This window comes from Ananas comosus, linkage group 12 (assembly GCF_001540865.1).
Source record: "Ananas comosus cultivar F153 linkage group 12, ASM154086v1, whole genome shotgun sequence".
Lineage (NCBI taxonomy): Eukaryota > Viridiplantae > Streptophyta > Magnoliopsida > Poales > Bromeliaceae > Ananas > Ananas comosus.
In genome coordinates, this window is record NC_033632.1 from 2,453,323 (window position 1) to 2,594,387 (window position 141,065).

At 35.6% G+C, this 141,065-nt stretch overlaps 16 protein-coding genes across 28 annotated transcripts in view; 6 read left to right on the plus strand and 10 right to left on the minus strand.

Moving 5' to 3' along the window:
• The window catches only part of LOC109718598 (protein trichome birefringence-like 23), a 4,550-nt gene extending 2,180 nt beyond the window's left edge, over positions 1-2,370 (minus strand). Inside the window, exons 1-3 of one of the 2 annotated variants that reach the window (XM_020244902.1) lie at positions 2,065-2,369; positions 761-853; positions 361-453 (exon numbers count right to left, since the gene is read on the minus strand). In XM_020244902.1, coding sequence (XP_020100491.1) covers positions 361-453; positions 761-853; positions 2,065-2,305 — 427 coding nt within the window. In that variant the 5' untranslated portion in view covers positions 2,306-2,369. Of the gene's footprint in view, positions 1-360; positions 454-760; positions 854-2,064 lie in introns of both variants that reach the window. The other variant, XM_020244903.1, reaches the window with a different exon arrangement.
• LOC109718000 (rRNA-processing protein FCF1 homolog) lies at positions 6,639-9,718 on the minus strand. The gene is made up of 9 exons (XM_020243968.1): positions 9,526-9,718; positions 9,390-9,455; positions 9,182-9,287; positions 8,714-8,756; positions 8,552-8,624; positions 8,303-8,390; positions 7,545-7,601; positions 7,333-7,411; positions 6,639-6,927 (listed from the first exon to the last, which is right to left on the minus strand). Exons 1-9 carry the CDS (start codon positions 9,594-9,596, stop codon positions 6,914-6,916), a joined length of 597 nt encoding a protein of 198 aa, XP_020099557.1. The 5' UTR covers positions 9,597-9,718; the 3' UTR covers positions 6,639-6,913.
• Positions 11,138-12,156, plus strand: LOC109718013. 2 transcript variants are annotated; one of them, XM_020243993.1, is made up of 3 exons: positions 11,138-11,402; positions 11,522-11,649; positions 11,757-12,113. In XM_020243993.1, exons 1-3 carry the CDS (start codon positions 11,239-11,241, stop codon positions 11,777-11,779), a joined length of 315 nt encoding a protein of 104 aa, XP_020099582.1. In that variant the 5' UTR covers positions 11,138-11,238; the 3' UTR covers positions 11,780-12,113. The 2 variants fall into 2 exon arrangements, with proteins under 2 accessions (XP_020099582.1, XP_020099581.1); XM_020243992.1 differs by having other exon boundaries at positions 11,156-11,402; positions 11,522-11,654; positions 11,757-12,156.
• Positions 12,167-15,935, minus strand: LOC109718009. The gene is made up of 4 exons (XM_020243985.1): positions 13,755-15,935; positions 13,115-13,306; positions 12,403-12,899; positions 12,167-12,258 (listed from the first exon to the last, which is right to left on the minus strand). Exons 1-4 carry the CDS (start codon positions 15,884-15,886, stop codon positions 12,170-12,172), a joined length of 2,910 nt encoding a protein of 969 aa, XP_020099574.1. The 5' UTR covers positions 15,887-15,935; the 3' UTR covers positions 12,167-12,169.
• Positions 16,316-24,849, minus strand: LOC109718008 (ABC transporter C family member 10-like). Of its 3 annotated transcripts, none has more exons than XM_020243983.1 (13): positions 24,739-24,849; positions 24,184-24,254; positions 22,064-24,102; positions 21,408-21,728; positions 20,924-21,010; positions 19,965-20,561; positions 19,541-19,705; positions 19,152-19,446; positions 18,561-18,775; positions 18,009-18,314; positions 17,745-17,808; positions 17,405-17,644; positions 16,316-17,014 (listed from the first exon to the last, which is right to left on the minus strand). In XM_020243983.1, exons 2-13 carry the CDS (start codon positions 24,197-24,199, stop codon positions 16,905-16,907), a joined length of 4,455 nt encoding a protein of 1,484 aa, XP_020099572.1. In that variant the 5' UTR covers positions 24,200-24,254; positions 24,739-24,849; the 3' UTR covers positions 16,316-16,904. The 3 variants fall into 3 exon arrangements, with proteins under 3 accessions (XP_020099572.1, XP_020099573.1, XP_020099571.1); XM_020243984.1 differs by lacking the exon at positions 24,739-24,849 and adding an exon at positions 24,405-24,656; XM_020243982.1 differs by lacking the exon at positions 24,739-24,849 and having other exon boundaries at positions 24,184-24,355.
• On the minus strand, positions 32,627-37,288 carry LOC109718010 (GDSL esterase/lipase At4g01130). Of its 2 annotated transcripts, XM_020243986.1 has the most exons (6): positions 36,232-37,288; positions 34,669-34,942; positions 34,261-34,473; positions 33,513-33,667; positions 33,007-33,277; positions 32,627-32,930 (listed from the first exon to the last, which is right to left on the minus strand). In XM_020243986.1, the coding sequence occupies exons 2-6, from the start codon at positions 34,940-34,942 to the stop codon at positions 32,659-32,661; spliced, it is 1,185 nt and encodes a 394-aa protein (XP_020099575.1). In that variant the 5' UTR covers positions 36,232-37,288; the 3' UTR covers positions 32,627-32,658. The 2 variants fall into 2 exon arrangements, with proteins under 2 accessions (XP_020099575.1, XP_020099576.1); XM_020243987.1 differs by lacking the exon at positions 36,232-37,288 and having other exon boundaries at positions 34,669-35,207.
• On the minus strand, positions 37,463-43,361 carry LOC109718011 (V-type proton ATPase subunit E-like). Its single transcript, XM_020243989.1, has 6 exons — positions 43,109-43,361; positions 41,987-42,087; positions 40,392-40,548; positions 39,552-39,745; positions 38,156-38,255; positions 37,463-37,756 (listed from the first exon to the last, which is right to left on the minus strand). Exons 1-6 carry the CDS (start codon positions 43,208-43,210, stop codon positions 37,721-37,723), a joined length of 690 nt encoding a protein of 229 aa, XP_020099578.1. The 5' UTR covers positions 43,211-43,361; the 3' UTR covers positions 37,463-37,720.
• On the minus strand, positions 43,986-47,862 carry LOC109718012 (pollen-specific leucine-rich repeat extensin-like protein 1). 2 transcript variants are annotated; one of them, XM_020243991.1, is made up of 6 exons: positions 47,763-47,842; positions 47,599-47,723; positions 46,342-46,394; positions 45,899-46,060; positions 45,023-45,124; positions 43,986-44,338 (listed from the first exon to the last, which is right to left on the minus strand). In XM_020243991.1, the coding sequence occupies exons 1-6, from the start codon at positions 47,804-47,806 to the stop codon at positions 44,204-44,206; spliced, it is 621 nt and encodes a 206-aa protein (XP_020099580.1). In that variant the 5' UTR covers positions 47,807-47,842; the 3' UTR covers positions 43,986-44,203. The 2 variants fall into 2 exon arrangements, with proteins under 2 accessions (XP_020099580.1, XP_020099579.1); XM_020243990.1 differs by having other exon boundaries at positions 47,599-47,862.
• LOC109718679 lies at positions 52,790-57,269 on the minus strand. 5 transcript variants are annotated; one of them, XM_020245024.1, is made up of 4 exons: positions 57,011-57,269; positions 55,694-56,889; positions 53,848-55,467; positions 52,790-53,427 (listed from the first exon to the last, which is right to left on the minus strand). In XM_020245024.1, exons 2-4 carry the CDS (start codon positions 55,812-55,814, stop codon positions 53,027-53,029), a joined length of 2,142 nt encoding a protein of 713 aa, XP_020100613.1. In that variant the 5' UTR covers positions 55,815-56,889; positions 57,011-57,269; the 3' UTR covers positions 52,790-53,026. The 5 variants fall into 5 exon arrangements, with proteins under 5 accessions (XP_020100613.1, XP_020100615.1, XP_020100616.1 ...); XM_020245026.1 differs by having other exon boundaries at positions 55,694-55,766; positions 57,011-57,268; XM_020245027.1 differs by lacking the exon at positions 57,011-57,269 and having other exon boundaries at positions 55,694-55,766; positions 55,917-57,004.
• On the plus strand, positions 65,929-69,831 carry LOC109718348 (probable inactive receptor kinase At4g23740). The gene is made up of 3 exons (XM_020244539.1): positions 65,929-67,712; positions 68,767-69,101; positions 69,332-69,831. Exons 1-3 carry the CDS (start codon positions 66,386-66,388, stop codon positions 69,623-69,625), a joined length of 1,956 nt encoding a protein of 651 aa, XP_020100128.1. The 5' UTR covers positions 65,929-66,385; the 3' UTR covers positions 69,626-69,831.
• Positions 75,290-78,097, plus strand: LOC109717916. Its single transcript, XM_020243871.1, has 2 exons — positions 75,290-76,348; positions 77,621-78,097. Exons 1-2 carry the CDS (start codon positions 75,654-75,656, stop codon positions 77,634-77,636), a joined length of 711 nt encoding a protein of 236 aa, XP_020099460.1. The 5' UTR covers positions 75,290-75,653; the 3' UTR covers positions 77,637-78,097.
• Positions 90,095-90,646, plus strand: LOC109718462 (ethylene-responsive transcription factor CRF2-like; the record flags this gene model as incomplete). The annotated part of the gene is made up of 1 exon (XM_020244719.1): positions 90,095-90,646. A coding segment is annotated over one exon (342 nt), but the record flags the coding sequence as incomplete, so codon positions are not given.
• Positions 96,154-100,850, minus strand: LOC109718709. Its single transcript, XM_020245087.1, has 4 exons — positions 100,414-100,850; positions 99,432-99,596; positions 98,423-98,494; positions 96,154-97,080 (listed from the first exon to the last, which is right to left on the minus strand). Exons 1-4 carry the CDS (start codon positions 100,567-100,569, stop codon positions 96,412-96,414), a joined length of 1,062 nt encoding a protein of 353 aa, XP_020100676.1. The 5' UTR covers positions 100,570-100,850; the 3' UTR covers positions 96,154-96,411.
• LOC109718362 (helicase and polymerase-containing protein TEBICHI) lies at positions 101,664-120,052 on the minus strand. Of its 3 annotated transcripts, none has more exons than XM_020244559.1 (28): positions 119,610-120,052; positions 119,140-119,504; positions 118,810-119,026; positions 117,786-118,733; positions 117,521-117,585; positions 116,572-116,677; positions 116,278-116,478; positions 115,590-115,790; positions 114,422-114,583; positions 114,068-114,307; positions 113,377-113,589; positions 112,906-113,256; positions 112,616-112,768; positions 111,691-111,912; positions 110,966-111,184; positions 110,477-110,594; positions 108,448-109,430; positions 108,083-108,280; positions 107,235-107,494; positions 106,411-106,600; positions 106,197-106,310; positions 105,022-105,374; positions 104,500-104,608; positions 104,271-104,411; positions 103,760-103,856; positions 103,567-103,673; positions 103,399-103,460; positions 101,664-103,271 (listed from the first exon to the last, which is right to left on the minus strand). In XM_020244559.1, exons 1-26 carry the CDS (start codon positions 119,643-119,645, stop codon positions 103,603-103,605), a joined length of 6,333 nt encoding a protein of 2,110 aa, XP_020100148.1. In that variant the 5' UTR covers positions 119,646-120,052; the 3' UTR covers positions 101,664-103,271; positions 103,399-103,460; positions 103,567-103,602. The 3 variants fall into 3 exon arrangements, with proteins under 3 accessions (XP_020100148.1, XP_020100147.1, XP_020100149.1); XM_020244558.1 differs by having other exon boundaries at positions 118,801-119,026; XM_020244560.1 differs by lacking the exons at positions 101,664-103,271; positions 103,399-103,460; positions 103,567-103,673; ... (4 more) ...; positions 106,197-106,310; positions 106,411-106,600 and having other exon boundaries at positions 107,287-107,571; positions 108,035-108,280; positions 118,801-119,026.
• LOC109718050 (proline iminopeptidase) lies at positions 122,418-128,109 on the plus strand. The gene is made up of 10 exons (XM_020244046.1): positions 122,418-122,883; positions 123,303-123,439; positions 123,545-123,718; positions 124,229-124,465; positions 124,547-124,647; positions 125,043-125,115; positions 125,294-125,362; positions 125,474-125,581; positions 126,042-126,167; positions 127,702-128,109. Exons 1-10 carry the CDS (start codon positions 122,433-122,435, stop codon positions 127,894-127,896), a joined length of 1,671 nt encoding a protein of 556 aa, XP_020099635.1. The 5' UTR covers positions 122,418-122,432; the 3' UTR covers positions 127,897-128,109.
• Positions 133,657-141,065, plus strand: part of LOC109718048 (E4 SUMO-protein ligase PIAL2-like) — an 11,713-nt gene continuing 4,304 nt past the window's right edge. The window contains exons 1-11 of the mRNA XM_020244044.1: positions 133,657-134,033; positions 134,652-134,724; positions 135,477-135,542; positions 136,118-136,183; positions 136,283-136,362; positions 137,175-137,226; positions 137,967-138,032; positions 138,833-138,900; positions 138,978-139,026; positions 139,309-139,393; positions 139,511-139,612. Of these exons, the coding sequence (XP_020099633.1) occupies positions 133,819-134,033; positions 134,652-134,724; positions 135,477-135,542; positions 136,118-136,183; positions 136,283-136,362; positions 137,175-137,226; positions 137,967-138,032; positions 138,833-138,900; positions 138,978-139,026; positions 139,309-139,393; positions 139,511-139,612 (922 nt within the window). The 5' untranslated portion in view covers positions 133,657-133,818. The remainder of the gene's footprint in view (positions 134,034-134,651; positions 134,725-135,476; positions 135,543-136,117; positions 136,184-136,282; positions 136,363-137,174; positions 137,227-137,966; positions 138,033-138,832; positions 138,901-138,977; positions 139,027-139,308; positions 139,394-139,510; positions 139,613-141,065) is intronic.

Here is a 141,065-nt window from a genome sequence, read left to right on the forward strand (position 1 = left end):
GATCTGACACTAGTTCGACAGAAAACACGCCAGCAGGAGATTTATAGTAGTACTAGCTATCTGCAAGGAATAGTTAAAGCAGCATGTTTTTTGACACAACTAAACTTAGATTTTATTTTTAGTAAATATTGACAGATTTTTCAACCAGATATTTCATTCTAGCTAGATGTTCATCAAAATTTTAGTGGTGCAGAAACAACCCAAATTAGATCTTTGAATAGAGAAACCAATAGTATGTTAGATCAAATGTTTTCTCTATGAAGATTTCTATTCTTAATATACAATACACTATTTTTTCTCAAAAAGCATCCTTTAAAATATTCTCAATCTAGAATGAATAAAAATGTGAAAAAATAAAACCTTCTTTAGAGGCTTCTTTTTCTTTGTCGACATCTGGTGTAATTACAGGAATTGGAGCCTCTGGGATCACAGTATTCTGTGATGCTTGAGAACCTGATCAGACAAAATATAAAGGATCAAAACTAAAACTAATTTCATTCAAAACTTAGATTTTAGTTTTAGTAAATATTGACAGATTTTTCAACCAGATATTTCATTCTAGCTAGATGTTCATCAAAATTTTAGTGGTGCAGAAACAACCCAAATTAGATCTTTGAATAGAGAAACCAATAGTATGTTAGATCAAATGTTTTCTCTATGAAGATTTCTATTCTTAATATACAATACACTATTTTTTCTCAAAAATCATCCTTTAAAATATTCTCAATCTAGAATGAATAAAAATGTGAAAAAATAAAACCTTCTTTAGAGGCTTCTTTTTCTTTGTCGACATCTGGTGTAATTACAGGAATTGGAGCCTCTGGGATCACAGTATTCTGTGATGCTTGAGAACCTGATCAGACAAGATATAAAGGATCAAAACTAAAACTAATTTGGCAATGTAGGATATGACAGCTATCAAGTTAACAATTACTTATTAAATAAATTTATAACACAGTAATTTGTCGTTTCAAACAAAAGCACATAGGAAGTGGAACCCTATGTTAATTTATGACTTTGGAGTAATTTGTCTTGATAATTACAACACTCATTTTCTCAAGAAAGATAATTACAACGTTCATTTCAAGGAAGTGGAAATATCAGAACTTCCTAGGGTCATAGAGTAACTAGAGGAAAACTACTGATATCGGAAATATAATAAAGAACTGTTTAATCAAAGCAAGTTACTTTAGAACAATAAAAGTTAATCCGAACAGCAAGGAAATTTCTGATTAATTGTAATTTATCAAAAACAACCAAAACTGAACTTTTCTTCTGATAAAAGAAACCAGGTGTCAATTATTAGTCACATAGTCCAAAGCAAAATGGAAAAAAAACCCATATCGATTTCGTCCGAGAACATTGAATATCTTTCTGATAAATTAACCGATTACATGTCGGACAAACAGATCAGAGCGAAATCATTAAATTATGTACGAACATGGCCAAAAAAAATGTAATTCCAGAAGGACCAGAACCAAATATCAAATTGTGTACGTTATTGTCGGCGAGATCTTAAAAATGACCTCATTCCTACCAAAAATTTCAATTTTTTCCCACTGTAAAACATACAAACACCCAACAATTCACTTGATTAAGATAAACACCAGGTCTTTTCCATGAAGCAATAAAAGAAATAAAAGCCCCTAAAATCATACTCAACTCAAAATTTGCCAATAATTTACGTTCGCAGAGTGCCCACTATTCCTTAAAAATACTGTGTTATCTAAAAGATCGATCTGATATTAAAAAGCTGTCCAGAAATAATCTTACTACACATGCTCACATGCACGACGGATGCGAAAGGCGGGATTGAGAGGTGAGGTAAGAGATGGAATTTAATCCACCAAATTTTAACATAGGGACTTCACCCATCAAATTTCCACAGTCGAAAATTTGAACCCACAACCTCAAAGAGTTCTGTTGGATGAAGAAGTATAGAATTTGTTGCTAAATGGAGTACAAATATACACTCAACAAACTCAACCCTAATAAAAATGAGATCTTTGAGCTTAAAAGTAATAAAAAAACAAAGGAAAAGAAAAAGAAGAGGAACTCTCTTACCATTCCGAACCTTCCCATCTCTAACAATGTTGTCGTCGTCGAAAGAGGAGGAGGACCCATCTCTATCCTTGGGCAAGACGACGAAGACACCGGCGTTGGCTGGGGCGGAGGAGGAGGAGGAGCAGAAGAAGAGGCGGAAGGAGACGCCGACGAGGAGCGCGGAGACGAAGAGCTTCGCCATTACGTGGCTGCTCCTCCTCCTCTGTAGCCCCGGCGCCCATGGCTCCCACTCCGAACCCATCCCCCTCCTCCTCCTCCTCCTCCTCCTCCTCCACCTAGAGAGAGAGAATTGTTTGTAGAGAGAGAGAGAGAGAGGAGCGGGGGGAGAAGGGGACGACTACAGGGGAAACGGAGCGAGCATCTTCTTTTTGTCGCTTTATGGTTCGGTAATTAACTTGGAGAGAAACTGTTGCTCTGCACCGGGTGTATAAACTTACCTCGTACACCACCACCGCATCCATCTATAAAAATTTTATATTTTTTAAAATAAATATATATATATATATATATATATATATATATATATATATAGTCCGCCTACTATGCTATCGGTAGCACGAAGCGCTCCCTGCTACCAAGTTGTTTTCCATGATGCGGCTTCCAAATCGACGATCGACTCCGTTAGACTTGATCTACCATAATTGAAAGTATTTGAAAACTAAATTTCAGGTTTTTTGGACATCATTTGACTAGTGATCAAAAGATCTCAAATTGACAATTTTAATGGCTGATGTGGTGTGTTTGTGAGTTTAACGATGTAAAACAATCAAATGCGATAAAAATTTTATAAATAAATCTTTTCATTATTTAGAGTAAGATCAGTATATCTGATCATGAATTTAAATCTTTTATCACTATTTTTTCATGAGATTTTTATTTTTCAGCCATTCAATTTTAGAATACTTGTTTGATAGGTAAATAATATTGAAAAATTATGAAATTTAGTTTCTAAATACTTCAATAGTGTAGATCAAGTCTAACGGAGCCGATCGTCGATTTGGAAGCGCATCATCGAAAACAACTCGGTAGCACGGAGCGCTCCATGCTACGATAGTACAGTAGCCCCGTTCTATATATATATTGCTGTTAATAAAATCAACGCGCTGAAATAAAAATCTTACAAAATATAATATATGACATTAAATTTTAAATCAAAGATATTGATCTTGTTTTATATAGTATAAAGAATTTTCTATCAAAATTTCACGTGATTTGGATATTTCTACACCGTTAAACTTGCAAACGGTTCACTACGGCGTGAAACTTGTTGATTTTGAGCCCATTCGATCACTAGGCAAATGATATCGGAAAATAATAAATTTATTTTCTAGGTACTCCAAATACTCTAAATCAAGTTTAACGGAGCCGATCGACGATTCGAAAGTTGCAACATCGAAACGAGCTAGAAGCACGGAAGGCTCCGTGCTTCGATAGCATAGTGCCTCACTCTATATATAATATATATAAATACTCTAGATCAAGTTTAACGGAGCGATCGACGATTCAAAGTCGCAACATCGAAACAGAGCTAGAAGCACGGAAGGCTCCGTGCTTCGATAGCATAGTAGCCTCACTCATATATATTATATATAAATACTCTAGATCAAGTTTAACGGAGCGATCGACGATTCGAAAGTCGCAACATCGAAAACGAGCTAGAAGCACGGAAGGCTCGTGCTTCCGATAGCATAGTAGCCTCACTCTATATATATATAGAGTGAGGCTACTATGCTATCGGAAGACGGAGCCTTCCGTGCTTCTAGCTCGTTTTCGATGTTGCGACTTTCGAATCGTCGATCGGCTCCGTTAAACTTGATCTAGAGTATTTGGAGTACCTAGAAAATAAATTTTATTATTTTTCGATATCATTTGCCTAGTTATCGAATGGGCTTAAAATCAACAAATTTCAATGGCCGTAGTGAGCCGCTTGCAAGTTTAACGGTGTAGAAATATCCAAATCACGTGAAATTTTGATAGAAAATTCTTTATACTATATAAAACAAGATCAATATCTTTGATTTAAAATTTTAATGTCATATTATTACATTTTGTAAGATTTTTATTTTCAGCCGTTGATTTTGAGCCCCTTCATTCACTAGGCAAATGATATCGTAAAAATAATACAATTTATTTTCTAGGTACTCCAAATACTCTAGATCAAGTTTAACGGAGCCGATCGACGATTCGAAAGTCTCAACATCGAAAACGAACTGGAAGCACGGAAGACTCCTTCCCATGGCATAGTAGCCTCACTCTATATATATATATATATATATATATATATATATATATATATATTGCTGTTAATAATGCTTGGTTGTTGAAGCTCTAAATGGCAAGTGGGATTCGGATTTGCCGCGCTCCTTCCAAAATGCTCCGCTCTGAAATTTGGAAGCAATGTCATGTGATGCGGGCCCAAGCCCGGAGACCATGTGACAAGGCAGATCTCAAAGGTGGAATTTTTTTCTTTTTCTTTTTCCTTTTCAATAAGATTCTACCTTGTAACTTGAAACCCAAATTTTAGGTTTCAACATTACAGATTGAATTAATATTCAGTATACATCAAATAGTTTTCTAATAAATTCAGTTAATTAGTCAAATTTTAATAATAATTTTAAAAATTGACTAAGATTGTAAATCTGCAACAAGTTTTACTATCCTACTTGGTAGAGTAAGAATTTGTGACGCACACTCTAATATCAGTTGGGATTTAGCTATATCAAATTCGAACTCCAAATCTTAGATGGATTGTGACGCCTTAATAGTTTTATATTAGATAATAAGAAAAGCATGATTGAAAATATAAGAGTCGCGATCCTCTGCAACAATAATTTAGGCTTTAAATATTTTTGGCCAACAGTTTAGATTCAACGAGTTATTAGTGCTGATAGGCTAGTTCGTTATGTGAGTAATCAAATTCAAACTAACAATCAGTCTTTGTCCAATTTAGACCTAGATTGAATAAAATACTCTCCAACCAGAATTTTTTTTTCTTTTTTTCTTTTTTCTAATATATATAAACCACGCACTATAGCAGAACTTTAATAACAGATCGACAAAGCAGAGGCTTATTAATGCACACTCCCACAAGAAGCCCCAGCTTTAAAGCAGAGTCTTAACGCACACTTCCAAAATCCACCCCCCAGATTTTGGCTCGTTGCAGCAGACCCTCCTCCCTCAACTGAACCTCGTGGAACATCAATCAGATTAGATTGAGATTTTTCATGCTTTAATTTTGTAAGAATCATGCATGTGATGCATTTAAAGTTCACAAACATCCAAAAGAATTCAGGTAACCGTTCCTTATCATGTTTGTCTTTTCCTGCTGCAACTGATAAAGAAAAGAAAAAAGAAAAAAAGGGTGTCATGCACTAAAGGAAAATCACAGCTAATTCGCATTCACAAAAACTATAGGGGAAATTTCGGTTGCTTAAAATCAATGTTTCTTTTAGAAAAAAAAAAAAAAAAGGATGTTAATTCATGCACCTCATGCAAACTTTGGAGGAGGATATAATTAAGTGGATGCATCCACTGTAAATTTTTCGTTTTTTAGCGAGTTACACTTTGAACTAAGACACTAGAATAGTGCATCTTAATAAAGTGCTTTATCTTAAGCAACATTCCAGGGGCAAATCTAAAAGAGGAAATGTGTCCATCATTTTGGCTGTACCTTCCCTATCAAACTTTTCAATTGTAAGCCTACCAAGCTGCACAAATCTTATAGCGTTTGGTTCGAGAATAATGGAGGGGAATAAACTTTTATTCCAACTTTCCCATTTTGCTCCTAAACGTAAATTTTCATACCCGAGAACAGTAATTCTCAAGTCTCTGAAATAAGCCGGTATAATCCGGTATAAATCTGAAACTACTGTTCCATCATTTTTCTTGAAACAAGTTTTTGTTCCCAATAGAAACGAGATTAATTTAAATTTAATTTTAATTTTAATTATAATATTAAATTAATAATTAATCTAATTAATATATTTAAATTATTATCCATTGTTTAAATAGTAAAGCAATTGATTTATTTATTATTTATAATTAATTAACTAATTAATTATTAATAATTTAATGTGTTTATTCATAAACTAATATATATATTGATCAACCATTAATATTTTTATTAATCTAATTAATTTTTTTACTAGTTATCTAACTACAATAATTTACTTACTAATTAAAAAATTAAATTATTTTTTATATTTAATTAATTAATTAATACGTTTTCATTATCTTATATAATATTCATAGCTAATAAATTTATTATTTTATTATTTTTTAAAAAAAAAGCACAAAATTGATCTAGATGTTACTTATGCCTGAATTTATAACTATCCCTAAAATAAACGGTTTTACTTATATTCGAACCAAACGCAGCCCTGCGACAGAAACTTGAAGGGTACTTTGGGTAGCTATCAACTTTGACAGAACAGAAGGACGGTCCCCGGGCCTCTTTGCAAGTTAGTTTTTGTACATTGCACCAAAGAAACTTAATAATTAAAACTTCCAACTACTCTTAACCTTAGCAATAGGTAACAAAATCACATATATACAGTTAACATACCAAAAGGTAGTTGCAAGAAACAACACGAGCAAATGAATCTTTCATTATCTGTTAAAGTCATAATACATCGGTTCAAGCAACGCGCTGTTAAGTTGAAAGATAAAAGGCCAGCAAGACCTACATACTAAATATTACAGCAATCCTGCATACGTCGGCTACAAAAATTTGCAGGCATGAAACTAAAACTCCAACTAGAAAGTACCGCACTGTCCTGCCCTTCATTTGAGGGAACATTCAAAGCTGTGAAAGGGAAGTTTGTAAATTTGCAGAGGGGGTCGTCGGTCATCAATATCTTGGAGCTGCAAAATATAAGCATGCCAACATGAATATCATATACAGGGGGCTTTTCAGGCAAATAACAACTTTGGTTACTTCTTGAGAGAGAGTCGATCGCAACGAAAAACATTAAAGGCCTGTGTTTGGTCTGGCTGGAGCTTCTCGAGAATGAGTAGAGCTCTTCAAGAAAGCAATAGTTTTCTTCACTAACCTTCCTCTACAGCTTTCGCTGTAGCAGAAGCAGCTTCAAATTTAAGTTTTTGCTTCCAGGATTGTAAAGCTCATTTTAACTTCTCGTGACTCTGAAAGCTCCAAACAATTTGTTAACCAAACACATCATTGCGGAAGCTTTTGCTTTGTGTAGTACACATAAGTTGCCAGACCAAAAAGGAACTAGGTTAACGATATAGCAAAAACGAAAAGCGCACCTCCACCAATAGTAGCTTCAGGCAAACGCTCAATTGAGTACTTGTGTTGAGTAATGTACATGATTGGCACCCCAGGAATCTGTCGACATGGATGACATTAGCTTGGAGGAACAATTAAAACAAGCCTAGGGCTTCACCCCAAAAAAGAAAACGAAAAAGAAAAAGAAAAGGAAGAAGAAAAACAAAGACTTATGCTTTCGATATTTGCATACCTTGCGTATCCTTCGCTTCAAATCTCTATCACATGTAGCGACAATGTAGCATTTGTGCTGTTTAAGAAAAGATTGTAATTTTACAAAGTAAGAGACAGGAGAATATCAATTTATTATGTAACACATCACCCCTGCTATTGTAACAGAGCATAAAGCTTTGATCCCAAAAAGAAAAAAAGGAAATGCAAAACAAGAAAAGCTCCTAAGAAAGCAAAAGGTAAGTTTGGAAGAAAGCTAATTTCAGAATATAGCAAACTGAGCAAAAACAGAAAAGATATCAATTATGGGCTTAGATCGAGTTGCTACCGTACAAGACTCAAGTTTGTTTCAAGGACAATAAAATGGATAGCTCAAGCTATCCCATTATTTGGCAAACAGGACTAAAATTTGCTAGGAATAGCTGTTCTAATCGGCATGGGTTTTGCTAATATTAAAAGAAAGTACTTCCAAAATCTCTACAGTTTCAAAGCTAAACAACATTCTTGCCATACTTTTTTTTCGTTTTCAACTAAGTCAACTTATAGTTGCAGTTCATTTCTAGAATTGGGGTGTCTAATCAAACCCTCATTGCCTAGTGATATCAAGATTTCTATGTCATAGAGAATAAATAAACAAAAGAATAATACATCAAATGCTCTTAGATAAAAGACTGGAATAAACCAAAGAAACATATAGTAGTATTCTAAGTCACAAAAGAAAAAGAATAAAAAATAAAAAATAAAAAATAGACGGTAAATCAGTTATGAAGAGGATAATACCTGAGTAACCCTTTCAACGATGCAATCATCTGCATAAGTTCCTTTATGTGTGCATGGTAATCTCTCAAACCTAGGATCCTTAGCAATCCTGTCAAAAAAAACATATATACATATTACGAAAAAAAAAACCAAATTATTCACCACCTAATTATAGCTAAAAAGAGAACTATAATTACAATAGGTGAAGCTCTATAAATATTCATTGTTCAAGTTTGCACTAGAGGGCAAAGCAGTTTTATCAAATTATACCTTAAAGCCACTCGATATTTTTGTCCCAGTTTCTCAAGTTCAGCCATAACGCAATCGGTGATACATGGGGTACCTTTTTAAGCCAACAACAAGAAGCAATTTAGTAAGGAAAATGTAGAGTGAGGGTTCAAATCAACACAGGAAAAGATTATGATGACTAACATTTTGCATACAAACAGTCCATCATTCCCTTTTCCAAATCCAACTGCATTAAAGAAAATAGGACATTAGTCATGTCACACATAAAGCTAATATAGATAACTCTTTCTACTATTTCTTAGTATAAGTGATTCACAAAATAATGCAATTCCTAAACTCATTCCTTAATCCACAGAATTTAAAGGTGCTTGAGATATTTAAACTTCTGATGATGAACATTAAATACAAATGCAAACTTACTCAGCAAATAAGTTAAAAATAAAACTAATTGCAACTTTCATATTTCCGAAGAACAAGAACGAAAGTTCACTAATTTAAGAACTATACCGAGTATTCAGTAACATAATAGCAAATAACTCTAAAACCTCAGTAATTCATCAACCTTTTGCATCTAATACAACATCAGTCCAATCCCTACTAAAACAACATTAAAATCATCAAAAATCCAAACTTTTTCCGAAACCAAATCACCTTATTCTGAATGGAGAAGTTGATGAAGTTGGTATCGACAATAACCCGATATGGCGGGCCTAGGGCAGTGTTGTACTTAAAGAAGAGCGCCGAAGATATCGCCGGACTATGAAAAACCGATCAAATATAACAAATCATCAGCAAATCAAAGCAAAAAAGAAAAAAAAAAGGAACAAGGCGAATAAGAGATCGAAGCGAAGAAACTCACGCGTTGCGCGGGAGCTTCTCCTTCTCGAGGTCCTTCTTCTTAGGGTTCAGCACCTCCTCCTTGTACCTGCGATCAAAAGAATATTAGGGTTTCGGAGTAGAGGGGAGATGATGATGGTGGCGATGGGCTCACTCACTTCTTTAGGGTTTTGGAGCTCACAAGCCTCTTCACGACGGCGAATTTAGGGCCCTTCTTCGCTCTCCCCATGGCGGAGGAGAAACCCTAGCCGATATTTTTTTCTTTTTTTCTTTTTTCTCCGTTTTGTTTGTTTGTGTTAGAGAGAATTAGTGCCCTCGCTTTGTTTCGGACTTTTTTTGTGTTAGGGAGAATTAGTGCTCTCGCGTTGTATCGGACTTTTTGCACACTCAATTTATTAAAAAATTTTTTTCAATTTGCTAAATAATTCTTAAAAATTTTTATGTAGATAACTAATGAGAATCACGGTGAATCAATTTTTTTTTTAGAAAGCGATTAATGATTCGCCGATTTTATATTTATATGTTGTTAAGATATTTTAAGATATAAGAATTATATGTGATTTGTTGAAATTTTTTTTGATTGTTAAAATAATATATGAAAATAAAAAAAAAATAAATTATTCATCTATTATAAAAGTGGTGAATCATCTACCGCCTCTAATATAAAAAAAAAAGATGGTGAATGATTCACCGCCTTTTAATTTTCATTAGTAACTATAACTGATTGATCGTTTTTCACTTATTTTTATACTCCAATACTTAGTTGATAAAATAAGGTTATTTCAACAAATAAATTTTTTACAAAATTATTTAGCTAATTATAAGTTTTTAAAGGGTTAAAATGAAAAAAATCCCCTTTGTATCACTATCCTATTTTTTAAACTGTTCTGTATTTTTTAAAAAAACAAAAATTATAATCAAATTTTAACTTTTTAAAATTTTATTTTCATTTATTTTTTATTATTGAAATGTTTATTAATTCATGTCGGCGTCAAACTGGAAAGTAATTAATTCATAATGAAATCGACAATAAAAAGATAAAAATAAAACCATAAAATACTAAATTGATACACTTTAAACTATATAATAATACTAAAGTAAAACCACCGGAACGATATTTGAATTTTTTTCTAAATAAAACTCTCCTTCCACTTTACGCTTATGTATTTGTTTTACCAAAATTGGTAAGGGGTGAGTTGCTTTAGATAGTAAATACCTATTTCTATTGTTTAATTTAACATAATTTTAACTTTGAATCCAAACTCAAACTCTCTGAAATAATAATATATTTAACTTCGATCAATCCCGAGCTGTAATCGACTTCCACTTCGACTTACTCTGGCCAAAGTCAATTTTTTACGAAAATATATATATATATATATATATATATTATATAATATATATATATATATTAATGATAAAAAACTTTAACTTTTATGTCAAGAAATTTCAATTCCACAAAAAAAAAAAAAAAAAAAAAAAAACTCCAAACACCACCACTGTAGTTTCCACTTTTTTATTTTAGTATCTTGTAATTTAAAATGTATTATTTTCGTACCTTATATTTTTTTTTGTTATTTTCATTTATTATTTTTTTTATTAAATTAGTGATAAAGTTAAGACTAAAAAGTACTAATGCGAATATTCGATAAATTTAGATAAAATATTTAAAATTTTTTATATATAATTTAATAAAATGTTACAAAGGAACTAAATAAAACCGCATAATACTATATTAATATAATTTAAATCATAACGTACTGAAATGAAAAAGTGTCAAATTATAGGGGTGGTATTTGAATTTACCCAAAAAAGAAAAGAAAAGAAAAGAAAAGCCCTAGTAGCGTGGGTTTCCCTCTTGCGTTGAATTCATGGCGGCGGCGGCGTTCCGGTGGGTGCTGCAGCTGCACAGGGACGTGCCGCGGGCCGCACGATTCTACACGGAGGGCCTGGATTTCACCGCCCACGTCTGCACCCTCCGCTGGGCCGAGCTCCAGTCCGGCCCACTCCAGCTCGCCCTCCTGCACTCCCGCAAGTCTGTCTGTCTGCCATTTGCCTCCTCACTCCTCAGCAGCAGCACAAGTAAATGAGTAATACATACATACATGCTGATAAAATCAATCTGAAAAAAAATCTGTCTGTCATTTGCTGCAGTATTCCTGAAACCCAGAAAGGCTATTCCTCCATGCTGTCCTTCACCGTCGCCGACATCAACAGCACGGTGGCCAAGTTAATGGCGTTGGGAGCCGAGCTCGATGGCCCCATTAGATACGAGATTCACGGCAAGGTTTATTCAAAAAAATGTTTTTGACACATCTCAAACCCTAAACGGCACAATACCATACCAGATGAAATGTAGTCTCAAAATTGATCTTTCTCTGTCGCGCAGGTCGCGGCCCTCCGATGCATTGATGGGCACATGCTAGGTCTTTATGAGCCTGCATGAGCAAATTATAAGAAGATTCCTGATGCAACTTACCCGCTCATCGTACCGCGAAAGAGATGATCTTCTGAGAAATCTCCTCCTCCTCTTCGGAAACAGACAATTGGCCTGTTTGACTCTGATCTGATCTTCACTTATGTTTTGCCTTGTGAAGTTGTGAACTTGTGATTGTCTCTTCTTGTCGTCAGCAGCAGCAACTGGGTGCTTATTTTTCCTGCGAACTTAACTCTGCAGCAAACTTTTACCAGAAAATAGCTATAAGATTCAATCAGTAGCTACAACTTTCTTTTCTTTTTTTTTCAATTTGGACTGAAGGAAGTACTATTTGCGGATTTGGAATCTGAGATATTAAACTTTCATCAGCAGAATAATGACAACGACGAAGCACAACATCTTTTTGAACAATGAAGAAAAGGAGAGTAATCCTTCAACCTTATCTTCCATATTCCTGAAACTTGAATGCTATTATCAACATGAGAACTACAGCAAGTTTCTGAGTAATCTCATCAGACAAAGAATCACAATACAACAAATTTCAAAGTAATCTCATTAGGAAAAGAATTGAGAGATTATGTTTATGAACTAAAATCACCTTCATGGTGAAATAAAGCCTTGGAGAGAGATCTAAATGATTTGATCTCATTACAAGCACCATTCTCCCTGTCCTGTGCATTTTTCGTTCCCAGATTTGGAGTCTCGCAGACCATATCATTGGCCGCCACCCGCCTTTTCCTCCTTTTTGACGGCTTTGATTGCAGTTCGCCCTTATGTAGTTTCTCCGTCCTCGGCTGTTTAAGAGCCCAAACCCTATGCAAGTCCGGAACCCAGCTCGTGAACGACGAGAGCCTTCTATCTCTATTTCTTCTTTCTTGAGCTTTCATTAACAGCTGTTGATGACTACTGCCGCCTGATGTATTATGGCTCTTCACACAATTTTCCTGTTGACGCGTAGAATTCTCTTCCCTTTTCTTGGATTCTTCGCTGTTGCTAATAGGCAAAGAGTCGGAGAGTTCGATTTCTTCATCGAATAGGTCGAACTCCATCTGGGTATAGATTTTCTGAATGACTTCACTTAGACAATGGTTGTACCTGGATCAGCTGATCGGTTAGAGAACACTTCATTTGGATTCATGTATTGAAAAGTCACAAAATTTCATTCAACTGACTTGTCTTAAAAGCTTTCAAGTTGGACTGGTTTACCCACAAGATATGAAAGAGCTCTTACTCAAAACAGAAGCTAAGGTTACTGCACTAACAAAATTTCATGTAATGAAAGAAACATCCTTGCAAAATATTAAGCATACCTAGATTTTATGGTCCTCTCAGCAAATTCAAGAACATTCTCCGAGTTATACGAGTCCCCTTGCAGATTGATATCGATGAACTGCAAAAGCGAGCAAATCTCCTTGATCATCTTTTGTTTCACATTTTCTTCAATACTTGCCCCAGCACCAGACCGAAGTATTTCCATCCTAAACAGGATTTGTAATTCATGCCTAATCTGTGTTAAGTCATACATGGAAGCCACAGTTTTAAAGATGATTATTTACAATTTTGCTCCCTCAGAATCTGATCAACAATTTCAATCACACCGTCAGATTTTCAAATTCGACAATTTAGATCCTAAGCTTTGTTCCTCGTAGCAATTAAGTTCTTTCATTATTCTACTCTCTAAAGAGATATTATAAAGAAATACCACATCAACATCATCATTCGCTAGGGCCAACCTGAAAAAGTTCCATGTCACTGACACCTAACGATGATGCCATCATGGCATCTTTTTTCTTCGAACAAAAAAATAAATGAAAAGACTTAATTGTTACATGACAAACAGCAGGGACTAAGTTGTTAAAACTCAAACTCTTTGAATGTAATTGCAATCAAGTTCAAACTTTGAGAACTATGGTGCAAAGAGATGCAGGAAAACATCATAAAAAAGGATACTCTCTAATTTTGTCATCTGTGGTAATATTTCGTGTAATCGGAGTTGTTGCAGTTGAAGCTGAATTGATCTCTTTGTACTTTAAAATCAGATCCTTAGGTTTCTTCAGAAGCAGAAGAGAGACTTCAGAAGCAACCTTTGCATCAGAAGCAGTTTCTGCTTCCTTGAACTCAAAATCCTTTGTCCTGTTCCTCCCAAACTTTCTGTATAAAGCATCTATAGACATAGCAACTAAACGTTCGGCTAAAATCCTAAGATCAGCTTCTTCTGAAAGCAGACCCTGCTCAATTTTCTGTTGAATACTACCAAGAAAAACTTCTGTATCCTCCATTGGAAATATAGGTGAAGCTTCGTCCTTCATTTGTACACTATCATTTGACTCGCCTTGGGAAGAAAAGTTAATGTTAGCTTCAGCCTCTTCAAGAGGAGCGATAATCCCTGTTTCATCTTCAACACTTAAATGCTTCTCTCCTTCTATTTGCTTAGTTGGGCAAATACTCGAAAAAGATCTTCTAGCTTGCCTCATCCAGCATTTTAAAAAGCGCAACTTTTTCGATTTACTAGAATCTTTACTTAAGTACAGTTCAACCAAATCTGCCCCTGGAACTATGTCATCAGCATTGCAAAACAATACTTCACAAAAAGAGCTCCAACTGGTACTCTGAAGTAGCTTATCTCGAACCTTACTTCTTTTTCTTCTAGCATCCTTATCTTTTGATGCATCACATGTATAAATATCTTGGGTTTCTGGCAAACAATTGTTTGTTCGAACAACTAATGGGCATAAATCAACCGGGTTCTTATCTAGAATATGAAGCAATGCATGGTTAATTGTAAAAGGCATAAGAATACCACCAACAGAGTTTCCGTCACTATCTAGGATAGAAGCTACAGCACAGTAGCTTCTCTCGTATAGGAAGGCGAGAAATAGCTGCCAGATAGGCTTGCCTTGCAAAAACTCGCCTTTCTCCAAACAAAGTAATTGAAGAACCCTATCAACAAATGACTCTTTCCGATCATCTTTTCCAACTTTATTCTCACATTCCCCTGAAAACCCATGAAGCAAAGCTATAGCAGATGAGTTGCTTGTGGTAATTTCTCCTACCTCTTTCCTCCAAACTTCTCTAACATGGATCTGTGTAATTTCGCTGACAGAACCTTTCAGAGGAGGGCAACTTATTACCGATCTTTCTCTCAGCAGCATTAGATCAAGCACTTCGAGTTCGCAGCTTTTGCACTCTAATGGCTTCTCACTGACATCGGCAATCCCCAAAATTAGCTCTACGCTACCTCTCTTGCTATTCTCGCCTGTGGCGTACCCCATTGAGCAACCAAGGTACGGATAGATCAAAGCAAATGGAACAAGTACAGAACCCAAGGCGATCGCATCCGTCGCATAAGAACTCCAACCAAACTCCCTAATACCCTTTTCGAGCCACCCTGACCCAAAAACCCCTTCTTTGTTCTCTTGACCAAAATTAACATCAATCCAACTGAGATGGATATCCCATGCGACAAGCCTTCTCTTCACGGGACTAAATAATTGAACAAATCGCTTCGAGAAAGAATCAAAACTCACTACTTTATCACCATCATCTTCCAATTCAACGTACTGTGACAAAAAGCTCCGATCTTGGGAGATCGGAGAGAACAAAATGACCAAATTGGACCGAAATCGCAGCAATTCCGGCGTACCTCTCAGGTTCTCAGAGTGGATCTCCCATCCGTACTCGTGCTCGAGTTGGAGGAGCGACTTGGCGAGCAGAGACACCTTCGGCGAGCCGGCGACGTTAGAGCCGGCGAGATCGGGTGCGAGGGAGAGGGAACCGAGGGCTCGGGAGAGGGAGATTAGGGTTTGGGGGTGGCGATCGAAGGAGAGGAAGGTGGGGGACTTGCCGAGGAGGCGGTGGACGGTGGAGGTGGAGAGGACGGGGGAGAGGGAGGAGAAGAAGAGCTTGAAGGCGGAGAGGGAGGAGGCGAGGGTCGGCAAGGAGAGGATGGTCCGTGCGGCGGAGAGAACGGTGGAGAGATAGGAGCTAGGGTTAGGGTTTTGGGGAGAGATGAGGAGGGGGTGGAGGTCGATGAGGAGGACGATGCGTTGGGTTCGGGAGAGGTCGAGGATGCGGAGATCCATGAGAGAGAGAGTAGAGAGATGTAGGGGTTTCGAGCGACTACGATGGTATTGTATCGAGTGGCGGGAAAAAGGAGGAGGATCGCTCGGATTTCAAAATTTTGGCGGGAAAAAAAAGGCACGTGTGTATTCCAGCGGAATCTCGTAATGATCTGTATTCGAATCACATTTAAAAACTTAAACTGATAAATAATTTATTATTAATTTAAATTTTTAAATTTAATTCGAATCATCTTACCTGGTGTAAAAGCTGTGTAATTATGTAACTAATATGCCATGTAATTAACAAAACATTTTAGACATAGAATTGAGATAAAAGCATATAGAGATATATTTTTGTGTTCTTCGATGCGATACTTCTGTGTTCTCCGCAGAAAAATATATCGTAACCAACTAATCGCGATATGTCAAATATAATATTACATACGAAAAGAAACAAAATATTTTTTCATCGTACTTTTTCACTGCACATAACGCAATCTCCCCGCAATTTCAAACGGAGCCTTACTTATATAAGACCGCGTACTTCTTTCTTTTTGATTTAGAATTAATTGCAGTTTCTATTGCACTATTAATCGCAGGTAATTCTAAAAGAAAAGAGATTCAAAAATTCAGATTCAAAATTACTACTTAGCTCTAACTTCGGTGGCTTAACTAATAACTACCACACTTTCACTACAAGAAAGGAATGACAACTAGGGAACAAACATATTTCACATGAAATTTCCGAACAAGACGAAAGACGATTCTTAAGATGACGAGAATCACTTCAAATCTTCCAAACCTTCGTCGCCATCGCGTGTCCTGGTGTCGCCGGATTATCAAACTTGTAATGCATCTTCCCAAATAGTAATACAGTGCAGGTCTTATGATGATCCTTCTTTGTCTTTTGATTGAGAATAAGAGGTCTTAGGCTTGTTATTTACAAATGGAGTCTCTTCCACCTATCCCCTGTCTTCAAATGAGGAGATCACTGGAGAAGTATAAGAAATATTGCTTGTATTATCGACATATTTTATGACTACATGTTGCCATTTGATGTATGCGACCAGTATTCCTTCACGAGCTCTCGGAACAGAGACCCCTCGGTTTTCATGAGTTTCATAGGTTCATCGTACTCCACCAATTTCCCTGAAAAAAATATAGGTAGATAAATTTGTCAGCAACATACGAGACAAGTATGTGGATCAGTATCGATACTTTAGCGGAAAGAGAGCCAAAACTTCTCTACGTAGTTGTAGACAAAAGTTGACAATATATTAGGACTACAGGTTGGCTAAACCTCTGATTTTTCATGAGGGTAATCCTTTTTTGAGGTGAATGTAAAGAATATTCATTGATAATTTAAGCATATATATCTGTGACAACTATCAAGTAGTTTAGCTACGTTCCTATTAAATGTGAAGGAGCGAGATATCGACTGAAGTTTAAAAGCTGGAAATCGACAAGGTAATTGTAATTAATCCTTTTTTAGTGTCTTTATTCCACTTCGAAATAAATATGATAGGTATTGAAACTTACCGTCGCTAATAGCAAGCACCATGGTGCAGTCCATAACCGTGGGGATCCGATGTGCAACCGTAATAACAGTACTATCCGCAAATTCCGTTCTGATGGTTTTCTGAAGAATGGCGTCCGTGGCATTATCGATGGACGCGGTGGCCTCGTCAAGAACTAATATGCGGCTTCGTCTCAGAAGTGCACGGCCCAAGCAGAATAACTGCCTTTGTCCCATGCTCCAATTTGATCCCTCCTCGACAACTATATGGTAAGATTTAGAAGTTTAGAAAAAGAATATATATAAGATGATACCATTTGATTTTAAAGAAAAATAGCCATTAACTTTGACGTATACTAGTACCTAGTGAATCTAAGCCCTGTTCCTTCTCTTGAACAGCTTCTCGGAGTTGGCATTTGTCAAGAACCTTGAAAAGAAAATATCGGAATTATATTTCGTGCTAACAGTACTATGGCAATTTATCTAGCTAACAACATTTGTGAAAATTCAAACAATAAAGCAAGCTCATATTATCAATATCATGGTAATGATAATAACACCTCGATAATCAAGCCATGATGGGTTATATAGAAGTAACATATAGTGCTAGATAATGAGATGCATTACCTCCCATATTTCTTGGTCTGTGAATTGTCCAATAGGATCAAGATTATATCTAACAGAGCCATGAAAGAGAGTTGGATCTTGCGGAATGATTCCCAGTCGAGACCGTAAATCATGAAGCCCAATCGTGGTCACGTCTAGCCCATCTATGACTATTTTTCCTCCAGCTGGTTCGACAAGCCGAAATAATGCACCTATTAGGGTTGTCTTTCCACTTCCGGTGCGGCCTACTATCCCAATCTTGTGCCCACCTTCAAATGTGCATGTTATTCCACGTAATACGAGCGGGGTATCTGGCCTATATCTTATCTGTTAAATGAAAATATATTACGGTCATTATTGTCACCGCTACTGATTGTAATCTTCCCATAAAATTTACTGAACCCTACATTTTGCCCCATTAATCTCTAAACACAAGTGATATATAAAGCCTGCAAAGTCACGAAAACTTCTAGTTTAAGGGGCACTTGATATTTCAGGAAGGAAAAGTGAAAATACGATATGCATGATGTAGATAAAAAAATTTAGGCAATAGGGGATATTAGTACTAAATACCTTCAAATCTTTGAGCTCTACTCGACCGACAGCTGGCCAATCAGGTGCAGGTCGGTTCTCTTTGACAATTTCCGGGGCCTCACTTTCTATGTTCATGTATTGATTCAGCCTTTCTACTGAGATGATGAGATTCGCTAGTGTGCACTGATTTTGAATAGAGAATACAAGAGACATGTTTAATGAAAGACCATAAGAGAGAGCCATTCCGACAAAACCTGCATCAGAATTGGAGTTAATCATACTTTCGAAGGGTAATTTACAAAAGCGAATGATTCACTCTAAATATGCATAATTTCACACACCAACAAAAAACTAAATCTAGACATAAAGGTTGTATTAGCCATATGTCTAAAAGGTAGTAATTTTTAAATTTTTGTCGTCTTTTTTTTTTTTCATATATAACCCCTAGGCATACATTCAGGTGCACGTGCACAAATAAGTTTTCAGGGGAATGAATGCAAAAGGCCTTTCAGGCGCACACAAGCAAATATCAGCTCTAGAATGGTATTTACATAATTTTGCATGTTTGTTGGGGTATGTCTATAGAAAGAAAAAGAACTACTAAAAAAATACTCAAATTTGTGAACTCACCGGAGCTAAAAGTGCCAGGAGGGAGCAGAGCCATAACAAGGGCTGACGATGAAACAGTGGCTGCACTCATAGTCTCCAAGCGTTGAATCAACCATTCACTCGCAGCAAAATTCTGGAAGAAGGGACTTGCATTTTGGTCAATAAGCTCCAAATTTTTGGCAAAGAAGCGGTCTTCCTCCTCAAAAGCCCTAATTGTTGTTGCTCCTTGAATTGATTCAGCTAGGTGGTTGGCTACGAGAGATTTCGTTGTTCCATTGATCCGCATCAATTCCTTTGCAGAAGCTAAGTAGTACCTCTACAACACCGAAATGAAGTTGCGACAGAAATTACAGCAGAAATAAATAGACTAATTAATGCAGTTGAAATCATCAAACACTCCATAAATTCACCTGCAATCGAAAGGTCAAATAGATCATTGGTATAGAGACGAATAAGACTTGCCAGGTAACGACAGCCAATACCCCAAGATTGCCGCATGCATTCATGGTAGCACTCATACTAAAGATGAAGCTAAACGGGACATCAAGGTCAACAATGCTCAAGTCGGAAGAGACCTGCAAGATGATAATATGCCCATCAATATTGCAGCTGCAGATCTCAACTAGTACACCCTTGAATGTACAAGTTTTCTTCATATTTGAAGAACCTTTTCTACTACAAGACTACCTTCCTTGTCAATTTAGTGATAAGGGTATTTTTGTTAAAAACTGCATTCAAGGGATACATAGAAAAAATTAAGATATTATAGTGGTATATATGCAACAATTTCATAGTATTAAAAACTCAACCAACATTCACTGCGAGAAATCTTACCCGACTTAGTATCCTTCCGAGAGGAGTGGAATCGAAGAATGACATTGGTGCACGGAATAGGGAGTTCAGTAACTGAGAAAATAAGGACTTAGATGTCTCAAGGCCTAGGACAACTACAAATAAAGATCTACCGAACAAGAAGATAACTGTCCCGAATCCAATTCCCAAATACACCGCGATCAATTTTAAGGTGCTGACATTAGGGTTTTGAATGTTGGCGGCCATCCACGAGTTCTGTGAAATCTGTCCCGATACAAATATCAGATGACAGAGAGCAGCAAGTGATGCGTACAAATAGCCCTTGTTCTGACTCAGATACTGCATATATGGCTTTAAACCAGTATCTCCCGTTTCCCTCTCCTCTTTCTTAATCAGTTGGTCTACTCCCGAGGGGTTCGCACTCTCCCGATGCTTGCTGCCATTAATTTTGTTGATCTCTCCCGTAGATGTCTCTGTTTTTCTATTAGGGACCATTTTGTTAAGCCTTTCAAGATCCACAGTATCTTTATGTGCATTGACAAGGTCCTGAAATTCTTCGCAAGAAGCAAGAAGTTCTTGATAAGGTGCCGCTCGCAGAATCTGTCCATCTGACATTAACTGCCAAAAAACGAGTTAATTGTGTATGAGAATCTATAACAGAAATTTCCAGTTATGGTCAGTATTCCACTTAGCAGGAAAGGAGTAGACCAAACACAGAAAGGTCAGAATGCGTACAACGCCTATCTGTCAACAGACAGATCCTTCTGCCTAGTACTTTCAGGTGAAAACTAAAAGGTAATACATTGAAACATTTATTCAGTTGGAACGTATGTTTAAATGTTTGTTTTATAAGGAAGAAAACACTAGACAACGTAGATGTTGAAGGCCCTAGTAGCGCATAGAGAAGAACCAACTTCAATAGGTCTATGCATTTGGTTAGCAGTTAGATAGAAACCATGACTGAATATAAGAATGCTAACCAAAATGGAATCAAAAACTGGTAGGAAATCCACTTGATGAGTCACTAACAGTACTGTCTTGTTTGATAGAGCTCCCATGACATATTCCTGCAGTAGGGGAAAAAAAACACAAGTTTTAGAGAATTTCAAAGATTAGAAAGCATTGCATTGATCCAAAAAAAATCCTTCGGAATATTTATGTAATAATTTGCATAGTTATCTATATTCATGTATATCCCAGTAACATCTGAATTTTCATATATGCTATTCGAAAACTTAAATTCCTAACATTTTTACCGTTGTACTTCAAAAAGTATATTTGTCATTTTAAAAGTTTTTTCTCCAATGCAAAACCAGCTTGCCCCTGTGAATTGAATGATTCCCCAACATAAGATAATGGTGCTACACATCCCTAGGTATATATGATAACTTCATATTTGATTGAGCATATGGAGAAATAGATGATTTTCGCAGGGTTATGTGTATGAAAGCCCCTAACACTTACATTAAAAAGGCTAGTAGCTGTGTGTGCATCGACGGCACTGAAAGGATCATCCAAAAGATAAATATCTGCATCTTGGTACAATGCGCGGGCAAGCTGAACACGCTGCTTTTGGCCTCCACTGAGATTTACCCCTCTTTCTCCTATTTCAGTATGGTCTCCAAAGGGTAACATCTCAAGGTCTTTTACTAAAGAGCACCTCTCCAGGGTTTCTTGATACCTTTGCTTATCCAAGGCGGACCCAAACAAGATATTCTCTTGTACAGTACCTGTTTGAATCCATGCATTCTGAGAAACATACGCTATTTTCCCACAAACTTGAATCTGCAGATTTTAGAACCATATTGGTTACCAACTCAACCATTTTTAGCACAACCAACAAGCAAAATGAGGACAATGAACATCTCCAGTGGTGAATTGCATATTAAAAAATCGTAAAAGCCGCAACAATTTTGGAATAACGTAATCTAGTGGAAAATCAAGTCCTACCAAAACCACTGTTACATAAAAAAGAACTTCCAGTTGCTATGTTCAACCCACTGGAAATAAAACTTGTTTACTTTTAAGAAACAACAATATTTGTTATAACTAGAAAATTTCAGTTGAATAACTATTTACTACCAAGATGAGATGCTCCATGAGATAATGAAAAATCATACCGTGCCCTGTGTCTTCGGAATCTCTCCTAGAACAGCTGCCAAAAGACTCGACTTTCCTGAACCGACCTCCCCACAAATCGCAACCTTCTCTCCATCTTTCACTTCTAAATTTATATTCCTCAGAGTGGGCTTCGCAATGTTCTCATCCCACGAGAAACTGCAAGACTCAATCTTTATTAAATTCTCCACACCCGCACTATACTTTCTTCTTAGTTGTCTATTATCAAGCTCAGGCGCATCTAGAAAATTTTCTATCCGAGAAAATGCGACCTTTGCTTGAATAACTACCCCGATCACATCTGGTATTTGCCTAACTGGGTCCTGAACTAAACGTAATGTAGCTACGAAGGTGAATACATTACTAGGATCGAGAGGAATATTAATAAGATAGCAGGTTAGAAAGGTTGCTGCTGATACGAGTACAGGCGACGACCAAAAGAGGAAGCTGTTATATGCTCTTCGAAGCTGAAAAGCCGAAAGCCATTTGCATTCAACTTCCCTCAGCCCTTCTATAGCCTTTCTAAAATGTGTTTCCCATGCATATAGTTTCAAAACCTTCATATTAATCAAAGCCTCGGACATGGCCTTGAGCCTCTTATCTTGAGCTTCCATTAACTTGGTCTGAAACTTATGCTGCAAATTGGCCAAAGGAGCATTGCATAGCACAGTAAGTATAATCACAACCATAGAAGAAATTGTTGCTAGGCCCACAGCATTGTATAGAATCATCAGCGCAATGCAGAGTTGAAGGCTTGTAGTCCATGTCTGATGAAACCAAAACGGAAATTCCCCTATTCTATACGCATCCACGGTAACATAATTCGTAATTTCCCCAGAGGAATGGCTCAGTTTTGCCAAATTCGATAGCCGTTGTTGCTTCTTATAGATAGCTGCTGATAATAGAGATCTCACTTGAAGTCCTAACCTTCTTGTCCGAAAGTACCACTGCCTTTGTGATAAGGACTCGAAACATTTAGCAAGGAACAAAGCCAAGGCCAAAACATAACCTTCATACTTAAAAGCCGCGTTCCCTAACGATACTTTGATGAAGGCGTTTAAGAGCATGGGGCCGGCCGATAGAGTGAGGATCTTAAGCAGCGCGAAGAACCCAGATACAAAAATATCTCTTTTATGGCACGAAACAATAACCCAAAAAATCGACGGCGAAGCTCTCTGCTTTACCTGCTTTTCTCTATCCAATTTCTCCAGGAATAAAAAGTAACGGCTTTTCGCTCGATCCGTTACACCCAAGTGAGGTATATCTTTCTCTTCTAAGGGCTTCTCATAACCCTTCTTCATCAAAGGGTTGAGCCACCAAAAGGACATTCCACTTAGAACCCCGGCAGTCGCAAAAGGAGTAACGTCCGTCTCAAAATCGATCGCCACATTACCATTCGGTTCGTCGCTCAAAGCCTTATACAAAGACCCATCAATGAATTCACAGCTCTCTTCATTTCTCGATTGCTTGAATCCGTATAGGAGTAATAGTAAAGCTCCCGGTAATGACAAAACATCTAAGCAGGCCTTTGTAGATACCCTCTTCTCTTCGGCGATACTCAGAACCGAAGAAAAGCAGATAAAACACGCAAACAACGCCGTCGCAACCGACCACACTTTAACAAACACTACTCCGAGAAGTCTAAATTTGGTGCTGAGAACAAAGCCGATAAGCGCCATACACAAGCCTTGAGACAACACTACAAGCCACTGATGAAGAGGGTAAAAAGCCACCCCCTTCCTAAAGTTCTCTTCCAACATCCACAAACTAAGGCCGACATAAACAAGCCCCAAACAACCGTCGAACGCGGCGGCAAACCGCCGCAACGGCGACGAGAAACCGAAGAACCCTCGCGGAGGAACGGCGTGCTTTCGAATCTTAAGAACGAAATTGACCAGAAGCGCGACAAACAGCAGCAAATTGACTGAGACAACAATCATGTGGTTGATGCAAGTAGAAGAGCAGAGGATTCCATTGAACCCACATGGATTCTCACCTTTGTTGGAGCAAATGAGCATCCCACAAGAGCCCATCCAAGCACCTAAAAGCATCAAATTTTTTTGACAAACAACTAACATGCAACTCAAAATATGACAATGATTATACAAAGCAAAGGAGTTACTTGTGAGACCATCCATCTTTGGGCAAAATCTCTCTATCTCACCCTCTCAGATTGATCAACTCCTTCCAAATCTGCAGACGTTGGGCAATCACTACTTCTCTTCAGAATCTCATTAGGTACAAGTGCTAATACCAATGAATTTGGTATCATTTTCTACGTCTAATAAAGAAGAAAAACAACAGCAAAAAGAAGACAAAAATGGACAAAATCAACATTTGTACCTGACGACAAAACAAAGACCATCTCTTTGTCCACCAAATAGTACTAAAATAATTATGGCTAAAAGATCGATCCCATAGAAAAAAAATTAATCTCAACATAACTCATGAATCAGATGAATCATGTCGTGTGTACTACAACGATCAACTTCAAATAACCAAAGATAAAAACTACGGAAGGATAGTTAAAAAAAAATCGACCGATAAAACAGTACTTTTTTCGATTCATTTATCTCACACATCAAATGATTGTCAACTTTTGTTTTCATTGTCAACTTTGAAATTCAAAAAGAAGAGGTAAAAAATAATAATAATAATAATAAGCTAACAAATTAACCTATACATGTGTTCCACAGCTCATGATCGAATCTCATTGAAGAGGAGAAATGGAGAGAAAAAATTGGAGATTTTGTTAAGTGGGTGAATGGATTGAGGAGAAACAACGAAAAAAAAAAGAAAAAAAGAAAAAATCGTGGGGGAGAATTTATAGGCCGGTCGATCGATCCCGTCACCGCTCACGTCCTCCGCGCGTCCAAACAAAAGCCAAAAAGCACGACGGCGCATCGCATTTCCGTGTCCCTTGTTGCTACTGATTAAAAAATTGACTTTTTTTTTTCAGAAAAAAAAAAATACTAATTTTATATTTTTTAAAAAATATATGTATTATTACACTATTTGGCATAATTATATTTCGGTTTGACTTGCTGGGAAGATATTGCACTCTTTTAGTTTGTACTATTTTTCTATTTTTATATATAATAAAAATTCTAGTTTTTTTAAATATATATATATATATATATATATAACATTATTATATTTATCAGTTGTACTTTCAATAAAGTGAGAATATTTTGGTTATTTTTAAAAAATCTGATTTAACATACAAAATTTTTTTGGAAGATCCTTTTTACATATACAAGGAAAAGGGGGCCAAAAAATATTAGAAACATATTATATTATATTGTTACGAAAATGCATATACATCTAAATGATCACGATTAATTTAAATATATATAGTACTTTTGTTGGTAAAAATGTAGGAGAACCTTCAACTTTTTTTTTTTTTTTTTGAGATAGACAACACGTATCCGCTTCGTTTATTTCATTCGAAAATAAACCTAGCTAGAAAGGTAGCAGTTCTAGCTAAGTTTATTTGAATGAAATAAGCGAAGCGGGTAACGTGCAACCTATTCTAAAAAAATATAAGAATATATATCAAAAAATAGCAAAATTATTGATTTTGAATTTTTCGATCACTAGGAAAATTATATCAAAAATAGCAAAAATAATTTTCTAGAACTTCAAATATCTTAAATCAAGTCTAACGGAGCCGATTGTCGATTCGAAAATTCATTATCGAAAACGGCTCAGGAGCATGGAGGCCTCCGTGCTCCTGAGAGCACAGCAGCCTGCTATATATATATAGAGTGAGGCTATATGCTTCTGGAAGCACGAATCTCTGTGCTTTCAAGCCACATTTCATGTTGCGATTTTCGAATCGTCGATCGGCTCCGTTAAACTTAATTCTAGAGTATTTGAAGTACATTGAAAATAAATTATGCGATTTTTCGATATTATTTGCCTAGTGAACGGGGAGGCTCAAAATCAACGCTGAAAATAAAAATCTTACAAAACGTGATAATATGAATTAAAATTTTAGATAGAAGACATTGATCTTGTTTTATATAGTATAAAAATTTTCTATCAAAATTTCACGTGATTTGGATATTTCTACAGTTAAACTGCAAACGACTCACTACGGCCATTAAATTATTGATTTTGAGCCTCTTGATCACTAGGCAAATGATATCAAAAAATATAAAATTTATTTTCTAGGTACTTCAAATACTGTCTAGATCAGTTTAACGACGAAGCGAATCGACGATTCGAAAGTCGCAATATGAAAAAAGACCTTAGATGCACGGAAGGCTCCGTGCTTCGAGAAGTAAAGAGTAATGCTTCTATACTTTTTTTTTTTGTTACCGTTCATTCACGCGTATTCAACCGTTTCAGATTTAGCTTTTTTAAATTGTGACATGTAATAGTAGGTCACTTTGGGAGAGGTACCGGTTACCAGGTACCTCAAAAATGATATTTTTGTCTTTTAATATATGAGCAATATAGTCATTTTACATCAACTAATTTCAAATTTTATTTTTCTTTGTTTTCTTTTTCTCTCTCTATCTTTTCTTTCATAATTTGGCATTTCATATAAGAAAATTTTCAAATGATTTGGCAATATGATCATTGAATTTAAACTTAAATAGTAATATGAAATCCTCTAATTTAAATTTCACTTTTAAATTTAAAATTTAATATTATATTCAAATTTATATTTTAAAAATTTAAGTTTCAATATAAATACTTTGAAATATGGTAAACAGAAATAATTGTTTGAATTCTAGTCTCTGGTTTAGGTTTGGTTTAGGTTTCGAAAAATGGTCATTTTTGAATTGGAGTATGGATTTTTGAAATCCGTCGAGTTCGGAAATAAGTTTTATGATTGTTAGTCATATTCGAATTCAAATTCCTAACTATTTTTTTTCTCAACCATAATTCTAATCTTTTTAATTTATATGTTTAAAATTATATTTAAAATATTTATTAGCTCTAACATTAAATTATCATTCTGTTTAAAATATTTATATATTTTACCGGTTCGAAATGTTCTTAATGTTATTCAGTTCAATAGGTTAAAATCAGATTTTTGATAGAATAGGTCAAAGTCTGATCAGTCAAATCAATCGGTTCAATCTAGTTTTAATCATTGAATTTAAAATTTAAATAGTAATATGAAATTCCTCTAGAAGAAATCTAGTTGTAGAAATCTTACTCTAGTTTTTTATGCATTACTTTTTAAACGTGTCGCGAATAAACATTTAAATAAATGATAGAATTTTAGTTTTTAAATAGTAATATAAAATTCCTCTAATTTAAATTTTTTTAAATTTTAAAATTTAAAATTTTAAAATTTAGATTCATCGTATTAGAAAATAAAACTATTTCTAAAATTTCTATAATTTAAATTAATGCATAATTTGAGAAACACTAAACATTTAAAGTAGATTCCTAGAATTAATGCCTAATAATTGCATAAATTTGATTAATCAATTAATTTTCTAAATTAGTGCTAATTAATGCATAAATTAAGGACCTCAATTAAAATGTTTTAGTGTTTCTCAAAGTTACATTTTTACCCTCTATTAATCAACGGTTAAGATTTTTTTTTTTAAAAAAAAAAAATACCGAATCATTTCTCTTAAATTATTTTTTTTAATTATTTCTAATTATTGGATTAAATATTATAACCCAGTGGAAACCACTCAACTTTAAAAAGTTCACTCAATCCGAAGGAACTAATATTATCCTAATCTTATAATTTTTCATTCAAAAGTTAAAAATTTGATAGCAAAATAGATAAAATACTATCAATATAGTATTCCAGCCCAACTCTCTCTCTCTCTCTATAAATATATATTGTGTAGGATTATTAATTGTACTCTTTTAAGTGTGAAGACCTTAATATGTAGAGAAATGATTCGGTACTTTAAAAAAATAAAAATAAAAAAGATCTTAACCGATGATTAATAGAGAGTAAAAATATAATTTTAATACTTAGCAGATAAAAGAATTATTTTATTCAAGGTTAGTTTGGTAATTAAACAATACAACATTTAAAGAAATTTTTAATTGAGGTTCTAAATTACGCATTAATTAGCACTAATTTAGAAAATTAATTGATTAACCAAATTTATGCAATTATTAGGCATTAATTTAGACATCTACTTTAAATATTTTAGTGTTTCTAAAATTTTGAAAATATAGTAAAGATAAAATGACTAAATTATTCATGTATTAAAAGACAAAAATATTCTTTTTTGAGGTACCTGATAACCGGTACCTCTCCCAAAGTGATCTGCTATTACAGGTCACAATTTTAAAAAAATTAAATCTGAGCCGTTGAATACACGTGAATGAACGGTAATAAAAATAAAAAAAGTATAGAAGCATTACTCTAATATGTATATATGTCAGTTATTTTTAATAATAAAATCTTCGAATTGATAATTAATAATATTAAATATAATCCATAGTCTTTAAATGTATGATGAAGATGTTGAGGGTGTGCAACGCTAAAACTGAACTACGGGTTCTTTGTAATTAGGTATCTAAGAGTTGACTAAAGAGCCATAGTTGGAGCACTATGTATATTTTATTTGAGGCGCATGTATATATATCGTTGGATTTTATTATACGTTAATTTGTAGAAAGGGTTTAGGGAGACGGTGCATGCGTGGCTCTATTATTATAAACAATACATGAATAATATTTTAATATTTTTGTAGTCAATTCATATGAGAATAGTTAATTAATTACATGTGATAATTATACGCACGTGAATTTTTATATTGGGTACGTAGATTTGGGACTTAGATCTGTGATATGTTATTAATGCATTTGCATTATAATACAAAAAAAATTTGTTTAATTTATTATACATGTACAAAACAAAAGTATAATAAAATATTATATATATTTACTGGCATATCATAAACATTATTATGTAAGAACAAGATTAATTACAAGAACCTCAATATTTACACTTTTATTTTTATTTTTTTGAGAGAGAAAGGGTAGCACGCTACCTGCTTCATTTATTAAACAAATAAATTTAGCTACATGGAGTGAGACAGCTAAGGCCTTGAGGACAGCGAAAAGTCAAGAAAAAGAGCAGACAAGAGCACAAAGACAAGTAAAAAGAGACAGATGGTAAGAAAAAGAATATAATATTTGCCAAGGCCGTCCTGCTCAACAAAACTCAATCCACTCCTTCGCCAAGATTCCAATACGTTGAGCTATATTGATAGCATTAGTAGATAGATTTATGAAAATAACGTTATTTCTTTCGCATCAGATTGTCCACTATAAGGTCGCCACCAAAATTTGAGCTTTCAAAGAATCGGGTTGCGATCCCCTTCCCAGTAACCTATCCCACACGGCAATAACGACATCCCAAGAAGAGAAGACATGAAGGTTGTGGAGGATAGGTAGCACGCTTGTCGAGGCAATAACGACATCGCAAGAAGAGAAGACATGAAGCTTGTCGAGGCAATAATTTTATTTTTTTATTTTTTATTATTATTATTTTTTTGAGAGATAGGTAGCACGCTATCCGCTTCGTTTATTTTATTTAAAAATAAACTTAGCTAGAAATGTGAATCAACTAGAATTCGAACTTGGGACTTCGGATACCAACCACCAAATTCTTTGCCACTTGCTCTAAGGACGGTCGGTATATTTACACTTTTATTAGTAGCAGTAATGTAGTATTACGTTGGTATTCGAGACCCAAGTTTGAATCCTAGTTGATTCACATTTCCAACTAAGTTTATTTCTAAATGAAATAAACGAAAACGAAGCGGGTAACATGCTACCTTTCTCTCAAAAAAAAATAAAAAAATGTAGTATTAATATTTTCATATATTTATAAATTTGTCCTATGCGACATGTGGAGCCCTTTTAGACAGTTAGTAAAATGTCAATTATCAACATATAAAACCAAATTAATCAACGAATTAACCCTTTAACAAATGAAAATATCTAGTCCCAAAACTAAGACATGTAATATTAAAAGTTTTCATATCAAGATAAATATTAAAGAGTAAATATTTTATCCAAATGGGGACGAGGTAATAATACATTTAATTAACTCCAATTTAATTTCCATTTAAAATAAAGATCTGTGGTTCGGATTGATTTTTTCAAATTTGGACTTGTAAGTGGCCTATTTATTTGATCATTATTTTCATTTTGCTAAACATTATTGTTTTAAAGACTATTAAAAACGCTTTAGGCCGAAATAAAAAATTACATGTCTATTGCTCGATATATTAATATATTTAATTATATATCATTTCAGACTACATGAAAATAATAATTAAAATTCTCTACCTGGTCAAATTTTTAAAAATATATGTTTTTTTAAAAATTTTAAAATATATATATATATTTGGTATCATAGAAAATAATAAAATATTGTTGATAATTTATTAGTTTTATAATACAATATACACATTAATTACACTTGGGGGAAACTATACTACTAATAGCATGCCTTCCACGCAGTTGTGTGCAGTTCAAGTTCCAACGTAGAAGGTAAGTTTAAAAATACAAAATTATTTTATTCTTAATTATTAGAAGAAGCACTACATTGGAATATTGAATTACTATTAATAATTTTTTAAAAGATTCTATTTTTAGGATTTAAAATTTTATTTTAGCTTTTTAATATTATGACTTTTTAAGTTTTGATGCACATTAAACACTCAATTATAAATAATATCAATAGAGAGAAAAAAAAAAGAAGAAGAAAAAGTAGAAGCAGAATCAAACACACAGGACAACATCCACCTAAGATGCTACACCATCTATTTTGGGTACAAATTTGAATGGAAGGTGATGAACGAATTAATTAGCAGTAAATAACCAAAGACAAAAGTAGGTGCCCGTTATATATATATATATATATATATATATATATATAATATAGAGTGAGCCTACTATCCTTCTGGAAGCACGGAGCCTTCCGTGCTTCCAGGTCGTTATACATATTGCGACTTCGAATTGTCGATCGGCCTCCGTTAAATTTGATCTAGAGTATTGAAGTACCTAGAAAATAAATTATGCCGATTTTTCGATATATTTCCTAGTGAACGAAGGGGCTCAAATCAACGGCTGAAAATAAAAATCTTACAAAACGTGATAATATGACATTAAAATTCTAGATCAAAGATATTGATCTTGTTTTATTAGTATAAAAATTTTTCTATCAAAATTTTAACGTGATTTGGATATTTCTACACCGTTAAACTTGCAACCGGCTCACCATGGTCATTAAAATTATTGATTTTGAGCCCCTTCGATCACTAGGCAAATGATATCGAAAAATTATAAAATTTATTTTTTATTTACTTCAAATACTCTAGATCAAGTTTAATGGAGCCGATCGATAATTCGAAAGTTGCAACATTGAAAATGACCTCGAAGCACACTCCGAGCTTCCGAAAGCTTAGTAGCCTCACTATATATATATATATATATATATATATATATATATAGATATATAGAAGGGAGAGAGTTGGCCAATAATACTATGGATAGGAAATAAATAAAAATTTATAAATTTTTGTGAGATAAAAAAAAAAAATTATTAGACCCACACCAGCTTTGTGAATAATAAGTGATTGTCTAATAACGGAGCAACGAATATCAACTTTTCTGCTAAACATGATCTATTAAACTTAATTATACTTTATTCTATTAAACTTAATTATACTTCATTAGATAAAATTTGCTAAATATATATTAGTCAATTATATATATTTATATATACCATGGAATGTGTAATATGGGACGCATGGCTATAAAAGGACCCCCACTTACCTTTTTTTTTTTTTGTGTGTGTTTGTAACTAGGATATATAAGAACTCATCACCTTTGTACCCATTAAAGATCGATCAGATGCGTGGGGGCCAATTCTGCTTTTTAAATAAATATAAGCTTTTTAAAAGTTAGGTCAAATGTCCATAAGTATGGGGCCATTTTCAAATTACCAACTTGAGAATTAAGTTGATTTTTATAAGTACAGTAATTTTTTTTTTCTTTTTTTAAGTGAACAAAGCAAGTGAAGCTGGGAGATGTTACTCGATCTTTGTCTTATGTGCATTATATAAGCATAAGATTGAGATGTTTTAGAGTCTTCAACAACATCATACTAATTTGTCACACCTGACGCATTCTCCATGCAATCACATCACTACTACAAGCCAAAAATTGCTGAACCACCATTAGTTAGAATAATTAATCTCTTTTGTTTTCTAGTATTATTATATTGCTTCTATTTTTGTTAAACAAAATATAACTTGCTTAAGAGCTTTTCTAAACTTTAATAACCTAAACAAAGAGTCCTAAAAATTTGTTTTAATCTGCACTTTTTATTTGTCAAACATCGACTAAACAGATGCTCACTAAACTCGCAACTATATTCGCTCCGTACCTTTAGAGAGCATAATAATCTTCTGGTCCAGTAAAAACTACTACTACAAAATTTTATTCCCAAACCATGCAAACCCTCTTAAACAAGTCCTTGGCAAATTCAAACACCAATATTGCTCTCAAAAGGTTTTTTAAAAAAAAAAAAAAACAAGAAAAACAAGAAAACCAACTTTAATTTTACAAAAAGGCTTAATATTCTTATTTATCCAATTGGGTGCAGGTCACAAAGCTTAGAGAGAGGGAAAGGGGGGTGTGAAAAGGAGCCATTGAGAATGGCTTGTGTGACCAGCTTATTTGCAGCTTCTGTGGCATGAATCCCATCCCAACTCACATAGCTTTGTGGGTCCTCACAAGCTGTGGAACTAACCATGTGTCCATTTATGATCACTTTGGTTTTACCACAGTAAACATCTGGGTTAAAGTTGTGGGCTCCCCCACCATATCCACAACAAGCTCTAGTCCCATATTTAAGCCCTGAAAAAAAAGTTTTTTTTTAAAAAAAGTGAAGATTCAGCATAAATTAATTAACTAATAAAAGTGATTAGCTCACCATAATCCTTAGGATGTTGGAATAGTTCAAGCTTGATGGAGTGAGTATCCACATAAACAATAGAAGCATTTGGGAGCATCTCCCTCATTTGAGTGAGGCTCTCATTCAACATGTTGTTGTAATCCACCACAGCTTTGTTGTATGAAACCATGCATCCAAAAATGTCCAAGTCCCAGGTATCATGTGGGAGCTCCTCCAAAAATGCAGGGTAACATCCGATCGGCGCGAGGTTGAACGCCATGAAGCTACGGCCGCCAATGTCGTAGAGTTCCTGCAACTCAGTAGCGTCACATTCCAATAGTCCCATATCGAACGATGCTGAAAAGTTTCCTTCACGCATTACTAGTGCTTTTTTTAACACGCAAACGTTCTCGTCATGCGATTTGATTCTCGTATTCCTCTAAAAGCTTTAAATTTCTCCCATGAACACCCTGATGTTACATATATAACAATTAATTTTTCGAATACATGCATGGAAATTCGTGCGATTTAATCTTTCAACTCACCTTTATAGTCCAAGAGATTTGATTGACCACTTGAGGGAGATATTGCTTGACTCCCACAATGCCTATAGATTTTAAGTTGGAAGTGAAATCATTTTGGCCAATGTCTATGGTGTAGAGTGCACTACTGAAGATACTGGGATGAGGAAGATTATGCCCTGCATGTATTTTTATCGTAGAAATTATTAGAAGCTCAAAATAACATGTATCTCTTTACATTATTTATTAGAAAAGTTTGATTTTGCTTACTTAGAGTGTCGATTTGGTGCGGCGGCCTTCGAAATTATTTCTATGCTCAAAAAGCAGAAATTAGATGTTTGGCTCGCTCGGCCATGCCATGACTCAGAAACACAGGGTTCTTATTTCATTGGCTAGCGATCAGCTAGGAGCAGAATTTTGCCACTTAACGGGACAGTTCGAAGAGTAGAAATGAGTAAAATCCGAATGCTAAAAATTGTATCAATAAGAGATTTACATAATTCACGTAAAGAAACCAGTTACCATAGCTCTGATTTTATTCCAATATTTCATGAAAAAAGACATCCAAAACAAGCTTTTGAGTCAGAAAAGCAAATCGTGTAGTTAACAAACTTCGGCTTTTTAAGCTAGAGCGAATAGCAGAAATGTTAAGACGATTCTTAAAACTCATAATACGAACAAACTTATTATTAGGTCGAATCTTATAGAGAATTAAATCAATTTAAGCGTTACATCTAAGTTCGTAAAGAGAGTGATGGTGACACAAACGTACCAAGTTGTGATCTCAAGCTAAGTGCTTGAGCTTTGAGATCCTTGATTTGATTAAGCTGAATCGCCAACGAAAAGGGGCTTATTCCGGAGACAAAAAGCGACGTGTTTGGGAGAAGCACCGTAGAAGCCAATGTCGCAAAATTGGCCCCATGCCTAAAATCCGGCCCAACGGATTTGAGATATGGGCTCAGGAATGGGAGCCCAAGAGCCTCCGCTGCAAAAATTTATTAATCACATTAAAATATCTTCTCTACAAAATTCGGTTTCTACCATAAACGGCACGCAGTGACGTGACCCGGCCCGACCCAAACCTTTTTATGAACGGACCTGGTCCAAGCAAGTCGCGTGAGTTCGTCTCAGAAATATTTATATATACATACATATATACATATATACATACAAAACGCACCTAAGAAGTCGATGACGAGCCTCCCGTCGGAGGCCCGGCCCGCCGGCTTCTTGAAATAGGTCATGCCGAACGGGCCGGGCTGGGCCGGGAACGCGGCCCAGAATCCGCCGGTGTCGGAGTTCGAGTCGCCGAAGTTGAAGATGGCCGGAAACTTGCACTTGGCTTCGGTCAGTCGGCCCAGAAGGCCCAAAATCATAAGCAGGCCCAACATGAGCCGCGTCGACGCAGCCCGCCGGAGCCCGGCGGGTGCTCTAAATTGATGATATGTTCTCATCTATGTTGAGAGAGAGAGAGAGAGAGAGAGAGAGAGAGAGAGAGAGAGTGTTAGTATTGTAGAGAGGAAGTGTTGGTAAATATACAGTAGTAAGCAATGATATAAATGTAATTGGATACGGATGAGAAGGCCCTTCACTTTGATAAAGCCAAAATCGGTTGTGGAGAAAAGAGGTGGTCACGTGCATGTTACCAGAGGAGATATGTAGATTGCAGAGAAAGAAAAAATAAATAATAATAAAGAACATTTTCTATAAATATTTATTTTTTTACTTAGTTCCTTCCGTTAGAATTTCATTACTATATTATAAATTTCTTATAATTTATATAAAAAATAACCTTCAAAATAATAAAAATATATTAAAAAATTATTTTTTATAAAAAAATATAGATAATTTGGTCATTTTGTTCTCTCCATTAACATTGTATTTTTCTGAAAATATTTTTAAAAGCCCAAAATGTAAACTTTTAAAAGTCAAAAAGAGAGAATAAAAAAGTAGATATTTGCAGAAAGTTTTTCTGTAATTTAGCCAAAAATTAATACTTGCACATGTTGCATGAATTTTTATATATATATTTTTAAACAAAAATTAAATAGTGTATCTAATCTAGAATTGAAAGTGCATAATATAAAAATGAGCGGTTGATGCAGATGGTTTTGGTAAACATTGTAGAAGTGATGTGGCTTTGCCTCAGATTCCCAGAAGCAGCTATTGAGGCTACTTTTTGGATGGTTATGTGATTTACGTCCTTGCGACTCTTTTGTGGCCCCATGTGAAACAACTCAGTACCAAGGTGGCAACCTTTTTTCTTTTTCTTTTTTCTTTTTCTTTTTTTTATGCATCTATGTTCATCTCTCTCTCTAAAAAAAAAATATTAATTTTCTCGTTATCAACACTTAAAATTTAGATAATTAAACTTTTCTGAAGAATTCAATTGAATAATTAGAGCAACAAACCAAAAAAAAAAAAATTGTAACTTTTGTTTTCTACAGTACAGCAGCCAACAACTCTATTCTGTTGCTAAGCCAATGAGCCTCGCCAAATTGACAAATGCAGCAATACTAATTTATAGGTGAGGAGAAAATTGGAAAAAATATATATATAGAATCGATAGACCAATGACGCGATAGATCATGTCCCTGAAATAATTTATCGTTCGCTACAATGCATCATCTACTTCTAATTAATCTACGATGTCTATGTAGTGTATTCATGCCTAATAATATGAAGTTATGAACAGATAAGAGTAAACAAGAAAAGGAAAAATTAAATGGTGGTAAGGTCTCACCTGGTGGTAGCAGATCCAAGGAGGCCACGCTGTTTCTTCTCTGTTGTATTACTGATCAAATTGCGGTATTATTTGCCCATGCCATCCACTGCTAAACTTAATAGTTTACAAGTGTGTGTGTGCGCGCGCGCGCTAGAGAGAGAGAGAGAGAGAGAGAGAGAGCATGATGGGTGGGTAAGGTTCAGGTTCCGAATTGTGAGAGATTTTATTCACCTGTGGGATAACGATGTGGGAAATGAAGAGGGGGAATAGGACATTTACAACATTGTAGGTGATCTGGATAAAGATATCCCTGTATTCTAGGGATAACCAAAACCACCTTATGTGACCGTTTTAGTAGAAAACGTCTTCTCTGTCCACGATTTTCATATTAGATAAGATATATTTCTCGCCAATCATATCCAAGTCAGCAGAATAAAGAAGAATAGAATCATGACAAATATGGCAATTGTACAATTACAATAATTTTTCTCATATTTTTACTCGATTTTAAAGGAAATATTAAATATTACAGATTATACGTGAAATAACTAACTATCGCAAAGAAGAGTGGATAGGATATATGAATACCAAAGTGCAGTTGAAGCTAATTGACCCACTGGCAAGTGAGTTTGTGAGAATAGCAAAGACAAGTTTCCTTCCACCCAAAAAATAAATAAATAAATAAATAAATAGATAGATATTATTACTATAGCACTTTCGAATTGAAACCCATCAGTGTAGAATTCACAATCTATGCAAAGTGATTTACCTACCAACACCTGAACCCGAGACCACGTGAAATATTTGGGGCAAACTTCAAATATCATTCCTATGATTTTGCCCTTTCCCACTTTGATATCCTGTAATTTACAGTATATCAATTTAGTATCCTATAATTTTATTTTTTTCTTTTCGTCAACTTCTTCATTAACATTTCATTAAATTATATACAAAAAACCTTCGGATACTCCACTTAGGTTTATCAAATATTCACTTTAATACCTTTTAGTTTTAACTTTGTCGGTAATTTTACGAAGAAAGTTGACGAAAAGAGTAAAATAAAATTACGGGATACTAAAGCGATATACTTTAAAACACATGATACCAAAGTGAGAAAGTGCAAAACCACGGGTGGTATCTGAAGTTTTTCCAAATTTTTTTAAAAAAAGGCTAGAGGTACTAGTCTTCGAAATCAATTGAACTAAACATGGCATCTTTATTACGCAGATTCAATACAATAGCAGGTGGAAACCCTATCAAAACACAATCTAGTCAATTAAAATAGCCAAATTATTTCGCACAGTATACCGTAAGGTATTAAACAAGCAGGCGACTTATTTCCCAGAATAGAAATCTCACAACAAAAATAAAACCACCAGACATACATAAAGAGTGAATAAATAAGTAATGCCCATAATACAGGATAGTAAAATGCTGGAAATGATTGAAGTACTTTTAATGGGAAACTTAGTTCTCGGTTGTATTATACTGCAATTTGTGTCGCAGATCAGGCACTGACCTGGCCAAAGAGCCTTCGACGGATCTGCAAAAGAAACAGGAGGCGGAACATGATTTATATTTGTTAGAATGAATAAAAAGTAAATAATTGATCTTAAAAGTTTACAGCTATCAGCGATCAATCTATTCCTTTTAAAACTAGATAGTTTATGATAATTGTGTATCACTAAAAAGTTCCCAAGTTAAAATGATAATGAGGAGACGATGAAACTTACTGCAAATATGATTTTATATGAATATGGGTTAACCTCAAGTGTTTACTTTTTAAAATTAAAAAGAATGAATTTAAACGGATGAGATTAGATTTCAGATAAATGTGAGCGGACTTCTTATTATATGTTGCTTTTGTTTACAGTCGTAAGGAAATAATCAACATTTTTTTATTGAGTAACAGAGCATTAACAAAATGAGATAGAGACGGCACCTCTGGGAGCTTCTTGCGGAAAACCACATCCAGCCGGGCATCAAGCGTGTTCTCAAATACAATCTTTCCATCTTTTGAAGCCAACACAACTCCACCAGAGCTGCATCATTAAATCTACTCATCAGTAAATACTATTATGTATATCTCTTGTTTCCTTAATAACAGTTCAGTAATATCAATTCAGAGAAAAAGCTTTGAACAGTAATGGAACGACTCACAAATATCAAACAAGCATATAGCAATACATCAGCAGATAAACAAACATATCCTATTCTGGCACATAAGAAACAAAAAAGAATAAACTAACAATAAGTTAATCAGCGGAGTCAAAGGATAAAGAGTTGTCATTTTGCTTCTCCCGTGTATAGAACTAATCTATACTGGTATTTGCCTTGACCAATTCCATACTGGTATTTGCATAACCGTCCAATATAACCACACCTTGCACTACCACTGAGCATGCGTGGTAAGCCTTCCTATTATACAGAGAAAATATTCTCCATCCGTTCTTTACTAATCATTGTAAGAGATTGAGATGCTTTAGAAATGCATTTTGAGTACCTTCTAGTCTTGTCAATGATTTCTTCCATAAGTGAATTTTACATAAGATACTGATTTGTCTATTCAACCAAAAAAATAGTCACGAAAGAAATGCATTAGAAGTTCTATAAAATGATTGTCACGATAAGTTGATCATAAGTTCTATGAGATGATTGTCACGATAAGTTGATCACTTCCTTTTAAGATATATTCTGATTTTGATGTTTCAGAGGATGCAAAATGCTGCATAAGTATCACATCTGATGTTACTAATATAAAAGTTACTATTATAAAAGATACTACATGAAAAAGCTTTGTAAGAGATGAAAATGATCATAATCACAAAAATATTACTACTCATTACCATAACAAATGGGATACTGTGCGGCTCTTCACCAATTTGGAAGAACAGTGTAAAACTTCAATTTATTTTTTTCTAAGAAAAACAGCTCACTGTCTTGTTGAGCTCTACAGATCATAGTTCGAGAACCCTTCTAGACATTATTTCATCAATTACATCAACAACATTGTACATTTAACTTATTTACAACTCTACAAAAAACCTAAATTTTCTTCAAAGAAAATGGAATAAGTTTCACATGAATGTGTAGCTTTAACTTATAGCGTATATAAATCGGCTCACATATATGATACTATAACTGATTTAGGGCCAAACAATACTATAACTGATTTAGGTTTGGCCCAGCGGTGCGGCCCACAAGCAGGCCACACCGCAGAGCAGTAGTAATAGCATTAGAAAAGCAAATTATCAAGCATACGATGGAAAACCATTGTATGGCCCACTACAGTAACAAGCATAGCAACCTTAATAATATTCAAAGGTGGAGAACATTACCAAAAGAGTTCATGTGCATCATAATGACGAGGAGCAGGTGGAAGATAGACATCATCTACCGAAATATCAGGAGGATATACATTTGCTTTCTCTGCATATTCATTCTTTGCTGATTCCAAAACTGACTCCACAAGAGGACCATCATCCTTCCTACAACGTAATAGAACTGATGGCTCTTTCAATCGAAGCAAGCTCTGAAAGATAAATCAGCCATTAGCTCATAGTAAAATATCAAAGTTTACTAGAATTATATTAAATAAGCTTGCATATAACATGCTTCTGCTAAGGTGGACATAGAGAAAGCGAAAAAGTGCGAAGGACCAATTCCTCTACATCCCTGGTACTGTATGTTTGAGCATTTGGCAATAATCATTAAGATAGCATTGAACTTTCAAATTAAAAACAATGAACCATTTTGTAATAAAGGAAGATGGAAACTGATAACTCTTTGTGAAATAGATATTATGTAATGACCTGCTTTAGTAAATGAAAACTTATAAATTACAAGCAGGAAAATGTCAGTATTATGCACATCCACTTTCCTTTACTAACATAGATATGCATGCGGGTATCAAATGGGTACATTTTTTAGTTTTTATTTAATAGGACATAGATATCTAGATACATACATACAACACATGTACATACTCCTAAGTTGCTTTATATGCAAAATAAAGAAGGTAAGTAACAAAATCAGTACATACAAAATTAATAAATTTGCAACAATAAACAAATATCCAACACATCTTCATCACTGTTATATCGAATGAGATACTATAGAAGCCCTTAGCACATGAACAAAAACTTATTAGTAGAATCTCATTGGCATGATCATCTGACCTGAACAATCAGTTCTTTGAGAAGGTTCTTGTAAGAAAGGTGATGGCCGCTGACATGCAGGAGCTCCTTCCCAGCAGCTTCCCTCATGGAGTTTACTAAGTCATCCTGAGCTTGAAGAACTTTGATTCGAGAAGCATTGAGCTGCATCGAGTACTCACTACATATACAACAAGGAAAGCACTATCAATCATGAAATTAACCTGGCTTCTCAGTATCCATTCGATACTCGTACGTTAAAAGATCGTCATTCATCCCATAAATACAGAAAGATGCTTAATGACAAAGAAGAGACTAAGAAAAACAAACACACTAAAAACTTGATTGACAATCCGAAAGATACCCCAAAGTCTAGCACAGAGGAACATGAATGAAAATCATGCTGGAACTAGATAACTTACAAAATGGTCAATAGGTGAACTTCATAGTTTTCAGACCTGAAGGATTTACTGAATGTTGCTACAATTCAGGTCAAAACAAATATATATATATATGGCCTTGTAGAAGTGGTCTTTGAAATACAAGGTCTACAAGTCCACTCGTTAGTATTTAAGCCTTTATACAGGTCCTCTCCATTCAGTCATTTGACCTTTGGATACCTCCATGTACCATATATTTTAGTAGTAACCTTTTATCGTTGTCTATATAGATCATCAAGAGGAAATTACAAGACTCGTCACATATTCCAGACCCTCAAAGTCGATCTTTCTGTACTTTGATTCAATGATTTACGTGTCGTGCTATGGGGTCGTGCAAAAACTTGTCACACCGTATATCACAGTGCCGTAACATATTGTGCCGACGCGTATCAATCACAAGGGCATGTAACAACACACAATGACATGAAATATTTATTTTCTTTGGCATCAATATATTTTAATTGCTTACTATATATTTTAATCCAATATTTTACACTTTAATGAGGTAACTATTTGCTAATTTCATAGAAAAGAGGGTTTTGAGCAGTGCTATCAGCACAGAAGCAGAATTGTGCCAACATCTTGTCATCACGGTACAGCACAAAGGGCACAGCCTGAGCCGATGGGCATTTAAATCCTAGCTTTGGTTGATATCTTTTTTAACTCTGTTCTCAAATATTTCATCTTACATGTAATATGCAGCAAAATATTTTGTTTGTTTCTCTGTTCCATCACTTTGTAATGTTTGTGAAGGAAACTTCAGGTTTTGCCAGTAGCAAAAGAAGAACCACAACTCAAAGCTTAGCACGATTGGCTTCTAAGATTTGACAAGATGAATGCCTTTCTCCCTGTATTTTTGTGTTAATGCTACCTCGCTGTAAACAGAAATCAAAGTAAGTAGCTCAAGTATGTTAGTTGCCCAGTAAGAACTTATAAAAAGAACAAAATGTAGAGATGAATTTCATCCTAACTTCGCAGAAGTAGACCTGACAAAAATGAAAGACCTCTTATTAACAATATTTGATGAAGGAAAAATGAAAAAGAAAAAAAATAACTGATACGTGCACAATAAGGAAGATAAGCAACAAATCTCGCGATTCAATTACCAAGACTCAAGAGACTTGGAAACAGAATAAATACTTCAAATATGAAAAGGATGTTAAGTTGCAAGTACATTACATTTTCTTTCTAATTTCAACTTGCTTCTCCTTCCGTTCATACTCTTGCCTGATCTTCTTCTTTTCAGCTTCAACCAGTTGCAATTTCTCAATATTAAATTCCTGGTTCAAGGAGCTTTCAATACCATTAAAATGTGAAATGAAGAGATAAATATCAAAATAAAGAAATTGACCAATAGACAGCGAAGGAGAGAAAGCAAAACCACGTTTTCAGGGGGAAAAATAAAACTAATATTTACTTAAAAAATATTTCTAATAATTTCTTTCCAAAATCATCTCCCAGAAATATGCGTTTGGCTATATAGAAAGCTATTGACCTCATACAACCTTTCATACTTAAAAGGAAGTAACTCCTAGAACGCATGAGCAAAAATTTTAACCCAAGAGTATCTTTGTCTATCAACTAGCCTAGTGAATACACTAACACCTCTGTTTCCTAAATTTTGCATTGATCAAAATACTGGCGCCATTGAGAGCTTGACAGATGGTTGAAGAAACTTAGCCTTCTCAAAATTGGGTTGTCTTATAGCCAAAATGTACTATGGGGTGAGGCTTCAAGCCTTCGATCAAAAATCAGGTGCAGTTTCAGATACAGTCAATTCATCAGGAGCTTGGTCATTCAGACATCTTACATCTTCCTCTCAAAAATCGATCTGCGAAATAAGACTCTTCCCCCTTTCGGACAATCGCCGCTCAATAAATCGATCTGCGAAAATCTCCACAACCGATCCATCCACGATGTTCCTACACCCATAAACTCAAAACATCTCTAGAATCAAATAGATCTACTCTCTCTCACCCCAATCAATCGACCTTTCGCGGATACTAATAATCAAGCTCATTCCAACAAAGAAGAAAGATCCGGTTATACTACCGAGTCCAAAGTCACCTTAATTAGAGCCCGACACTCGATGAAACAGAACTCTACTCCCTCTCTAGTCTCTACACGGCTAAACAACTCTTCGATTCGAGCATAACAAATGACCACACACAGATCGACTGAAGCAATCGAAGCCAAATCAAATCAAACATCATCAGAACACAAAGAACGAGAAGCATCTCAGATCGAGCGAGCGATGAAGCGGAGAGCTAGGGCTAGGGTTAGGGTTAGGGTTTTTCTAACCTCTTCGGCGGAGACGGAGATCTCGTTGGCCTTCTCCTCGGCCTCCTGGCGAATGAACGCCACCATCTGATGGATCTGCTTGGAGACGTCGGCGTCGTTCATCTTCGCAGATCGGGGGAGGTCGACGATGGCGGGGGATCGGGTGGAGGAGGAGGAGATGGTGGTGGTAATGGTGGAGTGGTGGTGGAGCAGACGTTTTCGGGAGAGAGATATTATGGAGATGAGAAGTACGAAACAATGAGTCCTCTGCTAATTTAGTAAATTAAATAAAAATAAATATTACTAAAAATACAATGATGAATGGTTGTGCCAGATCGATATATCAAATCAGTGGCATTTTGGTAGTTTTGTGGAAGAATGAAGGTCAAAGAATAGCGGATATTTCATAAAGCGGACAATGTATGGGTACGCGTATGCATTTACACTATAACATTTTGTTTCCGTATTTCTACGCAAACTATACTTAGTTCTTTTTAGAAATTTAAAATTCGTTATAAAAATTATTATTTTATTTTTTCTGTAAGATAAGCCGCTCAAATGGTGATGGACTAAGATGCAAAATTGTGAGAGGTCGAGACTAATCTGAAATGTGTTAAGCACCAAAATGCTACATGGGAACGTGAAATGAGACGAATAGCACCCCTGTATTTTTTACAAAAAAGTACGTAGAACTACAGTACATTAGAAGGCCAACAGCTTTTAAATGGTACAAACAAAATCAGCTGTAAACCCAAAAAATATAGTCACATGGCTAAGTTAATCAATAATAACAAACTAATATTACCAATCATAGCCAGCGCATTTGGTTAAAATTTTGACGATTAATATATGAGATCTCAAGTTCAAAAAATATGAGCTTATATTTTTCAAAAACAGCCACACAATAAGCTCTGCGAAATAAGTAACGTAGTCCAACTATATCACAATACAGAAAAAGTAATACACCACCAAGTATAGAACAAGATGGTTCACATGCAAGGCAATAATAAGTTTTCAAGTGTGCGATGCATCTGTAGTTCTGTACAGAAGTTGAGAACCAAAGTTATTTTCTTTCCCTTTTTCAGTACATAAGAATCCGAAGCAACTCATATATACTCAATTTGGGCTATTGAGGAAGTGGGCGATGGCCTTGTCGGTGTCGTTATCGTATGAAGCCAATACTTCTGCGACGTTCTTGGATGCAAAGCCCATTTCTCGGAGAAGGTTATAGCCTTTCACAAACTCCCTCACCTGCAAAAGAGAAACTTGGGATTAGTTCCCATTATCACATCGCGTGCCTTAAGCAGAAAAAAAAGAACAGCAAGATGTAACTTAAATCTCTTGATTTGCCGCTATATTTGGTTCACGAGAGTTGTGGGTCAATTTGTTTAAAATCCAGCTCTAATCATACAATTCAAGATGGTCACCAGGGGTAGTAGATAAGCAGGATAATAAGTAAACTTTTGACTTATTGTAATTCGGCCCCAAGAAATTTCATTTATACAAAAAGTATAAGCCAGCCCTTGACCTTATATAATTTTTGTCACTTTTTCCCTTGGGACAAATCACTATTGTCCGGTAGCACAAGCTCCCCACATGAGTAAATTAGTCAACAATCAAAATTGTAATTTAAATCGTCATTTATTGGATGGTTTGATCAAGAACAAAGGAGGTATAGAAAGGCCATTTAATGCATAATGGGTGAAAGAGACTTCGAATAGCACAAGAGCAGGGAGGTAAGTATAGAGATATTCAAAGAGGAAAGTGCATACAAAACAATATAGAGATTATTATGACTCTATATGCTTGTGTTTATCAGTTAAACAACATAGTCGACATTAGCTAACATTAAATAGGCCTGAACTGACTAGTCGAGAACTGTTAACGCGTGCAGAGAGAGAGAGAGAGAGAGAGAGAGAGAGAGAGAGAGAGTACCTTCACTGGATTGTCTCCATAGTTCAGAACAGCAAATGAGACGGCTTCACGCCCAAGCCCTGAGGCAACATACTTCTCCACAACTGGATCCCCTCCTGGAGTCTGCGAGAAATTTGAAATCAGACGTTGCTTGCGGTAAAACATGCAGAAAACCATTATGAGATAATAACTTTTATCACCTAGGATGACAGTTTATCATGTGAGGGCATGTGGGGGAGAAAAAAGGCAACCAACACCAAACAGGAGAAAATGAAGATGGATAAGCACCATTCACACAATTTAGGAGTTTCTACATACATATTCCCCAAAATCATCTACCTAAACACATCCCTCTACAATATCTGTTTTCTCACATACGACTATACACTGCTTGAAAGGGGAGATTCTCACAAAACAAATGGTATAATAAGGATCTCTTTAGTGTTGTTTGAGTAGTGCTATTAGAAGAAACACTTTAGTCGGATTCCCCCCAATAGGTTTCTCTTTGCAGCAGAAGTAGAAGCTCTAAATTGGAGCTCCCACTTAGGGCTCAAAATCTCATTCAACTTCCCGTCAAAGTAAAAGCTCTAGACTTCTCTCTTTGTCAAATGATCTACTTGAGGTGGCCATAGTTGAAAGTAGAAGCAAAAACAAAAGCGAGACCAAACATGTGGCTGAGCAAATCATACCTCAATGCAGGAATTTATAATTCTACAGGAAATCTCTGGCCAAGTAAACTTTTTAAGGCTAATCACAAATAACAACAAAGAAGTGCTGCCGGCTGTTCTGTATAGTCTCTAAGTGAGTACATTGATTTCCAAGATTTTTAATAAGACATTAAAGAGATCAATGCAATGTAACATATTCAACTTTACTAATATGAAATGTATTTTATACCGGAAGAGTAGACGCTGCTGGTTTTGATGACTTGTTTTCTGCAGCGAATCTGCTCCAGTTCTGACTCTCCTTTTCGGCCTCAGCAAGTATCCTCTTTTCAAACTCAAAGTCAAATTTGAATGTACTACGAGGAACCTCCGGCATTGGCTGGGCCAATTGAGGCTGAAATTTTGGGCAGTCATTAAAAGAGCAATTATTTTCATAGACAATTAATTTAATTGTAATCCAAATGAGAAACAGGTACATGCCACTTGGTTCAAAAATGAAGAAAGACCCAAGAAAGATGAACGGCACTGACGAATGAAAGTTCTTTTATGATAGAGGATTTAATATCTATAGTGGAATCATTTCTAGATGAATTTGTTGATTGTACCACAAAAGAAATTCTTAAGCTCAAGGAACATTAGAGTGCCAAAAAGAAAATGAATAACTGTATTACTCACAGGGGGAGTTATCTGATATTCTGGCTTTATGGCAACTTTTATGCCCAGTCCAGCTGCATAATAATGCAGAAGTTTTTGTCAATATTGATGAAGTATTAACTAACAAGCAAACAGCAGAACAGGGGGTAAGAAAAGGAAAAAAAGGAAGAAAAATGGTACAATAACTACAACCCACTCAACCATAACAATTGTCAAGTCCAACTTTGATAGATCATCTCACCAAGCATTGCATTCGTTTCATATTCTTACACATAGTATAAGCAGTGAGACCGTTAAGAATAAAAATGATATTTCCAATTATGTGCCATAACTTTGGAAACTATGAACATGAAGATATTCAAGGAGAATTTGATAGAAACAGTAAGAGAAACTAGATTCTCTAATCCTTTATATCCCCACTTCAACAAAATCTAAGGTAACCAGGAATACTTCACATATCAGTATGGACCAAACACAATGAAGCGAAATTTAATAGTGAGAATACAATATGTTTGCTTGTCTTGCAAAGCTTTGAGCATAATTTAGCAAAATACTATGCTATGTATTGGTCAACAATTACCAAGTAGGTAATGCTCATATGTCATGTGAAGCACAGCATAATTTGATTGGTAGTAAGGCCAAAGATTACAATGAACAAAGAAGTATAATTAAGATGTTTCAAACTGAGATAGCTATCATTACGATTGATTACACTTCTAATTTCATTTTACATTGTTATAAATAAATTTAGCCATAAGTTGCAAATAAACTACTTCGATTTGATTTGTATGTTAACATCCACCGATGACTGGTCTTCCATTCATTTACTCTCATATCATGCATCTTAGCTCAGGTAATTTACAACCTCACACTTCTACTCCATAGAGCGCATATTACAATCCGATTTTCTCATATTTTATTGTAAAATGAATTAAGGAATTTGCAAAATCAATGACTCTATTGGCAACCAAATTCATAGTTCCAAGCATTCAGAATAACAAAATTTAACATGGTAATAGTTCGATAGCAAAATCCCTAATTTAACTGAAAAAATAACTTATATCAAAAGAATCAAAAGGTAAAAGTGGGTCCTTTGACATGTAGAGATAAATGATTAACTCCAGCAATAGAAATAATTGTGCGAAATAGCAAAAGAAAGCAAGCGATCATGAATTGCAACCGATTCGAGGGAGGGGATTTCGCATGGATCGAAATGATGGGATCAAAAACTAAGGGAAAATTCGTGTTAGATCGAACTTAGGGTTTCGGGGGGCGTACACGAGGGAGGGGCGGAGGAGGAGGAGGAGGGAGAAGGGTTGTGGTAGGGAGCCCCACGAGAGTGCTGCGGCGGCGGCGGCGCCACAGCCGCCGCACCCTGCCCCATCCGCGGGTACAGCGGCGGCGCCGAGGCGCCGGAGGCGGCGCCGCCGCCGGGGGCCGGCCGATACATGTTGGAGCCCGTGCGATTCCTGTAATCGTACTCCATGAAGAGAGAGAGAGAGAGAGAGAGAGAGAGAGAGATGCGATCGGATACTTGGAAAAGTATAAAGGGTTGAAAAGCGTTAAATTTCTTTATATATATGTTTTTTCTATTTTATTTGCACATTGTTTTGGACCAAATCAAATTCCAATTTTTAAATTGAATTTGATCAGAAGTTTTTTTTTTTTTTCTCGGTTTAAATTACACGCAACAATTTTTGACTTTCAAAAGCCGGGCCAGGCCGGGCCGGGCCGGGTTTGGGTCAGACCAAGTAAACTAAACAATTAAAATTTCAAATTTGAGCCTATGCTAAGAATGGTTGGCCCCGGTCCAAGAAACAAAGTCAGGTCAAAGTGGTGTTGTTAATGGTATCGTGACTTGACCGGTATGATAATTTTCTTCTTTGCTGTAGCTGGGAAGTCAACTTTGAATATATTACACCATGAAAGTGCAAAAGTGAACATGAAGGTTATATATATATATATATAGAGTCCGGCTACTATGCTATCGGTAGCACGGAGCGCTCCGTGCTACCGATAGTATAGTAGCCTAGTTCTATATATATATATATATATATATATATATATGCATGTTGTGAACTAAGTTATTCGAACTAGCACAAATTTTTATACTCTAGCATCTTGAATTTCAAAATAAATGATGTAAAATATCTTATTTTACAAACCACACAGCCGTAAAATAATATATTTTACCTTTTATTTTAATATTTCAAAATAAATGTTATCATGCTAAAATACTTTTATAAAAGATTTTAGAAGTTAAGGGCGGCAAAATTATGATAATCGAAATATTTTAGCTAGAGATAGAAAGTAAGAATAAGGGTACATTTGTAGGAATATTTATGATATAATCAAATTTATTGCAGCGTATTTGTAGGAATATTTATGATATAATCAAATTTATTGCAGCGTATCGAAGTTTAGAGGGGCACGGATGAAATTGACCTTCTTGCAAACACTTCCTTGGAGCAGGCCGGGATAGGTCCACAAATTTTTGACATGGGCCCTGAAGCGGGCCATTTGCATCAAAATTAATGCACGTCATTGTCACGTGGTGTCATGGAGCGGTTATAAGTCACCATCGCATTAAATTTTGTTACATCAACACTAGCGTTTTTTCTTGGGTAGGAGGAATAAGTTGATAGAAGTGGCTGATTCTGTGGACTTATAATTTCGACCTCAGATACAGCAATACAAGATTTACAATCCAAATCAAATTATAATCTTATAATAAGATCCTTATCTGAAGATTTTTTTTTGATAAATTTTGTAAAAAAAAAAAAAATTTCTAAAAGCTTTTGGATGAGGAGTTTTCAAAATCTTATCAGAATTTTCTTTTTTCTTATGGACCTAGTATTACTGATAATGCACGCCATATTAATTAGGCCAGTTGAAGTATAAGAACCACAATTTATTTTTATATTTCCAACTGAATTTACTTTTTAAAAATAAATAAACGAATTGGGCAACTTTCTCTCTCAAAGAAAAAAAAATCCACAGATTTCAGAAGGAAACCAAAGAATAATCAATTTGCGAGGGACCAAAAAGAATTAGAAAAAAAAAAAAAAGAAAGAAAATCCGAGGATAACAAAAGGAAAATCTCCAAGATAAAGTTTATTATTATAAGCATACCTCTTGTTCCTTTTTTTTTTTATATAATACTGTATTGAAGAGAGAGATCTCAACACACACAACACATAATTAAACACCATGCACATGAACTCGGTGAGGAGGGTGACACACCCACGCACGCGTGATAGCATAAGCATACAGCATGCACCACCATACAACATTAATTAGTAACCATTAGTTACATATCTAATTAATTACTTAATTAGCCACGTACCTTAATATTCAACAGACGCATATATATATATAATAATTCTAATTATTATCGCGATGATTTATAATTAATTAGAAGCAGCCGAGGCCTCCGATCATGACTGCGGAGACGGCGCCGCGGTCGGCGCAGAGGCACCGGATCTTCCACTCCGGCACGGGCGCGTCGGCGCCGCTGCGGCTGTCGGGCCTCGTCGTCGTCGTCGGCCAGGTCGGGATTCCAGTTCGGGCGCCCGGGCCGGCCGACCGCTCCTTCGCTCCGCCGCCGCCGGCGACGGCTGTGGTGGCGGTGGTGGGGCCCACCTTGGCCACCGGCGGAGCCACCGTCGACTTCTTGCCACCCCCGCTCATGTTTTTCACCCCAGCGATTGCTAGCGCTACAACTGCTTCCTGTTACCCCTCTATATCTATTTGCTCTATCTATCTATTTATATAGAGAAAATTTCATCACTGCCCTTCAAAATAAGTCTAATATCATGAATATCCCTATAAAAATTAAAATATCATAAATAATCTTTTAAAAGAGAGAAACTTTCAAAAATAATTTTTACGCTAATTTATTATCAATTTTGAATAAACAACAAACAAAATTCCAACTTTGTCCTTATTGTCATTACCATCTTAAAATATTTAATTGACTATAATTTTATAAACATTCTTTTAAATTTATAAATAACCTACATTTAGAAATAAGTTTTTTGTCAGTTAAAAAAATATATATAATCCTGAAAAGTTAAGCTAAAAAATAAAAAAATCAAAAATTTTGAAAAAAATTTAGCAAAAATTTGTTTAAAGTATCAATTGACTTATTAAAATTAGGTTAAACAGTTTATTCAAAATATAACTTAAATATATATATGCATGATGTGAATTAAGTTATTTGAACTAGCACAAATTTTTGTGCTTTGGCATCTCGAATTTTAAAATAAATAATATAAAGTATCTTATCTTAGTATCTTATTTTATAAACCACACAGCAGTAAAATGATACATTTTACTGTTCATTTTAATATTTTAAAATAAATATATCATACTAAAATACTATTGTAAAAATTTTAGAAGTTAAGGACAAAATGGACATTTCGACCATATTTATGATAATTTAAATATTTTATCATTCTATAAAGAGATGAATAGTAAGGGTAAGGGTATATTTGAAAAATAATAAGTATTTGTAGGGATAATTGTGATATAATCAAATTTATAGGAGCATCTATGATATTTTTGAAGTTTAGAGGGGCACAAATGAAATTGACCCATTTATATATGTATAGCGATTGAGATTAGACTCTAGAGGGAGTATTGGGTATGGATTGGAAGTTTCCGTGAGCCATGACTACCACGTCGTCCTCATCCTCCATGAACCAAGCCACTAATGCTTGTGTCTATTTTTATTTTATTGTTTAAGTCTCAAATGGATTCTGCATTCATGACATATTTTTATTATTATTTTAGCTAAATCTTCTAGCAAAATCTAATTGTTAGAATATGTATGTAGTGCTGTTATTGTTGCTTTTAAGTCTAGCTAAGTTTTGGCTTTGTTATCAGGTCTCTTTTTTTTTTTTTTGAGAAAAAGGTTTTGTTATCAGGTCTCCGTCACAATATAATATAATAATTAATATTTTTAAATTTTATATATATATATATATAATTAGACTATTATATTATAAATAGTACTAAATTATTGGTGCTATCAAATTTTTGGCCGTTGGATAAAAATATTCGATTAGGATGTTATGGTCTTGTAAGGTTTTGTGGGTGGTTGGTGAAATAGTATAATATGATAAATAAAAATAATTAAAGAAGTAAATCTAACGGCAAAAAACTTTATAGCACTAACTGCTGGTGCTTTCAGGCTTCGTTTGAGATTGCAGGATATTATATTACGTGCGGTAAAAAAGTATAATGAAAAAATACCTTATTTGTTTCTATACATAATATTACGTTCCGCATATCGCGATAAGTCGGTTGCGATATATTTTCTGCAGTCACCGGATAACGCAGAACCCTTTATACTTTTGTCCTAATTTCATTTTATTTAACAGCGTCAAATAGGTTTCAATACCAAACTAAGCTTATAGACGGGCTCTCTTTCTCTATATATAAATTTTATTGTTGGATCAGCTTTACAATTTTGAAACTGGCAATACATGGGCCAAGCTTGCTAAATAAGTTAATCGATGGTTTGACCGGTACATAATTATAAATTTATTAGTTTTACCGAGTTTTTATTAATCTAGTGCATTAATCATAATCTTTTCTACCACTTCTTCACTATTCAGCTTATTTAAGCTCTTTTAAATTAAAAAATACTTTTATTTTAAAATTTATAAGAGTGCAAGGAACGATGAGATTGGCATAACAATCTTTGCATGTTCCATCCCTAATCTGGCCAAATTTTGTCTCGAAGCAAATTTCCTACGCATAACAACACTACTAGTTCAAAACACTATTCTATCTTATTTATAAAATAATAATACATTTTAAACGACTCCAAAGTGGATTCTATTGGCCCGGTCTAGTAGACTCGGTGTAGGTTACATATTCATTAAGCCAAGTGTCCTGTGGATAAGGTCACAAGCACTAGGGGGCACCAAAGCGCACCCTACAAAGGAAAAGGTCAAAAAAGCATTATAAAGACGATGACGTGTTAGTTGTCGCTGGGGATTTTTTGACAAGCACAACATTAATGGCGGTGCATCCTCGGTGTAGCGCTTATATGTAACGGACGTGATGCTGACATGTGGGCCCCCACAATCCACGACCGTGATATATAGCTGTTACACAGAACGCCGGCCACACAAATTTCCTTTTTTTTTTGTCCAATGATATGGTACTACAAAATTTGTAACTCTCATGAAAGTAAAATAATAATTAGGATGAATAATTTGATACCTACTGTTAAACCCAATTTTATATATATTAAGCTAATGATGAAAATCCAAAAAAAAAAGCTAAAATGTTTAATCTCAAAATGACCTATACTTTGAGGCGTTATTCATACATATTGTTCACCAAAGAACTCTATTTAACAAAGAAATGTTACTCGCACATTCGACAAGTTCGTATGGTGTTTTCTTTATAGTGTTTGATAAATCATGCACAACACATAAAATTGAAAATTAATTAGTTGATATGCAACTCCCTCAATAACACTCCATTCATGGATATCACATGTACATCCTCCTACATTACATGCTAGATTCAGTAGCTCGCTATACAAAAGGTGAGTAACCCACATGTCTCCTTAAATGCATAGGAATTTTAATCTAAAGACTAGCTACTAATCACCAATATATGATATTTTACATAGATGAAATTAACATGTGTTACAACATTTGTTAAAAAAAGCAATTAGTTTCCATCATCATAAACCAAATATATGATCATTGGAGCTAAAAATGGAGGTATTGAATTGCCTGGTGTTCAGATCCCCGCCGTCCAATGCTGAGCTGAACCGGTCGAGCCACTGGGTCGGGTTTGGGTTCTCCGTCTCCTCGACCCACTCTGAGGTCATGTCGATCTCGTCGAGTGCAATGGGGTCTGCATCGGGCGGCTTTCCCTTCGATCGGAGCCTCAGGTTGTAGTGAACATAAAGGAGATCGACCAAGGTCTCTTTGTCGAGCCTATTACGCTTTTCGGAGTGGACTTGCTGAATTGTGCTCCAATTTCTCTCGAAGGTCCAAGTACTGCAAACTTGACTCAGTATCCTCACCGCCGCTCGTTGTAGGCCAGGAGCTGAATCGCCGTATTGTTCCCACCACATCCCTATCAGGATGAGAAAATTGCAATTACAATCACATTCTTTTAGGATGCTTTTCGCACCATTTGTGCTTTATGATTGAGATCTTATACATACACCTTATATAATTATCTATTTCCACAACATCCCTGCAAAATCTAAGTTTTCATACAATTGCAGTTACAATACTGCCCCGCTTAGAAAACTTCTCAAATGCGAAACCAACTTCCTCAATGAATTTGATGGCTCACCAACTTAGATAAGGGTGTGTATCAAGATTTTTACAAAAACTTGTTTTTGTAACAGATGATTTTGTAGGGATGTATATATAAAAGACACTTTCATAGAATTTGCCTCAGCCTCAAAGTGCATAATGAAATAAAGTTCGAAACACAGAAAACGTAGTTCATTCTGAATTATAATCATCAAGTTAAATTGGATCATACCAGGAGAGGTCGTGTTTCGAGCCTCTTTTGCAAGGTTGGAACTGAACATTCCTTGCGCCTTCCTGAACACGTATAGCTGGCCTGTGATATCATGCCTAAGCTCAGGCGTTGGCAACAGCTTATCAAGAACGGCGATAAACTCCTCTTTAATAATCCCAAGAAATTTAACTTCCGGGTTGTATTGAATGCTAGGGTTTAAGTAAGCCGCAGCTGCATGAAGCGGCGAATGGAGTTGATTTTGCCACCTCCGGTCAACTATGTCCAAAAATGTCTTGCATTTTCCTTCATCCATTATGTAGTATGTCCGTAAAGAATCCTTTACCTTAGTCATCGATTCATATATCGAGCCAATCGCCGGTTTACCCCATGAAACATCTCTTAATACTTTCAATAGCGGTTCCGAAATAGCTGCTGTTTCTTCAACTGCTCCCCAAAATTCATTATCGTCGAGAATGTCGATGATGGATATACTATGGGGCCTATTGGCATAGGGTGAAGATGAATATTCCGGACTGTTGAACATATGCTTCAGTCTCGATCTATGTTTCAAAATCGATTGTAGAGTGAGAAAGTTAGATACCGACTTAGTGATTCCTGTGCGAACGAGTTCTTGCCCCCCAGTGAATTTTTTCATAAGATCGAGCACCCATATGTGGTTATAAACGAATCTCGTAATTGCTTGCGCTTGTAAAATACATCGACTCACCCAATCGATTTTTGAGAAGTCTTCCAGGATCAAATTCACGCAATGAGAAGCACAAGGAGACCAAAAAATGCTATTGTAATTTTGCGTAATTTGGCTCCCTACATTTGTGTAATTTAGGGCATTGTCAATGATAATCTGCACGACATTTTCGGGGCCGAAATCTTGAATAACCGAATCGAATAAATCATAAAGGCATTTGGTGTTTCGAAAGTATGCAGATGCATCGACCGACTTGTGGAAAAAAGTACCTAGCGGAGATGATACAAAGAAATTGATTAGGGCTTTTGATTTATTGTCGGTCCATGTATCGGCTAATATTGTACAACCAGTCGTGGCCCAATCTTTTTCAATCTCTTTTATTTGTACTGTGACTTCCGATTTCAGCTTTTGCAACCAGCTAGTTTTAAGTGCTTCCACCGACGGGCCCCTAAATCCCGGGCCGCCAATCGCTTCCAGCATAAGCTGATACGAGTTAGAGTGTGCAATATTAAAATCCAACTTGTTTTCAAAGAAGAATTCGGCTATACATCTCTCTACGTCCAACGGAGACTGAGGCACCCTGGCTGTTGAACATGCCAAAAGTGCTTTTGCTAACGGAGGTGTGGATTCTACTGGGGGAAGAAGCGATTTTGGATTGGTAACAACATCTGGTGATTTGGCTTCTGATAGCCGCTGCCTCTTGGCAATTGAGGCTTCTTTGTTCTCTTCTTTCATAGCTATAATCGCTTTTACCCTATCAGTGACCTCATCCCTGACTTTGCTACAAGGGTGAACACCTTTACTTGGTAGTCGAGACAAATGGAACTTCAATCTACTTATTCCGCCATTTAATACTTTCTGACAAAATTTGCATCTAACTTTGTTCCCGTCCATTTTCTCACAGTATTCCCAACAAACATCTTTTTCTCGAACCACTGAAGTAGGAGGAACAAGATCAATAATTTACAACTAAAAGATTGGAGTTAATGGCGTCTGATTTGATTCTTCAATGATGGCATACAAAGGTTAAATGCAAAAGTAGCAACATGTAATACTTGTTTACCAAATATTTGGTTATAAGTTGATTAGTTGCAAGAAGTTTCAAGTATTCCAAAGGAAATAACATAAATAAAGCAGTAGATATAAACCGAAACCACTTACTGATGATGTTGGAATTCACTCCAAAAGGCCACCTGCAGAAGTTCAACCCCTGGTTTCTTTGATCATACAGAACCTGAGGAAAAATAAAAGCCAAAAACATACTATAAACAATGTTACACATGCACTAAAATTATCCAATCTTACAACAGAGTACACTAACTAAAGCAGTTAAATTTTCCGTGTAGTATCCCAAAATTATGCTGCATGTTTTAGCACCATTTACCACTCTTTGAGCCTCATCTGCATTTACTCCACTTCACTTGATGTAACGAGAAACAGATCGAAGCAGCAACATATTAAATTTGAGCTAAGAACAATAAAATCCTATCTTAAAGTAACCTTCATTTCCTTGTAGGTAACACAGCTTAAAAGCAGTTGTACAAAGTGATTATTCACACATCCCTCTATCAAAACTGTGTCACTAATTGTTCAATTATAAATGGTTTAATTACCAATTATGGTTCTACACTAGAATCTATAATATCTATGTTTGGGCTCGCGCCTTCTTAACAACCCTAGATGCGAAACTAAATAAACTTGTGGAGTTTCTCTCTGAGGAAACGACAAATTAGCTGTAGGAACTTCCTTTTTTTGTTGCCGTATGAAACAATGATTTTTCTCTGAAAAGTTTGCGCTGCTACAAAAAGATTTTTAAGTGTACTTCTTTTAACAAATCATGCTATAATGATCTTCCAATGTATGGGTTTAACAATCAACAAAATTAGGAAACAAAAAAAAAGAAAAAGAAAAGAAAACACACATTTACAACAATTGCCTTTACTCTCTCTCTCTCTCTCTCTCTCTCTCTCTCTCTCTCTCAAAAGCTAATAAGCGTAAAAGAAATAAGCATTAAGCTCCACAAATCTCCAAATAAGTAAACCTCACTTAAAAAAAAAAACAAATTTGACACCTAAATCCTCTACAAACCCCGCCATTCCCACAGAAACCACTCGAGATTACGCAAAAGTTTGAGTCCTTTTTCTCCAAAATCGGATCTTCTCCTCGTGAGGAGCCATTATTACAAACCAAATCAAAAGTATATGGAAACAATCCGCCTCGCGTTCCTTCAATCACCATTAACTCCGAGTAGAAAAAACTTTTTAAAAAACAAAATCGCTAAATTTCACAATTAAATCCTCTCTTAAACCACAGTAATCAGCTCAAATTATCCAAAAGTTGAGTGCTTTTCCCCCAAACTGTAAAAGCGAATCAAAGTTGATGAAACAGTTAACCTCCTCTTCCTCTAATTGCAGCTAAATTATAGGAGCAATATGAAAATATCGCTAAAGAGAGAAATAAGAGGAAAGAGAAGCGGACCTTTCAGAGCGCGAGCATTATAAAACTAGGAGGGATTAGGGTTTTCGAATTCTCGGAGGGGTCGGAGACGGGATCGAAGAAGAGAACGCCCCGATTTATCGCCAAATTCGACAAAATCCTTGAAAATTTCGGAGATTATTCGGCGATTAATTAGGATAAATATCGCGAGATGAGATCTCGCAGCTTTTTCAGTTTTATTTCTAGGGTTTCTCTTCGCCGCACTAATTTCCTCAGAATCGGAAATGGTGCCTTTTCTCGGGGTTCGACGTTTTTCCATTTACGCCCTCACAATTACACATATTTGCATACAGCTCAACGGTATTTACACATCCAAATTACATGTTCGGACACAATGTTTACAAAAATATATGTCTACTTTGAAGGGCATATACGCAAAAAGGGCGTGAGCGATGATGATAACTCGGCGAGATAACGAGACACGTGTACGGTCGATGAGATGTGCGGTACAGTATTTGGCGACTAATTCACGATTCCACTGCAACTTCGACCAGAGCAAAACGCGGGCTCTCTTAACCCGGCCCGTCTCGGCCCAATCTATTTTAAACAGCTTATTCAGCTCTGGCCCGGTCCAAACTTACCGGGCTGATCAGCTGGAAATTATTAAGAAAATAAATAAAGCTGAGACCGTGAAGTAGAGCGGTCGCAACGCGCACGACACTTTAGTCTCAGCTTAGAATTCAGAGACCTGAGAAGTATATCTCTCAGTCACAAACGCGCTCAGGGTTACTGTCGAGAGCTCACATGCGGTGCGAACTCGCAAATTCGTCGGTAGCGGAGGCGAAGTCGAGATCAGCTATGTTTGCAGATCTCGCAACTCCACCACACTCCTACTCAAATTGACCAAACACGCCCTAAATATCGTGATTCAGTTCAAACTTTGTAGAGGATCAAAGAAGATACGTCAAAATGACTTCGCCAGATTATAAGTCCACCTTGTTGACTGGATTGTTGATCCTTTTGCAGATAGAAAATTGTCAACATTTACTCTTTTAGAAAATTGTTTTTATAAAAATAATATTATTTTCTAGAGTTTTCGTTTTCAAATTAGAAAAAGAAAAGCAGAAACATTAATTTTGCATGAAATCTGTAAATAAAATTTAAAAAATATTTTTTTTTCAAACCAAACAAAAAATATAAAAGATAATGCTATATACTGTTGAGTATAATAAAAGTGAGTTGTGGATAGTAAATATAGATATTAATAAAAAAAAAAGTTTATTACGCAAATCTCTCAAAATATTATATATCCGAGAAGGTCATGCATTAAAAAAATTAATGTGTTGCTTTTAAAAATATGTTGGTAAAACAAAAATTTTCTCTACATAGAAAAAACTTCAAAAACCACCATATGGTTTCACACTTTCTTATTTTAGTACCATGTGTTTTAAAGTGTATCAAGTTAGTACCATGTGGTTTTGCACTTTCTCATTTTAGTATTCTGTGATTTAAAGTGTATCAAGTTAGTACTTTGTGGTTTTATTTTTATATCAAGTTAGTATTCTGTAGTTTTATTTTTGTATCAAGTTGGTGCCTTATGGTTTTATTTTTTTCTTAATAAAATGTTAAACCATATGATACTAAAGTGAGAAAATACGAAACCACAAAGTACTAACTTGATACATTTTAAACCACATGGTACTAAAGTGAGAAAACGTAAAATCACAGGTACTAACTTGATACATTTTAAATTACAGTATATTAAAATAAAAAAATGCGAAACTACAATGAGATATTTGAAGTTTTTCCTATATAATAAGTATCCACACATCATCACATGTAAATATCATCACCAATAAATATCATCTGTTCATTAATTCAGTGAATCAACCATGATCATTATCACCATCACACCAAATAAATTCGACTAATAATTCCACGGGCCCAACACAGAAATAATAAGGGGACCGAGTCCACCTAATCCCAAGCCGAACACATCGATCACATCAATCACATCACTTTATGGTTGTCCCGAATCTAGATGCAAGTACTATCCCTATCTAGCTACGTTGACAAGGACTCATCCGACGGCCAAAACTTCGTTGGGTCTCGTCTCTCCGCGAATAAATTTGATAACGTGACACAATCGCCTACTGCGGGATAAAATTACACAGCGACTCCCTGCAACATTCTAATATCACAAATCCGTACATAACCTTTTTGTTTAAGCTTTGTTTGCTTCTCCATAAAACTATGAAAAAAAAAAATTTGGTGTAAAAAAAAATTCGAAATTTTTTTTTAACGTTCATTAGTATTTAATTTATAAAAAAAAAAAAATTAAGTTACGGTTATTTGGTTGAAAAAAAATAGGAAAAACTTCAAAAACCACCTATGTGGTTTCACACTTTTTCATTTTAGTACCCTGTGGTTTAAAGTATATCAAGTTAGTACCCTGTGGTTTCTCACTTTATCACTTTAGTACCATGTGGTTTAAAGTGTATCAAATTAGTACCCGGTGGTTTTGTACTTTATCACTTTAGTACCCTGTCGTTTCACACTTTATCACTTTAGTACCCTATAGTTTAAAAAACCACAGGGTACTAATTTGATACAAAATCAAAATCACAGAGTACTAAAGTGATAAAATGCAAAACCACAGGGTACTAACTTGATACACTTTAAACCACAGGGTACTAAAGTGATAAAGTGAGAAACCACAAGGTACTAACTTGATACATTTTAAACCACAGGGTACTAAAGTGAAAAAAATTAAAACCACAAGGGGGTTTTTTGAAGTTTTCCCAAAAAAATATATATATTTATTCTTATTATATGTATTTTATATTAGAAAAAACTTTAAAAAACTCCCTGTATTTTCATATTTTTTCATTTTAATGCCCTGTCGTTTAAAGTGTATCAAGTTAGTATCCTGCGATTTCGCACTTTCTCACTTTATTACTCTGTGGTTTAAAGTGAATCAAGTCAGTACTCTGTGATTTTTTTTTTTTATCAAGTTAGTACTCTATGATTTTATTTTTGTATCAAGTTAGTATCTTGTGATTTTTAAACCACAGGGCACTAACTTGATACACTTTAAACCATAGGTTACTAAAGTAAAAAAGTGGAAAACCACAAGGTACTAACTTGATACACTTTAAACCATAAGGTACTAAAGTGAGAAAAAGTGAAACCACAATGAGGTATTTGAAAATTTTCCTTTATATTATTGATATATAATTATTATCATATTACATATATTAGTGTTATTGTTTATATTAATAGATAAAATATTATATAATATATATATTGAGTTTGATCGTGCTACTATCGGTAGTTTACTACTGATTTATTTTTAATAATAGAGTTTTCAAATCGATGATCGACACCGTTGAACATGATTTAGACTATTTAAATTATCTAGAAATCAAATTTCATGATTTTTTGGCATCACTAACTGAACGATTAAAGGATCACAAAATCTGTAATTTTAATCGCTGATATGGTTCGTTTGCTCGTTTAATTGCATAAAAAAGTTCAAATCAACTAAACTTTTGTTCGAAAATTGTTTAAACTATTTAAAACAAGATCTATACTCTACACCTTAAATACAGAAATTGTATCATCACTTTTTAAAAGATATTTATTTTTAGCCATTCATTTTTCTGTTCACTCGATGTACAAAAAAATAATATAAAAAATGCGTGAAATTTCATTTTCATATAGTTTAAATGGTTTGGATCATGTTTAACAGTGTCGATCATCAATTTGAAAGATTTATCATCGAAAATAAATCGATAGTAAAAAACTCTAAATATATATTATATATATATATAGTAGGGCTACTGTGCTATTAGGAGCACAGCAGCCCTTGTGCTCCTAACTTTCTAAACACCCATCAAGTTGGATGGGTGATTAGAATAAGAGAGGGAGGATATATATATATATATATATATATATATATAGAGAGAGAGAGAGAGAGAGAGAGAGAGAGATTGTTGCTACCAGTTTTTTAGCCTTTGGATCAACTATTTTCATTATTTCTAACCATTGGATTAAATATTATAACCCAGTAGGGACCACTCAACCCTAGAGAGACCACTCAATTCTAACCGACTAATATCATCCCGACTCTACAATTTGTTGTCTAAGGGTTAAAAACTTGATAGTAAAAAGAGCGTTTTACTATTAATAGTATTCCAGCCTAATTCTCTATATATATATATAGGGGTGAGATAGAGAGGTCCACCGTGGACCTCTCTCCGGTGGTCCACGAGGTGGGGTGTGCCTCGTGGACCGCATGCCCGCTGCCCCCTCCCCCTCCCAACGCCGGATTTTTGGGGCTTCGTTTCCATTTCCAGCTCATTTCCAATGAAAAACGAAAACAACTATTTTTCTTACAATTCATAAAAAAAAAAAATCAAAGAAATCTTTTTACGACCAAACAAACGGATCCTACTTTTTTATAATTATTATTTTTGATGATTTTACGAAGTAACCTATAGTTTAAAATATATTATTCCGAATTTTTTACTATAGTACCCTATAGTTTTAACCGTAGAGGATAACGGAAAGAGAAACACAACTATAAATACGAAAGTAATATATTTTAAGTCATAGAACACTTAAGTGAGAAAGCGCGAATTCACATAGGTAGTATTTGAAGTTCTTTTTTTATTTAAATAGTTTTTATTCCTAAATTTTACTGATATGAAAATTACACTATTTATCATTTAAAATATTTTTTATGCTGCTGAAAGTAAACCAAGATAACTGAGGTATTTTATATTCAATACGTAAAATGTTACTAAGGATGAAAATGTAATAGGTATAAAACTTAATAATTTATTGAAATAAAAATGATACGTAAACTAAATTTATTGCCTAAATTAGAAAAGTCACCTACCTTTTAACTCCTATATCTTAATTATTTCTTCATGTTAAATACAATATTAATTACCACACTTGTACTTCGCCATTATTTGAAATATGTAAAAAAAAATAGAATAATAATTAAATTTGATTGCAAAATATTACTACAGTATTGTTGTATATATACATTCTTAATATCTTTCGAATTTAAAACTTAAGATTTATATTAAAAATTAGATTAAAAACTCTTTTATATATAAATTTTTTCTATTAAGTGGAGAATAAAAACTAAAACACAGTGTGAGTATGACGTGTGGGCCCTAGGGATTTGGTACCACGTGTCAGTACCATAACCGTGATATATAACGGTTACGTTGAAGAACGTTGAATAATGTAGTGGGAATGGGGTGAGCGCACCCGACGACCGTCCGATTATATTCGGAGACAATCGCACGGCGACAACGAGCGCAAACAAATGGGTCCCACTGCTCATCTAGAACGCCACGTCACATCTCACTACGCAACAAATCCACCTAATTTTTTTTTTTGTAAGAATAAATACTGCCAAAAGGAACCTCCTTTTGGTTCCTGTGGGCCCTACAGACCATCGGAGAGCAGTAGATCGGGACCGTTCATTTGGTCGACCAATACCGTGATTCGATTCCGGGGTACAGAAACTTCGGGGCACGGGCGAATAAGTGTACGAGTGGCTCATGACACGTTACATTTATTTTTATTTTTATTTTTTAAAATTATATTAATTAATATTAGGATTTGAGCTGAAATACTATCGATAGTAAACGGTTTCTGTTGCCAACAATTTATTTTCGATGTTGGAACCTCCAAATCGACGATCGACACCGTTAAATTCTCTTGTCAATCAAGTGGGCGTAAAAATGAACAACTGAAAATAAATATTTTTTAAAAAGTGATGTATAAATTTTATAATGAAGATCACGAGTATAGATTCTATTCTAAATAGTTTAAAATTTTTTTTAACAAAAATTCAATTGATTTGAATAGTTTTATATTGTTAAACAAAAAAAGTCTCATATCTATCTTTAAAGTTGCAAATTTTGAAACTTTCTTATTATTAGGTCAATAATATCGAAAAGATTTGTAATTTGGTTTTTAAATATTTCAAGTGATATAAATTATGTTCAACGGTGCCGATCATTACTTTGAATATTCCATCATTAAAAATAAATAGGTGGCAACGAAGTGCGTATGGTACTTATAGTATTCCAGCTCAACTCTTAATATTAGCTACTAAAACAAAACAAATTTGAGATGGCAAATTTTGAAAATTTAATTTGTTAGTACTGAACTACGAAACGGCTAGATCAACTCCTATTTGCAAATCCACCTTGTCCCGTAAAAAAATGAGGGAAGTTTTTTTTTGGAAAATAAATTATTTGGAAATAACTCTCATTCATTCATTAAAAAATTCCTACTTAATTTTTTACATTTTCTAACACAATTTTATTTATATTTAAAAATAAATTTAGCTAAATATATAAAACAAATAGAATTAATTTCATACAGATCCCTGCAAATATGGTAAATAGCAAATACATCCCTATAATGTTTAACTTTCATAAATTATCACTATAAAAATCCTAATGTATTCAGATATGTCTATGCGTTAGTATCCGTTAAAGAAATTTAGTTAATCACGGTTAAAATACTTAATAATAATTAATTAATTAGGTGAATTGACAATTTTGCCCTTCTTATCTTTCCTCTTCCTCTTCATCTTCTTATTCTTCCTCTTCCCCTTCTGCTTCTTCTTCTTTCTCTTCCTCTTCTTCTTCGTTTCCTTCTTTTCCTCCTCCTTTTCTCCTCCTTTTTCTTTGTTGTCGTCGATTGTGCTCGCGTGGGCCGTCGTCATGAGCACTTCCGAATCAGTCGCTTTCTCGTCTTTCGCCTCGCCGCTGCGGGCCTCAACCTCGTCCTCATCGGCCACAACTTTGACAAGCTCTGCGATGTTGCCGGAGTTGTCCGCCGTTGCAGTCGCCCTTGAAGAAAGAGAAAGAGGAAAAGGACAAAAATTAAGAGAATTTTTCGAGAGATATATTTGTGAGAGCAAAAATATCATTTCACGAGCATACTTTTAAAAAATAAACAGTTTTCTAACGGATCCTAATTATAGGGACATATCTGAATACATTAGTACTTTTACGGATATAATTTATAAAAGTTAAACTTTGTGGAGATATATCTGTTATTCATCATGTTTATAGGGACCTATATAAAATTAACCCTAAAAAATATATATATTAAATTTGACATCTCGATTACTAATTATTAAATTTTAACTAATTATGCTAGGTACAATCGGTGTTTTTTTTTTATCAACAATTGCTTTATCATTTTATATACTTAATTATGCTGACCTCGGAATAGTCTAAGGTACTTTAACCTAACCTGATCCAAAGTCAACCCAATGCATAGTTAGGTAGGAGTTAGGTTAAAGAGTTTTACTATTCGACGTTCTTATCTTGACCCATGATTAGAGTTAACGCAGCTCAATAATTCCATCGCCCCTTTATTCAGGGAGCCCACTGAAAGTTTTCCACATATAATTTTCGTTGTATCTGTTTTTTTATACTTTAGAACATAAAAAATCGTATTTTTTATTTCTGGTTATGATAACTAAGCAACAAGATTGAAGAATAAGACGAACTTATCTTTAATTTTTTTTAATGCATCAAAATAGACAAAAAAAAAAAAATTTTTTTTTTGGGTGAGTTTTGAAAATTTACAAAATTACACACAATACAAGCACCAAAACAGATGTGTAATTAATAATGTTGACTAAGAATCATAAATGCCTAATAATCATTAAAAATAAAAGTTTAAATGGTTGTTTACAAAATTTTGAGGATTTGTTATATTTACCTATTTTAGACTTTAAATTCAAAATAAAATTCACTAATTCTAATAGTTATTATTTATTTACTAAGAATCAAATTTCGATTCTCATTCCATTGCGAAATTAAAATGATCCAATTTATCTATATTCTAGTCCAATTTTGATTTTTGAATGCTCATTTTGAAATAAATTATTTAAAAATCTCTCTCACAAACACCTTCCTTTTTCTTCCTTTATTATTCTCCTATTACTTAACTAAAATTCTCTTTCAAAATTTTAAAAATTTCAATCTACAATTTTGATTTCTTTTTTCATGATAATAAATTAATTATTATTGAATGATTTAACGTGTTTTAATTTTATTTTTTAGTTTCATCCTAATCGTACTAAAGTAAATATACCTTCGCCACATAATCCACGTGACACAAAAGATGAAATTCAAAAAGATGACTACGAAACCGCGAAAAAAGAAAAAAAAAAAAAGGACAAAAGAAAAAAGAAAAGGAAAAGAAAAAGAGAAATTCCGCGCTTTTTCTCCGCTGTTATCCACCGTCAACCACCCACTCCGCTGCGCCCTCATTAAATCCCCCCCAAAACAAAGAAAGAAATAATTCCTCTTCCCGCCAATCATCGTCGTGTTCGGAGCTCCGGAAAAAGAGGCAAACATGTCCGACCTGCACACGTGGCGTGTTTCTATTTGTTTCTTCTATATCAAGCCAGTAGAGACGCTACACGCAAGAGAGCTCATGTCATCTTGGTGTAACCCGGATTGTAGCGGATCCGAAACAACTACCATTTAGTCCCGTCGCCGCTTTTTCTACTTTTTCACGCATCGTTTACAGCGCGGTCTCCCTCCTCCCATCCCAACATAATACACCCGCGTCAAGGATTAACGCCATGCGTACACGAGAATGTACCCCGGAGGGTGTTATTATTGGAGGGTTCTAAGTAATTTAATTACGGCCCTTTTTTATTTTATTTTTTGTTTGCAGTGTGGTTCAAAAATTTATTAGTGATTAAATTTTATTCCTTTTTTTTTTTGTGAGAATTACAACAAAGTGTAAGTATAGAACTCATATATTAATCAGGATGGTCAAAGAGGGTTAATTAAACAACAGAGCCGTAAATAATATGGTGTGGTGCATTGTAAGTTGTATGTAGCATTGATTTATATATAAGTAGTTACTTAACAACCCCATAATAAAATGTTTAAAAACCCTACTACCCATTGGTTGTGGTGGCGGCTCCACTTCTCCACCACCACCATCACAGCCCACCCCCTATCTCTCTCTCCCCCTTTATCTTCTCACATGGCCAACCCCAAAACCCGGAAATAACCAAACCCTTTCTTAATTAACGTTCTCTCTATCTCTCTCTATCTCTCATGAATGGTTGGAACCAAAGAGTCCACTCCTTTCGGATGCCCATCTCCCAAGCAAAGCTCCCACAATTTTTGCTTCTCCCCAACGCCTCTCCACCACCACCACCACCACCACCATGTATCTATTATCATCTATGATGCTCTACTCCCTTTCACTACCTCCTGTACTAGTAGATCTCCAGTAAAACTGAAAAAATGGCGAGGTGTTGAGAGAGGGGATCGAGTACGTGCGTACGCTACTTAATTAATATATAACTAACAGCTAGAAGAAGAAAAAGGAGGAGGGGAAGAAATGAGCGGTGGTACCTGGGCGAAGAAGATTTTTTGGGTGCTGCTGGGGGCGATTTTCTTGTTTTGGCGGGCGGCATCGGCGGAGCCGTGGGAGGACAAGGCGGCGCTGCTCGGCTTCCTGGCCGGCGTCCCGCACAGCCGGCGCGGGCTCAACTGGGGCGCGGGCGCGCCCGTATGCGGTGGTGGGGGGTGGACGGGGGTCACGTGCGCGGCCGACGGGTCGCGCGTGGTGGCCCTCCGCCTCCCCGGGATCGGATTCAACGGCCCGATCCCGCCCAACACGCTCGGGCGCCTCTCCGCCCTCCAGATCCTCAGCCTCCGATCGAACGGCCTCTCCGGGCCCTTCCCCGCCGACCTCGCCCGCCTCGGCTCCCTCGTCGAGCTCCACCTGCAGGTCAACTCCTTCTCCGGGCCCCTCCCCTCCTTCGACCTCGCCACCTGGCGTAACCTCACCGTCCTCGACCTCTCCTTCAACTCCTTCTCCGGCCCCGTCCCCGGCTCCCTCTCCAACCTCACCAGCCTCGCCGCGCTCAACCTCTCCAACAACTCCTTCTCCGGCGCCGTCCCCGATCTCCACCTGCCCCATCTCCAGTTCCTCAACCTCTCCGACAACCATCTCAACGGGACCATCCCCCAGTCGCTGCGGAGGTTCGCGGCCTCCGGCTCCTTCGCCGGGAACGACGGTCTCGCCGCTCCTCCCTCCCCCGCCCCCGCCCCCGCCCCCGCGTCGCCGTCGCCGTCGCCCGCGCCCGCGCCGCTCCCGAGCTCGCGAGCGAAGCGGAACCTCGGGGAGTCGGCGATCCTCGGGATCGTCGTCGGCGGGTGCGCGGCGGCGTTCGCGCTGCTGGCGCTGCTGATCCTGCTGTGCTGCGGGAAGGGGAAGGGGAAGGGGAAGGGCGACGAGGAGGGGGCGGCCGCGGCGAAGGCGAAGGGGGGAACGAAGAAGAAGGGGGCGGCGGCGGCGCGGAGGGGTTCGCCGGAGAAGACGGTGTCCGGGAGCCAGGACGAGAAGAACCGGCTGGTGTTCTTCGACGGGTGCAACTTCGTGTTCGATCTGGAGGACCTGCTGAGGGCGTCGGCGGAGGTGCTGGGGAAGGGGACGTTCGGGACGGCGTACAAGGCGGTGCTGGAGGACGCGGCCACCGTCGTGGTTAAAAGGCTGAAAGAGGTCGGGGTCGGCAGGAAGGAGTTCGAGCAGCAGATGGAGATGGTCGGCACAATCAAACACGAGAATGTCGCCGAACTGAGGGCCTACTACTACTCCAAGGACGAGAAGCTCATAGTGTCGGATTTCTATAGCCAGGGGAGCGTTTCTTGCTTGCTGCATGGTATGATCCAGTCTCAAATTTTACTTAATATTCATACTGCACTATTTATAATCTCGTTTTTGTTATTGATTTTATCGTGGAAATGTAGGCATATCATGCTTAAGCATTGTTGGTATTGGTAAACTATGCTGGCATTGTTGACCTAGTTGATTAGCATTTTGTTATTGCTGTGCATATGCAAATTACGTTTATCGAACTTCAGATGATGCTAAATTGTTCATTCTACACAACAAATCTTTGTTCTCATCTATTCTCTCATACTGGTGTGCTAATTTATCCCATTTATGTAGCTTAAAATATGGTACAATTGTGAGATCCACTTCTCCGGCAGCAAGGGACTCAGAATTAATCTTTCTTCCTACCTCTGTTATAAACTCTTCGAATTTAGACAGTGAGGAAAAGTGTTGAAATTGAGGGTCTTATGTGCAAATTTGGTTGAATAGTTGTTCTATAAAAGAATTTGCCGTGTTCAATGTGTTGATCTTGTATCCAAACTTGCTCGTGTTTCTCAAATCCAATGTATTGCAATCGTTCTCATGCCCCACTTCCAGGGGCCACCATACTAGGACTATTCTAGTTCTAAGTTCTAACACAATTAACTCTCTTAACCTCTCGAGTCTAGTCCCTGTCCAAAGTGTTTTTAGCCGGATTAAGAATTTTAGCCCTACAATATCTCATATATAGGATTATTTCAAATTTTGGTGTGTCATAACAATTTTCTCTTATCTGCTTGTGATTTGTTTGCTTTCCTGATTTGCCGATTAATAACATAATTTTTGATTTCTTGTGAGCTTTCGTATATTGATGATTGCTCAAGTCTTTATAGGATCAAGTCTCAGTTTTAATTGGCCTCCCAGAGTTTAAGTTGCTTTTTCCTTAATTGGAATTCTCTATTTAATTTGCTGTGCGCGCAAATGTGCGCATTACCAGAGCTCTGTAACATATAACAACTTGTAGTCACCTTTCTTTTCATTTTTTTTTCACTGTAGAAGTTTGTTTTTGGTTAAGATATCTTCTGTAACTTGTGATGTTTTTGTTTTACCCTCGTTCTCAGCTAAAAGGGGAGAGGATAGGACTCCTCTCGACTGGGAGACCCGGCTAAAGATTGCGGTTGGGGCTGCACGTGGGATCACGCGCATCCATGCAGAGAACAATGGAAAATTCATCCACGGAAACGTCAAATCCTCCAACGTCTTCGTCAATGCTAACCGATACGGGCTCATCTCGGACACAGGCTTAGCCTCCTTGATGAACCCGATGGTCGTGTCGCGGGCAGCAGGGTACCGCGCCCCAGAAGTGGTCGACACGCGAAAAGCGTCCCAGGCTTCAGATGTGTATAGTTTCGGCGTTCTCCTCCTCGAGCTCCTCACGGGAAAGTCACCAATTCAGGTGTGAAACAATACCATTTTATAGGGTCTGGGATGGAATTGCAATTTGAGATAAAGCTCCAGGGATTCATGTAGACTTTGATTTAATTGGGATGAGATTAGATTAGACGAGGAGTCTAGAAAGATTAGAGTTTAGAGCCCTCATTCTTTGCTACATTCTGAGACAACCATTTTTCCTTTGAAAGTTTAAGTTACTGGATAACGGTGTATTTAACACCTATTTAAAAACAGGTGATAGGCGGGGGGAGGGGTGGCGACGAGGTGGTGCACCTGGTGCGGTGGGTGCAGTCGGTGGTGCGGGAGGAGTGGACGGCGGAGGTATTCGACCTCGAGCTCATGCGGTACCCGAACATAGAGGAGGAGATGGTCGAGATGCTTCAGATCGCGATGACTTGTGTCGTGAGGATGCCGGAGCAGCGGCCGAAGATGGCTGAGGTGGTGAGGATGATCGAAGACGTCAGAAGGTTCGACAGCGGTAATCGGCCGTCCGTGGAAGCCGGATCGGAGAGCTCGACGCCGGTTTAAGTGTATGACTTGTTTGTGGCTTTCTTTATGTGTATTATTATTTTGATCCCTTGCTCAGTGGTCATTGTATTTGTATATTGTAGCATTTCTACTGTGTTTACATTCTTTGGCTTTAGTTATGGTGTTTATTTTAGGTGAAATACTGTTTCTTGGATTGTTACATTTAATGATCAGATAGGCTAAATGGGCTATAAATTTGCCTCAAATGTGTTCTTCGAATACTTACTGGGTATGGAATTTTTGATATTCTAATGTATTTTCCCTTTTTTTTTCAGTTTTTTTTTTTTGTTTTATTTGTAATTTTTAAAAGATGAAGTAGGGCTACTAATGGGCCAGGTTGGGGGCTTGGTCCAGCACTGGCCTATTTTCTAAGGCCATTTATAAATGCATTTGGTCTGGCGTGGGCCCATTATGAGCCCTATTTGGGGAAAGATTGATGAGAAACACGTTTGGTTGTGGCATGGTTTTTGTACCCAAACACCACTTTGAAAGGGTGGGAACTGTAGTCCCCACTTCTTTTTATGCTATACTCAGAGAGGGAGAAAAATTTATAATTTGTAATTTCTAAATTAATGTTTATAATTTTAAAATTTAACATTTTATAATCTTAAAATTTTATATTTCATATTTTTCAAATTTAAATTCGGTTTTAAATTTAAAATTTAAAAATTTGAAATTTGAAATTTAAAATTCAAAACCATTTAAATTTAAAAAATATAAAATATAAAATTTTAAATTTAGATATAATGAGAGTGGGTAATATCATTATTTTTTATTTATAACTACCCACTATTCTTATTATTTTATCTTATGCATCCAAACGCTATTTTTTTTATTTTCCGAATATTTTCGGCAGTAATCTAAACTATATAATTTTCATCCGGACTCAATATTAGTTTAGTTCTTAGTTATATCTAAACTTATTTATTTTTAAAATAAACAGTTTTTATTTATGTCCAAATTAAACGAAGCCTTAGAGACCTAATGAATCGTGTTAATTGGAGGGGCCTTGTATTTGACGCAGGATCTGACAATCGATCGATGGCGAAGTGAGGCCAGTCGATCCATATTCGGCGCAATACAAAGTATATATATATCCAGTTCATCGAACTTGTGCGGAAATAAGTTCTCAATATAAAGACAAGCAGATCGAAGCGTGCATATATAATTATGGGACTGAGACGCTGCACCACCACCTACATGATGAAAACGGGGTGCGCCAAATGTGCCAAATTTTCCGCGAGTTGGCGTCATGTAGCCCCCATGCACTCTCGTCTAATTAAGCACGAGACAACCGACTCACCACCCAAAGGCCTAGACCAAGACCCCAACGTTTTACATTAGAGGACGTCCTTGCATACACTAAAAATATAAGAGAAAACTTTAAGAGTGCGTTTGGTTCGCGCTATCTTTTTAAGATTCTTAGTAATTCAATAGGAATAAAAAAATATGACGGTGTTTGGCTAAACGCATTAATTAATCTAGTTGGTAATATTGGATTTACTTGGAAATAAGATGCATCCCAAAATACTAATCTCATTCCTTTAAGAAAAGGTGGGTATCCTTACATTAATGGATTGGAGTAATTATAATATGTCTAGTATTTTTCTTTCTTCCGACCCGACGACTAGTTAGTATTATTTTTTTTTACACTCTAACCTTATTTCTCCCTCTAAACTTTTCTTTTTCTCTCTAAACTTCAACTTTTTTTCTCTCTCTAAACTAAGCTATTTCTCCTTCTCTTTTTCTAAAATCTCAATCTTCTTATTCTCTCTAACCTCGACTTTATTTCTCTTTCTATTTCTTTAATTATGCTCTTTCTTTCTAACCTATATTCTCTTTTTCTTTTTTCTAAAAGAATGTTAAAATTTTTTATAGTATTATTTAAAATTAATTAAAAAAAATAAATTAACTAATTGTATATTTTTCGTAATCTTAAATAACTTGACTAAATAATATAACCGTATGAACCAAATACCAAAATATTACATTCTTAGTAATAAGATGAATAGTAATAAAATTCTCAGATATCTTTTTACTCTTAGTAATGTTTCATAGTGCGAACCAAACGTGCCCTAAATACCATCCATATAATTCATACTTTTTTATTTTAATATTCTGTATTTTAAAATGTATCATTTTCACACTCTATGATTTTATTTTATTCTTTTGTAATTTCTTTCGCTAATTTTTTTTTTTTGTTAAATTAGTGATAGTTAAAACTAAAGGATACTTACGTAAATATACGATAAACTATAGATGATGTATCTAAAGTTTTTTACATCTGATTTAACGAAAAGCTAATGACAGGACTAACGAAAAGAAAAAAATGAAACTTGTACTAAATTGATATTTGAAGTTTATCCCTAAAATAATAGTCTCACATTGATCGTTTGTAGTTTGTAGCGCAGGTGGTAAAAAACTTGGTAAAAACCTTGATGATTGGTATTTGAAATTTTAAGCTCGAAGCTCAGTTGTTTTGCAATCTTAGCTAAATTCATTTTTTAAAATAAACGAAGCAAACAGCATTGTTTTTGAATTGAATTAGAGTCTTTGTATATAGTATTGGAATTTAGTTTGCACCTTTTTTTTTTTTTGCGTGCTAGTTGTCTAAGGTGCGCGAGGTTGTTGGGACCATAGTTAGTTAATTTGGATTGGGCAAAAATTCGGTACGGATATAATATGTATAAAATTTATTTTCTAATTCTTAAATTCGTTGAAAAATTAGGCTTAAAAAACGGATTCGGTATAAAATATAAAATATAAGATATACAATATAAGATAATTTATATTTAAAAATAAAAATTATAAGTTTTTTATTTATATTTTTAATCATTGGGGAATAATTTCCGAATAATTCGCGAATAATTCGGCTGGCCCAAAAATTCACAAATAATTATCCTTCTTTAGAAAAAATTCGTAAACAAACCGTTTAATTTGGATTTTTAATAATTTGCGAATTAACTAACTAGGGTTGGGGACTTGATTTTATTATTATCTAAGTCATAAAACTAAATTAAAATTATTTCCTATCGAATCGATTCTTTGGACATTGTAGTAACTTTTAAGCTCTCTTCATTTAAAGGTACCATGCAAGGTGACATGGTATGTCCGATCTCTGCTCTACATTTTAAAATTATTTCCGTATTATTTACTATAAAATTAGTGTTTAATATCACCACTCTTTAGGTCCACTGGACGAGGTCCACCCAAATAGTTTATTCTGAGAGGGGAAATTAGGTGGCGTGAAGCTATCACGGTTCACGGCCCTGATCTCCGGTTCGAACCGGGATTGTATGGTCCCGTTCGGACCGGATCATCCGGTTCGAAGGGGGCCACGCAACGGGACAATGCAGAGGAGAGAGATGAGCTCATGTGGGAGAACATGGAGCGTCTCCTCCTTCGCAACAAATGACAAAATTATAAAAGCCAAAAAAGAGAAAAAATAAAACAAAATTTATATTCAAATATAAAGGACAGTTTAATAAATTTAATAAAAGAATTAATTGTATACAGATTTTTGTAAATATAGTGAATTGTAAATATATTTCTACAAAAGCCCTTGATGTTTTTAAATATATTCTTACCGTTAGAAAAATTTATTAAACTGTCCTTTATATTTGAATATANAATTTAGTTAATCATAGGTTAAATATTTAAGCTTGATTAGTTAATGAAGTGAATTAACCATTTTATCCCTCTTCAATTAATAGTTAGAATTTTTGAAGAAACATATTTATGATGGCAAAAAGATCATTTTATTTATAAAATAGACGGTGTTTTAACGGTAACAAAATAAAAAAATATATTTGAAAATATTAAAATTTTTATAAAGACAATATATAAAAATCAAATTTTATAGAAATATATTTATAATTTCTTATATTTCGTAGAGATTTGTATTAAATTAATCTTTAATAAAACTACTCTGTGATAAAAAGGTTAGTTATCAATGTTGGGTAAAATGTGTGCATAAAAAATGCAGCATTTTTTTCCTTATGCACACATTTTAGGTCTGGTTGGATTTAAGAAATGCAGTTTTTCTAATTTTCATTTCTTAAATTTTTTTGTTTAAAACAAATACCATCTTAGTGGTTAATAGTAGAACCAACTTTTCCTTTTCAGTTGTTAAGTTTGCACCTATTTTAGATTTATTTTTGTTTCTCTATCTTATACAATTTTTCTTTCTCATAAATTTTATTATCGTTTTTTCTTGCAAATGTTTACATTTTTGTAAAAAAATATGTATTATTTTAGACAAAATTTAATAACTTTATGGAGAGCAATTGATTAAATAGTACAAAGATACAAAATGTTTACATTTTTTTATCAAGTTAGTTTTCAAATATTTTATTATTATTTTAATATATTTTATTATTTTTTAAATCAAAATAAGCTTAATATATACTCGGTCATTTTTAAACAACATAATTTTAACAATTTTTATATAAAATTATAGATTTATTACTTACAGTTTAAACATTGAAAAAAAAGATAGTTGAATTTTGACTTTAAGAAAAAAAAAAAACACGATGGAAAGTAAAAAAAAAAAACATATAAAATCTAGTAAAATATAGTATAGTAATAGTAATTAAGCCTTTTAGAAAATTACGGTTAAGAGTCTTTGAGTTCTAAAAAGCCCAAAAGGAGATTTAGCTAATAATTTCGGTCTAGTTTAGTAATGTGGTCACTAAAATTATTATTGTTATGCTACATAAAAATTAAAAATTTTAAAAGTACTTTTAATATTTTTTTCTAGAATATTATAAAATTACGATTATAGCCGTCACTGAAAAAAACATAAAGTCACATGCTTACTGGAGAAGCATGTTACAAATGTAATTACATTTTTAATATATTGGCCGAGAAAAAAGTTTCAAGGTGGGATTAAAGTAATTTTGTATTTGGTTGAGAATTAGGTTTAGTTCAGATATAGATAAAATAATATTTGGTTGGAATAGTTGGGATAAGAAGATAGTGGATAAAATAGTATTTTGCTTGGTTTGAGTAGTGGGGTGGGGTGGGATTAGTGAACTTCACTCTAAATGGGCTATTCCGGAATAGTCCATTTGGAATGAAGTTAGCTAACCCCACATTCCAAATTGGGCGTTTGAAAATAACTTTGGGGTTAAGGAGTTATTCCACCCTTTAACTCCGATCCAAACCGGTGCAAAGGTCTTAAATATTTTGGACCTCCTATAATATAAAAATAATACTTGTAACTATCAATCATCAAACTAGGCCTTTTACGGCGCGATAATTCGGATAAGAAAGAATAAGCAAAACTTTGTCGGTTCCACGATTTCTTCATAGCTAGCGTTCTTTTTCAGAAATTATTTTGTGTGACCCTACATCCCACCAACGGTCGATCCTTCAACTAACCAAATATAAATCTACCCTGTGCTTAACTTTAATGGATTAATTAATTAATAATAATTTAATTAATATTTGATTGAGTTTTAACTTTTAATTTCCGTAAAAAATATATATTTGTAAATATGAAATGGTTAGATTTCACATCTTGGTTCGGTTCGGTTCACAATAATGAGTATGTTGTTATTGCACCAGTGACGCACAAACCCCGCTCGACCCTTCTGGAACCTCCACCCTATCCTTACGTGCCACGTCACCATCAATCCCACCCCGCCCATTTATACTCCCACCTCTCCCCCTCCTCCTTCCTCCCCACTCCTCGCTAGTACACTACGCTCTACTCTCTCCACCCAAAAAAAAAAAAAAAACAAAAAAAACTCAGCATTTTCATTTTAATCTTTGTTTGTGAATTATTCTTCTTAAATTTCGAGCTCATTTCATAGCACTCGTTTCCATTTTAACCAATTATTTTCAAATTATTATTCTTTTTAGTTTCCAGGCATTTTTAGCACATTCTTTTGTTGTGTGTTTACTCACTTTCTAATTTTTTTTACCCCCAAATTCTCATACTGAAAAAAAAAAAAAAAACCAAAAAAGAAAAGAAACGAGCAAATTAATTAATTAATTAATTAAGAAAAAAGAGGGGGAGAAGAGAATGGCGGAGAAACCTACCGCGAAACCGGCGCTGCAGAAGCCGCCGGGGTACCGCGACCCGGCGCTGCAGAAGCCGCCGGGGTACCGCGACCCGGCGCTGCCGCCGCCGCCGCAGCGGCGGCCCCCGGCGCAGCTCCACCCGGCGTTCCGCCACCCGGGGAAGCCGCTCCCCCGGCGCCGCCGCAGCGGCGGCGGCGGCGCACCCTCGCTCCGGCGCGCCCTCTGCTGCGCCCTCGCCGCCGCGCTCGCGCTCACCCTCGCCGCCGCCGCCGCCGCGGCGCTCGCCTACCTCTACTACCAGCCCCGCCTCCCCTCCTTCCTCCTCCTCTCCGTCCGACCCCACCGCGCCCGGATCTCCCCCCGATCCGACGGCGGGGACGCCGTCGACGCCGCCACCTCCGTGCGGCTCCTCGCGCGGAACCCTAACGGGAAGATCGCGCTCGAGTACGGCCCCGGCGAGGCGGCCGTGGCGGCGGAGGACGAGGACGGGGACGTGGCGACCGGCGCTGGGCCAAGGGCCCGGTTCCGCAGCAAATCGGTCCGGTTCAAGGTCGAGGTGCGAACCCGGGTCGGGATTCTGGTGGGCGGTAAGGGCACCTGGAAGGTCCCCATACGGGTCGAGTGCTCCCCCGTGAGCTTGAAGCGGGCCCAGGGAGACGGTGACCCGATTCCCTGCCGCATCTACTGGTTCAAATGGTCAGTGCTTAAATCTCTCCTTATTCCCGCTTTATAATTATTATAATAATAATTTATTATCTCAAACTTACAAAATATTTTAACCAAGTAAAATAATATGTTCGATAAATTGTTTAATTCTCATTTGTTGTAATTTCGCATCAAGATAAAATTAGATTTGTAATTTCGCGAATTCAAGTTCAGGAAGACGCAAGTAAAACTTCGCGACAAGGTTTTAGTGGTAGAACTCAAATTGATGGATCTTTTTGAGAATTTAGAGGTCGGGTTGCAAATTTGTGTTGTTGATAATTTAGTACATTCTAGGTTAAATTGAAGCTACATAATCACCCACCCTCTTTAGCTTAGAGCCTGTTTGATGCAGTTATATTAGCACACATGAATCCGATATAGTAAAATTGTCAAATCCAATGCTATCATAAAATTTACAAGACGAAAGTCGCCTATCGACAAGTGTAATTCACAAGAAATTCTAACAAATTGAATTGATGCTCTCCAGTTTGGTAAAATTGATTTTTCATTAGAGCATTGCTCAAATCATTTATTAGTAAATCTATGAATTAGCTTTAAAATTGGCTCTGATAATAACATTACCCTAAAAATGAAACGATTGAGTGGGAACTGTATCGACGACCGACACATATCAGAATCTATGTACCAAACTTTTGAGGCTTTAAGCCTCATGTAGGTAAAGCACAAAAAGTTGGTGGAATCAATAGATCATGATTAAATAATAGGTCCCATTATTCTTAAATCTTTTTGAAGCAAAGAGCAAGGAATAGGATTCTCCTATATAACAAAATTTGGCATTTTTTGTAGATAATATGGGCCTTGGAATGATGATGAGAAGTCATTATCTTTAAAAGGACATTATTGCACAACTAATGGGCCATAGTTAGACTAAGCAGAGCATTTAGCTTATTAGGTGTGAGTAGCTGCTCAGGCTCCATCAGTGAGCCCAAAATAGCGACTGACCATCTAGCTAGGGTGGCGGGTTAGATCCCATTGTATTATCGATCGATCGATTCATTTAATCAATAAGTTAGTTCTGATCATTAATTGAATTTATGATCGTGTTTAATGGTTCTGATTTGCTCGTCAGTAAAAGTGACTCTGTTAATATTATATCGTGATGTAAACTTTCTTTTTCATTGAAAACTATTAGCTATCATGTGAAGTTAAAAAGAAAAATTTATCCAATTGAAGTTTTTGCCTTGCTCGGAATATTAATTGAAAAATCTTTTAATGCCTTTTTTTTTTCCCTTCAATTTTCAGGATAAATCTGAATTAATATGCTGCAGGCTCGCTAAATTACACGGTTTGAAGAACTAATGGATTTTAAAAGGATTTGCGCTTGGCTTTGCAATATATATTGTTTTCTTTTTTTTGGCTAGTAAGCCTAATGCATGTCCCAGCATGAAGATGAAGACAAGTAATATGAAGCGCATGGCAAGCCCAACTCTGTTCAATTAATGTGTAAATTATCTATTTATGAAGCTGTCGAGACCGGCGCAATCGCATTTTACCCATTGATTACGATATTCTTTCTCTTGTAAAAAAGCTTGTGATCTTCTTTATTTGTTGAGACCATAGTCTGAATAAGGTGTTGTATGTGGCTAGTATGTTGATAATTTTATGAGGAGGTTGTGTGTCAGCAAGATTGTTATCTTTATAAAAAGGCATGTTTCTATCTAAGGCTAATTTGTACTTGCACTGTAAGTTGAAGATGTGATAAAGCGAGATGTTACTTAATAATGTTGTTAGTTTTTTTTTTTTTGAGGGAGATAGGTAGCATGCTATCCGCCTTGTTTATTTTATTTAGAAATAAATTTTAGGGCTATATGTTCTGATTACTAGGCCCGTGGATAGTGACTGGTTGTTGTCAACTGGGCCCAATAATGACAAAAAAGAAAAGGACCCAGAAGGGGAGCTCTGGGTTGTGTCTGATTCAATGTGACCGGTCACTTTGTTGCAGTCGAAGGCTCAAACCCTTGCATGAGTACATATACTTATGAGTCCAGCTACTATACTCTTTTGATGGAGTATAGTTTCTTTTGTTAGTTTTCGGCCGTTAAATCTCCCAGTTTGACTATTTTCATCTGTTAGATCATACTATTCAACCCTAGGGGATTACTATCATGCTAACCACACATCCCTTCATCCCACGGTCGAAAATTTATGAATACAAAGAGATCTATATTTATAAGAGTATAGTAGCTTTACTCATATATTTATATAAGTAAATTTTTTAGAACTTGATCTAGCTAGTAGTTGATTAATATCCTATATGAGGATGAAGGACCATAATGATATGCATGGATGCAACATGAAGAATTGGTTCTTATTTTTCTAACTGTATAAGAGGAGGGTGTAGTGAGTTGTAACATTAATTGTTGTCTTTGCTCATTAATTTCCTTCTTAATTAGTCCAACCAACTACAATTGAAGGCCATGATTCCTCTTTATCTTTGATGCAAAAGGCATGGGCTTAAAGAATTTCATAGAGGCCAAGACATGGCTTAAATCAATCCATAATCTCATTATTATCTTAATGCATGGTGTAGGGATTATATAAATTGATAATTGAACTAATGATGTAATTAAAAGGTGTGGCTCTTAAGTTCTCTGTGTGGACAGGGAATGCATATTAAGTTAGAATTATTGAAGGTCTACAAAGCAAGTACTAGTAGATTCACCGCAACTTGCTGTGTTTTAATGCTCTAATTAAGAGATTGATCAATAGAATCCAAAAGATTGTTTCAGCTTTTATACATCACGTGGAGCTGAAATAAGTGTTGGAATGATGCTCAAATAAAATATTTTAACTTAAAAAGCTTCAACTTCCACTAATCTGATGAAACTTCTTATAACTTCTTCGAACAACAGTATTTTTAGTAACACTTGTGAAAGAAAATTCTACACAGAGGCTTCTCTGGCCTGAGTTGAACTCGGGTCGGTTCTGTGCCCATCCTTAATCTTCTTACTTAATAAAGCTGAGGCAATTAATGTGTACTTGAACTGTATTATTAACTTTATGATATTGTCTACACAATTAGTTTCATCATGCTTGAGTTAGAATAATTATAAGTTCATGTACGTGTGCTTCATGAGATCTAAACTGGTAAAAAATAATATTTCAAATCTGTACCAACTAAATATTTTCTGTGTGTGTGTTCGTGTGCATGAAGATAATTTATTAGCTGGACCTGGTCCACAACATCAACCATGGACCATCTAACGATCTACCTTCGTATCCTGCGTGGTTTTAATCAAAATCCAAACACTTAAATCAAATATATATAAAGAGAGATAATTGATGTAATCACCACCATTAGCCATCCACATCTCCAATTCTTTTGGTTTCAACTCTTTTGGCCAGAGCTTACAATTAATAAGATGATTATACACTAATAATTGTACATATATGTTGCAATGATCTAGCTATTACCTTCATATGCAATTTATAACCACTGCTAAATACTTAATTTAAGCAATATTGCATAGCAAGCAAATTAAGCAAAATGGTTAGACGATCTAATAGTTTAAGGATGGAAAGCGATATTAGCGGATCAACATTTACCAGCGGATTTGGTCAAATTCAATCAAAGAATAATAATTAAATTTAATGAATGTATCTACCAGTAGTAATTTTTAATTAGTTCGTATCATTACATTCGAATACGCTAGAGCTTCTTGAAAATCAATAGCTTGTTATTAGAATTATTTGATGTAGCAAAAATTCATTTATTAAAGCCTCAATCCAATAACTTTTTATTGATGGAGATATATATAAGCTTCGAATCGAAGCTACTACTTTTAAAATTGTGAAACTTAATTAATTTGTTTTCCATGATATGAGGCTAACAAGTTTTACTGTAATTTGCAAGCACATGACTACTATTTAATTCTAGGAGTAGAGAGGCTGTTTTAGAAGCAGGCCAAACGCACGTACTATGTCCTTTTCTGTATTATATTTTTAAAATTCTAAGGTGAACGTACGGGATCGATTATTATCCAAAATGGTGAAATTAATTAAGAAAAAGAATTTATTGAATAAGACACAATTACATATATGACGGTGCATCGAAAAAGAACATGATTATGATAAGGTTCGTAGGTGGTGAAATGAATGCTGATGCTCATTTTATTTGAAACTTGAATGAATCATGAAGCAGATATTTTTCCTACATTTATTAGAGGATTATCAATTACAAGTGATCGATATATTATTAGTTCATGATCAAGTCAATTAGCTGATCTTTATTTTCTTATTGTTTATATATAGGAATAGTCGTAGTATATGTAATAGTGAACTATAAAAGAATCTAAATACAATTAAGGACCATAAAAGAATAAAAGCGTGGAAAATAATTTTAAAAGATATTGAGATATAGGCATAAGTATGAAAATGAGTTACACTATATATCCCCTTCATGTTAATGTTAGGTGTACTAAAGCAAGAGAGAAATTAATCTTTCAAATTCTATCATAAAGTAATAATTTTCATCAAGAAAAATGAAGTTCAATCAAATTCCACAATAAATTAGAGAGAGCTACGACAAATTTTTCAAATCATACGATATGTTAGTTGAGACATTCAAATGAAAACATGGCATATTGTTACATAGCCGATCAAATTAAGAAACTCAAATTAATAAGAATTTTTTTTACCCCGCTTGGATGATTCACAAAACCAAATTAATTGTAGATTTGATGACCCGAAATATTATATTATATATATGGATCATTAATTGTTAGAATCAAGGTCGTGTGACATCCATATGGTGACATTTAATGAAGGAGACGTACATTGAAGAAGAAGAAGCACAATCATGTAGTGTATAATATAAGCTTTGTCGACCTTAACTTAATGCAACATGTATGTACATAAAAATAGGTGCATGATATTATGATTAGCACACGTAATTAAGATAGTTAATGCCACCACCTTATGATGTTCTCTCTCTCTCTCTCTCCACCTTTGATATATATTTGTTAAGATTATTATTGAACTGCTTATATACAGTCTTAGATCAATCTTTTGTTGACATGGTATAAGAGCAGATCCTAATTAATTAATTAATCATCTATTGATCATATATTTTGAAATTTTGTGCCATTTGTTAAACAATCGAACTTGTTGCATTTAAGTTGCAACTTATTAAGTATGAATTAGATATATAGCTTCCAACGTCAAAACCCACATGCCTACCCCAACATTAGCCTCAAATCATGATCTAAAAAAATATATATATTTATGTATTTATCAATTCATTTACTAGTTCCGTGGAGGTGTACTGTTGAGTTCGTGCACACGAGTGGGCTAACTCAAACACCTAAAAAAGTAAAAAAACCTTTATTTTACCTTACTTGTAGTGCTTTGGAACTTTGGCAAATGGCAATACCGACAAAAAAATATTGCTATAAAAGGCATTATTATATATATATATATATATATATATATATATATATAAATGAAACTAGCCTATAAACTTAAAAAAGGCATGTTCACGAACAAAATAATAAGATTAGAGATATCACCACCTTATTTATTATATCAGTGGATGATGACGTGTCCACCACCTGGCCCACACGTGGGAGGGAACCATTGTCTTAAGGGTTTCACACACTTTTTGATGTACCGTAACATAGTATATGTCTAATTCTATAAAGCATTGAAAAATAGTGAAAAAGAATGAGCACTACGTTGCATGTCTCCATGAATTAATCCTGAGATGGTTTAGATCTAAGTTTTGAGTAGCAAAATGCACAATATGTCCTATAAAATAATTATATAGGTGTTTTTCTTAGATGGATGTACTATTTTGATCATAATTATTGTTTCTAAAGTGCGTGAGGATCATATAATTAAGTTATATTAAGTACAGGATTAATTCCAGAAAAATTTAGAAATAGTAATTTATTAAGTTTGATGGTGAAGTACATGATCTAGTACTATAAATACTGTTTTTGTGGGAAAGATTCTAAAGAAGCAAAAACTTAGCATGGGTGAGACATAAATGTGTTCGACTTTTGTGCAATACATATATAGCTAAAAGGTAGGTTTAATTACGCATGCAAAACTCATAAAAGTTTGAATTTATGAAGTAAATATCTTAATGTTGTACGTATTAATTGTTTTAAAAAGTTTAATTAATACAACGAGATTACAATATATATTAGTTTATAGCAATATAATTTCTCACAAAAAAATAAAGATCGTAAAAGAGATCTATTCATTCAAAGACCAAAGTACATTTCAATATCTCTCTTGAGACCTTTGACCACAAATTCCATTATTAATTTAGCGCGCTCTATTAATAGTTTCTTCTAATTGGATATTATTAGTCTACAAAGAATCTTGGAATAACAATGCAACTAGAGCATCTTTTGAACCCAAAGAAAACCCAACTTAAGCATGCATGTGCTAGACTTTTTTTAATTAATTTCTGGTGTACTTTGTCATCTTTTACTCTAATTCTAGCATCACAATAATTAATTGGCTTTGTTAAACTTTGTGTCGATTTAAATCCGTGTCGATGGTTACTTCGATCAGAAAATCACATAGGTAGTACGATCCATTGATGCTCACTTCGTACAAGTTTATATATGTTTTATACAAAATATATCTCAATCGCGAATTTCGTGTCAGTAAAGTATTTCTGTAGCGATCGAGCATATTAATTTGAATTTTGAAGAGTATCTCCGTGTTTGTCTATTTTCTAATTGACCATGCCAATTTATCAAAATTCTCATATTTTTTGATATTTTGTATCATCCTAATGCATAGGGTTTTAGGTTTTAGATGCTCCGTCGATCTTAAATTTCTTTTCCACAATCTTTTCAAACACTTTTCCTGCAAATAGATTACAAAGTGAATTGTTTCCTAAATTTTTTTTAAAAAAGAAGATATATCTGACGTGTACCTTGTTTGCGTGGACCTATCACAAGAGAAGCGACAATTGGGGACGAGTCAAATTTTCGGTCACTTTCCCACGTCACAGACTCGCATTTGCTCTTGCGGTCCCAACCCAACGATTTGGGATGTTGCGATCCGACGTGGCGGCCTGTGAAAGCTCTCGTGTCTCGGGATTCGGGCGCCACGTCACAGCCACGCATGCGGCGGTAGACCGGTAAGTTGACCAGGGTGGTTTCCAGGACCCAATGGTAGACCGACACGTTGGTCATCTAAACATTAATTGGCGTTGCTCGATTCATTGTATCATATTAATTTATCTCTATTAAAAAATATATGAAATATTTTTAATTTAAAATTTAAATTTTTTTAAAAGTTTTAAATAAAGAATATAATATTTAGATAGAAATAAAATTGATATATAACAGAAGATTGAGGCTTTCTAATGAAGTTTTTTTCGCTGCCGGTTTCACTGTCGAGCAAGGGCGGATCGACTGAGCCAGTCGTCCGCCTATCTTCCGGTCACCGAACAGGCATTGCACAGTCCATTGCCACTTTTGGCATCCGAGTATAAACTACGTTATTCCCTTATTTGGGTATCATATATGAAAAATATTTATGTACACTTTATTAATAAAATATAAATTTATATGTCGGATCGGAGAATTAGAGTGTAAGATGTATGAGTTGAGCACCAGTGCTTTTAAAAGCATAAGAGTATTTGTGGTTTTGACTTTTTAGCCTTCGGATTGCTTCAAGATTCGTATAGCGCGCGTTATTATCCGTGTCTCCCATTAAATCCTTGTTACTAGTGCTACACGAATTTTGAGTGAATTCCAAAACTAAAAAGTTACAAATATATTAAGTTATTATTAAATAGTCATATGTACAAAACCAATTCATCGTATTTTAGAAATAGCGGTGACATTATCCTTAACCCCCCCAAAAAAGGGTTAAATTATTGGGTAGGCACTGTCTAGCGAATTATTTTTAACCTTAAACACAAAATAAAACTTAAGTGAAATAAACAATTATAATATTGGCAATTGAGTGATTATACATTAATTGTTAAGGTACGATTCTACGTTGATTACTTAATTTCAACTCCAAAGAGTCACTAATGCGGTCAATTAATGTTTCTACACATTGACCTATTTTAGTGTTGTACGATAATTAACACTCGTAATCTTATTGTATATATTAAAGCATTTAATGAAAGAGAATAAATGCAATTATTAAGCAAATAATAATAGATAATAATGAAATTTTCTGAGACAAGTGCTACATTGTCAAATATGCTTTTAGGGTAGTTTTTTCGCATTGAAAGATTGAAGAGGAAGTGAAATTAACAAAACTATTCATATGAATGATGATTGTCGAATCCTTGGCAGTGGATGAAAGCCACATTAATTAGTAAATTTTCAAATTTTAATTTGTATTCAAAATTATATGTATAAAATGTATAAAATTATGAGAGTAAAATTTGATTTGGTTTCTACATTCCTTATTAGCTCCTCTTTGCAGTCATATAATGAAAACCGGTTCGAACATGGTCAATCTTCATGTGGCACGACAAAAACGGTGCAAACACAGGGTGATCGCTTTACTCATCTATGGCAGGGATACATCTGGTGTTATCAATACGAACAATAAATGAATTCGTATCTTCTATCATAATTTTTCAATTTTTCGAAAAGGTTTTTTCTTATGGTTCTTCCCTATCACGATTTGTAAAAGTGCGAGATATTCATAGTCTATTTCTTTTTTCTTGAGATCATTGAGAGGACCTTTCCCTAGTACAAGAGGACCGGGAAGGTCGACGCACCTCTGGTGTACCAATTATTGTGGCCAAATATTGATTCTGAAATGAAATTGATAAACAGCGAGAGGTGGGGATAGAACTATGGAGAGGGGAGCTTTTTCTCAACTGGAGCCGTCATAGAAAACTTAAGATTAGTGTTAGACGGAGACTCCTATTATATATATATATCTATATATAAAACAGAATGATGTTCAATCACGCACGTCTGCTCATCAAAAACATGCCAAGACACGCTCCAACTGTTATATTGCATATATCCTTAGGGATCGCTTTAAATAAATCACGTAGACGACATCTGACATCTGAAACCATCCTACGCACTCGCTCTAAATGCGTCCTACCTCAAATGAGTCCCTCATTTGCCCCATATCAAGAAATTTCTCGTGCCCATGAGGTTTGACAAGTAGCATGTTAATTGTGGCAGGTCTCATACAACCCCAGCTGTGGCCTCAGCATCTCTTTGCACTTCATGTGGGATCTGCATAAACTATATACAAAAGAACACCTCTTCCAATGCTAAGCATACACTATTCCATATACAAGTTGAAATCTAAGGTACTATGAACATGTAAATATTAATAAACTTGTAGCTTAACGAATCTTTCTCCCATATGTCATTAAAAATATATAGTTTGCTAGCAAATTTGGTGTTTGCTTTGTTACTTTACGAATTTCAAGATAATAAGACTTTGTATTAGCCTAATTAAGTACTCATTTAGTTTCTTTTGCAAATCCCTAAACTGTTAAATGATCTTAACTTACGAAATGAATGACAAATACATTGGAGTAAGAGGCGCGAGACCGTACACGTCGAGTCCTTAAATAATAGGGTGATTTGGGCTTGGTGCATCCATGTTTCACTCTATAACTTATTCGCAATGATCCGATATATGCATGTTTTGTTGGAGAATAGAGAATAATGATAAAGATAACATTTGAGCTTTTACTATATAGAGAATGTAAAAAGAAAAAGTAAAATTCTGAGCGTAAAAGTAATATTGTATATAAAAGATATAATTTCAAACTTTAGATCTTCTGCAAAAGAAGGTAACTAAATAATTTTATGTAACGTAGGATTTTTTTTTTTTTACATTCTCTATATAGTAAAAGCTCAAATGTTATCTTTATCATTATTCTCTATTCTCCAACAAAACATGCATATATCGGATCATTGCGAATNAAGATTTTTTTTTTTTTAATAAATAATGGACATCTCATAAATCGTTTATAAGTACTTGTATAGTTTATAATGTTGCTGGTAAATGTTATTACCATAGTTATAACTTATAACAAGGCATCTTGTCCTCCTAATATGCAAAAAAATAATAATAATAAATAGATGAAAACCTTTTTTTTTTTTTTCTTTTTTTCTTTTTTTTGTTGGAATCAGAGTATTCCATAAGAGCCAATCATGAAGCAGATATGGAGGCGATAGAGATTACGTTCCATGGTGTCTTATCACGTAAGTGACAGCAAAAGAGAATGTTTCTCCAAATTCTCTCCTTTTAACTTTCACCTCAAGCAACACAACAGGGATCTTGGTTTCTCTTGGGCCCCACCCCTTCTCTCTTGGGCCCCACCCCTCCTCACTAGCCAAAAATAAACATTCTATAAAAAAGCTCCTTATAAAAGCACTTTATTCAATTTATAGTGTTGTTAATTTAACTTATTCACTTAATTTTTCAAAAAAATAATATATATATATATATATATATATATATATATATATATATATATAGCAAAATGGGTTGATTTGTTTTCGCCAAAATAATGACGCAAATATCAATAGCCTAGTAAATTAGTTTATTCTCAAGTTTTTACCCTACTTAATTATCGGTTCGCATTCAATTGAATACATCTTTCTTCGAAACTATTGCTTAGAATAAATCGAAATGTTTTAAAATATAATAAAAGTTGTTACATTATTAGTACCATTAATAGTTTTCCATACCAGCGAAAATGTAAAAATCATAATTACACATGTTATTTTTGCGGCCCAAAATCTAATTTTAACTTACGAATTACAAAAAAATCAGATTTTTCTTTTCTTCTTTTATTGATGAATATGTGATATAAGCTATTCAGTACGTAGCCATTCCAAGGATGCACTCAAACCTTTGGCTTTTCTCTGTCCCAAAGTGATGATATATTCAATTTAATTTTTATATATTACTTAAAATATTCATAAATATATATATATATATACTAACATTATGCTGTGGTCCTAGGATCATGCCAGGGTCTATGAGACCCATATAAACGTACATAGTCCCAATCCTGTTGATCATTCTTAAACCGTCCGATCATCGATCGGACGGATGATCGGACGGTTTAGACAGTGCTGGACTTTGTGCAGGCCAGTTGGAGTGCATCATGCCCCACCGTATCCAAAATGGTGGTGGCATCTGGAATTTACCACAAAATGGCCCCCTCAATCGCCGGCCGTCGGATCGGCTTTGATATTTTGTGAAATTCATCAGGACCGTTCGATCGGCTTTGCCCCGCAATCTCCAGCAAATTTTAGTGCTCCGACTCTATGATTGGCTTTTAAATTAGTGGGTCTGATTAGATCTGCGGGTACACCGCAATCGGACGGTTGGGAATGCTCGATGCGGTGTTTTATTAGTGTGAATATTCAGCAAAATTAAGGAGTTTTAATTAGCTGGTCGGATTCAGGTCAGATTCATAACGGATTCATTTTTAGAATCTAAAAACCGAATAAGCTAGTCATAACTTGGATCAAAATTCGATTCAATTAATTGCCTCTGAAAATATGTTTTAGAGAGTGCTATTTGAATAAGAATTTTTTGAAAAGATCTAATAAAATTTTTAGAGTGTTTGTAATGATTTTTTTTTTTTTACTATAGCACAAAACAAAGGAGTAAATTCCTAATTTTGTGCCCACAATAAAATATATGGGTAATTTTTACTGCAACTTGAGTCCTATATTTTTTACATATATTCTTTAATTTTTTTTTGTAACACAATATTCTTAAATTGAAATAAAGTGTCTCACTTTGTAAATGAATAATTTTGTCCTGGGGAGAATAAAGAGTTTGCTATGATAATAACGATTTACTGGACTTTTACAAAAATACCCTCCAAAATCAAATCTAAATTTGCAAAAATTAAAAAAAAAATAAAAGAGAAATGCGGGGCGAATGAAAGTGGGAGAAGCAAAGGCACCGTACAAAGGTAAAAATGTAAAATATGAGAAGTGTTGACCCAATCTCTTAAAATGACCAAATTAAAATAAAATAACCAATGATTTAGAGAGTTAAATATTTTTAGATTCTATAAATGCTTTTAGAATATTTTCTATAAACTCTACAAATTCTAACTCATTTCACAAAAGTGCTTGGATGAGTTAAAAAATTACACCGAAGCATCATTCTCTCTGGAATTTTCTCAATAATTTGTATGATTTTTGTTCATAGGTTCCAATTTTGAGTTAAAATGATAGCGCACGGTGGTGATATTGTACTAAAAATCGAAATCCGATAAAGTAAAGATGTTTACAAGTTAATTGGATTGTAAATGTCATTAATCAATAGTTTGAATATAGTCTTTATGATGTTCCGTGAGTTCCCATCAACGGTTAGACCGGTTAGTAGATTCACAGTAATTTCCTCAAATACTTTGCGCTGTAATTAAGCGTTATTTCGAATGACGGAGATATCAGTTGTATCTTAGCTGTACGATTGACGATTAGTTAGACTTTCTTTACATACCGTGATAATTTATTTCAGATTTTTTCGGTGCAAATGATCGGAGCGAAATGTGCAAAATCAGGCTTCGTACTCAGCATCTCTCTTCTTTCTACTATGTCAGGAAACTCCGCGGTCATTTCTGCTGAGAAATTAATAAGTATCAAAACCGCGTAAAATAAACAGTGTCGTGAACCTTGACATTTACTGAGAAAATAAATGTATTACTTATTTGATTTGTCAAGATACACATTTACTGATTCGCATTTCTCAAAACTGTAATTTGCATTGGACAACATTATAACCTTAAGCTTATGATCTAAATTAAATATTCAAATTTACTAATAAAAAAAAATAAATTAAATTAAGTTACATGGTTACTGGTCTATTACAAAATTTTGACGCGCAACTTATTTAAAGTAAAAACGTAATAACATAGAATAAATTATAAATTTAAAAGTTTTTAAATTTAAATTGCCGGGCCAGGAATGTAGGATACGTCATAGTTGAGAAAATAATAATTTTCATAAATTTGTACCAAATCAAAACTATGTCACGTGACAGGCACAGTAGAGTACGGGGCGGCACGTGCCTGCGATGCGGCTGTTCGTAGGAAGCGGAGAGGATTTTTATGTTTTTCCATTTCAAAAGGGAAAAAAAAGAAACCAAAAACAGAGATAACAATAGGAGGGGGTAAAATCGTCCGAGAGGAAACGGTCGCATAAAAGGAAGGGAAAAATTAAGCGCACCAATTTTCCAAAATTGGTTGTTTTGGGATCCTATAAATGGGGACGCCTCGTTGTCGACATCGTACGTATACACAAACACTCTCTCTCTCTCTCTCTCTCTCTCTTTCTTTCGTAGCATCAATCAACATTGTGTTCTTCCTTTATCTCTTTCGTTCTCCTCTTCTTGTTCACTATTAAGTTCGTACTAATTGGGAGTTACGAGTATCAGTACCGTATCAAAATCCCCAAACTCACCGGGCAATATTATTGGTATTTCTTCTTCTTCTTCTTCTTCTTTTTTTGCCACTATTTATTCATTGTTATCGATTGTTGGTTTGGATTTAATTGTAGTAGTTATAAACTGTAGATTTGTTATATTTGTTTCTGTAGAGAGGAGGAGGAGCAGCAGCAGCAGCAGCAGCAGCAGCAGCAGCAGCAGCAGCAGATGCGAGTAGAGGCGTGAGGGAAAAAAATGATGGAGAGCAGCAGGACGTTTCTGGTTCCGATTCTGCGGACGGAGCACGTCGAAGTCACGACGAAGCCCGCCGTCGCTCACCGGCGGGGCCGGAGACCGGGCGCGAGGAAGAAAACGGCGGCGGCGGCGCAAACGGGGGCGGGGGCGGGGGATCGGAAGTTCCGGGGGGTGCGGCGGAGGCCGTGGGGGAAGTACGCGGCGGAGATCCGGGACCCGGCGCGCGGGGTGCGCGTGTGGCTCGGCACCTTCGACACCGCGGAGGAGGCCGCGATGGTGTACGACTCCGCCGCGCTCCAGCTCCGCGGCCCCCGCGCGGCCACCAACTTCTCCTCCCCCGCCGCGGCGGCGGCGGCGCCGCCGCCGGAGAAGGCGCCGGCGCCGGAGAAGAAGGCCCAGGCGCCGCCCCAGGGCGGCGACCGCGGCCTCGCCCCTGCTGCTAAGTAAGTGGTGGTGGTGGTGGTGCTTTGCGAGGGTTTTGGGAGGAGATCCTGTGTGGATCTCTCTCCCCCCCTCTTTACCCTTATCTCTTTCTAGGGTTTTTAACTTTAGATGTTGCAATTTTTCTGATTTTTTTTTTCTTCTTTTTCTTTTTTCTTGGGTGGTGGGGAGAAGGTTTAGTTTGTAATAATTAGGCGGATTTGTTTTCTTTTTTTTTTTTTTTAANAAATCCTCCCCCCCAACCTTCTCCGCCGCCGCCGCCGCAAAAACAGGCCGACGATAATTTGCTGTTTACCGACTTCGCCGACTTCCCGCCGGTGGAGGAAGTCGACTTCCTCGACGTCGGCTTTTTCCCGCAGAGGAGCGCCTTCGGGGAGCTCGAGCAGATCGGATTCCTCGCCGAGGAATTCGACCGCTCGTTGTTCGACACTCGCCGCGATTTGGTCTCGTCGACCTGCGACGCCGACGACTATTTTCAGGGCATCGACGATTTATTCCCGATTTCGCCGCTTTTCACTGTTTGAGGAAAAGAGATTAATTATTGCGTGGAACCTGTTTTATATAGACCTCAGTAGTAATCTCTAATAAGTCTCAAATATAGAAAAAAATTATATTAGTTTGAAAAATCTTTGTACTTAGATATGAAAATTTATTATTTATATATAAGTCGTTTATTAGATTTTTGTTGTCTAGCTTTTAAGTCGCGTAGGTTAATTTGAGATTTCATAGATACTGTGGTCTATAAATCCGGTCCACGGAATAATTTCTGTATTTAGTTCTAAATAGGTTGAGATGTTGTTGCGGGAAAATATCATGTGGCGTTTCGTCCTTGGTAACGCCGATTAATCGGCTCGGCGATTTTGTAATCTAAGGAGGTGAAATGCGAGTGTTTTTTTTTTTTTTTAGCCCCATTTTAATTCTGTTTGTTAGTTTTCTTTTTCTAAAAAAAAATTTGCTTTTGCGTTTAAATACATGTATCGATCCTTCTAATTTTCTAGGGTTTCTTTTGATCAAAATAATTTTCGTACTTTGAAAATAAAAAAACTAATGCTACAAATAATAAAACAATATCCACTACTAAAAAAATCTTGGGCAACACTGCTCCTTGGAAAAAGATGTTTTAAACTACTTTCACACGTGTAAGTCGTTCTCAGGGAGCATGAACTGCGCAGTGGCCAGATTCCGACACGTGTCAAAAGCTCACATGATTTGTTGGTGACTTGTAGGTGGCCCTCTTTGGTGCTTTTGGTTGCCACGAGCGGTGACTTGCTTCTTAATTTGTGGAAAAAATAATTATCCCACCCAGTTTATAATTCAGAGTTACTCTTATAAGTACAATTATTTTTAGGTTTAGTTTCGTGTCGAGGTCTAATATATAGGGATGTATTTCTGCGTTCTTCGGCGGGACCATAAAGAATATATCATAATCAACTAATCGCGATATGCGAAATGCAATATTATATACGAAAATAAATATAGTATTTTTATATGGTACTTTCTTATCGTACGTGACACAATCTTCCCGCAATCTCAAACAAAGCTTTAGAGTTTGTCTGATGGTTGCTATACTATCGGTAATACAGAGACCACCATACTATTAACTTATTTTTAATGATACAATCTTTAAATTAACGATTAGTTCTATTAGGTTTGATTTACACTATCTAAAAATATTTAGAAACTAAATTTTATAATTTTTTGACATCATTTACCTATCAAACAAATAATCTAAAAATAAAAAGATCAAAATAAAATTTTATAAAAAATAATGATAAAAATTTGAATTTAAGATCAAAGGTGAAAAGAATTTTTAATAACAATTTCATCATATTTGAATTGTTTTACACCGTTAAATTCACAAATACATCACATCGATCAATAAAATTATCAATTTTGAGGCATTTTGATCACTAGCTAAATAATCTTGAAAAATTATAAAATTTAGTTTTCAAATATTTTCAATAGTGTAGATCAAGTTTAACGGAGTCTATCGTCGATTTGGAAGCCGTATCACAAAAAACAACTCGTATAGCAGCCTACTTCTTATTTTTATATCTATAAATTATTTTTAATATAATAGTGATCAAATCGATGACCGAGTTTATTAAATATAATTTAGAGTATTTAAATATTTTAAAATTAAATTTTATTATTTTTTGACATTATATACTTTATGGTCGAGGGTCTCAAAATTGGTATTATTAACAGTCGGTATACAGCATTTCCAACTTAATGGTCTAGCAGAATTGTAATTAATTAAATTTTAAATCAAAAATTCTATTCACTATATAGATCGAGATCAATAATTTTGATATTGAATTTAAAAATTCTATCTCTTATTCATAAGAGACTGTTCAATTTTGACGATTCATTTAATATTTACTTGATGGACTTTATTGTATATTTGAAAAATTCTAAATTCTGATTTCTAGATATGTCGGATGTTTAAGATTATACTTAACGTTATAAATCATCAATTCAAAAACTCTATCATCGATAGAAACTTATGAGTACGAAAATTTTTATACATATAATTAAGAGTATAGTAGCTCTACTCTTACAATCCAATTATTTGGTTGTGTTTTCTTTTGCCTCTAATATATACAACGCAGTTAAATACTGCAAAAAAAAACTCGATACTTAACACGACAATGCGATTTAAATAGGAAAACTTTAAATTAGAATAAACTTTTACGATTCAGATACAGAGTGAACTACGCGACTTACTAAACTATTTCAATAAAATCTCATTGAGGAGCTTCTCAATAAAATTGCATACGCTCCGTGCCAACACAGTGCTTTGTTGGATTGAATTTGATACTCTAGGGTTTAGAAAAGTGCCCATTAGGCACCAAGAAATTTACTTAATTAAAGGGATTGATTTGGATTCTTATTTTTTTTTCCCCTTTTATTTTTTGGGAAATTGTGTCAAACAAAAGAGGGAATTTTGGGACGTGCACTGCAAAATGTCCCTTTTTAGAGGACTTTATTGAGTAGTTTACTAATGCGCCCATAAAATCTTATCTTCTGATTGCGAAATTAATAACTCCACAAATCTCTCCAAAAGTGGTTAAGCTCAATGAATCATCTTTAACATAATTAGTAGGAGTTTCTCTTTTATTTAATACGAAAAGCAAATCATTTAGTGGACACGTGTTAACAATTACGCTAATGGATTCAACCTGTTCTTCTTGTTGATTTTGATATATTAACTTAATTTAATTTATATATGCATGGGGTTAGTTAGTTAATTAGGGTATGATCAAATTATGGCCCAGCAGTTTTTGTCGCAATGTATCTCTTTTGTCCTTTTGATCGATCTCAAGTACTATTAAAGGATAATAAGAGAAAAAAATCAATTTTTGTTCAAATTTTGGTAGTTGTATATAGCTGTTAAAAATAAAACTTTAATTTAGGAGCTTAAGCTATATGAATTGATTGGTAGAATAAAAAAGTCGAAATATGCCAAATTATTGGTTTTCATATTGTGTAGAAGTTTCAGATAAGAAGATTCTGAGTTAGGAGCGCCGAGACAAATTTCTATTTATCTTATAAACAAAAAGAAAAACAAAAAAAAAAAGAAAAGCTTGAGGTAACAATGTAAAAAGTACCTTTGGACATGAATTAACAACACCTACGATAAATAGTAGAAAACATCCCTTGTGTACTGGGAGAGCATATTAGGCTCCTGTCTCACTCAAGAACACATGAATAAATGAGTCCAAACATGGGAAGGTCACAAAAATGGAATAAAAGTTTCATGTTTTGCTCAAATTATTCTACTGACCTAGTTAATTATAATAGGTCCTTTTCTTTTTTTATTTTTTGCTTTTTTTAGATAAAGGCTTATAACAGTTTTTTATTTTGTGAGATATTTACGTATGCACGCTAACATATAATCTGCAAAAACTCATGATAGGCTAAATGAGTTTCTATATTTTAGAAATAAGTATTATTATAAAGGTTTTAGTTCACAATTGAAATTGAGTAGATTGATACCAGTATTTATGTGATGTCCAAAAAAATTATGTAAATACAGATGCACAAATCTGGTGATGTGTGGACAAAAAAGATGAGGAATAGAGTGTTCAACAGGGCCAAAGGAGCATCTTTCCACCACCTAAATGCAAGTTAATAAAGGTGGTCTCTTTAATTTTACTTTTTTGGACTCTTGTAGCTCATTGCTTGCCCTAAGAAAGAATATGTATGGACTAATCTGAGTTGTAATCTTTAGCTTCCCACTCTAACAGTACTTGATGACTCATCATTTCTCTATAATATTTGTACTTGAACACACTTCCTACTGGTCAAGAGCCCACCTAGTCACAGAATCTAGACTACCCCTTAGGCTGAGTTGTAATCTTTGAAACACTCTTTCTATTGGTTAAGAGACAAACACCTACATTTAGAATCTTCAAACCTCATGCCTTAGAGAGGAGAAAAAGCTTTTTAGGGTTTTTTTTTTTTTTTTTTCTTAATGGCTTATTAGGAAACTAAATTGATTCCTATCCCTGTCTCTATCAAGGTAAAAGGGTTTTTTACATTTTAAAAAAAAAAAAAACCCTACAAAATTAGCCATTAAATATATGATATTCTGTGTAAGTTCAAATTGTCTTGTCTCTATGGTATTCAAGCTCTTCAAGATTTATTAATTTTACATAATCCCTGCAGAAAGAACTGTTTTCAAATAAATATTTTTCGGATAACAAAAATTAACATGTATGTCGTTTAAAATTTAGCTCCATAAACATGCTCTTGTATTAAATAGGAAAATCCAGTTCATAAAAGGGCAGTGGTTTTGACCCACTCTTTCATGAATGGACATTTACACAAAAACCATCCTTTTCGAAAAGCATACACAAAAAATTGGTTTTGCAGGGCTATGTTTGAGAAACTGAGAATTTTTTTATGGGGATATCTATGTAATTGTATAGGAAAAGGAAAAGATGAGTGATAGGATTCCTTAACATTTTTTTTTGTTAACGTTTTCTTGGATTTATCACCTATTTTTATCTGCAATCAAAGTGATCATATATGTATAGGACCACTACATGTAGATTGTAGAGTCAAAAGTGTAGGCCCAACATTCCAAAAAGGGTGATGTCCTAATTGCCGGAGAGAAAGAGACTTATCATGAGCAATTAAGCATCTCATATGATAATATCATGGTAAGGTGAAGGTTTCAAATCTTGGCTGAAAAGTTTGGGCACATTCTTTTGCAAGTTGCTCTCTCGCACGCGCGCGCGCGATAGGATGTGGTAGGTATTTCAGAATGTATCTCAAAGTACAATAGATTAGTCAACTTATGCAACATCAGTCGCAGTCTAGCGATTTAGGATCTCGGATTTAGGACTTGTTTGGCCTAACTTACGCAACCAATGTAGCATCAAACATTATTATGCTAACAAAGTAGCCTTTAGAGAAAAGGCATCGTTTCAACTCCCAATGGGAAAGCTCATTTTATGCTTTTGCACAAAGCAAACTTCTCTACATTGCTTGCCTTTTCTAACCAAAAGAATCGATTAGACCTGCTCCACACGTACTCAGTGTGCACGCCTAAGTCATCTTTTATAGATTGTTTGACCAAAAGAGAACTTTGGATCTGTAACAAGCGCAAAAGCTCAATCTTAAAATTTTTACTTTTGTTGTTGAACAATAATTAAGAATATTTCAGTAAAAAGAAAAGTTATTACTACTTATTTTAATAGCACAACTCAACAAGATTTCATCGAGTAGACTATACCTTATATATAGTAACTAAATTCGCATTCGATTAAACATGTTCTACAGGCCGGGCCAAGAAAAAGACTTAGTTTGGACCCAGACACAGGACTGTTGTGTTAGACAAAAATTAACTACCCCAACCATATGATGATGCATGCTACAAATTCGCTATGTCTAGTGAAACAACATAATAATCGAATGTTTAAATAATTGAAAAGGAAAAATACAACAGCATGCCTAAACATGGAAGCACCACATCATTTCATCAGATCGAGGAAGACGAAGCCGTTCCACAAGCTATGGAGGAGCATGCTCGCGAGGAGGTTCCTCGACCGCGCAAACACGGCGCCCATCACCACCCCGAGGAACACGAGCGGCAGCAGCCTCTGCGAGTTGAAGTGCGCCAGGGCGAACGCCGCCGCGCTCACGACGATCGACCAATTCAGCGGCATGTACCGCGTCAGCGAGGGCAGGAGGAACCCCCGGAACACGATCTCCTCCCACACCGGCGCGCAGACCGAGACCACCACAGCGTACAGAGCCATCGCCACGGGGTCGCGGGCCACAATTGATTGCTCCACGCTCGAGACACCGACGGGCAGGCCCGGGAGGTTGGGCACCATGCTGATGTTGATGTGAGAGAGCAGGTTGACGAGCGGGAACAGGAGGCAGCCAAAGAGGACGTCAAAGTGCCAGGAGCCACGGAGTTTGAAGGAAAACCAGCCAGGGGGGAGGGGGCGGAAGGGAGCAAGGCAGCGATGGAGGATTGCAATTCCTGCAAGGCCCTCGGCGATGTCGGTGAGGAGGCTGTAGAGGGCTTGTCCCCGGTGGGTTAGGGTATCCTTGCTGAAGCCAGCAGCATGGGCCAGGAATGGGATTATCCACGATCCTACGAACCAGAAAGTTGCTATCCATAGAAGCATAACCTGGAAAGACAAGTTTAATGCCGTAGAGTTAAAACTTTCACCAACGTACTCTTCAAAAAAAGGAACTAGAATTGGCATGGATGAAGCTTCTGCTCAAGTACAGTTCTGAGAAGAGTTGTTTATAGAAGCAGTTACAGCTTCCACATTTAAACTCCCTCTACCACAGAAGCAGGACCTCTGACTTGCTACTGCCATTGTCAACCAAAAGTTCATTTGAGCTTTTTGCCCAGAGAAATGGACGAGTTTTTAACGTATTCATTATAAGGATCAACTATAATATTTTCATAAAAAAAATTTTTAAGAAATAATGATTAAGGATTTTTCAGTTTTTCACAAAATGTGACCCTCAAATTAATTAAATCCTAAATTGCTTTAGTAAACATCTAAATTAGAAAGTAATTATGTTAGTTATGTTATTGAAAAACAATTCTGTTTGCCACAGCACGGCATGTCTCCTTTAGAGCTTAATAGTGTTTCTATATACACCTACGGGCACAAAATGGGAGATATGTTCAGCTTGTGTATACTGTGTGATCTTCAACTACTTAACTACCTAAACAAAAAATGCCACTAGTAACTCATTAGGGGATGCACAGTGCTAATTTAGGCGAGTTATTATGCTGTTATAAATATTGAATGTATTTAGTGAATGACTGAAATATTTCACTTTCTTGCCTCTCTCCTCCTCACTTCCTCTACTCCCTTGAACATTTGCATATATAGAAATTCACGAGTAAACGTTCTCAACAGCAGAGAAAAGAATTAGTACAAGGCTTCTTCCTCAATATTATGCAACCTAACTACGACAAAGTCATTGTTGTTTCGCATCGATAAGTACTCCTATGCAAAAACCAAACCAAATGAAAAATGCACAACCTCACTAACTTATCTAAAGTTAACAAATCAACATGCGGAAAAAGATATAGTTGTATTAAAGAACATCATTCCTAAAAAACCCTGATGCAATTGTGTAAATATTGGCATTTATACAGTTATATACCTTGAGCTGAAAGAGGAGACAGAAATTCAGTTCACCCACTACAGGAAAAGGTTTTATACAGTTTACAATACAAAATGTTACGTCACTCGGGGGAGGGGTTCTTTTTTTTTTTTTGGAGTTGTTTTTATTCTCCCTCCTCCTCAAGTGCAGTCAAGTTATATAAGTCAAACCATGTGATGGTAGCATGTAGAAATCCCAAAGTAAAAGACTTTCCAAACTTTACACCCAAATAAGAAGACCTTTACAAATCAACTATCAGCAACTGAATGTTAAATCCGCTGAATTCCTGTTATTAGAAAGCATAGTACATTACACATGAAATTAAAATCCAAGAGTACCAACCTTAATGATGGTTTCAGCCGTCCATGGTACTGTCCAAGGATCACCGTGAAAGATAAAGATTCTGTTCGCTACCTAGAAAATAAAACAATAGTCAAGAGACCATCTAACATACTAGCCAATCACAAAACTATAAAATAAGTAATGCCTATCAAGCCAGCGAACATATGAAATCAGAAAAGATATAGAACAAATTGAATCTGTCACAGAGAAAAAGTAGAAGAGCAAGCTACTTTAGCAGTAGGTAAATCCAACATCTAGGACTTAGAAAGAGCAAGCTACTTTAGCAGAATGAATAATCCAGCACAACAATTTACTTCTCTGGCATATACTTTTTCAAACAAGGAGTGACATCACTGATTCACTATCTTGACTCTCACACATAGCAAAATTTAGAACTCATTTAGACCACAAAAGATATTTATAAAAAAGTGCACCTTTATCATCGATGTAGAACTAAAGAATGATTTTTTTTTTCTTTTTCATAAGAGATTCACAGTGCACCTTACAAGCAAATGACCATCCTCTCTGCAAATAGTATCAATGGATACCTTTTGACTCGTACAAGGACACTTCTAGTCTCTCAGGATAGAATACAAATCAACCGTATATGAACATATTGGATCCAAATAGAATCATCTGATGTTTTAATATAACCATATCAAATCTAGTTAGGATGATATAAAATACAAAAAATTTCATATTAAATCCAGATAATCATGTCTTCAACATTTATATGATATATTAGGGCATCAAATTGCACCCTATATTTTTTTCTATATTCTACTTCGATTTTTTAACATGTCGCAGTTGAATCACTTTTTTCACAAGCTTTTCTAATGTCTTACAATAGGAAATAAGCAAATCAAATATAATCAAATCCAATCTGAATAGAATATATCAGACAACAGGGGACCGAAGGTTACATCTAACAATCAGGCGTAGATCAAACATCATTAGGAAATTACAGAAAGAAGCAATTAACTGCTACAATATGCAAATCAGATAAAACCTTTTGAATGCTCGAAAGCCAATGTTTGCCATTTGCTTTCAACTCGTCGGACTCAGCTTTCCTTAAACCCTCATTCTTTTGAACTTCAACATGCTCGAATGCATTACAGTGAGACGTTGACTCTTCTTCATGCTTAAAACACGAGATATGATCCAGCCTCCATTTCTGCACAACCATGTAAGGGGAAAAAGTTGCAGCTAATCATCAAATTAAACGGAAGAATTAATTCCAAACAGCTTCTAAAGAAATGAAAGATCATGTCAATGTGTTTATTTACCAAATCTCCTTCCAATTATATAACAGAGAAAGATGACATAACTATTTTTAGAAGGGGTATTATGGGGTTTTATGGGGTTTTTTGATAGAGTATCACTAATAGAAAATGAAGTCTCACCAAATACAACCTATTTATGATACTTAATCGTATTATGAGAAACATCACCAAATCCTTCCAAATCAATTGAAATCTCATTAACTAATGATGCGGACAACACATTTAGGAAAACTCGAACTCAAACTCGAACCCAGGACTTAAGGCAGCCAAAACAGGGTGTATTCCTTTAGACTTTGTACGAAATGAAATCTGAATAGATTTCACAAGAGATATAAGAAAAGAAATTTGCCTATTTGGAGTAAGTATAGTTAAATTAACATTCAATACTGTCATTTGAGATGAAATGGCAAATCATTTCAATATGTCTGCATTACAAAATGTAACCTTTAGGTAAATAGTAAGTAACCTACTTACAGGTTCGAAAAAAAATAGAAGCAATTTTTGTGACTATGGTATGGATATATTATAACTACGAGAAACTGAACTCTCACAAAATCCGACATCAAATCATGGGATTTGATTGTAGTAATGAGAAATCCCACTGACCCTTCCAAGTCGCTCCAAACCCCATCAACTAAAACCCTAACTCCCAGCAATTCTACGATTTGAGGCAACCGCAAATCTCAGAAAAAAGGAAGCGAATCCGACCTTGAAGGAAGCTCTGCGGCCCGCGCCGCCGCCGAAGGAGAGCGAGGAGGGCGGGAGAGAGGGACCTCTCGCAGAGGAAACCCTAAACCTGGAGGAGAGGCGGGGGCGAGGGTTCAAGGAAGGGGATTGGGCGAGGCAGCGGCAGGAACCGGACATGGGGCCTCCGAAACCCTAGAGAGGTCCCCGCATGCGAAACCCTAATCCGCCATTAGCGGGCCTACCGAGCCATGATACCTCTACTATTTGTTGGTGGTGATGATGTGCTTAGGGTATCAAGCATAGAGCGATGAGACCCGACACTGCTCTTCCTCTCCCTCCTCGTCCCATCGAGAAGAGAATATAAACACGGGAAGAGAGAGAGAGAGAGAGAGAGAGAGAATAGAGAGAGAGAGGTGGTCAAAAACAATACTGAAACACGAGGTTGAGAAGTGAGAACCCAAATCGAATGGATAGGTATTAGTACAACTTGGCAAAATGACTATTCTTTTTAAATTAAAAATTAATAACAATAATAATAACAATAATAATAACAATATCTAAGTGAAAAAACTTTTATCTTGCACTAAAAAGTATGGAAGTAAATTGTTTTTCATGTTGTTTATAATGGTTAACTGAGTTTGGTTGGACGCACATTTAAACGTGTAGAAATTCTTGCTATTAAAATGTTGTAGGGACTAGGGAGAAGTATTTTTAATTAGTTTATCAACAAATATTCCCAAAAAAAAACCTATTATGGAGGACCAAAATATTAACCATGGCAAATAATAATTTTGACCATAAAAAAAAACTGAGACATTTCTTTTTAAGGGAAACAGGCTTTTGAATCCGATGGTAGGATTTTTAACTTACTATAAGAAGAAGGGGTAAAGTGCACTTTTTTGTTTTGTTTTGTTTTTTTTTTTTTTTTTTTCGTTCACTGCTGTTCAGGGATCTGCTCTCAACTAACAATGGTTTCTATGGCACCAACAGGGGACCCATCTCTTATCTACTCCTGTTAATCCACGTGAAACATGGATTTTTTTTTTTTTTGCCTTTTTTCTGCCACGTTCTTCAGGTTCATCTACTTCATGTTTATTTCACGAAATCGATGAAATTGTTACATTTTACCTTATATTTCACGAGTTTTCCATCTTACGTTTCCCTGAAACATCAAACTTGTTTTCCACTCCAACTTTTATGTGGGACTAATACAATATTAGAGGAATTGAAAAGAAGATAGAAATAAAAGATTCTTGAAGCTCAATATAACATTTAGGCAAGGAAATTCATGAGCTCTTATTCTATTTGCTTAGAATATCAATTACAATTATGGGTAACAAAGGTGGTTACAATTATTTCCTCACGAAAACGCAAAGATAAAGTTACAAACTCCTTTCATGTCGACAACTCAGGAGACGCAATATTAAGCTAAAAGAAACAAAATACTTAGGTGCCTCCTGTTCCAATCTAAGCATGACTCAGTAAGTTGTTAAGTTAAAAAATTTAAAATAAAAATATAACCTAAACTCCAATCTGCTACATGGTAAGTACAATGAGGTTATTCGCATCCAACAATAACTCAAACAGCTTATTTAAAATGTTCCTTTTCAAGGTATGAATTCAAATATTTTGATATAATAGTTTCATTCCATGTACAGCTTTTGATGGAACAGGAAGGGTACAGGTTGTTTGGCTGGGCCTTTATGCAGAGCTGTTGTTGGAATAGATACACCAGCAGATGGATTTATTTATTCTTGTCTTGCTCAGCTTATGATGTTGCTCACCAGATAGAAACAACGTCAGATTTATTTATTCTTGTCTTGCTCAGCTTATGATGTGGCTCACCAGATAGAAACAACATCTTCTTTGAAAAAACAAAGCAGTGAGTTAGAAGCTTTAAATTGGAGCTGCTTCTGTAGATCAGAAGCAATTTCAAATCCGGCTGCAAAAGCTTCTGCATTTTAATGTCAAGCACCATGCCACTGCTTCTAAGAGTAGAGAAGCAACTTCAGAATTCAGGAAAAATAAGCACTACGCATAAACTCTCCAAACTTTTGCAAGAGTGATTTTCATGTCGCAAACTTCAAATATGCCGCAACCATCTCCCTGTACATATGCAAGCAAAATGCTTGCTTCTAAATATTGAACCCGATGTCATGCTTCAATCCAGCTTCAAAGATTACCATGTTAAAAGTATATTCATGTGTCATTTCCTATCTGATCAATCTTTTAAGGAACACAATATGAGAGGCAACTCCTAGTGGTATGAATTCATGGGTTCAGTCCACACTTGGCACGTTTAATGAGCTAAATCTCCACATTAAAATCCAAAGGTTAAATCTCCATGCATTACTTCGCTTGTCAAACTGAAGTGCCCTCCATATCTCAATGCACATGCATTCTTAGGCCATTTCCTGTCAGATCTATCTTTCACATATCAATAACTAAGAAGCTGGTTAGCTTCCTTGCTGCAATAGTTTACAGAATGATGGTCGAAGATCCTGAATTCTTGAACTCAATGAAACTGAACGTATCTCTTTACTCTTCCACTGTCCAACTTAATCCTTGCAACTCTTCTGCAAGAACCAGTACATCTACAGATTGCTTTGCTCCGATCTCCAAAACTATGTTTACAACTGCAACCGGCTGGCAAATATGTTCTTTATTGAAACGCAACGGCATTGGGAAGGCATTTCAATAATTCACTTTTTGGCTTATGATAAATCTTCATAAGATGAACTCAAATCAGAAAAGGATTGGTTTCTGCAAAAACAATCCACTATTTTCTTTCTCGTTATTTGGAACTTTGGGCCAATCTCTCTTTGCATGGACTCGGATGCCCCTGGACAACATAAGTTGATTTTACGCACTACATCCATCTGTCAGGGCAGTTTGATCCATGAGATCATATTTTCGAATAATAATGAAAAATCGACGAAGTGAACAGAAAGTCCGAAATCTAAAGCAGCAGGACAGTTTTCACGAATTATAATGCCTAAACCATACCTTAAATATAAACGTATCGATAGCCCCCTGGAGCTTGCTTGACTTGGAGCATTTCTCAAAACCTGAAATTTCAGTTTTTTTTTTCCATACAAACATCAGCTATGATCAAACACTGAGAAGAAAAGATCTGGGAAATGGAAATTTTGTCAAAGCACACAAAGATATCACCTGCAAACCAGGTAGATTTCATGACCGCTTACTATTTCATAACACTGGCTGCAATGGCTCAAGAGAACCCCATGTTTTCCCAACCTTCAATTTGACTCGCAAAGGAACTGGAACAAAAAGACAATTCTGGATAAAATTGCATTTATTCTTGATAGTTAAATAAAATGCCATTTACAGTAGTTTCAAATGGTACCTAAAAGTGAAGCAGCACCCTCCATGCTCATTTGTAGCAACTTTCCAGCCTCGGCTACAACACATGGATCAGCTTCTAGCACTAGTTCATCATGTACCTAAACCAACTCATAAGAATAAACATGTCATAAACCGGCTAGTTCGGCTGTTACAACCAGAGTTCGGGAATTTACATACACATGTATACCTGCAAAATTGGGCATTCACATATATAGATATATATATACCCATATAAAAATTGGATATCCATATATACCCTTGAAAGAGCAGTTTCTTTCGACAATGCACTTAAGTTGGGGAGTCATCCAATACAAGAGGAAAGCTATTTTTTGTAGTGGGAAATGTACTTGTAAAGAATGACAATTGTGCAAGTACAAGGGTGGAAAAAGTTTTTGAAGGGCATTAATGAAAATTATTGATTTTGCAGGAACATATACATTAAGGTAATCTTACACAGGCATATTTCTAAATATATATGAAGTAGAAGTTCTTTAAATCCAGATGATTACAACCTGCAAACTAATACGGCAACAGCCTCTAACTTGAGAAAATTTTCCTGCCAGGTCATTATTCAAATTAACCATCTGACTTCCACCAACTATAAAGGAGTGAATATTAATCATAGCGATCTTGATTAAGTCAGCAGCAGAGCCCTGTAACACAATCATGTAAAATCTTTACATCTGTGGATATAACAATTTGAGGCAAAAGAAGAAGAAGAAGAAGAAGCGCGTTCATTGCCTGGCAAATAGAATTAACAGCCTGTCTCTGAGCTTTGGCCTTTTCTTTCCTATTTCCAAACTTAATTTTTGATAGGAAACGTTTTCGGCCCATCAAGGTTTCCACGTATCTGTACATTCAAGAAAATCGATAGTTACTCAGAGTATCAGATCCATTAATTATCAGTTCGAAAACTTAAGTTGAGCTCGAAACATTAAGTTGAGCGATTTACAACTACATTGTCTGATTTAAATTTTACTGTAAATTTAATTTTGCATCCTTTGCACGACAAGATTGCATCAAAAGGTATCATGCATAAAGTTCAATGTAATATACTAATATTACTACCCAAGAGTAGCCCATCAGGTTCCTCTTGCATAACTCTTACTTCCTTCGTAATTATGTATCTGTATATAGAATATTGAAAAAAAAATTTGCCTATGGGGCATATATGACCCCTTCAAAAAGAAAAAAAAAAAAGAGAAAAACACAAAGCAAGTGATGAATCCTAGATTCACAAAAAAGAAGTAAAGATAAACCAACCCTTTCTTGCGACAAGATGCGACAGCTTCGTGAAGCCAAGAGGAAACACCAGGGAATGAAGCTTTGAAGCTCTTAATTTTTTCTGCAGCCTCCTCTGAGCTGCAATTCAGCTGTTCTGCAAGGGAATTGGCACCCATCCCATAGAGGATGCCATAAATCAACCTTTTTGTGTTCTCTCTCTCCTTAGAGCTGATCACAGACTCCACTTTATTAGTCCATCTTGCCGCTATCATGGTAAAAACATCACCATCTGGCTTACTTAGAAGTTCAATCAAGGCAGAGTCTTTAGAGAAGTGAGCCATTAAACGTAGTTCTATCTGAGAGTAATCAGCTGTTATCAACAACCAGTTGTCCTGCCATGCAATTATAGGATGTAATGCATGATTTCTTGCAAAAAATTGATACCAAAAATAGATAGATGTTTATGTATATATTTATATCCCAGCAAAACAATATATTAACATATATATCCATGAAAAATCTGTGGCCTCATTAGGCATCATAGCTTTTTTCTTTTATTCTTTTAAACACTAATTCTATATAGTGATATACCACCACCAGGATTTTTCTCTCAATGTCAAAACTGGTTTAGCTTACAACACACCAAACAAGTATGTAAGACAACTTAAAAAAAAAAAAGAAATCGGAAGCAAAAAAAGGTTTTGCTTTTTGTTGCCAAACAAACAGCTTGGATGTAAAGATTGCGAGCAATTTACTATTCCCTCATACACAGTTTCATGTAGAAATTTTACTTATTAAAAACGAAAAAAAGGGGCAACAATGCCAAACGAGGCCTAAAAGATTTATGTTCTTCCACATATAACCTTAAAACAATACCCCAGGTTAAAGAACTTCCAACAGTTTACCAACTTAAAGATAAGGGTGTTTTGCAAGAAAATGCACCTTCCAGGAGTAAATATGAAAATTCAGACTTCAGAGGGATAAAAAAAAACTTATGTTCTTCCACATGTAACCTTAAAACAATACCCCAATTTAAAGAACTTCCAACAGTTAACCAACTTAAAGATAAGGGTGTTTTGCAAGAAAATGCACCTTCCAGGAGTAAATATGAAAATTCAGACATAAGAGGGATATATATTAACATATAGATGATTTTGCAGGAATATATATGCAAAAGCTTGAAAGTATAATATAGTTTTAAAGGAAAAAATTACTTGGGTCGGAATGAAGAAATCTCGTGCATTTATTCGATGATGATCAGCATCCAACGAGCTTGAGCTGTCTTTGTCGGTATGATTAATAGTGAAAGCTATTGCATGTTCCACACACTATAAAACCAAAATAAACAAAGAACAGTCAATTATTAATGCAATAATTCATAATGAGCATATTGTAAATAGCAAGAGCCAAGAGGAGAAACAAAAGAACCTGAAGGTTGGGCTCCTCCATTGAAAGGCGACCTGTAGCAGTTGAGGTCTGAAGCCAATGGCCTCGTATTATATACTTTTGGGATTTCACACATAAACGAGCACGTGAGGAAATTGATCCCAAAGTGCAATTTAAGAGCTTTGCGAGTGTTCTGTGTTCTTTAATCACCGCAACTATAGGATGTTGACCTCTAAATAAAATTAAAAAAGGAAAGGATAAACATTTTAAAAAAAATATCATATAGTGGGACAGAATGAGGATATAAGTATATAACTATAACATCCAACTCAGAAGGTACAATAATAGTTCTCTACTCTCTTTTTCTCCACTTTTTGATGCTTCAGCAATTATTGCTCAGAAAAGTTATATGAAGAAATAATTTTTGTACTGATTTGTTACCATATGGATCATCTGCATTGCAAGGATCACACAACTTGAAAGATGAATAGACCAAAAATATAGAAGGTTTACTTCTGAAAAAGAATAGAAAGTATTAATTACTAAATAAACAACTATATTTTTTTTCTTGCAATATTACTTGAAAGCTTGGCATCCTAATTCTTCTATTCCAATGTCCTAATAAATTTTGTAGGCTTTTTGCAATGTATCTCACATAACTACTCCAGGTTAAATATGTTCAATTTATCTTACATCACCCACAGATGCACCTGCATATACATCTGTGGGATGTTGAATGCCCTAATACCACTTCCACCATGAGAATGTTATGAACAAAATATATCACCAAATTAACTAAACAAAGGAAAAAACTGCTAAATGTAAGAGAAATAGTAAATGGTAAAGATAAATAGCTACAAATGTACCTTAACAGATCTAAGGAATGCTTGTCTGTGCTAGGATGAAGCTTTCCTTGCTCACAACCCTGTGGTATCGGCAGTTTTAATTGTTTGTAAAGAACATTAGCAACGTCCGCTGTTGTGTGTAGTGAAAATGGCGTGCCAGCTAATGTGTGAGCTTCCTTCTCAAGCTCCTTAAGCTTTTTTATTACAATATTCCTTGCGTGTAGACATGCTTCCATATCAACACCAATACCCCAAAGCTCCATGTCCGCAAGCACATTAACCTACAATTGAAGTACACATATTCCTTTATATAAAAAATGAATTGAACACCTGTTTGAAATCCAAGAAATAGCAGATGCTTAGGGGGCGTTTGGTTTCCTGTAAAAATGATCAGAAAAATTTTTTCCACCAGAAAAATTTTTTCCAGTGGAAAATCATTTTTCTAGCGTTTGGTTCGACGTAAAAAAATTTTACAGGAAAAATTATTTTACAGATTTCATGTAAAAGCCAGCTTTTCGTTTTTCGCCGAATCTCGACGGAAAACGAAAACTATCGTGGCTCATGAGGCTTCCNTATAAATATAAATTATAATAATTAAATATATTATGATAATTATTATATATTAATAATATATAATATATATAATAAAAAATATATTAAATATTTTTTTTTCTTTTCCTTTCAACCAAACAACCGTTACGGAAAACTATTTTTCTTTTCCTACAAACCAAACACAAACAACGTAAAACTTTTTTCCCACCAAAAATTTTTTTTCCACCGAAAATTTTTTTTCCATAGTTTTACGTGGAACCAAACACACCCTTAACGAAAACCAAATACCAAAGGTAAAAGTTAATGACTGAAGATACCAATGGAGTCTCAATATTAGAAATCACTTCACCGAGGTTCTCAGAAACAAGTAATTTCCCTAGAACAGAACTCAGTGCTCGTGTCTGTGCAACTCGGCGGCAGCAACCATTGTGTGCGGCTTTATGCATTTGATTTCTCCACCTACCATCCCGATTAGCCGCAGCTGCAGCCTCACTGGATAGCCTTTTCTTGACTACCTACTCATATGCAGAAGTTTTTTCGAAAAATAATTAATATTAATTCAAGCATAAACCACTAAGGCTTAAAATGGACGGCCTTATTTTTGAAAAACTCAGAAAATAGAAATCTATAAGCCCAAAATTATATTCAAGATATAGCAATTCAAGCCAAAAATTGGTAATACCTTGTCAATATTCGGTGTTATTTTGCTTTCCTCATCAGGCCAAAGGACCCATGACACCAAGCATATGTCAATTCCGCCATGGACAACAATAGATGGTAATTGGATATACGAACTGTTAATAACTTTAATGTCGTCCAAGTTCTTATGGTCCAGACCAAGCCTTCCAAACCTTTGAATAGAAATGCAGGGAGCTTTAAGAGCCTGAATCTGAGTCTTCAAGTTCCACGTTGTTTTCTTAACACCATTCTGTTGCATTATTTTACCTATCATATTCCACCTACTTTTAGCAACCTCCCATATATCACACATACTGAGCTTGTTTGTGGAAAGAAGATCCTTTGGGAGGCTACAATAAAAGACCGGAGAATTCTTCCAACAGATAGCCAAGCCAATAACTTCAAACTGGACCAAAGATCGTGTATCTGAATGTTTTAAGAAATGAACATCAAAAGAAAACTCACTCACACCATACCATTGATCCAAGAAGGAATCAAATCCACCTGGAAAATTGCATGCATTGATGGGACCTTTCTCGGTTGTATTTTGGTCATGGAAAGTGCATAAATTCTCCCCCTCAATCTTTCCTTCTGTATCATTATTGCATTGTAATGCTTCAGAAGATATCACTTCTCTAGAAGTTTCCAATGTCAGGTTTCCCTCTCTGGTTAACCTTTTTTCACATGGCTCTTCAGAAGTATAATCACACTTAGAATTTGTATCTTTTTCCTTAAAGCTATTAATGGGTTGAGGGCTATTAGAAGTTTCTTCTTCATTATAAGAAACTGTATTAACTCTGGTGCGAGAGTCCTCAGCAACTGTAGGGAGTATAGGACGTGAAAATTGAGGAACATGAACGCCGAGTGACTTGAAAGCAGCGAATGCAGCAATTCTAGCTTCTTCTGCTTGGTCAAGCACGATTTTGCGGGCCCCATTTTTTATCTTCTTGGCTACACCCAATTGCATTCGTCGCAGAGAAGGACCATCTAGATATCCAATTGGTTAAAAAGAAGGTTAGCCAATAGCAAGGTAATATTCTAAAAGTAATTAATAAAGGAAGAAGAAAAGCCTGAAGAACAAATTAGAAGATAAGAATCAGATTGAATATAACAACCACTGTAGTACAAAACTTCCAACAACCTTCTTCTCCCCACCGGGAAAGCGAAAGAAAGAAGCTTCACAAAAACATAATACAAGGCCCTAGAGATTTTAATTAAGGGTATATAAAGCATTTAAACAACTGGGGTTTGCTGATGACGAGGAAAGTAAACTGGACCGTGCATTATGATGGTTGGAACAACATGGGTAGCGGAAACATTTAATTAGACAGGATCAGGATTCAATGTTGCTAGTAAGATTCAGCTTAGAACTATGCCACCCATGTAACTTCATATACAAGCATGCACACGAGAAATTAAGTGGATGCACACAATCACCTTGTCTAAGAATATATGTAAGCCTTTATACATATTCACAAATATACGTAGACGTGTATGTGGTGTCCTCTGTGTGCGTGCGCGCACGCATGAGAGAGAGAGAGAAAGAGATGCAAAAACAAATTTATGACCTTGACCTCAAAAGGTATATAGGAATTTGACAAACTTGACCTCTGGAATAATCAAGGAACCTGCAATGCAGGAAAACATTGCAACCTGCCCATTTATGGTCTACTTTGATGTATCCTGCCTATTTATGGTCTACTTTGATGCAGCCTGCCTATTTATGGTCTACTTTGATGCATCCTGCCTATTTATGGTCTACTTCGATGCAGCCTGCCTATTTATGGTCTATTTTGATGCAACCTTCTGGACTCAATCCATTCCCTAAGTTGACTTTGAACGCCTAAGTTGCTAGAAATCAGTGCATGTTGAATTGCATATCAAAACCGCACAACTGCAACGGCTAAATGCATGAATTGACTAAGAAAAAAATAATAATTCTTGAGAACTGTGTATGAGAGCATGAGTCAATTGCCAACTATGATGATAAGTATTAAATAGACAACTTTTCAAGTGAATTCTGAAGAACTCACCTTGACCAGACCACGACGAAATTTCAAAAAGTGCCTTTGCAATCTCAGAAACAGATGCTTCAGCAATAGCAAGAGGACTGCGGAGACCACCCTTATAAAGAGCCCTTGCACGTGAGCCCTATAGTACCACAAAAGAAAGGGAAAAAAATTGCAATACACCAAACTGCATAAATTGCATGAGAAGGCTAAGGACTTGCATTGCCTGTTACAAGCTTCTGTTGAAACTGTTGAAGTAGGGATGCTCGAAAAATGAGTAATAACTTGTTTATCGACAGCTTCCCACTGCAAAAGCAGAAGCTTCTACTTGGAGCTTCTGCTTTCAAATCCCGGACACTCGTTTAAGCTTCCCACCACAGCAAAAGCTCAAAATTTTCTTCTCAAGAAACACTTAGTCTGCATTTTGCAGTAGAAAGCATTCCAAAAGCCAAGCTGAAGAAGCATAAAAACAAATTCTAGGATACAACAAAAAATTCCATAATTTAGTAAGACCTTAACATAGGGAATCGTAGTAAGTTCAGCAATCTCTGCCCTAACTCCAAAAGAGACCCGATTCTGGAACTTGGAAATAAGACCTTCTAAATCATGCCAACCAAGTCTCTCACAGAATACGGAAACCATCAAGGCAAACCTGCCAGCATTTTCTTGTAAGGCCTGAATCATGCCTCTAGCAACTTTAAATGACTCACAAACATCAGCAACTGGGACCTCCTGGAGGAAGATTTCAAAATGTCAGTAGAAAAGAACCAATACTGCTACTAAATCATCTATAGTAACTGGAGAAAAACAAGCGTATATAAAGAATCCTAATCAAAGCATTGTGTCTCGGCCTCTATGCAAAAGCACAAGAAATACATAATTTCATCTATTTTCAAGTTATTATCAGATCTCCAAATTTCTAACTTCTAAGGGTTTATTGCTGCAACCAAATCCACCAGTTTCTTCTCTAACTAGTCATAAATTGTAAATCAGATATCTAGCAATTCCGAAAACCTCCCTAGTTAGCACCATAGATATGGAGGATAGTATAAAGAGAACTCAGAATGCTAGAATTTTGAAGCAGATAGGAAGCAAAGTAAATACTAGGCATAAATAAAGCATAGCATTTTACAAAAATTATGACTAAGGTTGAGGTATCATCCTAAATGTACTCATATTAACCGTCCATACATTTTTACTCTTAAAAAGAGTACATAACAAGGAGAAAAGTACGTCACTTGAACAAGTCTTGATAACATCAGCGCAACATAAAATCGTTTTGACACTCGAATGGTTTGCTCATTGAAACCTGTCCCCATCTTTCCGGTATCATTCCGTGTTTTTGACTTTTCATGCATCCCACTCTTCTTACTTTGTTGCCTCATTTGAACAGGTATGGGTGCACCATGGGCCATCCGCATCAAGAAGGGCTCCACAACTCCCACGCGATTGCCCACTGACTGTATTATTCAAATTCCGTAGGTATATTAGTTCGAAACAAGACAAAGAAATGCAATAGTAAAATGATGAAGCATCTGATATGCTTCCAATGTTCTAATTTAAAATGAAGTGAAGTGTGCATGCCAATCAAGTTATTAGAAATCATAAGGAAGAAAAATTATTGTTGACTAAAACTGCACGAGTTTTGTGATTCAAGGAGCCTTTTCACTCTTGAGATTGCAGTTATATCGATGGCACATCCATATCCATCTTTTTAGAGCAAGAGTCACGAAAAAAATCTTACGAAACCAAAAATACTACAGATTACAAGGGAAGAAGAAGAAGAAATCAAATATCCACTCTCATCCACAAAAACAATATCCATATCCATATCCATCTTTTTAGAGCAAGAGTCACTTTTTTCTTGTCGCATATAATAGCATCAGCTTCATTGATACGCTACAACCAGCAGAAACAAAAACAATTGAAAGAAGATAACGAAGAACAAGCTTGCATTGAAAGACACAACAAAAGAAGTCTAAACATATTTATTGCATAATATTCATTCAAGTGGGATAGTTATTTTGACAAACAACTGGTGGATTTTAAGTCACCACACCACCTTGCATAGTCGATGTCAGTTTAGTATGGTAGCACTCCATCATATTTTGGACAAAGGACAATAATTAAGATGCATATACAAAAAAGCTGATGTCAATCTACCTGCTCAATGGCAGAGAGTTCCACAAACCTCTCATAATATAATTCCCAATCTGGTTCAACCTCAACATTAATTGGCGTCACAAGAAAAACTAAATGCAAATCAGATGCTAAGACGAAGCCTTCTCTTGCCCTTGAAAGATCATCTAGCACGACCTACAGCAATGAGTAGCACAAGTTCATGCAACACGAATACCTAGAAAAGAATTGCAACAAGAACAAAATACTAGTAGTAAAAAACAGTAAATAATAACAAAGAAAAAAGATGAAAAAAAAAATGTCAAAAGCCCTACAAGTGATTCTTCAGGAGTGAGCGAACTGCCAAAAGCTGCTCGTCCAAGAGGAGTTGTACTGTACAATTTAGTATCCTCATTCCACTCGAGAAACTTTTTGTGGCACAACCAACGAAGTGAATCTTGAGCTGATTTGACAACATCTTGAAATGGCTTAGTAGAGTTTAGAAGAGTACATCTAACATATCGATGAATGTCACTTGCTGTTTGCACAATCCCGCCAGCAACAACCTCCATTATCGCATGAGTCATGCCATTTTTATCTTCAGAAAGGCAAGATTGCAATGGCGGACAGCTACTATTAAGAATACCAGAAATCCTTTTGACCTCATCAGGCTTACATATAAGTATCTGGGAGAGAGAGCACGAAGGAAATTAATAATTTTCAACTAACAAAACCTAATAATGCAAGCAGTTGAAAGGTAAAATCAATAACTAACGATTTAACTACCAACGAGGCAGATAACTTACACTTTCTCCTTTTGTGTCTATGCCAGTTCGACCTGCCCGACCAGCCATCTGTCTATATCGAGTTCCGTCAATAAAATCACGACCAACCCTAGGTTGTCTAAATATGACTCTTCTAGCTGGCAAGTTAACTCCGGCAGCCAAGGTAGAAGTTGCTGTCAAAACACGTACAAGTCCTTTACGGTAGCATGTTTCAACAATTTCCCTCTCTTCAACCTGTGAGGCATCAGCTACAAACTTAAGTTTCACTGGATTTCAATTTGTTCACACATTTCAATTGAAATAGTTTAGCACAAGTTCATTCCTGGAGTTTCAACTTTAAACCTAAACATCAAACTTGGTTTCTATTTTATCCTTAAAGTTTTGACCTCATAAGTTTCGTCATCAAAGTTTCAATATTCATGAAAAAGTTTACTGATTGTGCCGGCATGGCACTTTTTTCGAACAACATAACAAAGAAAGGATTTGTTGCACAGAACAAACTTCTCGAACTAAAATTTTACAATAGAAAATTTGAAAATAGGGGGAGGATATAATGTAGGTCAAAGTTCAAGGACCAAAGTGGGAATTTACTCCTCCCCCCTACAAAAAGCTCTTGAAGTAACAAAATTATGAATGCCTTCTATGTGTCAAAAGGTTACCAAGAATCCAATATAAGCAAATTAATGATGTAATAAAGATCTAGGTGACACACCGTAAGACCAGCATGATGATAGGCTACACCCAAAGGAAGTGTTTCTGCTAATATAGGGTCCAATCCAGCTGGACACCTACGCAAGGCCTCAATAGTAGAGGAAGCATCACTAAACTCGGAGTCGGCTCCACTCATTCCAACTGAGAATTTCTTTAGAAACCTGGAGACATGTCTTGCAGTCATCTCGCATCCTTTCCGACTGGAACAAAATAAAAGCACCGAGTGACCTTGTTGAACAACCTGTATAAATTCTGTTGAGCGTTACATAATAGAAAGATAATCAAATGATTTCTAGTTATCAAACTGAGCTAATCACAATTCAATTTACACTAATATACGAAATTTTTGAAATACCTCATTACATAGTTCTACAATGTGATCTGGATCTTTACCCCCAAGATCAGCAGTTTTCAGTATCGTCCGGACAACATTCATTCTTTTGTCAAAGATGGTGTTCCCAACTTTTATGTATTCCTCAAGGGGAACAGGCCGAAAATCTGTCTCATATAGTGCTGCCTAGGAGTATAATACATGGAACATCAATTATCAAAACCAGTATATTACCCTTTAAGTTGGAGCATACTGTCACATTCCAAAGAAAGGTAGGTTTCAAATCACCAAATAAAAATAAAAAATAAATTTGCTGTTACTTACTAACACAAGCTACTAGTTAAAAACATGTAATTGCTCCATATAGCTTATGAACAAGTAAAACATCCACGTAAATTTTCATATTTTATTGCCAAGAGGTAAAGCATGATTGATTAAGTTTGGTGAGTAAAATTACTAATTGAGCATCTCCTAAGTCAAAAATAACTGAAGCAAAATCATCTATCAATGCATGCATGTCAACCCAGAATTTTTGAACAAAATCCTACTTAGTTCTGAACCAAATTCATGAAAAGTTTTATCCAGCTGGATAGGCTATATTAGTAACATTAGATATAAGACAGAAGCATAGGAAATTCACTTCACTTATCAGTAATAAGTGAACTAGATTGAAACCGTATGACTGCAACAAAGGCATAAGAAGTTAATGAACCATTGGATTGGAGAAGAATTTGAGTAAAAACAGAATTGGTGAAGGCCTAAAAGAGCTTCTTTATACAACCAAAAATAAGTGAACTAGTAAAGATGGGTAAGAAACAAAATTTACCGCTCACCACAGTTTGCTGCTCAAAGTCATATTTTAACAATCATCTACTACTTGGTTCACTAATGATAATGATAAGTTTACAGCATGTTTGGATGCATTTAATATCTTATTCAGCTTATCTCCTTTGTTTATTAAAGTGCATGTCATAATTGGTATAGAGAGCACAAAGACATACCCATAATCTAATAGTATAATGGCCTCTAAATTCGAAAAGTCAGTAGTACAATTTCCCAATAGCTAAATGTCAAACTCTTAGGTTGTAATAACAAAATAAAATCCACAAACAGCACAGTTATCACAGAATAACTTGTTCCAACATCCAAACAGACCCTCGGCATATTACTGTTTGAATAAACTAGTGCTTACTTGCAGCCAATCAGCTACAGCTGCAACATTTGGCATAGTAGCACTCATGCCAACAATCTGCAAGCCGCGAGCTGGATCAGGCTTTCCGCTACTAGAACCTGAACTTTCACCACTAGATGCTTCTGAGGTTCCTTCACCGGCGGCATAGCGAAGCTTAGTCAATATTAACTCTAAAAGATACCCTCTATGTTGGTCACCGACCTATAGTCACAGGAAATAACTGTAAGAAAAAACAGAAAAACTGGGAAATTACTACAAAAACAATCCAACAAACTAGATTCCAAGTGGAAAAGCCCATAATCATAAGAACCTAATGTTGCATCTTTTCTCTACAACATATATAACCATTAAGGACAGTTTATTCGAATTTCACCTTTAAAAATATATCTACGTAGTACACATCCAAAGTCAATGATTAGTCATATTTAAAAAAAATAAAAATAAAAAACATAGCTAGTGCTTCGAATACCTAAAAGATGCATCTATATACTTCGAGTTTAATACTTTCCTACAATAAAGAAAAATTACGTTTGAAGAAGTCTAAGGCTCAAAAAGAGACCAAGCTGCACCTATGAATTTGCCTAGTGTAAGATAAATTAATGAAGACATTATAAACATATCAAAAATGTGGCGTCCAACAAGTTAAAGAAGAGTGGGTGAAATGACAAGAATCAAATAGACATATTACCATATGTAATTCATCTATCACAATGATTCCAAGTTCAGACAGACGACCTTCTTCTAACAACCTGTTAATTAAAGAATTTGCCTTCTCTATGGTACATACAGCTACAGAAGTATCTTTAGGAAGTGAACCTCCTCCCTGATTTCCAAAAAAACTCCGTACATTCTTACCCAGTGGCTCCAAAAGTAGTTCTAAGTGTTCAGCCTGTGGAAAAATAAAAATAGTGCTCTATACAAAATAAGTGACTAACTTTGATGAAGTCAAATTAACAATTTCTAGCTTCAATACTAAATGAACCTTTTCAGCACAGATTGATACATAAGGCAGGACAAGCAATGCCATCTTTCCAGTTGATATAATTCTTCTCAACATCAGAATTTCAGCTACAAAACTTTTACCAGCACTGAAATACAGAACCAAATGAGATCAAAATAAACCCAATAAAGCATAGCATAAGAAAATTCTCAAGATACACTACATGAACCTACGAAAGGGCTTTACAGCACTAGCAAGTAAAAAGAATTTAAAGAACAGTAGTCTTTAAGGGTGTTTATCTGTAGCACATCCCTACATCTAAACTTTGTATGTTCTCAGTGATAAATTAAGATCATGAATAATATTTAACATAAGGTGCTCCAATAAATAGAGAAACAAGTTACAAACATACTCTAAACATCAAAAATCTTTGTACAAGGAAATGCAGTATCTTTGATAGTGGATCATAAATTTATTGTGCCTAACATAGATAAAAGGGGATATATTGCTTGAGCCAAGGTTGTTTAGATTTGCTTTTCTATCCTCATCCAAGTTCTTGGCTCCCAGGCCCTTGATAATATGATGAAATACAAAGGGAGTTCCTATTGTGGCAATTTTATAGCTTCAGAAAAAATTGAAAAGCACATATGTGCTTTCACCTTAAACTTATTTCCTATGTGTGTCAATCCAAGACGCAAATGTACAAACAAGCCGGTAGCTAGGATAGGACAATCTTATGAGGTAGAAAAACAAAGCAGCAATTTTGATCTCCGAGGCATCAAACAAGTCTTGGTATTAGATATAATAGAAGGTAAGAATTCGTCCACGGGGAATAATTAAGACCTTTGATAGGAAATCTAAAAATATGGCAATGATGAACTTGCAAATTTCTGCAAATAAATATAATGCCAGAATACTGGTTATCTCATTGTAGAACTGTACAGGTAAGACAGCCAAGCAAGAGTGCTTCTTATGAACTTTAGATGCTTACCTAGTAGATGCACAATAAACAAGATTTCTTCTTTCCAAGACCCCTTCAACAAGCAGACATTCAACCTGATATTTAAAAAATCAAAATCAATCATATATCAATGGAGCAGCGATTTCCTCAATTAATTGGGTCCCTGATATCTAGCCATGTTTTACTATTATCCCGCTAACAAAAATAACTGAATTGCTACCAATTTGTCTCATTTGTTCTCCGGAGAAGTATGCTTGAAGAAAAGATACAAAAACACAAAGATCCAAGAAGCAACCTGCCAAGGATATAGTTTTGATATGCCTTTTTTCATATATATGCTGCAAAGTTCTGGTGGAAGCCAACTCGCAAGCTTCAAACGATCATATAATGGCATAGAACTGGTAGGAGTGCAGGCTTCCTGTCCTTGAGAAAGTGGTCTTATCTGAACTTTTTCCCCAATATTATGTTCGTCAGCAACACAATTCAGTGGACCAACACATAAGTTTCCGTTGTTAGTTTTGAAGTTACTGTCATTTCCCAGAGTAACCAATCCACCTTTATTTCCATTAATATTCCTTTGAGTTGTTAAAACTTTTTTCTCTTCACATACAGCCAAAACAGGAGCGTTTTCTGGTTGATGTGAAATCTCAAATAAAGATACTGACTCGCAAGAATCCAGGACTGAGTCACTTGAAGAAGCACTTGGTTTTCCATCAAACTTAATTCTTTTTATGTTATCTTTGGGATTTACAGCTCTTGTGCCTCCTTCATCTTTTTTGAGATCTCGATTTCTTGAATTTTCCCCGTCCTGAGAGAAGTCTAGCTGCTTTACTGGCAAAGGGGAGGCATTTTTGTGCTGGCTTACTTTAGTTTCTTCAGCAGGTTCGTCAATTGGCTTCACACAATCAGTAGCCACCATGTTTCGGCCCTCTAAATCATCATTTCTAGACTTATAAAAACTTTTAGAACAGTGAGCAGCAGCTGCAACAGATGAATTATCTTCCAATAACTTAATGCCAAATTTATCATCTGGAGCAAATATGCCATCAACAACTTGGATTGCCGCATTCCAAAACTCCTCTCCCGGCGAGATTATAGAGTTCCTAAATGCAGATTTTGGGGTCTCATTATAAACAGGCATGCAAAGCCCAGTCTTCATCAAGCTAGATTTTGGGGTATTATTACATCTTCTCAAGCTCACATGTCCAACACCACTTTCCTTCTCGGACTCACCACCCAATCCCTGCACAATTTCAAGCAATTATCTCTTACCCATTCATAGAGTCAATAAAATTGGTACGTGGGTTTACTTTGTTTACATTATTAGTATTTTTATTATTCCCTGTAGAGCTCACGAGTACTCCATCCCCAAGCTTCGTATTCAGCTCAATCTCTGCATGTGGATCATTCTGATTTACGGCACACTGCTTCTTTGCACGAATTTTATCACTTGAGAGGACAAGAGAAGGGCTTCCATTTCTCTTTAGTCCCTTTGATTCATTCTCCGCAGGAGGATTAACAGCGGAAGGTATGTCACTATTAAAAGATCAGCAAAAACAAATCAAGATTGAAATCTATATAAAATCTTGAGATCTTGACTAACTAAACTATCGAGATAAATTGACAAGGGAATGAATGCACTCAATTACCTGCAATAAAGAGACAAGAAATCCGCCGCGAACCTCTTGAGCTCCGAACTCCCACCGCCTTCGACACTAACGCCACCAGATGGGTCTTCAACATTCGTAGGCGCACCATTCTCGGAAGAGCGTGATCTTGGGACCGCATCAGAACCAACCGAACCTATCTCGGCCGACAGATTCCTTCTCGCTGGTTCACGCCTCGCTGCAGCGGCATCTCGGTGCCCCGGGCGCGGCGCGGGATCGGGAGATCTCACCAAGTAGCCATCTAGGGTTCCCTTGGCGCCCGGGGACCCATTGACGGGGCTTCTAGGGTTCTTGTCGCATCTCTCGTCCTTCGCCGGTGGGGGTTTCCGCTTTCTTGAAGCGAAGAACTGGTGATCGGATTAAGAAGAAGCAATTAGGGGTCAGATCGTTCTCGTGATGCGATTGCGAATAGTGAAGGGAAGAGATTGGAGAGGAGGAGGAGACGAGCGAACCTGATCGATGCGAGCTCGGGGGCTCCCGGAGGCCATGCGGCGGAGGCGGCGGAGGCGGCGGAGGAGATCGCCGGAGAGGGAGGGTTTTAGGTTGAGGGACAAGGGTTGCCTGGAAGACGAGGCGATTAATATTTATAGCGCTACCGCATTTGAAATGAAAAACGAACCGCCAATGGCGAGAACTCGCCCATAAGTATTAGTGGTACTCTACATAACGGTAGCACTATTTTTTTAGCTGTATACGACGGGTTAATTAAATTTCTCTTTTGAACAAAAAAATATCATAATTTTTTTGAAAATATAATGAAATGAGTGTACTTTAAAAATAAATTTGATTTAGTCAGACTCAGGGCCTTGGATGGTACCGTATCAGGGCCACATCTTAGACTTTTTTTTTTTCACATGGGAGCAAGAAGGCGAAAATGTATACAAATTAATCCACAATAAGTCTATAACTCGATTCTTTTTTGAGCAATATGACTTATACTTGATATGTCTTATTTTCTAATCTCGCTCATTATTTTTAATATTAAAAATTTAAAATAATTTTTAAAATTTTTGGACGATGAAATGTAAACTTTACATCCTATAATAATAGGAAAGGCAAATAATCTTTTGCGTGAGATTTTTTTTGCGCGGAGTTCATTCAGTTGTTAGATTTTCATACCGTCTATATCAGATTGTGTAAATTAACTATACTAAAAACCAACGGTCGGATAAAACTCATACATAGAAAATTCTATACCGACAATTTAAATTTCGATAATAAAGTGTACCGGTAATATTCACAAACTAATCAAAAATCTGATGACTTATCACTAACATAGTAATGCTATATCATAATGCGTAAACTAATATTTTATAAAAAAATTGTTAGCCTCATCCGTAATTATCTGCACATAAAAGTAAATAAAAATAAAATTGTGGCAGTCACACATCGTTTTAAGCCAATATTTTTTTATTTTCAGTTATAGAGTTTTGAAAGTGAAAGCATTTTTTCCCTTTCCTTTCAATTTTTATTTCAAAACTCATATATTTGAAAGGTGAAATTTACGTTGAACTATACTTCGACTTTCGAGTAAACTAGAATTTAGGCAAAATTATTAATTTTTTTGTTTGTTTGTATAATTTTGTAACTAATATTTTTAAGTTTGGTTGTTTTATTTTGTAGAAAGTAAACAAGATAAGAGTAGGGAATGGTAATGCTTTATTATTTTTTTTCGTAATTAATTTTAATTTTAATTAGGTCGAAATTAATTATACTGTTTTGATTGATTAGTTTGAATTTCGACCCGAACGATAAAAATTGACATTTTCGACGGAATACCACGGCACTCCTCTATTTTACGAGTAATGTACTAATATACTAATATAATATGTCATATTAGCATCACATCATTAATAACAAATAAATTTTATATATATATATATATATATATATAGAGTGAGGCTACTATGCTATCGGAAGCACGAAGCCTTCCGTGCTTCCAGCTCGTTTTCGATGTTGCGACTTTCGAATTGTCGATCGGCTCCGTTATACTTGATTTAGAGTATTTGGAGTACCTAGAAAATAAATTTTATTATTTTTCGATATCATTTGCCTAGTAGTCGAATGGGCTCAAAATCAACAAATTTTAATGGCTGAAGTGAGCCGTTTGTAAGTTTAACGATGTAGAAATATTCAAATCACGTGAAATTTTGATAGAAAATTCTTTATATTATATAAAACAATATCAATATTTTTGATTTAAAATTTTAATGTCATATTATTACATTTTGTAAGATTTTTATTTTCAACCGTTGATTTTGAGCCCCTTCGTTTACTAGGCAAATAATATCGTAAAATCATAAAATTTTTTTTCTAGATACTTCAAATACTCTAGATCAAGTTTAACGGAGCCGATCGACGATTCGAAAGTCGCAACATCGAAAACGAGCTGAAAGTACGGAAGGCTCCATGCTTCCGATAGCATATATATATATATATATATTAAAAAAGGGCTTTTTTTGCATTTAGCCCCCTGAAGAATTTTTATTTTAAAAGTAGCCCTATCAAAATTTAATTTGCAAAAATGGCCCTACTCCTGCCACGCAAGCGCCACGTCAGCGCCACGCGGGCGGGGCTGGGGGCGGTAGTTAAGTTAAACACGGTGAATCATTCACCGTGTTTAGACACGGTGAATGATTCACCGTGTTTAGTACGTATTTTTTGTAGAGGAATAGGGAGTTAGGGATGTTAATGGGGTATGGATATTCAAAATATTATTCGAACCTAAACCCGAATAAATTATTTTATATACATAATTTATTTTTATTTATTTATACAATATATAAAATATCCAATAATTTTTATTTCTTAGATCTTCATCCAATCCAACGGTATAAAATATCTAATAATTTTAAAAATCTATACCATTGGATTGATGAAGATCTAAGAAATAAAAATTATTAGATATTTTATATATTGTATAAATAAATAAAAATAAATTATGTATATATATAATTTATTCGGGTTTAGGTTCGAATAATATTTTGGATATCCATACCCCATTAACATCCCTAACTCCCTAGGAAAAAATACGTACTAAACACGGTGAACCATTCACCGTGTTTGAACACGGTGAATGGTTCACCGTGTTTAACTTAATACACTGGCCCATGCCCAGCCCGCGTGGCGCTGACGTGGCGCCTGCGTGGCAGATGCAGGGCCATTTTTGCAAATTAAATTTTGATAGGGCTATTTTTAAAATAAAAATTTACTAGGGGGCTAAATGCAAAAAAACCCCAAAAAGAATGTAATAAAAATAATTTTTGGGCGTTTTCATGTCCTTCTGTTTCCGCCCGCTGATCAGTGCTCAATGGCGAATGATCACGCGCGACGTGGCGGCTCTTCACTGCTCCGTGATGCGCGCGATAAGATCGCACCGTCCCCTTCCTCCCGCTGATGCTGTGCGCGCGACAGCGGGTCGCCACTCCTCGCTCCTTTTCTCGGCGACGCTCCCGCACTCGCGCGCCGCCCCATCTCCTCCTCCCTCACTCCCCCTCCTCCGCCGCGCCGCGCCGCCGCGGATCCGTACGTCGGCGGCGTCCATGGCGTCCTCCGCCGCAGCTCCGCCTCAGTCGCCGGAGGAGAAGGAGGCGCACGCCGCCGGGGCGTGGTACTCCGTGCCCGATCTGAGCCTCCGCGACCACCGCTTCGCCGTGCCCCTCGACCACTCCGCCGCCGCCGCCGCCGACGCGAAGATCACCGTGTTCGCTCGCGAGGTCGTCGCCGGTACTCTCCACCTCGCGCCGTTTCTCTTTGCTCTTTGATGTGCTCTTCCTCGAGTTCCTTCGTAGCAAGTGTGGTTTGTGGTCAATTGCTCATTTTGATGATCGTTGTAGAATCAGAATTCGGGTACAATGTTTGAGTCGCAGCTTGAGCTGCAATTGCATGGACTCATGTGCAGATATGTGTAGGAAACATATATTCTCCTCTTTATTTTTCCTTATGAATTGCGAGTTACTATCTGGTCTCTTAAATCGCATATTTAGGTAGCTAACAGGGAAAATTTAATTAGAATATAGTGAAGGTACCACTTTTATTAGCTTTCAATGTTGTACAATTACAGTTTTTTGGCTTCAAAAAAATCTAGGGCATGAAGTGGATGTATGAACTCAATGAAATTCTCTCTTTCAATGCTATTCTTGCAGCTGGGAAGGAAGAGCAGGCTTTGCCATATCTGTTGTACCTTCAAGGTGGGCCCGGATTTGAAAGCCCTCGCCCGGTCGATGCTAGTGGATGGCTGAAGAAAGCGTGCGAAGATTATCGTGTTATCTTGCTAGATCAGGCATGATCCAGATTTTCAACTCATTGTTATATTACCCCATCTGTTATATCTTCCTCTTTTATTTTTCTATAAATATTCTTACATGAATGAATTTCTTCTTGGCAGCGAGGAACTGGTCTATCAACACCTTTAACAGTCTCATCTCTTTCACAAATTACATCTGCAGCAAAGTTGGTTGACTACTTAAAACATTTTCGAGCAGATAATATAGTTAAAGATGCTGAATTTATCCGCATTCATCTCGTACCAGATGCTGGACCTTGGACAGTGTTGGGGCAAGTATGACTTCTCGCTCTATCTATATCCCAATCTTACCATCAGCTGCCTGTATAGTGTTGTTGCTTTATTGATAGTTTATACGAGAACTTGGTAGTAAGATTAGGAAACAAGACATAGATTTCCATGTTGTGCTCATTCGATGTCTTATTGCTTGTATTTACTACTTAGCAGACCAGCAAAGGAAAACACTTTGCTTTTTGCTGCCAGATCATAATATGTTGGCTCAAAGGTTGTTTTGCAGCCTTCTAATCTTTGAAATGATTTTTCTTACTTCACTGTTTGCATGTGTATAGATATATATTGATATTATATAGCTTTACTAAATAGAGATTCTTAGGTTCACCTTAGCACGATGGAACTATTAGAATTATAACTCCTACTAGCTAAACCTTATTCGGTTATGTATTGTTTACAAATATGAAAAAACTTTTTTTTTTGTGTTTTGATTGAGTTTTATTTTTACCTGAGAGTTTTGTATCACTTATTATGTCCATTCTTTTACTTGTGTAGAGCTACGGTGGGTTCTGTGCAGTTACCTATTTGAGTTTTGCTCCACAAGGCCTGAAGTCTGTTCTTTTGACTGGCGGGATTCCACCAGTTGGAAAGGGCTGCACCGCCGACTCTGTATACAGAGCCTGCTTTGATCAGGTTGTGCATCAAAATGAGAAGTACTATAAAAGGTTTCCTCAGGATATTGAAGTTGTCCGTGAAGTCGTAAATTACTTGACCAAAGCTGAAGGTGGAGGGGTTCGTCTCATTCTAATTTACCTCCCCATGTATTTACTCATTCATGATTGTACCATTTATAGTATAATTTTGTTTGAATAGGTATGCCTTCCATCTGGGGGTATTTTAACTCCAAAGGGGTTGCAAAGTCTAGGACTTGTAGCTTTAGGCTCCGGCGGTGGATTTGAACGTTTGCATTACATGTAAGATGATGATATTACTTTTTAGAGATATTTATATACATATTTTTGCAAAATAATCAATTCCTGCGCAGACATTTACATAGATACATATTGCCCTTGAGATCTGAAATTTTTATATATGCCATTTGACAAATCAATTCTTCCATTCATACCCTTGTACTTACGACTGTGCCAATCTTTTTAATACAAAACCAGCATTTAGCCCATCAAATGGGTGACTTAAGAAAAGAATATTATTGTAAGAAACTTGACTTTCAAGGGATGTTATCAGAATTCAGATTTTACAAGTTTGTATGTAAATAGCTGATGATGGAGGGATACATGTTAAAATCCTCGTAATTTTAAGAGCTTGCTAGTTGCTATATTTGCATAGATTTGACATTATTCTGCAACAGGTTTGAGAGGGTTTGGGATCCTGTACTAGTTCCAGGTGCACAAAGGCAAATAAGTTACTACTTTTTGAAAGCTGTAAACTCCTCCTCTTCCTTTCATCTGATTTCTTTACCTCATTACTTTCCTTGTTGCAGTCACAAATAAGTTGGTTTCCAAACTAAGTTCCAACCATGCATGTTTCTATCTGATACACTATGTTTTGATTGTTTTCTTTACCTCCTTCCATTAATTGATATTGTACATTTTTGTTCAGTTCGAGAGCTGGATAGAGTTTGATACAAACCCCCTGTATGCACTTATGCATGAATCCATTTACTGCCAGGTAGTTAGCAAGCCTTTACAAGTCACTGTTTTTCTGTTGATTTAATCAGATGTGTTCGCTAAATTATTTCTTCCTTGGTTTGGTTCAAATTTCTACTGTGCATGAGCAAAGGGTGCTTCGTCACAATGGTCAGCTCACAAGATCAGGGGCGAATTTGAGAGCTTTTTTGATCCGATCAAAGCTGCAAAAGATGGTCGTCCTGTATATTTTACTGGCGAGGTAAATTTAAAGCGAACACTCTATGAAAGCCCTTATGTTGATGCTACCTTTGGGATGGCCATATGATTTGGCATGCCCATATTATTTGGTACTTCAGACCCCAACTATGGAGCAATTTTCATTTGGATTTTCGCTGTGTGGAATATCTTTTGACATGTGGCCCCTTATGACTGTTTATATAGATATCCCCTACACCTCAAAAATCTATGCTCCTTAGAATTCGCAATATAAGGATGCACATAAGATGCATACTACAGGTAGTATATTCATGATACTTCAATATTTAGGGGGACATTTGTAACATTTACAAGGTTTACATATGTAATTTATGATGTTAGATGGCCGGTCTTAAGACCACCGTCCGATTTTCTAGGGCAGCTTATATTTGTTGTAGTTTCTATCTTTTCTCCTTATGGCTTCTGTTTACAAATTTTAATCAATGCACTATTTCATTATCCAGATGGTATTTCCGTGGATGTTTGAGGAAATCCATGCTCTGAGACACTTCAAGGAAGCTGCTCATCTATTGGCTGAGAAGAACGACTGGCCTCCACTGTATGACGTGAACCGGCTAAATAATAATCAGGTACATATTCTCACTCTGGAGTCACATTCTTATTCTTCTCAGAGCTATCAGTAAAATCTCTTACAATAATTCTTTATACTATGGAAATAAATGTTTCATATGATATCATAGCGGTAACAAAAATTTCATATCATAGTAGTCAACTCCTTATCTATGTAATCCAATTTTATGTAAATAAATGCAAGCCTATTATATACACGGGTAGTACTAGAAGATTAATGCTGTAGTAAATTCTGTACTAATTTTCTTCAGATACTCTAAGGGTGTGTTTGGTTCGAAGTCGGAATCGGTATCGGAATCGGAATCGGAATGAGAATAAGTTAGAAACGGAATCGGAATGATTCATTATCTCATTCTGTTTGATTCACCACCTAAATCGGAATTAGAATGAATCATTCCTATTGTCAGTATTTGGTTCGGATAGATATCAGAAGCGTAATCAAATTAATATGTCAATTTTATCTTTATAATATATTAGTTTAAATTCAAACCGAAATTTAAATATTGAAAATATAGGTCAACATTTTAAAATGATGCCAAAATTTTAAATATATTTTTTTAAAAATTAAAATTTGAAATTGAACGAATAATTCAAAATATAAAACTAAATTTCGATTTATCCAAATGCAAACTTAAAATTATAATTTAAATTTCAATTTGAATCCATAAATTTAATTTAAATTTTAAATAGAATTTGAATAGAACTTTAGATTTTAAATTAAATTTAAATTTAAATTCAATTTTATAAATTAGATTCAAAATGCTTGATTGAATTTTAATTTTTCATTTAAGTTCAAATTTAAATTTAAATTTATAAATATAATTTTTAAACTTAAACTTATGTTTTAATTAAAAAATGAGCTTTAAAAAATTAAATTAAATTCGAACAAATCCATTCCGCCCTAATTCAATTTCCAATCCGGTCTCTATGCCGGATTGGAAAAAGGACAATTGGGAGGATTCCATTCACCCAGGAATCGAAATCGGAATGAGAATCCCGTATACCAAACACGGACAAATGGATTCGTCCATTCTGATTTTGATTTCAGGGTAAAAAAGGGGCAAGCTAAACATGCCCTAAATGGGAATACTTAAGAAGTAATGATATGTGTACCGTAGAAACTCTTCTAGAATGTTTGTTTATGAGTCAGCATTGTATTACGTGGTAATTGATTCCTCATTAGTTGTTGTGTCTGAATTTTAAAAAACTAAAACCAGTTATTAACTGCGATTGGTATAATGCATTAGTAATGTTACCCATAAGCCTTACAAGGATTGCCATTGCACTGTCGTTTTGTCACTGAGTGAGAGCAACTTGACATAGAAACAATGACGTCTTCGGTTGTAGTCATCCATGAATAGTTTACTTGTTTGATGTCATATTACCATGTTCTAAATTTTTTCGTTCTGGGATCTGGTCAAACACATGGTCCAACAGAATTTTAATCACATTTGTAAATTTTTTATGGAAATCTAATCTATGGTTCTACTTCTTGCCGTCAGATAAATTAATTTGAATTTAAATCTTCTGCAGGTCCCAGTCGCTGCAGCAGTTTACTACGAAGACATGTATGTGAACTTCAACATCGCCATGGAAACAGCATCCGAGATAGCGGGGATAAGGCTGTGGGTGACCAACGAGTACATGCATTCGGGGCTCCGTGACGGTGGTTCCCAGGTCTTCGATCAGTTGATAGCCATGCTACAAGGCAAGAAACCTTGGTTTTAATTTGTAGAATGGTGACCCTCTTATGGTGTTGAATCCTTTATTTGATTCAATAATGTGCATGGATTCATTTGTTTTGTGGTTCATTTTGCATTAAATCATATCACATTCAAGGGCTTAAAAATTTACTCACTATGAAACCTTTCCATGGTAGTTTCCTCTGTCTCACCTTTCACCTTCTAGCGGCAATAAATTGTATAATGGGTTCACAAGTAACCGCGAATGTTGCTTTCTGATCTTATTCTATTCAATCTAGTTTTGGAAGTACACGAGCCTGGCAAGTAGGTTAAGTGCTTATTTCATCCAACTTTGAAGTGCTGAAGCGGAAGACAGATGTTTGAGAGATAAAGACCTAGACCTGCGGGCTTCGCGGGGAAGCCCTAGCGTGTATCTGGTTCCCTCAGTAGGATGCTGCATCTTGAGGCTTCTGTATCAGGCTACAACTGGTTAAAGAGATTTTACTGAAAAATCTGTAAGGGCAACAACAATTTTAGTGAAAAGTTCTAGTCTTTGGCCTCACATCATTACTTTACAAATTCTGCATGATTGGATGCGTGTTCGAACTTCCAACTTTATTTTTCTTATTGGTAAGCGTACGTTGGGCTCAAAGCTGAAGGTGTAACAACATCTTCTTCAAATTAAACCAAAAAAAAATATTTCTTTTTCAATTTTGTGGCCAAAAATTCATAGATATATTGCGAGTAAACTAAAAAGGGCATATTTTATTTGATACATTTCGTTGCATAAAACTTCTATAAAAAAGCATACGTTTCGTGGCAGGGATGTTGGAGAAAGGGGTCTCAACAAGCTCGTAGTCCATGGCGATACAGGCAATGGAGGACAACAAAGTTAATAAAATATTTAACACATCGACAAAATATCCTTCAATTTCATGGAAAAAGAAACGCAAATGAAATTAGAATTTACTTTTATCTTTCATGCTTCGATTTTAAATCTGATAAATCTTCACATAATTCACAACAAATGCAAGGTTTTGAGAAGTACGATATCTTACATAGTTGGTATGTTGGTGGCATAGAGAGAATAATCAGTAGTATTTATCCTATATTATGTTGCGATGTTAATGAATTATTAAGATAAAAAGATCAAATGCACGAACCTAAGTACTGAAAGTTAAAAACCAAAAACTAATTGACTATTACAGAAGTACTTAAGGTAATAAAAGCAAGAAAATTAGCCAGCAAATTGTTCAATACAATGTCGAATGAATACTAAAATACTTACCAAATCCATACAGATGGGCTATCCCCCCAAAATCACCTGTGTTTTCATAAAAAGTTTTTTTTAAAAAACAAAGTAATATTTGCACAAACACAAAATGATTGCAGACGAAGTTTAGAAAGCATCCTTAAAGCATTGATAATGTTTTCTGAACAGGATTTGAGATGTATTATGATCACCATATTCTTCTATACTCGTTGATTCCAAACGGAACCTTCCTAGGCTGTGTAATTCTGCAAATGTAATTGAACGAATTAGCTGATGAAGTGCTTAGAAACCCTGCAGGGTCAATAATGATTTTCAGAATAAGAAGCAGTAAATAATTCAAGGATATTTTAGCATTGATAGAGAACTAATCAGTAGGGGCCTATTTCCTCCCACAAGTCCTTTAACAAGCGTGCTATGTTCATTGAAAGAACTTCAATTCTTATTCTTATACTATTTACCTAGTGTAGCTACTAGATATGCTGTTAATAAAATTGCTTATAAATATTTTTCAGAGTAAAGCAACTCTTTGTACTCCATTGGGGTCTTGAGGATGGAAGGGCCCTTGAGAATATCAGCTTTATTGCTTGAGGCACTCAGACTAGTATATTTCAATAATTGAATATAATGTTTATATATGTATGAACATTGAAGGAATAGTGCGAAAATGTATACAGAGTGCCTTGGTACATCATTTGAAAATGAGTGTGATCTAGTCAACAAATCTTGGTTTTAAATATTCTAACTTTATGTAGAGAAGTTTGAAGTATATTGCAACATCTCGATACTAGTTTTAAATGTCTTCACTGGAAAAAAACCAAAAAAAAAGGTTTGGATTGTCGAAATAGATCCTGGGTAATGTTCAAAAGAGAGTTCATATCATTGTTGATAAATGCGGTAGTGATGATCATGTTTGGATACATACAAATGGTTATTACACGCCTCTCATAATTGGGTTACTTATGTAGACTGATGTGACATATTTAACCAAGTTAAAAGAGTCATTTAGATGTAGGAATAGTCAAAAAGTAATTGGAGATAGCCTTCAATCTGGAGACTCGTCTTCACCTCTCAGACACAGTAAACCAAGGAGTTGAATGAGGATCATTATTATAAAATGAAAAATGTATGGTGGCTCTCCTCTTTACCTATGCTGTTGGTGTCAAAACTCATCTGAACATCCATTGGGCTTAACTATATTCACATTAGTTTTAATTTTCTTTTCAAATCAAAGATAACTAATGGTATTCTCTAACCAAAGGGTTCATATGAAACAAAGTTCTCTAGATATTTTTAAGCAGAGACAACACTCATAAATTGATGAGCTAAAGCAAAAAGGATGTGATCAAAAAATACCTCCACAAGCTAAATCAAGGTTTTCACATATTTATCTAGATTCGTGTTGAAGAGTTCACACCTACAATGAAAAGGATCAGTAACAGCGAATTCACACTTCCAAAGAAATTATACAACCAAACGTAAAAAATGCACATTAAATGAATGACTATCTATCCCGCTAACACATACTGTTTAAGAGAATTGAACTGTGGCCTTAAATTAAGATCATTTTACAGAATCATTATTGCTTAATCACCTAACATTCATTGATGTAGACCGTTATGCAATAAGTCAGATCGTCAGAGAATATACTATGTAAATAAACGGCAATTTATATGGACTGCAGATGATGGTCATAATATTGTATCCATATAGTTTCATGTAGTCTATTAACTTTGCTAAAGAAATCCATTCGAGATCTGCATATTATAGACTGATTTACAAGATATACACAAGAAGGAAAAAGAAGTTCAAGCTCGACAGCCTACAAAGGAAACTGAAATGCATGCGCACGGGGTTCAAATTGTTGTTAGCTCACAGTTTAAGAATTCAATGAATCAGTAATACAATCGAGGACCAAAGTAAAAATTGACTATTAAGTTCAGAGATTAGCAGTTTAATTTCCTTGAGAAATAAATTTTATTTAAGAAGGATGAAACGTCATACTTGATTGGAGTTCCGGGAACATAGAGGGGATTCTTTACAACATAGTCCACATAAAGATTGTATATATGCTTCAAGGACTCCCGCTGATCATTTGTCTTAGGGTGAGTAAGTAAAATAAGCTGCACCAAGACGAAAAAAAGAAACATAATTTGGGAATTGGCACATTATTCTGGCAACCAGTAAAGCTTGGTTAGATCAACATATAGTAATTATCGCCATTAAAAAAGCCTCTTTGCAAAATTTGGAGAAAAAACCCAGTACATAAATGGACAATGGTAGGAATTCATGAAGATAAACTACAGAATTAATCATGCTACTAAATGTACTGAAACTCAGTAATTACTAGAAGAAGAGCAAAGAAACCAACTGTTGGAGACAACTCGACTCTCTCTGCTAATTCTAAACAAGCAAAGCAAATTACAGGGAAAATTAATAGAAACAAAAGCAATCGTAAGCCTAAGGCGATAAAAAAGCCTTTTTGGCTCAGCCGAACTTCTGCAGAAGTGCCGCTAAACTAAAAGCTATTACAAGCACACTACAATCTGTTTCAAAGAAGCTTCAAATTGGAGCTTCAGCTTTTGGCCGAAGGAGCACTAAGTCACCCTTACCTTCTCAACACTGAGTCATGATTCATGAATCATAGTTAGCGAATTTAAGAGATGTTTTGATAGATCGACCAAACATGCAACAACCTACTCTAGTTACCCGATCAAGGGCGTTCATTCAAGCAATTCCTCAAACACATTGCAAGCACAAACAATTAAAACCAAAAAACCAACACAGATCAACCGATCGCACAACAAATCCACAAACCTTGATACCCGAAGGGCTCTCCATGAAGCTGAGCTTGTACGTATTCGTTCGGAAGCTATAGAACGAGCACCCCTGCCGCGGCACCCCGAGGTTCCCCTTATCGGCGCTGATCCAAAGGACAACGAGGAGCAACTCCAAGGGGTCAGATCATCGGATTCGACGGTCGAATCCACAAACCCTAGGTGAAGGTGTTTGGGGGGTGGTGGTACCTTGTGGGATCCATTTTGGCGGTGAAGGAGCGGAGGGAGAAAAGGAGGCCGAACATGAGCTTGTGGTCCTGTTGGGGGTCGAGGGTGCGGAGGGGGCGGTGCCACTCCCGGTAGAGGAGGCACGTGCCGGCGCGGTTGAACACGTAGAGCACGTGCGCATTGTTTCCGGCGAGCCCCGTCGCCGTCCCCGGCGGCGCCGCCGGCGACGGGCTCGCCTCTCTCTCTCTCTCTCTCTCTCTCTCTCTCTCTCTTTGTGTGGCACGTGTGAAGCAGAGAGGGAGCGCTCCGTGGGAGGATGGATCTCAGGAGAGGGGATGGACGGATGGTTCGGGCGAATGCCTGTGGGCGCACGTGCGCATCCACGAGACGGAAAAATTATTGCCTGCACCGGGTGTATAAGTACGTATTGTACACCGCACCATGAAATGCCTCTAGCTGTCTAGCATTTTAAGCCTATTTTTTTATTTTAATATTTTATAATTCAAATTATATCAATTTAGTATACGGTAGTTTTATTTTTCTCTTATTATTATCTTCTCTACTAATTTTTTTATTAAATTAGTGACAAAGTTAAAATTAAAAGTTACTAAAGTAAATATTCGAATAAATTTAGATGAGTATCTGAAGGTTTTTATATATAATTTAACAAAATATTAACGAAGGAACTTATGAATAGAAGAAAATGAAACCGCGGTATACTAAATTGATACATTGTAAACCACATGGTACTAAAGTGAGAAAGTGCGAAACCATACAGGTGGTATTTGAGGTTTATCCAAAATAATAAAAATGTATAGAATAAAAATGTATAAAATTTTTTTGAACTGCAAACTATTTTGAGCTAATTATATAAACTTTAAAAATTTTTATTTTATTATTTAGTCTTTCATGTTGATTGATGTGAGTCTATTAACGACACTTTAATTCTAAAAAATAAGATAATTACTTATTTTAATAAATTTATAATTACGATAATTACAAAAAAAATATACTAACTAAATATGTAAAAATAAATTACGTATTTAAATTTTAAAAGTCAAATTACCGTTGACTGATTTAAACCAAATAAATTAAAAATTGGATAGTAAAATTAATATTTTGAAGGGTTAAGCAATAGATTTAAAATGTTTCATAGTTCATAAAAATTTTGTATGTTTTTATCTATTAAAAATTACAAATTTTTTACTATTTTCACATAAAACTAAAATTCTTAAATAATTAGTGAACTAAAATTATAAAACTTTGTTGAAATCAATTGGTTCATTATATTATTCTGCATCTCGCATCCTGTAGTTTAAAAATAGATAAAAAATCAGATAAAAGAGAGAAAATATTTTACCAATAATATTCAAATTAATAATCTATTGAATACTTTTGTTTAATTTAATGTAATAATTATATTGTATATCTTTTAATGCAGAATATTAATAATTGAGATTAATGTAGGGTATTAACGAGCAATTAGTCCAGCTAGGCTCCATTAATAAGCCGATGCTCCCGTAATTACGCCGACGTTCGGCGTTACGAGACATATTAAGATTTAAGTTCGCCGTGACCGTGGTCGACCGCGCTTCTAAGCTTCTTCTCCAACACCACTAAAACCGCTCCTCGTCTAGGGTTTTACTCCGCTCATCCCGAACAAACCCTAGGTTTCCTGCGGAGAGGGAGGGGAATGGCGAGCGCTATCCCTCCCCCTCTCGCGCCTCATCCCCCTCCCGCGCCTCATCCTCCTCCTCGGCCCCCGGAGGCGCTGGATCCTGCGGCCGCGGCGGTGGCGATCAACTCCTACCGCCTCAGAATGGTGGCCGATCGCCTCACGTCGCACTTCCAGGGCTTCATATCTATGAACACCGCCGAGCTTGGCCAACTCTGCTACGCGCTCGCGAGGTGATCTACCCTTCTCTACCGACCTTTGATTCCTCTCTATGTCGAAGTACTCGTTGTTGTTGTTGGTGGTGGTGCCATGGATCTGTGGTGGTGTTATGGTTCTCTGCATTTTACTTTAGTAGCGGGAAGAAATGTTTTTGTTTGAGATGATTCCTCTTGAGTAGTTATGCTTCTCGTTGTTTTGGATGGAGAAAATAGGAGAGAAGAGAAGAGGGAGTTAGGAGAGAGCATCGTTTTCTCCTGTTTATATAGAAGTTCGAGGTAATAAAAGAGAATAAAGTGAGAAAAGGGAGAGAGAATTTAACACTAATCGAACGCTAAATTTTCTCTCTTCTTTTCTCGCTTATATGTTTAATCAGCGTAAGAGAAAGCCCTTTTTCGTTTCTTCTCTGTTCTCTCCTCTCCCGTTCTCTTTATACAAATAGAGAATTAGTCATTTTTTAATCCATTTTCAGCACCCGTGTCTTGTTTATATTGAGTTTAGTTTGACGGGGCCGTTGATTGATTGTTTGCGTCTATCTTGCTTTTAATATGCACAGGTACTCGGACTAATTTTAGCTTTCTCATGGTTTTCGAAATTTTGTCATTGATCGACTTGATCATGTTTGCTGCTTGCAGAGGTATTGATTATGCTCTCTCATGCAATGATATCCCCTCAGTGGCCACTTGTATACCTGCAATATTGAAAATGGTAATTTTTCATCAAGATTCTACTGGTTCTGCTTAATTTCGTACGACTTTATATGAAACGATAACTTGGTTGCCATGGGAAGATGTAGAAAGAACTCTTAGTTCTGCAATTTCTACTCATGCTATTGTCATGCAGGGTGAAATTTGTGAGAGTTGAGTAGGTTGTATATGCTTATCAGTAGTATACTTGGACAATATTCTTTTCTTTTCTTTTTTTTTTTCCACCAGGTTATAGAAAACTGCTTGCCCAACTAAGTAAAGAAAAGGCTGCTTGGTGGCATGGTGTTCCCACTCTATGTATTTGCTAATATGTGCAGTGTTTGATTTTATTAATACATCCTTTCACCTTTCATAAGCTGCTATCAAGGTTTCCCTGAAACAAAATTAGAGCCTTATATTTTCTTTATTTATTTGTTGTTTGCTTAAAGTGTTCTTCAATGTAATTTATGCTTTTGTGTTGTCTAGTCAATAAATATATGGACATTGATATATTGAATGAACGAAAAAGTTGGCATTTGTTTCTTTGCACAATGCAAATTTAGGCATTGTAAGTTAAAATTCTCTCCAAAAGTACCTTTCTCTAATTAAGTTTGGACAAGCTCAGCAATGAAAGTACACGAGCAAAATTATGTCTATCATATTATGTGTTAGGTGGAGAAGATTCATTTACTGTTAATGCTTTTTTCTTATTGTTATCATAGAAACACATAAGCTGATATTTTTGCCTATTCTTTTTTGTTTTCTTTTCATAAGGCGTATCAGCGGCGGAGTGATTCATCACTTCACTGTTCTTTAATGGTGCTAATGATTTCTGCGAAGGTAACTCTGCTAACCAAGTCATAGGGTTCATGCATTTTTCCTAAGGTGTCGTGACTCACAATCTGTGGACAATCATAAACTGATGCTTCTCTTTGCGATGATTACATATTTATCCATGCAAAATCCAAATTTTTGGATATGTGTGTTAAAATCTTACTTTCTTACCTATATACTCTTGTATTTATGAAATAACACTCTTTAAAAGACTTTTTTCCTAATAGAAAACTGACTGCCCTCCAGGAACTTGACGACTTCTCAGCCTGAGATAATGGTTGTTTTTTTATTTTTTATTTTGTTTATTTTATTTTATTTTATTTTGTGAGACACTGCAACCTTTAAGGGTATATATGATAGTTTAGATTTTACAGGGGTAAATTTTCTTATGTTGGGAATCTCATGAGTTGTTTTAAAAAGATATTGCTCCTAGTTGATGGTTGCTTTTTCCTGTTCTGAATTTTTCTGATGTTGTTTAATGAACAACATGCAAGCTTATATCTTGCTTTGTATTTGAAAAGTTTCTTTTGAAGCTCACTACCTATGTGTTCAATAATTTGAGTATGCTGTGGGCTTTTCAGAATGCTTGCAAGAGTGGATGGTTTCTACCTGCTGATGCTGATGAAATATTTGGCATGGCAAAAGAGGTTTTGTAAATATGTCTAGACGAAGTTATCTTAAAAGGTTCTGCCTTTTTTGTGGCAATTTTTCTAATTATGTTTGTTTTTCTTTGTTTTTGCATGTAGCTATTTAACATCTTCTGCACGCCAATGAGTTCTGCAACTGATGATCGTACTCTGGATATTATTTCAAGGATTATGCCTCAGTAAGGTCATTTTGAAGAATGTTAATCATTCCCCGCTACTTAACTCCCAGTTAATTTTGATGACCATTTCTACTTTCAATCTTAAATGTTTCTGCCTTTTGACCTCAAGAGTGTAACTGAAGGAAATACTAACGATTAAATTCTTTTTCCAAATTACAATGAAAGCCTCTGATTTGTGATCGCTACTTGTGAAACGACATGTGCAAGATTTTAGGTAGAAATCTACTTTATAGAACATTGTCGTCTTACATTTCAGAATGGGTAGAGAGTTGCCAATTCTTTTGGACTATTGACATTCCTCTTGTAGCTTTCATCATTCTATTTTTTGGAGCTCTCATCTCTTGGTTGAACAAAATGCAAAATAAAGAAGCCAAACAGAAGCCTGCTTGGCTGAAAAAGCTGTTCTGAAGAAATTGTCTTTTATTGGTCAACTGTTTAATTCCTGCTGTTTGAACACACCTTCATACCTGCAACTTTTTGCTCTTTTTGAGTTATTTTGAAGAAATTTTCCTTATTTTCCTTTTTACCAAAGTATCTGCATTATTACAAATGGTTGATGTATTATTACAACCACTTAAATGTTTATATGCTGCATTTTCCATTGGGCCTATCTTTTTTACTTCGACTTCAGTCTATGTCAGCTTGATTTTTCTTCTCAAACAGCAGTGACAGTCAGTGCCATTCTAATGTTTCATTGTACTTTCCACTATATGTTTATTAAGCTTATTTGACATGGTTATAGTTATGATTTGGCTTATTTTGATTTTGCTATTCTATCTGATGCTACCTTTTTCTGATCCTTTTCTCTGCAGGTTTTATCCTCAGTTGAAATTCTGCCGTTTAATTCATTCTTTTGAAGCAAAGGTTTGTAGTGTTACTTTTATATTATTATTTTGAATTTATAGGAACCTTGAGAATTGAATCTTTGGTAGTATAGTCAATTAAAATAAGGAAAATTTTAACTCAGCATGCATTTTGGAGATCTTATCCCAGTTTTTTCTTTTTTGTGATTGATTTATGTCTTTTACCCTCTTTCTATAACTTGATCAGGTGCCATTCTTTTTCTTCTTTTCTTTTGGGGTGATACCCACATCAATAATGTCCGGAGCATCATTTTGAATAACTGAATCAGATATAATACCATTATTTCATTTAATGGACAAAGGATTTCCAAGTTAGAATCTCCAAGTAAGGATAAAACATGTAGTTTCTGGACATAGTAATATGATTGAGACTATGGATAGCTAACATTTCTTCCTGCTTAGAAGTTTGGTGGTTTTTATGTTTTCTAGTTCTTATTACTACTATTCTTTCTACAATAGGAATATCTTTCTGCGCCAATCTTCTAAATAATCTGACCATAATTTTGTTCTCTGTGGTAGCATTGATGCTGTGCATTCTTCTTGTGCTTTGTTAGCATTGTAGCCGGACTCTCTCCTTCCCTCCTCCTCCCCCCCCGAGTACGTCTCTCTCTCTCTCTCTCTCTCTCTCTCTCTATATATATATATATATATATATATATATATATATATATGAAAGATTTGAACGCTTCGGTTCAGTCCAATATTGAGTTAATTTAAGTTTTCTACTTTTCTACTTCACAGACAGGCTATGATATTTTAATGGCTGATTTCCAAATTCAGAGGAATATACCAGCAGATGAAAAGATAGTGAGTATCCTCTTCGGCCTTTTTCTTTTTCTTTTAAAGTCATCTTTATAATTTTGAAATTGTCAATCCATTTATCCATCTGTTCTTCTTAATAGACTGTTTTGAAATTTAGCCTTCTGTTGAAGTCTGAGTTGCACAAACGCAAATTTAGTGCTGAAACATATAAATGATCTTAATTCTCTTCATGATAGATAAAAGTGTCCTCTTCTCAGAGTAGTGGATTAGGTCAAGGGGGTCTTTGGGCTTTTCTAGAGCTTCTGGAGATGTGCTTTTCGAGTAGACTTTTTTAAGTGCCTTATCTTCCTTTTTTTCAACTATTCATAGTAATATTATGCTGAAGATAGAATCAAAAGCTTTAATTCAAAGCTTTTGACTTTAGGGGGTCCAAAAGCTCATTTTGTTGCAGACTACTAAAAAGTTCTACATATTTTGGTCCCCATAATTTATGATATCAATTCCTGAGTAGAGTTGTCCCATACGCCCAAATCAAGTCTTAGGAGATAAAATCTTGTCTCAGTAATTTTCCACTTATTCCTTTCTTCTATGTGTATTGTAATTTTGGTTATAAGTTTTGAAGATTGGCTTTCATTATCAAGATCTGGGCCTGGATGAAAATTGTTTGGTTGGCTCGGACTTAGCCAGGCCTGGAAAACATATGTATTTTACACCCAAGCCCAGTCCAAATTGACTGGGCAGGACTTGGTCAGATAACAAAATACTTGGCTTGGCTCGGCTGGATCAACTAATTTATTTAGCTTATACATGTTAAGTGATGGGGTAGCTTTGTGTTCTCCTTGCAGATGTTATTTGTTGCTCAAACAGATAATTTGGAGACATCATCTTGTATTGTAAGTCCGCCGCATGTGAGGTATAAACCTTTTTTTTCTTCTATCAATTCTCAAAATTTCTACTTAATGTTGTAAAGTTTTCCTTCGTTCTTTGCAGCTTTTTGATCAATGGAAAGGGTGTAGAACGGAGAACTAATGTTTCAACGGTAAGTAGGCTGTTGATGTTTCAAGTTCAAGTGTTTTTCTTTTCATTTTCTTCTTTTGTTTAATCCAATGTTCGACAGATTATTTTCTTTTCTATGGATACCACACAAAAGTTTTAAGACATTGCGTGTAACCTTCAAATTTAATATCACAGATGCCCTTATAAAAGGGGCTTTTTTTGAGCCGTTTTGTTATGGTTATGGGCCATGTGTGATATTTTCAATGTTTGGAGGCCTATGAGTTGTCAGAGTGGGTATGTATCTAAATTTCCACGTAATTAATAGGATTATGGACCTCAATTCCCCACTGATATTACAAGGATGCTCAAATATGGCACGAATATAATCCAGGCAATTGGGTATTTTACTGGTATGTCTATGTCTATGGCTGATATTACTTTGCTATCCAGTTGAAATCTTCAGAACAAATTGACACTCCCTCACTATACTTTCTTCTAATAAGATGCTTGTAACTTTGGAACCTCAGGTAATTATATCATAGCAATAGCATTTATCAGTAAGCTTACTTCATATGCTCCCCCAATTCTTGAGGACTATGTCCAACCAGGTGTTGCTGAACAAGCTCCTGGTAAGCGCTTTTTTTTTTTTTTTGATCCTCATTCCGCCATGATATTTCTACTTTCACCATATTGAAGCTTATTAATATGCTTAATGTTATACTGATGTTCTTATCATATTTTTTCAAACTTCCTATGCGGTTTTAAATTTGTTAATCAAGTTCAATCAACACGAGTTTCACCATGTTGAACATTATTTATATGCTCAATGTTATACTGATGTACTTATCATATTTTTTAAACTTCCTACGCTGTTTTAAATTTGTTAATCAAGTTCAATGAACACGACCTATAGAAATCCTCAAGAGGCATTTTATGGAGAAATTATGCGGTGTGCCATGTTAGCCCATGCACTGCCAGCTATTCCACTTTCATCTTGTTTGATACTCAAATCCCCACGGCCCATTGAGTTGTAGCCTTTTCTCGATTTAGAAAATTCTCCCTTTGGATGGTTGGATTGGAAGCATGAGATGAGATGTACGCTGCAGTTCATGATTTGATGTGATGCACCAGGTGTAGGCAATATTTTCTTAATTTTGTGACCTTGTCTGCTTTTTGATCTCGTAGGATTTGGTGTAACTCAATCAGCATTCCTTGTGTTTGCTCCTAATAAGCGGGAGAAAAAGAGATACTGCAGGTCGTTAAGAAGATATTAAAAAAGAATATGGAACTTTATCATGGACTGTGTAGCAATTATAGGAGTATGTCTCCTGTTCAACATCAGATGTCACTTTGATCCAATGAGGAGCTCCTTTAATATGTTCTGCTACTTCTTTAACATTTTCTACTAGAAACATCAAGAACTTATCTTTTTATTAATGCTAATTCCACTCTGTCTACAAAAGCACATATTTAATTTAAATCCATGATACTAATTTGTATAACTTTTCAATGTGATAGCCCTAGGTAAATTTTTTGCAGTAACTTCATCTTATAAATAAGGGTTAAATGCATACAGGTCCCCTGCAAACATAGTAAATTGTAAATATATCCCTACAAAATTTAACTTTTATATATTGTCCCTACAAAAGTTCTAATATTTTCAAATATGTTTCTCTGGTTTGTTACCGTTAGAGAACTGTTTATATTTTAACAGCAAATAAGTGAAATATCAACTTTTGCCATCACAAATATGTCCCTCCAAAAGCCACAATAGTATAATATAACAGGGATAAAAATGTCAAGTTATCTCATAAACTAAGTAGGGTTAAGTATTTAACTATGATTAATTCAATTTTTCTAACGGATTCTAACGGTAAGGATATATTTGAAAACATTAGGACTTTTGTAGGGACAACATATGAAAGTTGAACTTTATAGACATATATTTGCAATTCACTATGTTTGTAGGGACCCGTATGCAATTAACCCTATAAATAAAGTCATGTACATTGTACAACCTACAAGTCACTAATCACCTGGAGTTGTTTTAGTAATTCCAGGGAGTTAGGAAACAAAGAACTA

Excerpts from the sequence above, each read along its gene's own strand:
- LOC109718362 (XM_020244558.1), bottom strand. The coding sequence starts at position 119,645 with ATGGCCTCCGGGAGCCCCCGAGCTCGCATCGATCAG. Across the intron at positions 116,678-117,520 it reads GTTTATTGTGCATCTACTAG|TGCTGGTAAAAGTTTTGTAG; the intron begins GTAAGCATCTAA and ends TCTGTATTTCAG. Across the intron at positions 104,412-104,499 it reads CTGTTAATTCTATTTGCCAG|GGCTCTGCTGCTGACTTAAT; the intron begins GCAATGAACGCG and ends ATTGTGTTACAG.
- LOC109718011 (XM_020243989.1), bottom strand. The coding sequence starts at position 43,210 with ATGAACGACGCCGACGTCTCCAAGCAGATCCATCAGATGGTGGCGTTC. Across the intron at positions 40,549-41,986 it reads GTTGAAATTAGAAAGAAAAT|TGAGTACTCGATGCAGCTCA; the intron begins GTAATGTACTTG and ends TTGTATATGTAG. Across the intron at positions 39,746-40,391 it reads TCAAAGAACTGATTGTTCAG|AGCTTGCTTCGATTGAAAGA; the intron begins GTCAGATGATCA and ends TTTATCTTTCAG.
- LOC109718348 (XM_020244539.1), top strand. The coding sequence starts at position 66,386 with ATGAGCGGTGGTACCTGGGCGAAGAAGATTTTTTGGGTGCTGCTGGGG. Across the intron at positions 67,713-68,766 it reads CGTTTCTTGCTTGCTGCATG|CTAAAAGGGGAGAGGATAGG; the intron begins GTATGATCCAGT and ends CCTCGTTCTCAG. Across the intron at positions 69,102-69,331 it reads CGGGAAAGTCACCAATTCAG|GTGATAGGCGGGGGGAGGGG; the intron begins GTGTGAAACAAT and ends ATTTAAAAACAG.
- LOC109718000 (XM_020243968.1), bottom strand. The coding sequence starts at position 9,596 with ATGGGGAGAGCGAAGAAGGGCCCTAAATTCGCCGTCGTGAAGAGGCTT. Across the intron at positions 8,757-9,181 it reads ACTTCTCCATTCAGAATAAG|TTGGATTTGGAAAAGGGAAT; the intron begins GTGATTTGGTTT and ends TCTTTAATGCAG. Across the intron at positions 7,602-8,302 it reads TCGTTGAAAGGGTTACTCAG|CACAAATGCTACATTGTCGC; the intron begins GTATTATCCTCT and ends TTTCTTAAACAG.
- LOC109718050 (XM_020244046.1), top strand. The coding sequence starts at position 122,433 with ATGTCCTTCTGTTTCCGCCCGCTGATCAGTGCTCAATGGCGAATGATC. Across the intron at positions 125,116-125,293 it reads GTTACTACTTTTTGAAAGCT|TTCGAGAGCTGGATAGAGTT; the intron begins GTAAACTCCTCC and ends ATTTTTGTTCAG. Across the intron at positions 126,168-127,701 it reads ACCGGCTAAATAATAATCAG|GTCCCAGTCGCTGCAGCAGT; the intron begins GTACATATTCTC and ends AATCTTCTGCAG.
- LOC109717916 (XM_020243871.1), top strand. The coding sequence starts at position 75,654 with ATGGCGGAGAAACCTACCGCGAAACCGGCGCTGCAGAAGCCGCCGGGG.
- LOC109718009 (XM_020243985.1), bottom strand. The coding sequence starts at position 15,886 with ATGGATCTCCGCATCCTCGACCTCTCCCGAACCCAACGCATCGTCCTC. Across the intron at positions 13,307-13,754 it reads ACAGATGACAAAATTAGAGA|GCATGAATTACAAATCCTGT; the intron begins GTATCCTTTTTT and ends AACACAGATTAG. Across the intron at positions 12,900-13,114 it reads GAGAGGACCATAAAATCTAG|GTACAACCATTGTCTAAGTG; the intron begins GTATGCTTAATA and ends CAGCTGATCCAG.
- LOC109718013 (XM_020243992.1), top strand. The coding sequence starts at position 11,239 with ATGGCGGCGGCGGCGTTCCGGTGGGTGCTGCAGCTGCACAGGGACGTG. Across the intron at positions 11,403-11,521 it reads GCCCTCCTGCACTCCCGCAA|TATTCCTGAAACCCAGAAAG; the intron begins GTCTGTCTGTCT and ends CATTTGCTGCAG. Across the intron at positions 11,655-11,756 it reads GATACGAGATTCACGGCAAG|GTCGCGGCCCTCCGATGCAT; the intron begins GTTTATTCAAAA and ends TCTGTCGCGCAG.
- LOC109718709 (XM_020245087.1), bottom strand. The coding sequence starts at position 100,569 with ATGTCCGGTTCCTGCCGCTGCCTCGCCCAATCCCCTTCCTTGAACCCT. Across the intron at positions 98,495-99,431 it reads GGCTTTCGAGCATTCAAAAG|GTAGCGAACAGAATCTTTAT; the intron begins GTTTTATCTGAT and ends TTTATTTTCTAG. Across the intron at positions 97,081-98,422 it reads CGGCTGAAACCATCATTAAG|GTTATGCTTCTATGGATAGC; the intron begins GTTGGTACTCTT and ends TTGTCTTTCCAG.
- LOC109718012 (XM_020243990.1), bottom strand. The coding sequence starts at position 47,806 with ATGGAGTACGATTACAGGAATCGCACGGGCTCCAACATGTATCGGCCG. Across the intron at positions 46,395-47,598 it reads CTCCTCCGCCCCTCCCTCGT|CTGGACTGGGCATAAAAGTT; the intron begins GTACGCCCCCCG and ends ATTATTATGCAG. Across the intron at positions 44,339-45,022 it reads ATGGAGACAATCCAGTGAAG|GTGAGGGAGTTTGTGAAAGG; the intron begins GTACTCTCTCTC and ends TCTCTTTTGCAG.
- LOC109718010 (XM_020243986.1), bottom strand. The coding sequence starts at position 34,942 with ATGAGAACATATCATCAATTTAGAGCACCCGCCGGGCTCCGGCGGGCT. Across the intron at positions 34,474-34,668 it reads GCTCGTCATCGACTTCTTAG|CGGAGGCTCTTGGGCTCCCA; the intron begins GTGCGTTTTGTA and ends AAATTTTTGCAG. Across the intron at positions 32,931-33,006 it reads CCAACATCCTAAGGATTATG|GGCTTAAATATGGGACTAGA; the intron begins GTGAGCTAATCA and ends CTTTTTTTTCAG.
- LOC109718679 (XM_020245024.1), bottom strand. The coding sequence starts at position 55,814 with ATGTGTAACATTGTTTATAGTATGTTTTTGGCTTTTATTTTTCCTCAG. Across the intron at positions 55,468-55,693 it reads AGTGAATTCCAACATCATCA|TGGTTCGAGAAAAAGATGTT; the intron begins GTAAGTGGTTTC and ends CTCCTACTTCAG. Across the intron at positions 53,428-53,847 it reads TCGAAACACGACCTCTCCTG|GGATGTGGTGGGAACAATAC; the intron begins GTATGATCCAAT and ends TCATCCTGATAG.
- LOC109718008 (XM_020243983.1), bottom strand. Across the intron at positions 18,776-19,151 it reads TCCTGGCACTTTTAGCTCCG|GTTTTGTCGGAATGGCTCTC; the intron begins GTGAGTTCACAA and ends ATTCTGATGCAG. Across the intron at positions 17,645-17,744 it reads ACAGGGCTTAGATTCACTAG|TTGTCGAGGAGGGATCAAAT; the intron begins GTACTAGTATAC and ends CTTACCATATAG.